The following is a 121,896-nucleotide window of genomic DNA, read 5'->3' as shown; positions in this document are numbered from 1 at the left end:
AGCCTCCTCACGACACACCGCTACTTCCACAGACTGGGGACCCCCCCGGGGCGGGGACCAGGCCTGACCCATGTCTCCTCCAGTACCAGCCGGGGGGCACAGGGCAGGCCTCTGTGAGGACCAGGCTCTCCACAGCCCACCTGCAGATACGGACACAGTGGGGGCCGGGAGAGCAGGAGGGCTGGGGGGCTCCCTGCCCAAGCCGGGGCAGTGTGGCCCGGCAGCGCCATCCACCGGGGTCAACGCGGATGGCAGGGCCCCCAGCACTGTCTCTTTTTGGCCACACTGCACAGCTTGCGGGATCTTAGTTCCCCAACCGCAGATTGAACCCGGGCCCTTGGCGGTGAAAGCGCCGAGTCCCAAACCCTGGACCACCAGGGAAGTGTCCCCCCAGCACTGTTTTTTTTCAAAGATTTTTTTGATGTGGACCATTTTTTTAAAGTCTTTATTGAATCTGCTACAATATGCTTCTGTTTTATGTTTTGGTGTTTTGGCCGCGAGGCACGTGGTATCTTAGCTCCCTGAGCTAAGGGATCGAACCTGCACCCCCTGCAGTGGAAGGTGAAGCCTTAACCACTGGACCCGCCGCGGAAGTTCCCCCGGCCCATCCCGCCACCCCAGCACTGTCCTGACGGGCAGCAGCGGCCCTGGCCGGCACGCACAGGTCAGACAGTAGCAAGGACCAGCCAGGGAACAGCCCAAAGCCCAGGTATGTAACCTGCAGAGCCCAATGCGAAATGAAAATGCAGGGCCTCAGTCTTCAAAATTATTTAGAATTTCGGGACGGCAACAGCAGAGCATGAAATCAAGCATCAAGTCGTGCATGAGTCAGGCATCCACGAAGCTGACCCACCCACAGGCCTCTGCCCAGAGGTCTCACCCCTCCCTGTGGGAGCCTGATGGCAAGACGCCCATGCCCAGGAGGACAAGTGCACGACCCCGACAGCTGTCCAGGGAGGGCCAGAGGTCAGCGTTCACTCCGTGGGGACACTCAGCTCCAACACACACGGTATGAAAGAATGGCAATGATGTTTAAAAAAATTAGGTTTATAAATATTTTCTCCATTGTACAAAGTTTTCCCCACCCTGCCCACCCCCATCACTGTTCACATTTCTCATGTTTTTAAAATCCCAACTATATTTATTTTTTAAATCATAAAATATAATTTTTTCTTTGTTCATATTTAAAACTATTTACAGGGGCAGAGAGAGGCCAGGGTGGCCCGGCCGAGGTCAGGACGAGTCCGTGCAGGGGGACGGAGGGGGTGGGAAGAGGTGGAAATAGCTCCTCTCCGTGGCGGGCGATGGTGGGCAGCTGTCCTCCGCCGACAGGTACTGGCTGTGGGGTGTGGGCGGAGGCGGGTAGGGGTCTGAGTCCGAGTTCAAATCCAGGTAGTACTTGCTGGCCTTCCAGCGGCTGGCGCTGTAGTCACTGTCACACACGTCCGTGCTGCAGGGCGTCGTAGGGGGCGCCATGCCACGGATGATATAGGGTCTGGAGGGGATACAGCAAGGGAAAGGGGACCTGGGTTCAGAGTGGCCCACATGCACGTCCACCTTTGGGCACTTGGGCCCCCCGGCTATGTGGCCTCGCTGAGCCTCAACATCGCCACCTTTAAAGTGGGTGCACTGGCACCTACCCTGCAGGCTGCCAAGCCCAGGCCCTGACAAGGACTGCAGCCCCAGGCCAAGGTCGCCTTTACGGGGAACGAGGCCTCCAGAGCCTACCTGGCTGACCTTGGGCAACTTAACCTCTCTGAGCTTCAGTTTCTCATTGACACAATGGGGAAGATGAAACAGTATCCATTTCAAAAGGAGCTTGTGAGGATTAAAATGAGATTCTGCCTGGAACGTGCTAGAAACAGCATCTGACATCAGAAAGTGGTCAACGACCCTTCCCCCTTCTACCACTACTGTAAATACTGGAGACCAGTTGGCCTCCCATCTTGATCCTGGAGATGCCTCCCGACCGTCCCCCGTGACATCGCCCTTTGGCCCGCGTCCAAGGTGGGGATCACGGTGTGTGTAAGAGCCACAGTGGGGCTCACAGTGGGCGGGAAAGTGGAGCCACCACCAAAGGGCCAGCGAGGGGCCCCTACACTGAGGAAGGTGCAGCAGCAGGATATGCCTCGTGAGCCCTGGGAGCAAGAAGGGACGCCCACAGACAGTGGGGAGGGCAGAGGAATTGGAGGGGGACCAAAACCAGGGCAGAAGCAGCAAAGCATGCAGCAGACTGGAGGCTGAGGAGCCTGGCCTGGCTGGTGTGGAGGTGACAGCTCTGGGGACACACGGTGACACTGAGGCACTGGGGAGCCCCCGCAGGTTCTTGAACAGGGCAGTGACCCAGTAAACGGCTGGGCCTCCGCGGAATCTGCGCAGCTGCCCGGCTCCCAGGCCAGGCCCCGGAGTTCCCCAAACGGCCACCAGGTGGCAGGCGGTGCCGCGCCAGGAGGGTCCGCCGCTCCAGGAGGACCAAGGGCCTCCGCCACCCCCAAGCCCTGCTCTCTACACAGGGGGCGAGCCTGGCGGGGCCGACCCTCCACCTGCCCCATCAGGTAGCTCGCCCGGGGGTGGGGGCGGGGGCCCCAGTGCACCTGGTGGGCGGGGCCTGTTGGCTGAGAGCACCGGGTGAAGGTCAGCAGGTTCACCAAGCCCACCCCGGCTCCGACCCGCCCCTGGCCACAGGCCAGCAAACCCGGATCCCGTTTCTCCTCAACGCTCTCCAGCTGGCCGCTCCCCACCAAGGAGGGGGTCGTGCGACCCCTAAAGGGACAGCTGGGAGTGCGGGGTCGGGGCTGAGCAGGCCCGGGGGTTTCCTGGGCCCAAGCAGGCCCTCGCAGTGGGTAAGGGGGAAGGATCGCCCCATCAAGGGCCAGCCTCGCCTGCTCTCCCGCGGCTGTGGATTTGATGCTTCCCCGGACCGAGGTACCAAGGGGTGGCGCCCCACCGGGGTCCCAGCGCTGGATTCAGGCACAGAGCGCAGAGCCCTCCGGGGGCGGGGCCGGCTGCGGTGGAGAGCCCTGGGGGCGTCATTCAAGGCCACGTGTGGCCCGGCTTACAAAACACCCCCAGGGCTGCCACCCGTGGGCTCCGGATGATTTCTGAACTCAGCACGCCCACCGGCGCCCCGACTCCTCCGCGCTTTCTCCCGCAGGAAATGCGGACCAGGCCCGGTACCGCGGGGCGCGGGGGCTCCGTACCTGTACGGCCTGGCGGTGGCGGGAATGCTGGAAGGGTAGAACACGTCCACGTTGTACAAGGAGGGGTCCGTGGCGGGGGACGGCGGCGGGTTCAGGATCTGAGGGGAGCCAAGCAAGGTCACATGGGCCCTGGAGCCGGCGGTCCCCACCGCCCACCGGCCACCCCCAACCGGCTGCCCTCCTCCCAGGGCCCCTCGTGGTCTGGGGAGGGGAAGGGGCAGCTGTGGCCCGAGGGTGGGCACGAGGAGGGGGAGAGCAGGGGGAGAGCCCGGCCCGCTGATCAGTGGTGACCACAGGCCCGGGAGCTCGGCTGCGCGCTCAGGACCCCAACTCAGCCCCCTCTGCACCGTGCCACCAGCAGGGAAGGGTCCCTGCAGGCCGGGGCGTGTCCCCACGCCACTGAGGCCACTGAGTGCCTCCCGAGGTTCCTCGGGGACTTTTCTGTCAACTCCCCTCTTTGGTCTTTTACTCCCCCATCTCCTCCCACGTGGTGCAAAGTCTAATCTCTATAATTCATTCCTTACTCCTAACACTCAGGGGACCCGCATCCCAGCCGGACCCCTGACAAGGCACAGGCACCACCACACGGAAGGAGGGGCCACAGCCCTGCTGCCCGCCCTCCCCGCCCTCTCAGCAAATCAGGAAAGGGCGCCCCATTCTCAAGGGACTATACGGCCCCCAAACTGTGATAATAAGTACACAACTCTTCCCCGTGAATGCACCCTCCAGAGCCAGGCGGCACATGACTGGCCCCACAAGAGGGACAGAGACCTGGGGCCCAGACACCCGCGGGGTCTGCACCTTCCCCAGCAACCATCGCTGTCTGCGCCCCCCGCCCCTCCTCTGAGCTGTCCCTGCCAGGGGCACAGCCAGACCTGGGAGTCTGAGTGCCCTGAGGGACTGAATTCCCCCAGGTCCCTGGGGCGATGGAAAGGGCAAGGCCTTCCCTCGACAACCTCCCTTCGGCAGATGTGGGTGGAGTCCTGTTTTATCACCTCCCAGCTGCTCCCTGGTGAGGGACTTCGCCTCTTGAGGCCTCAGTATCCTCATTCCTAAAATGCGGCTAAGAAGATCCGCTTCCCGAGGCTGTCCTGACACTAGGTGAGTAACCTGCAAGACGTGCCCAGGCCCCTCCCCTGCCCTTCAGGAACTGGCATGGACCCCTCTCCTTGTTCTGCGGGGGAGGGCCCTCTTCAGCCCAAATAGCCAGCCTGCGGCTTCCTCAGGGTGTGACCCCAAAGCTGGGACGGCACGCCTGGGGGAAGAGGGTGCTGTTCAGAGAGGGGGCAGAAACCAGGCAGGGAAGCCCAGCAGAAGGGGCCTCCCCAGCTGCTCCCACAACCCAGGCCTGTGGGCTCCTATTTCCACACCTGCCCATGAACTTGACTGGACCTGGCTTCTCTTCACTTCTGCCTCCAAGGAGAGCTCTGGGATCCTGCCCAAATCCCCTCCCCTGCTGCTGTCGGTGCTACTTCCCGCAGGGCGTTGGGGAGGTGAAGGTCAAGGAAGAAGTCTCCCCAGTACTACAGTGGGCATATTTCTAGCAAGTTCTGCTAGTGCAGAACTAGGGGGGGCTAGGGGCTCTTCCTCGCTCAGATCATCTGCTTTTCCTGCGTTCTAAAGAGTTCTCTTTACCTCTCACTGGCCAATTCCCTGCACTTCTAATCCCTGATAATTCTGTATATTGAACTTTCTCTCTTCAAATCACCATGTGACTTCTGTCTCCTGATTGGACCTCGACTAATAAAGGCCACCTTTTTTTTTTTCCTTTTGGCCGCACTGCTTGGCATGCGGGATCTTAGTTCCCCATCCAGGGATTGAACCTGTGCCCCCTGCAGAGGGAGCTCGGATTCTTAACCACTGCACCACCAGGGAATTCCCTAAAGGCCGCCTGGTAGCCATCAGCACAGAAATAAAGTCGGATGCCTCCAGCCTCACTCAGTGCACGTGATTACATTCCAGGAGAATCAAAATTAAATACAAACATGAGGGACTTCCCTGGTGGCGCAGTGGTTAAGAATCTGCCTGCCAATGCAGGGGACACGGGTTCGAGCCCTGGTCCGGGAAGATCCCACATGCCACAGAGCAACTAAGCCCGTGAGCCACAACTACTGAGCCTGCGCTCTAGAACCCGCGAGCCACAACTACTGAGCCTGCGCTCTAGAACCCGCGAGCCACAACTACTGAGCGCGCGTGCCACAGCGACTGAGCCCGCACACCTAGAGCCCGTGCTCCGCAATGAGAAGCCTGCACACCGTGACGAAGAGCAGCCCCCACTCACTGCAACTAGAGAAAGCCGGTGTGCAGCAATGAAGACCCAGCACAGCCAAAAGTTAGAAAAAAAAAAAAATACAAGCACGAAAACTTTGAGAACATGAAGAAAGAGAGCACGGAAAGAAACTTTTTTACGAGAAGGGAAAGCCTTTCTGGGCATGACCAAAAACCCCCCAAACTCCCATAAAAGATGAATAATTTCATTGTATAAATGGCAAAACACAACATAAACCAAATCAGAAGACAGAAAGCTAGGAAAAACATTTTCAACCCTTATCCCAGGCTAATTTTCTTAATATATCTCTATATAAAGAGCCCTTACAAATTAATTTGAAAAATACTAACAACCCAATAGAAAAAGGACATAAACGCACCCATCTGAGAAAATAAAACTACAAGGGTTATTAAACATACAAAAAGATCTTTGACATCATACGTAATAAGAGAAACATAAATTTCAATTACACCACCATACCATTTTTACCCTAAACGGGACCTAAGGAGAGTGTGTTGAAAGGGACGGTCGTGCTGGTGTGGCCCTCTGCTGGCGGGAAGATGGACTGTCCCCTCGTGAGGGACCCTTGGCAAGAAACGTCAAGATGACCAATGCTCAGCCTTAGTTGCAGGGCATCTTCCTGCCGGCCCCTACCCAGGAGGGGAAATGAGGAAACCGCAGGAGTTCCGGGCATCGCCGTTAGGGTAACGAGATCCTGGGAATGACTGGACACCCACTGGTGTGGCCCAGCTGCACCCCAAATAAGGGCACTGTCCAGTCACCAAGAGGGGGACAGCGCTGCCGGAGAAGCAAAACAAACTTCAGGGTGCAGGAGAGGCAGGGTAGGGGAGTGGTCAGCTTGGACGGAATGGCCCCAGGGAGGAGGGAGGCGGGTAGTCACCACTCAGTTCCTTGGCCTCGTCTGCTAAACAGGAGGCCGAGAGCGCCCGCTTCTGGAGTCGGGGTGATAACAGCACACGAACAGTGTATTCCTCAGAAGTGCTGGGTAAAGGCCAGCTTTCACTGATCCTTGGTAGCAAAAAGCAAGGCTCAGAGAGGAGCTTCAGATGCTATCATGCAGGTTTTAAAAAGTACATATGAAACTACTCTGTATGAGACTAAAATGGTGGATACATGTCATTACACATTTGTCCAAGCCCACAGAATTATACGCCACCAAGAGCGAACTCAAGATGTAAACCATGGACTCTGGGTGATGGTGACGTGTAGATTCATGGACAGTAACGAGTGTCCCACTCTGGTGGGGGATGTTGATAAAGGGGGAGGAAGGGGGGTTTGGGAAGCCTCCCTACCCTCCTCCCAATTTTGCTGTGAACCTAGAATTGCTAGATAGATAGATAAAAGTTGTCTTAAAATAAAAGTGCATATATAAAACTGGTAAACTGTGAATAAAGTCAAAGGGTATCATATCAATGCCCTGATTATGCTACTGTACTACTGCTATAGACTGAATGTTTGTGTCCCCACAAATTCATATGTTGAAACCTAATCCCCAACACAATGGTATTAGGAGGTGGGGCTTTGGGGATGTGATTAAGTCACGAGGGTGGGGCCCTCATAAATGGAATCAGTGCCCTTAAAAAAGCGACCCCAGAGAGCTCCCTCACCCCTTCCACCATATACAGATAAGACGGCCACTACAGGGAGTTCCCTGGTGGCCTAGTGGTTAGGATTCCAGGCTTTCACTGCCGTGGCCCGGGTTCAATCCCTGGTCAGGGGACTGAGATCCTGCAAGCCTCGCAGTGAGAGAGAGAAGAAGAAAGAAAGAAAGGAAGGAAGGAAGGAAAGAAAGAAAGAAAGAAAAGGAAGTGGGGGAAGACAACTTCTATGAACCAGGGACTGGGCCCAAACCTGCCAGAACCTTGAGCTTGAGTTTCCCAGCCTCCAGAACTGTGAGAAATAAATGTGTGTAGTTTAAGCTGCCCAGTCTATGGTATTTTTGTTAGAGCAGCATGAATGGGCTAAGACAACCATAGTTACGTAAGATGTTACCACTGGGGAAAACTGGTGAAAGGGAGATGGGACCTCTCTGTATTATTTCTTACAACTGCATATACATCTACAATTATCTCCAAAAAAAAAAAATTACTCTCTTTGTTGAGAAAATAAAGTTCATACTCTTGTATACTCACTTATGTACAGATTTCCTCTGGGAGGACACACAATAAAACTCACCACAGGATGTGCCTCCGGGGGAGGGGTGAGCTCCTGAGCAGATGAGGGCTGGGCCCTTCTTTTCACTGTGCCCTTTGAATTCTGTACCATGAACATATATTACTGATTCAAACTAATGTAGTTAATTTTTAAATAGCTGGCTCCATGCAGGGTTTCTTTTTGGGATGATGAAATGTTCTAAATTTAACAATGGTGATGACTGCACAACTCTGTGAATATACTAAAAACCTCCGAACTGTACACTGCAAGTGGGTGGGTGGATTGGATGGTATGTGAATTATATCTCAATAAAGCCGTTGAAAAAAATTGCTGGTGGTCAGTGTCATCTCTTGCTGTCAAATAAGATCTCCCCAGGGCTTCCCTGGTGGCGCAGTGGTTGAGAATCTGCCTGCCAATGCAGGGGACACGGGTTCGAGCCCTGGTCTGGGAAGATCCCACATGCCACGGAGCAGCTGGGCCCGTGAGCCACAACTACTGAGCCTGCGCGTCTGGAGCCTGTGCTCCACAACAGGAGAGGCTGCAATAGTGAGAGGCCCGCGCATTGCGATGAAGAGTGGCCCCCGCTTGCCACAACTGGAGAAAGCCCTCACACACAAACAAAGACCCAACACAGCCATAAATAAATAAATAAATAATTAAAAAAAAAAAAAGATCTCCCCAGCTCCCAGCAGGGGCTGCGGATGGAGAAGCCAGTTTCCCGAGCATCCTGGTGTCTGCATGGGGGGGCCCAGGGGGCTGTCCTGGGGTAAGCTCAGTCTTACACGGGTTCCTGGTGCTTTCAGCTGGTTACATGGGACATCTGAAAGCCAGGTGACAGTAGCAGCAGGAAGGACAAAAGGTATGGCGGGGAGGAGTCTGAAACTCCAGGCTCCTGGCTCCTTGTTCCCTCTGCCCCTAAACACAGTCGGGCCCTGGAGCTCCCAGGAGATTTGGTTCTGATCCTGCCAACCCGAGATAATGACCCCCGCTGCCCCCCACTCCTTGGTCCTGCCAGGTCAAGTGTGATAAGGAGGGGCAACACCCCGGATATGGGGGACACCCAGAAGGGCAGGAAGGCCCAGCCCCGATGGGTGGGGCTCGCTGGCGACCCCCCAGGGAAAGCTCAAAGGGCTGTCTTCACATCAGAAGAGCATACCATCACAGGAAGTCGGGTTTTGAAGAATTAAAAAGCACAGACCATATAAAGTCAGAACCTGCTATGTATCCCCAGATTCACATCCGTGCATCAAGCTTGCCCCAGTTACCCTAGGGCCACGCTTTGGAAATGGGGGTCTTTTCCAGCCTCGAGGAGAGGGTCCCCCTGGGGATCCTGGTGTGGGGCTGGGACACTGGGGGCTTTGGCGCTTCACCCTCTGTATAATCATTTCGTCCTAGGGTGTGGCTCGGCCTAGGGCCAGCCCCTCACCCGTCTCAGGCTGCCGGAAGCTCCAGGCAGCATTTCAGCCACAATAGTCACCCCAGGAGTGCCTGTCCTTAGAAAACCATCCAGCTATTTTCTGGGAACCAGCAAGGCTGTGGGCGGGAAAATAGAGTGTTTCTGGCGGGGACGCTGAGGGGAAGCTCGCTTCCATCCAGACAGGCCCTGCCGACGGGGCGGGCCCGAGGAACCAGACGGCCACCCAGACCAGGGAAACGCCCCCAGGAGGTGGGATTACGGCTGAGACTCCCACTTTTTAGAATTTTATGCGGCTTCCAGATTATCCACAATGAACAGGGAGTACTCTTTTCTAAACAGAAAACGATGTTGAAGAGAAAAACTACAGGTCAGGACGGGGAGAAGAGTGAACGCACCCACCGTTCTAAGTGGTGGAACAGCAAGTACTTCTCGAAATCCTGAAGTCACAGGACGTGCCTGCCCCTGGTGGGCAGGGGGGACCCTGAGCTGGCCAGGCCTCCTCCTGCCCCTACTCACCGGCGGGTACAGCGTGGCCTTGGTGCTGGACGAGCTGCTGGACGAGGCCCCGGTGACGTGGTTCCGGTCGTAGAGGGGCACCCCGGCTCGGCCCCCCATCAGGCTCACGGAGCTCATCATGGACTTGCTGCACGAAATGCCTGCGGGGAGGGGGTGGGGGAACCAGGCCAGTTAGGGGCAGGGGCGCCCCACGGCCACGGCGCACTCTCCCCAGCCCCCGCTGCCCAGGAGACCCAGGTTCAGGTGAGGACGCCCTATGAGAGATGTGTCCCCGCCCAGCTGTCCCCGGGGGACGACTCACGGCACACCCCACGAGAACATCTCAGGTCAAGTCCAAAGGGCATTCCTGATGCACTCGCCCCATACCCCGCCCTGCCTGCCTCCGCACCGCCGCCCAGGGTCCTCACCTGTGAAGGGACCGTGCTGGGAGCCGCCGGGGGCGATGAAATTGAGGGGCACGTGGGGGGTCCCACTGACGTACTCATGCGGGAAGGGCCCGTTGGCCCCGGCGTAGCGCTGACACACCACGCGCTGGCACACAAAGTAGACCCCGCCCATGATGAAGAGCGAGAGGATGATGCCGATTACCGGCCCGATGGCGCTGCTGTGGGCCGGGCCGTCGTCCGAGGGCAGCTTGGTGATTTCTGCCAGGGCGCGGGCAGGAAGCGACGGCGGACGTTAACCCAAAGGGAGCGGGCCTCCTGCGGGGCAGGCGCTGTGCGCCCTGGCGGGCGGCTCCCGCCCCGGCCCGGCACCCGCCGATGGAGCCGCAGCACCCGCCGCGCCCTCCTCCCCCTCCTCGGCCCGACTCAGCTCTGCCACGGCCCCCGGCCCCTCAGCAGCGGCCCTCCGAAGCAGCCTCCTATTCACGCCCCTGACCCGGAGCTTCTCGGCTGGAAGCAGGCGCTGGGTCCTCCCACGTCCACGTCCCTAGTACAGCTGAGCCCAAGCACCAGGCCGCAGGAGGGGGCGGGGCGGGGAGACAGGACCACGCGGAGGGGCGGGGCTGACCCAGGCACCCAGGGCCCAGGGCCTCCCTCTGCGGGGCCTCCATCTGAGCCCCTCACGCCTGCCTGCCCCAGAGGCCAGGAATCCTGAAGGCCCTAGGCAGGGAAAGCGTGAGAGGTGGAATGTGCAGGGCCTGGACTCAGGGGCCCAGTCAAACCCAAAAAGCCAGGAGCCAGCTCAGGGCTGCAAAGGTGCACCCAGGGCTCCCGGGCAGGGGCACTCCTGGGGCTTGCACCACTATCAAAGCCACCTGCGGCATGGAGGGCATGTCTGGGCTCTAGGCTCAACTCTGACAAAAGGACATTCACTTTCCCATCAGGGTGGCACGTGTCTGAGGGCAATCAACAACGTCCCCTCCGGCCGGCCAAAACCCCAAGGAAAGGGAGGAAAGCTGCTGGTTCCGGCGACGAGGCCTGACTATGGATAAATATCACCCCCAACGACTGGGGCCACGATCACATGGGAGCCTGAAGACAGACACTGTCACACTGGACACCTGCCCAGCAGAGGCACGGGGCTCAGACCCCCCGGGGCTCCCACTGCTACCCTTTGGCCCCCAGACCACGCTCTTGAGATGGTAGCTGAGGGGCCTGACCCGGGTTGATGTGAAGGCACAAAAGCGCTCAGTGAGTCCCTTGGGGACCCCTCCTTCTTCCCCATTCACAAGACGTCTCTATCCTGCAGTCAGAGCTCTCAGCCCCAGTCCCTCTGCAGTGAACAAAGTGGCCATATCCCCAGACACACGGACACATTCCCACTTCCTGTCTGGGAATCCAGCTCCCTTCCTGTCTGAATCAGACAGGCTTTCAAGAGCCAAGGCCTCCAGGAAGCCTTCTCTGACTGCCCTCGTTTCACATTCTCTAGCCCCTGCATCCCTGGCCGTACAAGCTACATCACTCAAGGGGCATGCAGCACGTGTGTGTGTGTGTGCGCACGTGTGTGTGTGCGTGCGTGTACGTGTGTGCGTGGGCACACATCGCTCCTGCTCAGCCAGACAGCAGGCTGCCAGGGAATGGACCCACCCACTACTCTGTCAGGGTGATCTTGTTGACAGATGCTGCTGAGTGAGGGCTCTGGGCAGAAGCATGCCGCCTTACACTCAGGCCTGGCCTGGCACATCTATGCCTTCTCTGTGCCTCTGTCCCAGCTGAAATGCCCCTTGGCTCACAGTTTCCCCCTCCCCCTCCTCACAGCCGCCTCCACCTCCAGGAAGGCTTCCCTGACTCCCTACTGAGGCCAAATACTCCTGACCTCCCAGCCTCCACCATTTCCTCCCTCTAGACCCCACGGTCCTGGGACAGAACCCCAGCATAAGGCGACCCTCCAACCCCGCCCTCTGGGGGAAGCCAGCTCACCGCACATGAGCTCATCGGAGCCGTCGACGCAGTCAGGAAAGGAATCACACTGCTGCTTGATGAGGACGCACTGGCCGCTGGCGCACCGGAACTGGTTGGGCAGGCAGACGGCTGCAAGGAGGGGCCTTGCGTTCAGAGAGGCTGGAGGGCATGATGCAGCCAGGAGCACTAAGCAGATGACCACCACCGGTGCTCCCTGCCTCGCCACCCCAGACCCAACAACAGAGGTCTGGGCTCCAAATACAGAGCAGGCAAACGGACCCTTTCTAGGACCGGGTCGGGGCGTGGTCGCAGCAAAGCCAGTCTTCACCCACCCCTCGAGGACCCCAGTTCCGAGGCCCATGCAATGCTGGGGGCGGGCTGGCAGGGAAGAGACCTCAACGACCCAGGGAGGTATTCATTCATCAGGTTCCTACCATGGGTCAGGCCCTCAAAGCACCAGGACTACCACGGCCCCTGTGCCCAGGCCCTCCCGGGTTACCAGGAAGGTGACAACCAACTAGAGGACCACAAGGAGCCGGGCTCCTAGAGTGGGAGGGGCAGGGGACAGGGGATGCACCAGCAGAGCTCTGAGGGTCAGGAAGGGGGAGCAGAGCTCAACCGGGAAGGCAGAGGCGGGCCACGCAAGGAGGACGAGGAAGGCTGGGTACTGACTGCTGCCTCCCTGCTGACCTGGAAAGGGCTATGACCCCACGAGGAAGGCATCACCACCCCCAGTACTTGCCGTCTAAGCTCCCCACCCGCCCTGCCCCAGGCGCCCACTCTGGAAACCAGAGACAAGGAACCCTGTCCTTGCAATAAGTGGGCAGATCTGCTGGTAACCTAGCAGGAGAGGAGGCTTCTGAAACAGAGGGCGGAGCCCAGAGCCTGCACTAGGGCCTGCTGTCCTCCTGATGCTTCCTTTCTCCAGGAGAAAGAGTCACAGCGGGAGGTGGGAGGGGACGGTCCCTAATCAGGGCTCCTGCCACCTGCTGAGATCTTGGCCACAAGACTGTGCTGGGGCCAAGGGTGTAAGGCAGGGCTCAGCAAACTCTTCTGTAAAGAGCCAGATAGGTCTCTTTTGTAACTGCTCAACTCTGCTGTTTCCGTGCAAGACCAGTCAGAGACAATATGTAAATGAATGCGCCTGACTGTGTCCCAGTAAAACCGCATTTACCAAAATAGGTGGTGATCTGGATTTGGCCCTCAGGCCGCAGGTGCTCACCCCTGGTCTACAGTCTCCATCGAATTCAAAGGGGCTGTGAGCTGGAAAGACTTAACAACTGCGGCTTTAGAGAAACATGTGGGGAAATGACCCCCAGGCCTTCACCTTCCACAAAATGGCAGCTCATCATGAGTGGGGACAGTGGGCAGTGAACAGATAACATCTGAGTTATCCAAGAAGAGGACCGGTGGCTGGGGGGTGGCGGCCAGAAGGACCCATTAGCAGCTCAGGGGCAGTCACGGGGCCGTGGTGCTGACGGTGTGTGGCAGCAACCAACCGAGCAGGTCGTTTTATGTAAGAAAAACTCAGAGGGAGCGCAGAGATTTGTTTCACTGTCACGGCCTAAAAGGAAGACCCTGCCCGTCAGCGTGGACCCAGGTTGACTAAGCAAACCTCTCTGTAACTCCTGGTTCGATGGGATACTAGAAGCCACCCAGATGCAAGCGTTATCCCCCAGACTGCTCGGTGGGGGACAGCACCGCCTTTTGGGATGGGGCTTAAGCAGGGTGTAAACCATGCAAATCCAGCTGACTACTGGACTTAACTTGGGTCTCTGTAAAATTCTTGACTGAAGGAGGGAAGGCAAGATAGACCCTCAGTCTGCCTTCAAGCCAAACTGCTTGGCGAGGCAGAGGGCAAGAGCCCTCAGTGGGCCTGCGACTAACACTCTCCCCTCCCAAGCGGAGGGGCCGCGGCAGCTTCGCTCCAGGCCAAGGCTTTACGTGTGGGCAGATGGAGCCCGAGCTCCAGGAGGGCGGAGGGCGGAGAGCTCCAGGAGCGCCTCGGGGAGGGGCGGGGCCTCACCGTCGCAGCCCGCCTCGTCCGAGCGGTCCTGGCAGTCGGCCTCGCCGTCACAGCGCAGCCGCAGGTCCACGCACTGGCCCCGCGCACACGGGAACTGGGCGGCCGAGCACACCGGGCAGCCCTCCTCGTCGCTCTGGTCGTCACACTCCGGGAAGCCGTCGCAGCGCCAGGCCCCAGGAATGCAGTCGATCTCCCCAGTGGCGCACGCGAACTGGTCGGGGGAGCACGTAGGAGGCTCTGGGGAGGAGAGAGAGACCATCACCGGCCGCCCCGCTGGGCGAAAAGTGGGCGAAACACCTCTGGGTTTCAAAGCGGGGAACACGCTCAATTCACAGGTGCTGCACCCACACGGTCTCCACTGCCCTGCGTCCTGTCTGCGTCCCACCTCCAGCCCCCAGTGTGTGATGAAGCTGTCGATCCAGGCCCGTGTGCACGGCCTGGCTACGGGGGAGTGTCCACCGCACCCCCGCCGGGAACAGGAGGGTCACAAAGTGGGTGGTCAGCACCCGCACCTGTCACACATTTGGGGCAGCGGAGCCAGAACTCTGTGGGTGGCCAGCGAGCCCACAGGCATGGTGGGGGGGGGGCACCGGTGGAAGACCCAGGCACCTTGTTGAAGAGTGGGCTGAGGAAAGGCAGGTGGTGAGGATACCACAGCGGGGAGCAGAGTGGATGAGGGCGGGGTTCGAAGGCTCCCTGGTGGAGGGAGTCGTGGAAGGGTGGTGAGCCGGAAGGGTGAAGGACAGGAGACCTGGGGCCACCTCCTACCAGGTGGCCATGGCAAGTCACTCCCCCCTCGGGGTCAACTTCCCCAGTGCAGGCCAAGAATGGGCCAGACGTGCAGTAGCACTCAGTGAGTGGCACTGTCCTGGAGGCCAGGACGCAGATGGGCACGGATGCCAGGGCACTGGCAGAGAGACGCAGGAGGAGCCCCTTGGCCCCGGGCTGCCCCCATTTCCCAGGGGGCCCGTCATCATCTCTCCCCTCCTCTGTCTGGAAAATCACAGAAAACTGAGCCCCATTAATTGGCCCAAACTTCGTTTTAACGTTTAGCAACAGTCCTCAATACCCTTGAAATCTGATTAAGGAAAAAGGTATCGGGAGTTCTCTGGCGGTCCAGTGGTTAGGACTTGGCACTTTCACTGCCGTGGCCTGGGTTCAACCCCTGGTCAGGGAACTAAGGTACACAAGCCACGCAGCACGGTCAAAAAAACAAAAAAAGATATCAATTTCACAAAAGTATTGATTTCAAGATGTACTAAGCCTTTCAACATTTGGAACCCATATGCCTCCCCCATAACTGCGGGGTCCACACTGGGCCGAATAGGGATGTGAGATGGGGGAGGAGATGTGAGCAAAAATGAACACAAGGCCGCTGTTCCCACTGGGCTCGGCCACAGAGGACAGCCGGGGACAAAGGAGCCAACGACGGATGTGTGCACACTGAGCCACCAACAAAGAACACAGGGGTGCTGGCCACGGAAAGGTGCACGTGGACAGTGGCCAAGGCCCCGCTCCTGGACTCCAGCCCCCCACAGCCCAGCAGGAAGGAGAGGGTCCACGTGGGGCAGGCTCTGATTCCCCGCAGGGTCCCCAGTCCTGGCAGCAGCAGCCGGACAGCGAGGACGGGACAGGATGGGGGTTGCACAGACCTGGGGTTGAACCCAGCCTCCCCCAGCAGCTGTGCAACCCGAGGAGCCCCCAACCTCCCAGAGCCTCCATCTCCTCGTCCCTAAAACAGAAGCAGCCACCCTCCGTCACAGGCTCCTCGCGGGAGTAACAAATACAGCGGAGAAAGCACGCGCATGTGTGAGCGAGTATGTGCACGTGCGCCTGGTTCGGTAATGTGCGTGTGCACAACATTGGCAGTGGCGCTGCTCTGCCAGTGCACGAGGCACAAGGGTCCATGGCACCTCCTGGGAACCTCAGTCAGCCCTTATCCTCCTGTGAGCCCCCAGAGAAGAGGCCAAGGAAGAACGGAGATGGGGACACAGTAAATACAGGCCTCTTAGACCGTGAGGAAAGGCCTGGCATCCTCAAGTCTGAGGGCCAAAGCCCGGGGGTGGGTGACCGAGGGATGCGTCCTCCCCTGGGGAGGCCCAGGGCTGGGGTTCCAGGGAGAGCTGAGCGCCCTGTGCAGCTCTCTCCCCGGCCCCGTCTCCTCCAGGGCAGCCTGGACGTCTGTGGGACCTGCACAGCCACTCAGGCCACAAAGCCATGTGGGCCCTGGGGCCAGAACTCAGAAAAAAGCCACCAGGAAGCTCAGGAGGGTCAAGGTGGCCCCCACCAGGGGACAGTCATGAAATATCCCCTCTGTTCTTGGCCAAGCTCTCCAGGGTTCACAGTGTGAGGTGGGGCAGGAGAAAGCTCCAGAAGGACAGGCCCATGGTCCTGCTTCCTGAGATGTGCTGCGCATATGCCGTGTATGAGACACAGCGTGGAGGTCAAGGGGGTGAGCATGAGAAGAAAAGGGACAGGGTAAAGACCGGCCCCCAGGAGCTCAGAGGAGGAGGGGAGAAGAGAGGAACGCAGAAACAGCACAGCCAAGGTCACCTGGGGGACCTGCAGGAAGAGGAGAGGAAGTCCTGGGGATTGGGTTTCATCATGGTGACAATGACAATTATTCCTTTTTATTACTACTGCCATTCTCACAACTAATAGCAGCTGGCATTCCTGTGTGCCATGTGTCAGGGACCATGCAAAGTACTCTGTTACTTAATAACAACCCCATCAAGTAAGTGCTCTCAATTTCTCTATTTCACAGAGAAGGAAGTGGAGGCTCAGAGAGGTAAGTGACCAGCCCAGGGTCACTCAGCTGAGAAGTGGCAAAGCTGGGATTTGAACCCAGGTCTGTCTGACACTAAAGCTTACATTCTTGACCACTCCCTGTGCAACCTTAGGGAAGAAGAGGATCAAGGGTAGAAGGCGGAGAAAAGACAGAACTACTAAAAAATTAGACAAACCCACTATTGGAGACTTCAACACCTCCATCAGTAACTGACAGCACAAGCAGTCAGGAAGGATACAGACAACCTGAACAGCACTATCCATCAACTGGATCTAACCAACATTTATAGGACACTCCACCAGCAACATCAGGTGACACATCTTCTCAAGCTCACATGGAATATTCACCAAGGTAGACCACATGCTGGGGCATAAAACATACCTGAACAAAGTTAAAAGGATAGAAATCATACAAAGCATATGCCGTGTGTGAGACACAACGTGGAGGTCATGGGGGTGAGTGTGAGAAGAAAAGGGACAGGGTAAAGACCGGCCCCCAGGAGCTCAGAGGAGGAGGGGGAGTATGAGCACATACTCGCTCACACACGCGTGTGCACATGCTTTCTCCGCTGTCTTCATTACTCCCGTGAGGAGCCTGTGATGGAGGATGGCTGCTTCTGTTTTAGGGACGAGGATATGGAAATTAATTCCACATTAATTTAATGGAATTAAACTAGAATTCAATAACAGAAAGATAGCTGGAAAATTCCCAACCATTTGGAAATTACACAACACACTTCTAAATAACACAAGGGCCAAAGAATTATTGAGAACAATTTTAAAATATTTTAACTAACTGAAAATGAAAATGCAATTTATCAAAATTTGTGGGATGCAGCAAAACCAGTGCTTAGAGGGAAATTCATAGCCCTGAAATGCATATATTAGAAAAGAGGACAAAGAGACAGTCTGCTTGGGATACTGGATGCCACAGGGACTATGTATTAAAAGACTGCCAGGCAGCAACCTGGCAGGCAGAGAATCAGGTCCCTGTTCAATGTCCCAACAGAAAGTGCTGAGGTCACACCTACCACCACAAGTCAACAGGTTCTGCAGGAGCACGAGGTGGACTGGGCATGAGCACCGTGGCGTCCCGTCACCCTTGGCAATGCAGATGTGGGAACAGCCGCCATTGTCCCGGGCACAAGGGTGGGCTGCTGTGGAGAGAAAAGAGGGAGGGGGTCGGGCTCTGCCTCCTACCTCAGGACTGTGGCCTAGAGGATGGAGGGGATGAATGCCAGGCAAGAACTCACAAGAACCGGCACTCCAATAGGAGTGTGGTAGATCCTCACACTTAATTCTTAGGGCAGCCTATGGAGCTTGTTTCTATTGACACTGCGTTTTGCAGATGAGGAAACGGAGGCCAAAAGCACTTATAGAACTTTCCCTACGTCATACCCCAGCCTGTCTGCACCAGCTCCCATTGTGCCCACTACCATCATGCTACACTGCCCACCTGTGTGTCTGTCTCTCATGGTGTAGTGGGCTGAGTGGTGGCCCCCCAAAAGATATGTCCACGTCCTAATGCCTGGAATCTCTGAATGTGACCTTATTTGGGAAAAGGGTCTTTGCAAATGACGTAATCACGTTAAGGATCTTGAGATGGGGTCTAATTCTGAATTGTCTGTGTGGTCCCTAAATGCACTGACAAATGTCCTTATAAGAGACGACATAAGAGGTGAAGGCAGGGGAGAAGGTCATGTGATGACAAAGGCAGAGACTGCAATGATGCAGCCACAAGGAACACCGGCAACCACAGGAAGTGGGAGGGGCAAAGAACCATCGCCTCCTCCTCCTCCTCCTCCCCAGCCCCCACCTCCAGCCTCCATAGGGAGCACAGCCTTGCAGACACCTTGATTTTGGATTTCTCCAGAACTGTGAGAGAATACATTTCTGTTGCCTTAAGTCACCCAGTTTGTGGTGACTTGTTATAGCAGCTACAGGAAACTAATACACATGGAAATTAAAATAATAAGGGTGTTGAACCCTGGGGAATTTGAAGATTTCAATTCAGTTAACTTCATGTGCCCAACACCTTGACAATGGTTAGGAGGCTGGGTGGGTGGCTGACGTCCCTCAGGTGAGAGGAGATGCCACAAAGCACTCTGCTCCTCACCCAGACCCCCAAAGACAAATCATAGTTTTTCCTCCTCAACCTTGAGGATTAGGTGTTTTTAAAATGACAGAGTCATGGTTTAGAGCAGGGTTAGCAAACTTTTTCCATAAAGAATCAGAAAGCAAATAATTTTGGTTTCATGGGCCAGGCCACCTATCTATCTATCTAGGTGACCATGACTCCTGGTCAGCCAGCCGCAAAGCAAAGGCGGCCAGGATGACACAGACCTATGGGCTGCAGAGTGCCACCCCTGGTTTAGAGTTTAGTTGTGGGATCTTGTGGGGAGGCAGGATGGGTGGCCCACGTCCCAAATCAACACGGCAGAGCTCACCCAAGGACTTCCCGCCCTCACCCAAAACAAGGAGCCTCTCCATGTCACCCTAGACCCCACACATTAGCACTCATGGACACGTCCCTGTCTCCAACCTCAAATCTGCTCACTGAACGTCTCCTGGCCCTTCCAGCCCCTCGGTTCCAAGGAGCTACCGGTCAATGAGCCTGGCTTTCTGCCGACACCAGCAGGCAGTGGGTCTCGACATTTGTGGGCTCAGCACTCACCATTCTGACCATCTGCCAGCAACAACCAGGAATCAGGACTTGGCTGAGGATGGTGTAAGGGGCCAGGTGAACACAGGCATTCTAACCCATAGGCATGGGGTGCCTCAGTTATCTGGAAGCTAGTTCCTAGTGACTTCACTTATCCAGGATCCAGCTGATTACCCACAAGGACAGAACCCACCACCCAGCAGTCAACACAGAAGTGACTGATTCAGAGGTCATGGTCCTCATCCTGAGCAGGAAGCCCAACAGAAAAAAAATCCCAGTGGCTAAAATGTGGGCTCTGGCCTCAAATCCAAGCCCCATCAGGTTTATTGGCTAGGTGACAGGGGGAAGTAATACCCTTTCTGAGCCCTACTTTCCTCAGCTGTAAAATAGAATTACTGTGAAATAACACATATAATGTAATAATATACTGAGCACAGGACCTGGGGTGCAGAACAGTCAACACATGGTGTGGCCGAGGCAGGAGGCCAATAGTAATGGGCTGGGGTGAGGCTGGTGGGGCAGCCCCCGGGGCCCTGAAGGCGGCCAGACCGTGGGCACCACAGGACAAGGACAGAGATGGCTCTGCTCACCCAGCTGGCAGCCCAGGTGTATTTACTGAATGAAGAGAGAAAAGCGAGAGGACAGAGGGAGAGGTAGACACTTCACACACACACACATACACACCCCTCCATATCCACATATAGCCATATACGGAGGTGGGCAGAGGAACCAGAGGTCCCAGTTACCGACATCATCCCTCTCCCAGGCCCCTGGGCACAGCCAGACTGGGGTAGGCAGAATCCTAAAATGCCCCCGAAATATCCTGCCCTACTCCCCAGCTGGGGAAGATGTGATGAGCTATTACGCCCGTGGCTTTGTTACCTTACTCGGCAGAAGGGATTTACAGATATAATTAAGGTTACTAATCAGTTGATTTAGAGTCAATCTAAAGGGAGACTAGTCTAAAACTGGGCCAAATCTAATCGCAAGCCCTTGGAGAGCGGAGTGGGTTCCAGCTGGTAGAAAAGGAAGTCAGAGAGGTTCGATCTGCCGCTGATGGGGCGAGGGCCTGAGGGTGGCCTCCGGAAGCCGAGAGTAGACTTGGCCGACAGTCAGAAAGAAAAGAGGATCTCAGTCCTACAACTCTCACATTGGCCTGTCCTCCTGCCTTTTTCCAAGGGGGCCAGTTCAGGGGCCGCTCTGCTCTGTGAAGAGGTCCACCCTCCCCTCGGCGGCGTCTGCACACACCGCTGCCTGTTGCCCGCTGCCCACCCGCCACGTACAGAACTCCTCCAGGCTGATGTCCTCCACGGCGTGGATGCCGGTCAGGTGGGCGACACGGCCCTGGACTCGTGTCCGCGCATCCCCTGTGGTCTTGTCCACGCGCTCAATCATCTGCTGCTGGCGGTCGATCCAGTAGAGGTGCCTGCCCAGCACAGTCAGGCCCACAGGCTGCACGATGTTGGCGTCCTCCAGGGTCAGGCGGTTGGCCCCTGCAAGAGGGAGGCGCTCCCCCTGAGTGGCGGCTGACCCCTAGAGCTCGGCCCACGCTTGCCTCGGGAGACGGGTGGGCTGCCGGGAGCCTGGGGGACGCCGGGCTCTGGCCAGGGCTGGGGGCTGGGGCACGTTCCCTGGAATCAGGTAGATGTGAGACCACCTCTCGGACAGCCCTGCATCTACCTGGGCTGCCCTTCGACCAGGGCCGTGGCCCCAGTCGCTGGCCCCCTGCAAGCACGGTGCCTCCCCTGCCCCCAGCCCACCCCAACTTCTGGAAGAAAAGCCCCTTTAAGCACCGATTCTCACTCCTCTCTGGCCCAGGGGCCTCCCGGACTAAGGCGGCCACGGCAGAGTAGCTGAGCGCATGGGCGCTGGAGGCAGAGCGGTCGGACTCCTGTTCCACCCGACGCTGGGGGCCCTGCACGGCTGGCTCACCCTCTCTGAGCCTCATCGGCCCCTGCCACCTGGGGATCATTTGGGACCCACATCCTGGAACGCGGCGGGGGGACTATACGTGGTGAAGCCCCAGCCCAGTGCCTGCTCGCAGTAGGTCCCCGACAAACGCGGCGGCTGCTATGCTGTGACTGATGACCAGGACGGCGGGCGTCCTGGCGGGTCGGACGTGGTGGTTGCCGAGGGACCGATCCCCGGGGAGGCTCCAGGGCGCGTACCTGACAGGTCGCAGCTTTCAATGCGCTTCAGGTCGGCGTCCACCCAGAAGAGCTTGCCCAGCATGTTGTCCACCACGAGGGCCACGGGGCGGATGAGGCCCGTGGTGAAGAGGACCTCACGCTCAGTGCCATCCAGGGCCGCGCGCTCTATCTTGGCTGCTCGGTCCTGCATGTTAGTGAAGTACAGGTACCTGCGAGAGAACAGCAGGTGAAGGACGGGTGCTGCGTCCGCTACGTCCTCAGCAAAGCACCAGAGAGACCGGCCCCAGACCCTGTGGGCACCCAGCGGGGCTTTGGAAAGTGACCAGTCATATGACCCCAGCCTCTAGGGGCTGGACCCGGAGCTGAAAGGTCATGCCCTGGAGGGGCTGGAAAATGTCCCCCAAGACCTCATGTCTACCTGGAACCTCGGAATATGACCTTATTTGGAAACAAGGTCTTTGCAGATGTAACTAAGGATCAAGATGAGGCCGCCCCGGTTAGGGTGGGCCCTCAACCAGTGAGAGTGGCCTCAAGAGAGAGAAGAGGCCACACAGACACAGAGAGAAGCCCACGTGAAGACAGAGGCAGAGTGGAGGTGCGCGGCCACAAGCCCAGGAGCACGCGGGGCCCCTGAAGCTGAGAAGCAGGAAGCAACCTCCCCTAGAGACTCCAGTGGGAGCACGGCCCTGCCGCCCTTGACTTTGGCCCCTGGAACCGCGAGGGAATAAACCTCCGTGTTTTAAGCCCCCGGTCTGTGGTCACTTGCGGCAGCCCCCGGGACTAGTACACGCCCCCTCCTTTGATTCCTAAAGAGCCGCCTTCAGTAACTGAGCCCCCGGGTGCTGCAGGGCTGGCACTCCCCGCTGTCCTCACAAGGAAACTGAATCCCTGGGAGGTCACGTCACCTGCCTGAGGTCACACAGGCAGTAGGTGACAGAGTCGGGATTTGAACCCAGGTCTGCCTGGCCGTCCCCGGGCACAAGCTCCAGCACACGGTGCCTCGATGGGTCTGATTCCCGCCCTGAACGGCAGCCCCATCTCAGTACCTGAGATGGTCACCATGCTCCTGCCTTGCACCCCCAAACCCTCCCCGATTGGCTTTATTTCCCAATCTCACGTCATGTGGTTTTGGCCCCCTCACTCCCCCGCCCTGGTCCTTCCCTTTGGGACCCTCCACATCTGTCAACGTGTCTCAGGTGCTCTCCCACCTACCAGAGAACCTGAGGGCCCATCAGGGAGCTTCAGGGAAGGAAGAAGCTCCCAGTCAGGTAGTGACCTCCCCTAGGCAAGTGAATAACCCGCCACCACGTGGGACGCTTTGGAAGGGATGGTTGAATAGGGTTCAAGTTTGGCGGGATGGTACCAGACCTATGAATCACATCCTGCCTGCGTCTCTCAGCAAAGCCCTCACCCCTGCACAGGCTTTCAGTGCAGGCCATCCCTGGGAGTCTCTGCCTCCCTGCCATGCCTGGGAATGAGCTGGTGTCTCCCTGCAGCACTCCGGCTGTGGATGGGGGTGTCGGGGGTGGAAGACCCCTCCAGGCCCGAGAGGCCGGCATTCACGGGAGGGGCCCCTGGCACGCCCCGGCGGGTGCAGCACCCCACCCGCGCGGCCCCGCACCCTCGCTCGGCGTTGACGACGATGGCCCTCGGCTTGTCGCGGTCCCCGCGGAGCACCACGCCCATGGCATCCCCGTTCAGCCGGTGGACGTTGATGGTGTCTGTGGCCTCGCACGTCCAAAACAGCGTCCGGCTGTAGATGTCAACGCTGAGGTCGTGCGGCTGCCTGTCCGGGTTCTGGCTTTGGCTCGGAGAGGTCAAAACGAAGGGCTGGAGGGCGGTAAGAAACGAGCACCGGCTAAAGTCACGGCGGCAAGGGCGGAGCCTGTGCCCGAGTGCAGAGCAAACGTCAAAACCCCAACCGTGTCTGGAAACCTCTCCTTTCAAACCAGCTCTTGCCCACACATCCGCCTGAGAGTGAAGCTGATCCCTCCAGCAGCCTCCAGGAGAGCTCTCGCCCATGGGCTCCGATGCCAGGCCCCGCCACCAGTGACGGCACCGGATCCGGCTGCCTGGAAGCCACCCCACCCGGGCTGGCCGGCCTGCGCCCGCACGTGCAGAGGGACCACCCAGCAGCTGAGCGGTCAGCCCAGGATTACAGGCCCCCGGCTCAAGACATCTTCTCACTTCTTGTTTCCTTAGACTCAGACTTTTGGATTAAGGCCCTCAAATCTTTTTTTTTCTTTTTTCCTTCCCTTGGATTCTTTTTTTTTTTTTTTAACATCTTTATTGGAGTATAATTGCTTTACAATGGTGTGTTAGTTTCTGCTGTATAACAAAGTGAGTCAGCTATACATATACATGTATCCCCATATCCCCTCCCTCTTGTGTCTCCCTCCCACCCTCCCTATCCCACCCCTCTAGGTGGTCACAAAGCACTGAGCTGATCTCCCTGTGCTATGTGGCTGCTTCCCACTAGCTATCTGTTTTACATTTGGTAGTGTATATATGTCCATGCCACTCTCTCACTTCGTCCCAGCTTACCCTTCCCCCTCCCCGTGTCCTCAAGTCCATTCTCTACGTCTGCGTCTTTATTCCTGTCCTGCCCCTAGGTTCTTCATGACCATTTTATTTTTATTTTTTTAGATTCCATATATATGTGTTAGCATACAGTATTTGTTTTTCTCTTTCTGACTTACTTCACTCTGTATGACAGTCTCTAGGTCCATCCACCTCACTACAAATAACTCAATTTCGTTTCTTTTTATGGCTGAGTAATATTCCATTGTATATATGTGCTGCATCTTCTTTATCCATTCATCTGTCGATGAACACTAAGGTTGCTTCCATGTCCTGGCTATTGTAAACACAGCTGCAATGAACATTGTGGTACATGACGCTTTCTGAATTATGGTTTTCTCAGAGCATATGCCCAGTAGTGGGATTGCTGGGTCGTATGGTAGTTCTGTTTTTAGTTTTTTAAGGAACCTCCATACCGTCCTCCAGAGTGAAGGCCCTCAAATCTTATTGTTTTTTAAATTTAGGGTGCCAGGACAATAGGTGTCCAGCACAGAGGTCCACCTCTCACAGCCTCTTCCCTGAGGGAGACAGGCCAGGGGTTCAAGGCCAGGTGAGGGTGCAGGGCTGCCCCGCAGCGCATACCGGGAGCCCAGGGGCAGCACGTGCCCCTCGCGGGGTCTGTTCTGCCCCTCACACTCCCTGCGGGTCTCCACCCCGAGCCTCTCCCGGAAGCGCTGCCGGACTCCATGCCGTCTACTGCCTCTCAGGGATGAGCCCGGGCTTTCGGAGCCACCGACAGAGAATCCCTTTAAAGGGGACCTTGTTTCATGAACTGATGCAGGAGAAGGAGAGCTCCCAGAGCTTCCCTCGCCTCCCTCACAGGCTAGAGGCCAACTCCCTGGTGGATCTGGTCCCCTTGGGTTCTCAGGTGACCTGACGTGGTGCAAAGGGGCTTCCCAAGCTCCTGGGCTGCTGCCACCAACGGTTTGGATGAAAAGTTCCTCCTCTGAGAAGGGAATCATCTTTAGATGATGTTCTGATCACAGCTCATTGCAGACCCTCTTAATACACCTCTTTTCAGCAGTCAATAAAACAGGAGGTCTCCTGGTGGTCAAGAGGGGGCTTGCAGCCAAAAATAAGCCCCCTTCCCCAGGCCCAGCCTCTTGGAGTCAGCTGGAGAGGAACCCCCCGCCCCCAAACACACACACAGCAGCCTCTGGTCCCGCCCTGCTGGGCAGCTGGAAGCACGTCACTCGCATCTCTGCAGGTAACAACATCCACGCCCCCAGGAGTTGCGGGCCCTAGGAGCCAGGCGTCAACTCCAGCCGGCACATTCCTTTCCCAAGAGCCACAGAGCTCTCTGGCCAAAGACCACAGCCCAGTGCAGCCGACGGCCTGGGAGTAAAGCAGGATTCCAGCTAGCCCTGGCCAGAGTCAGGCTCCCTGTGGAGGGTGGGTGTGCGGGAGGCGGGCACACGCTCATCGGAACAACCAGCTGAGAGAAAAGTGCATGCTGTAACAGCACACCACCCACGTCCCTCCCCAGGCACACAGGCACGAGGAGATAAACTTTACACGGCTGGCCGGTTTTATAAAACCCAAACTCCAATTTTACCATAAGGAACAGCACTAATGCCTGTGCAAAAAACTTAGCAGAATCCAATTCAACGTCACAATCCACACCCCGCCCCCTCACCAGTACAAAGTGGTACTTAACCAAGTGGGAAAGTCTGCAGCAACGGCTCACGGGAGGATGCAACCCCAGGGTCCACTGATGGATGGACGGAGAAGCAAAATGTCCTCTATATAGACAGTGGAGTGTTATTCAGTCGTAAAGAGGAAGAAAATTCTGATACCTCCTATGATGTGGATGAACCTTGAGGACATTGTGCTAAGTGAAATAGGCCAGTCACAAAAGGACAAATACTGGGTGATTCTACTTATAGAAAGTACTTAGTGCTGCCAAATTCATAGAGACAGAAGGCAGGATGGTGGGCACCAGGGACTGGGGGTATGGGGGGAATGGAGAGTTAGTGTTTAATGGGGACAGAGTTTCCTCTGGAGATGGATGGTGGTGATGGCTGTACAACAATATCAATGTACTTAATGCCATGGAGCTGTACACTTAAAAATGGTTAAAATGGTCCATTTTTTGTAACGTATATTTACCACAATAAAAGAATTAAAAATTAGGGCTTCCCTGGTGGTGCAGTGGCTGAGAATCTGCCTGCCAATGCAAGGGACACGGGTTCGAGCCCTGGTCTGGGAAGATCCCACATGCTGCGGAGCAACTGGGCCCGTGAGCCACAACTACTGAGCCTGCGCGTCTGGAGCCTGTGCTCCGCAACAAGAGAGGCCGCGACAGTGAGAGGCCCACGCACCGCGATGAAGAGTGGCCCCCGCTCGCCGCAACTAGAGAAAGCCTACGCACAGAAACAAAGACCCAACACAGCCATAAATAAATAAATAAATAAATAAATAAAATTAAAAAAAAAAGAATAAAAAATTAAATAGAAAAACGACAGCCGAGTAGATGATAGCTAAGAATACCATCCTTGGAGGTGGGGTGGTACCCCTAATAATCAAAGCCACCAGAGGGTGGAGTTTAGCAAGAGACACAGGAAGGGAAATGAATATTTTCCAGATTAAGTGTTCCTAAAAGGGCTTTTTCTTCAAAGTCTTCCCCCACTTCTGCCGGACACCATAAAAGAATGCAAAAGAACGCCTCTCCATGGGACTTTAAGGCAATTTGCGCCCAGCAACTTTCTCAGCAGGAAGCCATGGTCCATCAATTAACACTTCCTGTTCTCCAAAGGACTCAAAGGGACTGTCACCTGCGCCCAGGGTGGGATGAAAGAAATCCATTCCCACCATTTCCACCAGGCTCTGCCCCCACAGAGATGCTGATCACAGCTGCTCGGGCACAGCTGGGCCTTTTACCATCAACCAAGGACACACATGTCAAAGGATGACTTGTTAACTTTACATCGTGGGTGGATGAAGTATTTTGTCGCAAGTGAGGCCCAGTCTTACAGGCAGCAATGGCACCCAGTTCAGGGTGGGGAAGAGAAACACCTCCATTACAGACACGAAAATCTTCTGAAAATCTCCACTCACAAACATCTGCATCGCTGTTCTAACAGTATCAAGATTTCACCACGATGACGTAAGCTGTTACACTGACCACTCGATTGAGAAAGAGACCATTGGGTTCTGTAGCTTTTGTGAACGGAGTCTTTAGAAACTGGCATGACCAGCCAGGCACGTCCTACTGGAATTCTGGCCACAGTTCCCTGTCACATGGCTGGATACGCCGGGTGTGCCCCGAGGCTGCAGTGACAATGTCCTTCCTGGCATGGGTCACAAACACCTAACACAGAAAAGTAGTCAGTTCTGCTAGACTCACGTTTGGAAAACATGTATTCGTCCCCATGCAGTGATGTATCAGGGACAATTTGAGCAGAGAGCAGGTTTCGCATTCGCTTTGCACAACTGCACCCAGGAGAAACACTAGGCAAGTGCAGAGGACACAGCAGCACCGCACCGAGCAGGGGCCCACAAACACACGTGCCTCCAGCGACCCCCAGCCCCCGTGCACTGGGAGCCACGCCATCCACGCTGGGGTTACAACGGTATGTCCCCTCTCAGACAACCCTCCTTCCAGCGTTCCACAAAAACCCACAAGCTGCAACCTTCCGACCCCCATGTCCTCCGCCAACTTCAGGTCTTTTCAACGTCAAGAGCCATATCTGCTGGAGCATTTATGTACCGAACCACTTCACATTCGAAGGACAGTGCCCCTGTATTGCCAGGTTCCTCTCTTTTTTTCCGTTTGTCACTGATGGCCTTTTGAGTGCTGCACACCTAACCCCCTTTCCCTCACCAGCCCTGTGGTCTGTACTGGGCGATTTTGTACAGTGCAGTGATTTTCAGAAACATGTACATTGCATTATAACAGAACTGACTATACAACTCCCCTAAAATAAAAGATAAATCTAGAATAACCAATATCAACTATCCCTGCACAGAACCACTATGGAAAGGAAAAGAAATCCCATGGGGTTTGACGCCCACCACTGCTACTTAAACAACTGCAAGATCCAGTTTCTACACAGAATCACAATCTAAGGGTTTCCCACTGCTCAGCCTTATACCTGGCAATGACATAATCGGAGTCCAATCATTGTTTACCCCAAACTGTGCCCTCTTGGCACCCCCTCTGCTAAGAAAAGGGGGCGGTAGCCTGGACGCCGCCAGTGCGAGCTCCTCGTGGAAGGGCCCCCCGCGCCCCCCCACAAGCACACTTACCTGGGTCCCATCATCCTTGGCGCGTTTGATGTTCTGGCGCCCATCCACCCAGTAGATGAACTTGTCCAGTGGGTCATAGTCGATGGCCTTGACGTTCCTCAGCCCGTGCAGGGGCAGGATGAGGTCTGGGCTGTGCTGGTCATCAGGGATCATCCGGCTGATGGCACACTTCTGGCTGAAGAGCAGGAAGGCGGTGGGTGCTGGAGAGAGGCAAACGGGGGCGGGCGCACGTCAGTGTCTGGGAGCTGAACAGGGAGTGGGCAGGGAGGATGGCGTTCCATTTTATGGTAAAAAGTAGATTTGCGTGTGCACCTACGAGACGCACGTGGAAAAAGGCTGGAAAGACGCAAAACTGTTTCTTGGGGGTGGACTACGGGGAATTTTATTCTCCATGTTACACGTCTCTGTTGTTTCCATATTTTATAAGCGTGTGTGTTATTTTAAAACTAGATATCCAGTTCTTTTCAGATTATCAAGACTTAAGTCACAAGGAGGGAAAGGTAGTGAACACCAAACTCCCACCCATAAGTGTGTGTGATGCTCTGGTGACAGTGGGATTCGCCAGGGGCTTCTACGTGCGCCAGGGAATGGCTGAAAACCGTGTGACGTGAACAGTGACACCGGGAGGGGACGCTCCTCAGGGCTGTCAGGACCCAGGATGTGTAGTGGCCACCATCTGCAGCCACATCAAGAGTTACAGCTGGGCCACAAGAATCCAAGTCACAGCCCTGGGTCTGCCGGCCTTGGGAGCCAGCACCCAAGTCACATCTCCTCTGGGCAGTGCGTGACCTGCACCTCCACTTGACCCTTCAAGGTTATGGCCCCCAGTGGCAAGGACAACAGGACCAAAGAGAGCCCAAGAGTGGGGAATCCCAGGCTGTGGCCCCAGGCCCATCACATATGAGGCCTGGGGCCTCGACCAAGCCCCTTAACCCTTCGAAGCTGTAGGTCCCTCATCCACATAATTGGGCCAAGGAAGCTCAGTCCTCTTAATGCCCAGGGCTGCGAGAGGCTCACACAATGCCCGGATGACAAAGAGCTTTACAAACTGTCTAGCGCTGCACAGAGGCCGAGTTATAACTAGCTCTCTGCTGATGTCACAGGAGAAAAGCCTGCCAACAGGACACAGCTGTTCTCCCTGCGGGCCCATGGGAAAGTCACTCTCAGGCTCTCTGAACCTCGCTTTTCTTAAAATTGAAAGTGAAAAGGCCTACCTTGTTCAGAAGGTCGGTGTGAGGATTACACAGTGGACATGAGGCCACACGCAAGGGGTCAGGGCAGGGACTCTGGAGCCAGCCTGCCTGGATTCAAACCTGGTTCAAGTCTTACCAGCTGTGTGGCCTTGGGTGGGTAGCTACACATCTCTGTGCCCAGGGTCCTTGTCTGTGAAATGGGGACAGTGATACTCCCTACCCCATAGGCTGGAGGATTAAGTACCATAAAAAGCACTTGGAACAATGCCTGGCCCTATAAGTGGGTGCTCTCCCCCCAGGGACTGTTTTTCACATCCCAAGAGCCTGTCATGGGGCGTGCCAGCTGAGGGCTTGGACCATCTACTCGTGTCTTGATGAAGCAACAGGTCTTCCACCCAGCCTGAGCCTCCAGGTAACATTAGGCAACATGTGCAGTGCACAACCTGCCCAACTGCCCATGTGCACCAAGGTTTCCCCAGATAAAAAGCTTCTTTCCACCTTAACCGCCAGAGTCAGACTGATGATCTAATGTGGGAGTGAGGGACAGGGGGAGAGCGAGGCACTTACGGCTGCAGTTGCGGCTACTGGGGTCCAGGGTGTAATGTGAGGCACAGCTGCAGCGGTGGCCGCTGGGGACAGCCAGGCACAGCTGCCCACACTGCCCGTTGTTGTGCATGCAGTCATTGAGGCCGTCCTGGCGGGAGGAGTGGAACACCAGGATGTCCATCACGAAATCCAGGTGGCCCTGGATGAGGGTGCGGTTCCGGCCACTGGTCTTGTCGGCTCGCTCGATGCTGTGCAGGTTCCAGTCTGTCCAGTAGATGTAATCGCTGTACTGCGTCAGGCCGAAGGGGTGCGGGAGGTCATCGGCAATCACAACCCGTTCCTGACCTGCGTGGAGGCACACGGGTACCGAGTCACCAACGGGCACCGCACGGGTGTCCTGTGGGTGAACGCGTTCAACCTGCAGCCTGGCCACCTGCGTCGGGCTCATAAAGCATGTGACCGCTTTGGGAAACGAGCAGGGTCCACTGAGGCTGGATGTGCACCTGCCCTGAGGGCAGGCGATTCCCCTCTTGCAGCACAAGAGAAATGCATGCAGCATCCACCCAAACAACACAGATGAGAATGTGCACAGCAGCAACTATGTGTAACAGCCGCAAACAGGAAACAACCCAAATGTCCGTCAATAGTAGGATGGATTAGGGATTTCCCTGTGGTCCAGTGATTAAGACTCCAAGCACCCAATGCAGGGGGCCCAGGTTTGATCTCTGGTCAGGGAACTAGATCCCGCATGCCGCAACTAAGAGCCCGCATGCCACAACTAAAAGATCCCGCGTGCCGCAACTAAGACCCAGCACAGCCAAACTAAAAAAAAAAAAAAAAAAGTAGGATGGATTTAAAAATGGTAGGATCTTTGGGACCTCCCTGGTGGCTCAGTGGTTAAGCATCCACCTGCCAATGCAGGGGATGCAGGTTCGATCCCTGGTCCGGAAAGATCCCACATGCCGTGGAGCAACTAAGCCCGTGCGCCACAACCACTCAGCCTGCGCTCTACAGCCTGCGAGCCACAACTACTGAGCCTGCGTGCCACAACTACTGAAGCCTGCACACCTAGAGCCCATGGTCTGCAACAAGAGAAGCCACCGCAAGGAGAAGCCCGCGCACCCCCGCTCGCTGCAACTAGAGAAAGCCTGTGCGCAGCAACGGAGAGCCAACACAGCCAAAAATAAATAAATAAATAAAATGTAACTTTATAAAATAAAAAAAATTTTTTTTAAAAAGGTAGGATCTTCATACAATGGAAATGACGCAGCAATAAAAAAGAATAACAACAACGTGGGCGACTCTCACAGTTATTAGACTGAGTGAAAGAATCCAGACGCTGGAGAGCACACGCTGTACTGTCACAGTGATAGAAAGTTCTAGAACAGCACAACTAGTACACATAGATAGAAGTCAGGGCAGCACCGACCCCTGAGGAGGCTGGCGAGATTGACTAAAAGCCTTTTGAGGGCTGGAAACTTCCCTACTTTGATCTGCATGGGAGCTACACAGGCTATGTTGATGCTTCTGTGTATGTACAAGTATCTGTATGTAAAAATTCTCCAACTTGACCACTTTTTTGTACTTGACTGTATATATACGTCAGTAAAAATTTTAAATATTGATAAAATAAAACCTTCTGCCTAGCAGTCTACCACAGTGGTTGAAACCAGGTTCTGGAGTCAGCCTGGGCCCCCCTCACTTCTCCTCTGACCAGCATGTGACCTTGGGAAAGCTATGTAAGCTTCTTGACTCTCAGTCTCCCCATCTGCAAAATGGGTATTTTTTCGGGGGGGCCACGCCGTGTGGCTTGTGGGATCTTAGTTCCCCAACCAGGGATCGAACCCAGGGCCACGGCAGTGAAAGCACCAAGTCCTAACCACTGGACCACCAGGGAAGTCCCAAAATGGTTATTCTTAAAGAGTGCCCTCATGGGTATCCATGATAATTAAATGTAATAAATTATGATAAAAAAAAATGAGGTTTGTGATATAACTGTGATAAATATTCAATGAGATCATGCACGTAGAATGGTCAAAATGCCGGCACAAATTAAGTGCTTGATAAAAACTACGTGCAGAATAACATTCCCCCCTCTCCCCCGAAAAGAGGTCATCCTAATCTCCAGAATTTCTGAATATAGTACCTTACACGGCAAAAGGGGCTTTGCAGGTGCGACTAAATTAAGGATTTTGAAATGGGGAGACGATTCTGGATTATCCCAGTGCACCCAGTGCAAACACAAGCGTCCTTGTAAGAGGGAGCAGGACAGTGAGAGAGAGAGGCTGGTGGAGGCTATACAGCTGGCTTTGAAGATGGAGGAAGGGCCACAAGTCAAGGATGCAGGAGCCCCCAGAAGATGGAAAAGGCAGTGGATTCTCCTCTAGAGCCTCCAGATGGAAGGTAGCCCCGCCCACACCCTGCTTTCATTTGGGAACGCTGGTGCCATTCTAACGCCAGCAGCAGAGGGCTTGTGAAATGAACCAGGGTCTGCTCACGTGACCCGCCGAGCAGTTACACGCAGAGCACACACCTGTGTGCACCTGCTGGGACTACTGCGGCCACACGCAGGCTCAGGGCCGCGTGAGGTGGGGAGAGCGGGTGCAGGGCCCGGTGACACTCGACAAGTTCTGTCCCTCCACCTGGGCATGGGTTTCTAAGTCTTCACTTGTCAAAGTGTGTGTGTTGTACGAGCGCCTCATGTATGCTCTATTTCACAGTAAAAACGGTACCAGTGAAAACACGTTGGCGACATGGGGACATGCTTCTCCTATACAGGAGTGGGAAAAAGCCAGATGAAGATCATACATGGCACGATTTGAAACAACGTTTTCAAAATGATTTTTAAAAAGGAAAAACGTGAAAAAAATCTTCAGAGATGAACAGCTAAAAATATTTGCTTAAAAAAATCAATCAAAAAAATTTTGAGGGCTTCCCTGGTGGCACAGTGGTTGAGAATCTGCCTGCCAATGCAGGGGACACGGGTTCGAGCCCTCGTCTGGGAAGATCCCACATGCCGCGGAGCAACTGGGCCCGTGAGCCACAACTACTGAGCCTGCGCGTCTGGAGCCTGTGCTCCACAACAAGAGAGGCCGTGATAATCAGAGGCCCGCGCACCGCGATGAAGAGTGGCCCCCGCTTGCCGCAACTAGAGAAAGCCCTCGCACAGAAATGAAGATCCAACACAGCCATAAAAAATAAATAAATAAATAAATAAAATTTTTTAAAAAATCAGTCAAAAAAATTTTGAGACTGGAAAGAAATATGCCAACAGGTGAATATACATTATTACTGACTGGTGAAATTATGGATAATTAAAATTTTTCTTCCTGTTTTTCTGCATTTTTAGAAATTTTTTAAGTTGATTATTTTATCATTAGAAGAAAGATAGTTCTGAAATAAAGGTGCTCCCTGGCTGCCTCTGTCACGCACACGCTGCCCGACCCCACTCCGCCCCAGGCCCCGGACCGGGACTCGGAGTGGACTTTTCCAGCAACAACGATCATTAACTAAACACTCAGAGGGCGGTGACTGTGCTCCAGGCTTGGTGAGAAGGGCCTTCACTCTCATCCTTTCAGTTAATTCTCACAGCAGCAGCTGTAGGAGGAAGGGACCATCGGCATTAGAGAACCGAGGCACAGAAAGGTTAAGTCACCTGGCTCAAGTCACACAGCAAGAGCAAGGCCAGGACTGCAACCAGGATGGCGAGGCCCCAGGTTCACGCCCCACGCCCACTCGCGCCACGCCAGGCGACATTCCCACCCTCCCCTTGCCCGGGGCCTCCCCTGTTATCAACCAAGTGATCCCTACACATCTACGCCATTCAGCGGGAATATGGCCGAAAACGGCCTGGCTGGACGCACACGACCACCCTCAACCTGCAGAGTCGAGGGGGTTTCCAGGGCTTTCGCTGCTTTTCCTCCGAGTGTGTCTTTACTCTGGGGTAATCAGGGAGCTTAATTATTTCAGGCAACCACAGCTGTGCTGTGACTGGTTTCCCACCTGGCACCAGCCTCTTGTAATTCCCTGTGGGGCTGGGGGTGGCGGTCTCAAAGACACATTCAAGCCTTGCTCTTGGCCTCATACACCAGGACAGTCAGCAGGGTGGGTGCAGCCCGGCGCAAGCAGAAACCAGGCCACTGGGCTTCTAGCCCTGGCTCTGCTCACACAGTACCTGGAGACGAGCCATTCAGCCCACCTATGCCTCAGTTTCCTCATCTGTAAAATGGGCACAACCACACCCACCACAGGTGGCGGCAGCAGCAGCGATTAGGAAGGAAGCCAAATTCTCTCAGTTGAACGGGGCAGCCCCATCACGTGGTATCACCCAGGAGAGCTAATATAACCACCCCCCCCCCCCCGCAAGAAGTCCAGAGTCATGTGATTTCTAGGCTCAAATCCTGCCTTCACTGCTGGGTGGCTGGGAACGAGGGTCTTTTTGGTTTTGTTTTTAACCTAATCCCAGGTGTTGAGTGGTCCCAGAACAATGCCTAGCACCCAGTAGGTATTCAGGGTCAGATGGAGCTGTAGCACGTGGCCCTGGGGTCTGAGTGGCACTCTGTGACCTTACACAAGTCCCACGACCTCCCCGGGCCTCAGTTTCACCATCAATGAAAACCTACGCTACGTGGTGTAGGGTCAAATTAGAATCCTGGCACGGGGTTGGCCGGGACCCGGCTCTCAGCTGGTGTGTAGGAAAACAGCTGTCACTGGGGTATCTATTGACACATCTACAGCAACAGCACCAGGGGCGGAAAGGGACAACCCTCAGGAGGGGGCAAGGCTGGGTCAGCACCCGGGGCGTGGCCGCACCTCCTGGGGGGCTTGGGCCTCGTGGGCCCAAGGGCACAGCGCTGTGGGGGCTGAGCGCGGCCAACACCCAGGGCAGGGATGCCCCCTCGTGGCGGGACCCACTGGCCCTCACCCAGACCGGGGCAGGGACGCCCCCTCGCGGCGGGACCCGCCGGCCCTCACCCAGCCCGGGGCAGGGACGCCCCCTCGCGGCAGGGCCCACCGGCCCTCACCCAGCATGTTGGACGACTCAATCATGTTGGTGTCCAGGTCCGTCCAGTAGAGACGCTGGTCGGCGTAGTCAATGGTGAGGTCGTTGGCCCGGCCCACCTTATCCACCAGCGTCATGCAGTTGGTCCCGTCCATGAAGGCCCGCACGATCCTGGGCTTGCCGCCCCACTCGGTCCAGTAGATGTAGCTGGAAGACATGGGAGCAGGGTGGGGCAGGCTCAGGCACGGCCACCCTCACGGCAGGGCAGGGAGCACACCTGCCGCCATCTCCTCGGCTGTGCCGATGGCACCCCTGCAGGAAGCAGGGAAGGGGCGAGACCCTCGGAGCCCCCTCCACCCCACCGTCCCTCTGGGAGCAGTCACGGAGCTACGTCCTGCCTCCTGGGGTCCCACAGCAGCCCCCTGCAAGCTAAGCCCTGATATTCTCATTCGGGTGCACAGACTGGGTGACCGTGCAACAGGACATCCAGCCTGGGACACCTGTGTCAGGGACAAACGCTAACTAAGCTGGACAGGATGCCAGGGTGACCGGGACGGGCAGGAAGAACGTGGGCAAATCGGGGCGTACAGTCTCCTCTCCTCAAAGAAGGTAGAAAACAAGACCCTGAGGCAAACAGGCATCGTAGGGTCAGGATTCGAACTCAGCTCTGCCGTCTCCACCAACGGGTCCTCCTTCGTCGCTCTTCAGCAGTGGCTCCGGGGAAGGAATCCCCATTCCAGAATTGTGTACGTTTCACTGGTCCTTTCGCTAAAACCTGGACCTTTCTTTTTGTTCTGCCGAAATCTTCCCTTCCCTGGAAGAGCGCGCAGCAGGCAGGGTTTGGACTGCTCCCTACACGCCACTAATGCTTTATGGTTCGAGCCCTGAGTGCAGAGGAAGACTCCACCCTGGCCCCTCCGGCCCCAGGGCAGGGCCCCCAGGCTGCCTGACACATAAAAGCATGTGCCTTGCAAGGTGGGTTTTAAACCGCCGCTAAGTGGCCAGCAAGAAGCAGGAGGGGAGAAGCCCAGGACAGGAGCCCAGAAAGGACTGCACAGGACTTCCTGGCCCAGCCCTGCTCTAACCAGTTACGTGACCTTCAGTAAATCACTGAGCTTCTCTGAGCCTCAGTTTCTGCATCTGTAAAATCACCCACCCCTTGCAGGGCCCCTGGATGCCCAGATGAGATGACCCCCCTGGGAGCGCCCAATGTGGTGCCTGATACAGAGGCTTCCCTTCCTGCCTTGTGCTCTGGGCCTCAGTGTCTCCACTATGAAATGAACCAGATGACCTCCAAGGGTCCCGCCAGCCCCGGCCACCTCAAAGCTAGTAGCGGTCATTACTGCTCTAACTGCAGAGTGCCAGGTGGGCAGCCGTCTGCCTCGGCCTCGGGTCATCAACGCACTGGCTCATGTACAGAGGTGACGGGGACATGCCTGCTGGACAAAAACGGTCCTCACCCTTTGGTGGGGTCCAGGGCCAGCGACCTCGGGTTGTCCAGATCCCTCCACACAAGGACCTGCCGGAACTGCCCATCCAGCCGGGCCACTTCGATCCTGTTGGTCCCGGTGTCCGCCCAATAGAGGTTCTTGCCCATCCAGTCGACGGCCATGCCTTCCGGGTAGTCGAGGCCAAACTCGATCACGTGCTCCACGGAGCTCCCGTTCATGAAGGCTCGGCTGATGGTCTGGGAGCAGGTGAGGAGGAAAGGGGCACCGGTTAGAAACCAGAGTTTTTGCAGATGTCTCCTGAAGCAACTACTGATCACATTTGGGACCAAATCACCAACATTCGAGTTTTTATTCTTTTTATTTCTTTTATATTTATTTTAATTTTTTCCCAACATTTGAGTTTTTGAAGGAACATTTGAAAAGCAGCAAAATACAACCTTTTTAGAAGAAACAATTTGGTTATATATATAAAATATATACTTCATTTAAAAATATGTAAAAATATTTTATTTAATAGTGTACAATTATAAAAAATATATAATTATATATAAGCTATATTATATATATATATGTATCATGACCCTTCAAAATAGTTGTAACCTTAAAAAAAAAAAAAAATCACTGTATCCTTTCACCCAGTAATCTTCCTCCTGAAACTTTATCCAAAGGAATGAAAACACAAAAGAGGCTTTACCCACAGAGATGCTTGTTACTGTGGTATCATTTAGAGTCGGAAAAAACTGGAAGAACATTTAAAATAAGGGAACGGTTAAGTATGATAAGGAATATATGTGCACTGGAATATTTTACACATTTAAAGAATTATGTTAAAGAGTTTGTAATAGGCTGATAAAATACCTGTTGTAATGTGATGTGAAGAAAACCAGGATACAGAATTCTACGAAGCATATGATTGTGATTATGAGAAATACTAACATAGGGAAAAACTCAAAGGAAATACACTAAAATGACATCAATGGCTGACTTGGGATGATGGGGATGTGGGCGTTTTTATTTTCTTCTTTATACTTTTCTGTATAATATACTTTTCTCTCTTTCTACAATGAACCCTGTGACTTTTAAAATCAGAAAAATCTTTAAGAGCCATGTAATACCAACAGTAGAATAAAAGACAGGTGATTAAACTGTTTGAGTTGTCCAGTGCTTTAGAACAGGGGTCAGCAGACCTTTTCTGTAAGTATTTCAGGTGTCACAGGACATTTGGATCTGTCACAACCTAGTGGCACAAAAGCAGGTGCAGACGATCCATGAGCAAATGGGCACCAGTGTGACCCAATAAAACTTTATTGACAAAACACGGAGGCCAGCCCACGGACCAGTATGCCAAACCCTGCTTTAGAAGATGAAAGAGGCTTTCCTGTATTCATCCAGGATGTTTAAGTTAGCACCCGGAACAAAGAAAGAGCTTGCTAAGTAAGCGGGCACTCATGAGGGAGTGGATGGGGTGAATCGAAAAATACACGGACACCCAATCACTCTAGAAATGGCCACCTGTGTGTCCACTGGACCTGCTCATTGTAATCATTCGTGCTTATTTATTAACGCAGGTTCACTAATGTTCTATTGGTGTGAATCGAGTTACAATAAATATTATAGTTCTTTTATTTTTTTTAATTTATTTATTTTTTTGGCAGCACTGTGTAGCTTGCGGGATCTTAGTTCCCCGACCAAGGATCGAACCTGTGCCCCCTGCAGTGGAAGTGCGCCGTCCTAACCACTGGACTGCCAGGGAATTCCCTATAGTTCTTTAAAAAAAAACCCAAAACTTTTTCTACAAGGGAACACTACTCAGCCATGAAAAAGAATGAAATGTTGCCATTTGCAATAATATCGATGGACTGGGAGGGTATTATGCTAATTCAGACAGAGAAAAACAAATACTGTACGACATCACTTATATGTGCAACCTAAAAAATACAACAAACTAGCAAATATAACAAAAAAGAAGCAGATTCACAGATACAGCGGTTACCAGTGGGGAGAGGGAAGGGGGAGGGGCAACATCATGGTAGGAGAGTAAGAGGTACAAACTATTAGGTATAAAATAAGCTACAAGGATATATTGTACAACACAGGGAATGTGGCCAGTATTTTATAATAACTCTAAATGGAGTATAACCTTTAAAAATTGTGACTCACTCTATTGTGCACCTGTAACTTACATTGTACAGCAACTAAACTTCAATTTTAACAAACCGTTAAAAAAACAAGGGACTTCCCTGGTGGCGCAGTGGATGGGACTCCGGGGGCCCGGGTTCGATCCCTGGTTGGGGAACTAGATCCCACATGCATGCTGCAACTAGGAGTTCCCATGCCACAACTAAGGAGCCCGTGTGCCGCAACTAAGGAGCCCATGTGCCACAACCGGGGAGCCCGTGAGCTGCAGCTGAGGTGCCCGCCTGCTGCAACTAAGACCCCACACAACCAAATAAATAAATAAATTTTTTTTTTTTTTTTAAAAAAGGAAGAAAACCTTTTTTCAGCCTCTGAGGCAATACCATCACCGGGTAGGTATTCACGGGAAAGGTGCACGGGGAGGACGCCCAGCCGCCGTACCTTCAGGCTGACGTCAGTCCAGTAGATGTGATGGTTGGACACGTCGAAGTCCAGCGCAGAGGCCTCCTTGACGCCCGTGAGCGGGATGGCCACGTCGTTGTTATTGGTATCCAGGGAGATCCTGTGGATGGCGGCCCGGCTGGTGAACACGAGGAAGGCCTCGGGGACGATGCAGGTCTTCATGTCACTCAGCAGCTCCAGGCCGATGGGGCAGCCGCACTTGGCGGCGCGGGGTGTGAAGAAGCACAGGTGGCTGCAGCCCCCGTTCCTGTCCGCACACGGGTTGGTCCCTGGACGGAAAGACACAGGCTCTAGACGCCAGAGGCCCAGCAGAGAGGGGGTGGGCAGTGGCTCCACGGTTGTACGAGGCTTCGTTTCTGCCAGACGTCACACAGGGACAGCAGGTGGGCGGATGGAAACCCAGGGCCTCCCCAGGCATGGGGAGGGCACGTAACAACGGCTGGCTCTGGGCCCAGGGCATTCCCGCACTTGGACTCCTCCATCCTCATGGCGACCTGGGGACAACCGCACCCCCTGCTCCCCCCACCCCGCCGGGCCTGGACTCCCTGCCTGCTGACCTGACCGCAGCCCGAGACGCCACCCAGACAGTTCCTCCTCCCGGTCCCCGGCACTCTCGGTGCCCTCGAACTCAGATGCACCCAGGACGGCCCAAGGCGCCTCTTTCTTATTGTAGCAGACGGTACTTAGCATTCACGTATCTTTGGCCAGGCCGTTAGTCTCACTCATCTGCCGCAGTGCTGTTAAAATTGGCTTTAATTTAGTGTCAAGTATTTCAGCTAGAAAAAGAATCCTCTCTCCCATCTTTCCCAGTAAATCCCTACATGAGAGAGAGAGAAAGAGGGAGGGAGGGGTCCAATTTCTCAACTTTAAATCACACCCAATGGATATATCATTTTTCTTATCTCTAGGGTTTTATTTTTTGTTTTTCAGACACTCACTCACCGGTGGGCCTCACGTTCCACAGTGGATGACAAACGTGTTTTCAAAGGCGGCTGGTAAACTGAGTGTGCTGATTCCATCGCCTTGTCTCAGGAGTGCGGGTTGTGACCAAAGGCCTCTCCCGGAGACCAAGATGCACTAGATCCCCCCAGGATCTCCGCCCACGGCCTCACCTCCAGGCCTGTGCTCAGCTGTCGCTTCTGCCGGGCAAACCCTGACCCCCACCTGCTCCCTAAATTCCAAGCTCAAATGCCCTCCCTCATATTTTAAAGCCAGGCATCCCTCTAACACCTCAACTGTAGTCACCAGCCTGGCAGCAGAGCTAACTAAGGGGTGTCTCACCCACTAGACTTAAGGGCGAGCACTGGGGCCTCTCTGGTCCTTCCTCCCTCCCTCCCTCCAGCAAAGGCTTGCTGAGTGTCTCTGATGTGTAGGTGCAGTACTAGGTGCTGGGCCCCAGCTGGGGACAGGGTCCCTGCTGCCACAGAGCCCACAGTCCCGTCCCCCCATCTGTCCTCCCACCACAGCTGGACACCACTGTCCCCAGTGTAGCCTGTCGACCTGCACTGGGAATCATGTTCATAAAGAGACAAATCCTTGTGTTAAGGGAGCTTTCTGCAGATCCTGGCTTTCAGATAAAGGGTGTGTGCTTGAGGGTCCGGGCTGTCACACTGGACAACGATTCCAGCCCAGCCCAGCCAGGAGGTCGAGGCAGACCCGGGCATGAGTCCTGAGCTTGGCCACCCAATAGCTACACGGCTTTGCCACCCTCTCCCCAGCGCAAATAGGGCCACATCGTAATTCGCGTAGAGGGCTGCTCTGGGCACTGAGGCACTTAGCCACAGCCTGGCACGCAGCAGGCGCTCTGCAAGTGTTAGCCATCGTGAGAACAACTATTGCCACCAGTGCCCAGTCACCATGCCTGGTCGATACCCCACCCCCATGCCACTGGTCCTGGACCAATATTCTCACCATCTCCTGTGCTGTCCAGCCCCAGAGTGGTGCCCCAGCCCGGCACTTACACCCCCAGCTTTGGCCTCCAACTGGGCTGCCTGTGGACCAAAAGGGCAGCCACGAGCCTGTGGCATGGCTGACCCATGGCTGGAGGCTGACCCGACTCACCGACGGCCTTGGCCACGTTCACGGCCTTGAGCCCCATCAGGTCGGGCAGCTGGTCGATGATGACGTCCCGGCTCGCCTTGACCTTGTGCACGCGCTCGATGCTGCGCCGCTGCCAGTCGGTCCAGTAGATGAAGTCCCCCAGCAGCGTGAACCCGAAAATGTGTGGGAGCTTGTCCTCCAGGAGCGTCCGCCTCTTTGTCCCGTCGATGTTGATCACCTGCAGGATGGCAGACGTAGGGCTGAACCAGCCTCGGGCCTGAACTGCCTGGAACAGGACGGGCCCCAGCAGCGTCTGCACCTGGCAAGGCCACCTAACAAAGCCACGACTCACTGGGGCAGCTGGATGAGTGATGTTTCCAGTGATGGGGCCATTCAGCGGCTCTTCCCCACTGCCTCCCCTACCTGGGGGTGGATGCTGGGCTGAGAGGGGCAGGCAAGACAAACAGGTGTCCTCTCTCTCGCCATTGCTGATCGACTAGCAGTGGCTGCCCGGAATACCAAGGTGTGGGTCTCCGACCCAGGATGGGCTCATTGATTAGTAATGTCTGCCAAGATGTAGAACGGGGAGGCACCAGTTCACACCCTTGACACGGAGCTCAATTTCAAAAGGCTGGACAGCTAACATACTGCAGGCCCTGGGCAAAGCCTCCCACTTGTCTGTGGACTAACTTCTTGCTCGGTCAACACCAGGTGAACTTGAGGACGCTTCTGGTTCTAAGTCTGAGCCTACAGCTCTAAGATGCTTTCCAACACCAGACACACTAGTGGCTGTTTGCTCCGAGATGTAAAAGCTAAATCTTTTTCTTGAAGAGTCAGCACTGATTAAAAGCATCAACCACAAAAGCCACAGAGGAGAAAAATACTGTCAAACATAAAAACGCTTTAACCAACTGAAACACACAAACAGGATAAGATGTGGTTGTGATGACAGGTGACCCTGTAGGAGCTGATGCGAAAAAGAAGATAAAAACGTAACATCCAAACTCTCGGGCTCTCAAGCCAGGATGAAAGAGACATGATGAATCAAAGGCAAGTCTCAACAGGCCTCCTGCAGCCAGATTATATTCCCAGATCATCAGAAAGGCTACAAACCTTCAGTTTTGCAGGTGGCAAACACAAGACAGATCGGGTGTGTGTTAAGCAGAAAAGACTTTGGTCCTCTGTTGTTGGACAGCACAGGACAAAACTGCTGGCTCAGCCAGGAGTGGCAGGCAGCTCTGGGCCCTGCAGCCAGGCGTCCCACCCCAGCTCTGCCCCACAGCCAAGTCCCTGCATCCCACATGGACCTCAACCTCTCCACCTGTAACTGAGGGTAGCAGCTAAAGGCACCCTGGAGGGACTTCCCTGGTGGTCCAGCAGTTAAGACTCCACGTTCCCAATGCAGGGGGCCTGGGTGTTTGATCCCTGGTCAGGGAACTAGATCCCACATGCCTCAACTAAGAGCCCGCAAGCCACAACTAAAGATCCCGCATGCCGCCACGAAGATTCCGCGTGTTGCAACTAAGACCCAGTGCAGCCAAATAAATAAATAAATATTAAAAAATAAATAAAGTCACCCTGGGAACTTAACCAAAGAACAGTGAGTGGCTGGGCCCCAACCTGGGGCAATTACACCAAAACTGGAAGGCCAGGTATGAGTCCTGAAAGCAGCTCCCCACAGGTGGCTCCAATGAGCAGCCCAGATGAGAACACCGGATGGGACCACGTCCTGTACCGTGAGCTGGAGTGTAGACCTTGGGCTGTAGGATCTCCGTGCGGAGCTCTGGGCACCACGCCTGGCCCACTGGTTAGCCATAGAGGGCAGGTGATGGATTAATGCTCCAAACTGGTCCAGGGTGCTGGTTCCGGCTTCGGCCCCACAAGAGGAAGGCACATAAAGGCAATGAACACACGCTTTGCATAGAACTCAGACCTGGGGAGGGGTCTCGCCTGGGATTACCGCCGAGGAGGTGCACAGCAAGAGAAAGAGCGTCTCTAAGAACACACAGCCCATAAGAGGCAGGGCTCAAACCCCTGCTCCTTCCTTGACACAGAATAACCAGGGCTGGGCGCCGGGGGCGGGGGCGGGCAGAATGGCAGATGTAGGACATGATCGCTACGAAGAAAACACCCACATCTGGAAGATAAAGACCCCACCTTTTATATACCAAAATGTCAACAGCATCTCTTGAAGAGATTTTTCTCATCCTTCTCTATGTTCATATTTTCTTTATTTCCTTTAACAACTCAATTCCAGACATAAATAAGTGCATGTTCTATTGACTGAGGGGAGGAAGTACATGTTCCCCAGCTTAGGAAGGACGAAAGTGAGCCCGCAGAGGACACGGGGCCAGACGGGGGAGCGGGGAGACAGCCGCTGCCGGCAGCAATCCCTCCCCCCACCTCTGTCTCCTCCCCCACCGCCCCAGCCTCTGGTTGCCCAGAACAAAGTGAGGAGGCCGTGAGCTGCTCCACCGGGGCCGGGCTGGCGGCACCCACCGCAAGGACAGAACCTTGGCTCTGGGCTGGCAGGGCCTCCCTCTGCCTCGGAAGCCCCTCCCTCACCCCATCCCACTTTGAACGATTACAGACCCCATGAAACACCTCTCAGGCCCTCCAGCTTGGAAGGACATCAAGACTCTTAACAGTTGAGAAAATAAATGATCCCAAAGCAGCCTTTTTACGGCAGCTTTCAACACACCTTGACCAAATCCAACACATCTGTAAAAGTAACTCTGCTGGACCAGGCCTTTCCCAAATCCTGGAGCAGACAAGTAGGAACTGTGGACTCCATGCTTTCACTGCCGAGGGCCTGGGTTCAATCCCTGGTCAGGGAACTAAGATCCCACATGCTGTGCAGTTCCGCAAAAAAAAAAAAAAAAAAAAAAAAGTGTAAAAACCACCGTGCGTTTGAAAGTGGCACAAAAATAGTCATTCTGGCCTCCGGTCCAAAGGTTTCAACCCCTGCTCAAGAAGTTCTCCTGCCCTTGATTTTCAGGAGAGGAAACTAGATGCCTCCAGGAAGTTATGTCAAAACGGTCAAGCCAGATGCCGAAGGCGCCCGAGTGCCAGCCAGCCTTGCTCTCCGACCTTTCGGCCTCCGCCCTCCTGTGCTCGGCTGACTCCACACACCAAGCCCAGGTCTGGAGTGGGGGAGAGGCAGGGCAAGCAGAGCACACAACCATCCCCTGGCCAGCTCATTACACGACCCGCAGATCAACAGCTGCGTGATACACAGAAGGGTGGGCAGACCCCAGAGAAGCCCACCCTCAGCTGTACTCCAGGAGGCAGAACCCACAGCTACGGGGTCTGCACGGCCACCCACAGAACAGTAGACCCCAAAAAGTCACCTGAGGTGCAATTTCCTTACACTGAATCCTCTGTTTCCAATGACTTGGCCATGCAAAGAGGCGCGAGCCCAAGACCAACCCTTTGAAAGCACACGTTTAAGGAAAAAAAGAGTTCTGCTCTCTGATGGAACAATTATACTCAGACACAAAGCCCCAAATTAAAACTGCTCTGGTTATTTTGTTTCACGTAACAAAAAAGATCTTACACACCCGCACAGCTTGTGGCCCCGTTGCCCGGAAGCCCTGCACCCTTCTTCCCCAGGGCTCATGGACCCGGACACACAGCCAATCTGTCACTCCTGCAATGAGTGTTTATTCTGTTCGTGCTGGAAGTCACCTCCATCGACTCAGGAAATGTCAGGAACAGGGGGACGGATGTATTTTTAACTTCTCAGGCTGTGATTCATCCTTGGCCCGCCTGCTCCACTGGGTGTGTCCCTCCCCACCGGGTACTCCCCACGAATGCCTACCCTGACGGCACACGGCCACCAGCAGATGTCAGCTGCAGGGGACACAAGCTCCCCATGGTCCTGGCCGAGTAAGACATCGGGGGGCTGCAGAGGGCCCAGGTGACCCCCGGGGCCTCCAGCGAGTACAAGGCAAGCCACACACAGGAGACACTTCCTGCCCCAGAGACGGGCCAAACAGCCCGGACTATGGGTCGACCTGCGAAACTTCTGCTTCTTCCATCCTCGGGTCGGGGAAACAGCTGGGCAGGAAGCTTGAGAAAGACAGCTCAAGTCCACAGAGGGCAAGGCCCGACCTTGCTCTTACTCAGTAATGGCTAAAACCGCCATCCAGGGACCTGCCTGATCACCGTGTGAGCGCAAGGGTGTTTAAACGCTCTGCCTATTTCAGGATTAATAACGGGCACCATTCCTCCCTCTACTCTAGAAACAGAAGGAAATAGACAGGATATACACAAGTCAGTGAGAGGAGAGGGCAGGGCTTCAGGACCAAGGTGGCTAGAGAAGCAGCCAGGGTGCTGTCGGGGAGCCTGAACGACCCGCACCCCCTGCCCCCCGGGCCCTCATCCTCTCTGCTCGGCATCCCTCGAGAACGCTGACCACCTCCGACGGGCTGTGGTTGTCCCGGTCACTGCTGTCTACATCTCCCCTTCTAGAACACTGACCCCACCAGGGCATGGGTCTGTCCTGTGCTGCTTTTGCAGCACGAGGTGACATTCAGTGAATGCTGCAAGATGAACAGATGCTCGCCCAGGGGCGGGGAGGGGGTTGGGGGAAAGAGGCAGCGCGAGCTATGACAGGACAGGAGGTCCGCTCAGGGAAGATCTGACAGGCAGCTGTGGGAAAGGAGGATGCAGGGACGGGCCGGTGAGGGGAAGCGGGGGACAGAGAGAGTGGGGGAAGGACTAAGAGGGAGAGGTCGCTTCTGATGCAGACCCGGTGTGTCCTGACTCCCTGCCAGGGGATCAGCACAGAGACCCCAATTCAGGCTCAGAGAGCTCCCACCTGCTTTGGGAGACATGGCCGCTCACGAACAAGTGAAAAGATGATGATGATGATGATTCCATAGCTAAGTGAGAGCACAAGCCCTGGACAGATCTGGAAGGCCTTACAGCTTCTGGCTGGGAGAGGCAGCCTCCAGGCGGGAACCAGGATGTTGCTGTTTTGGAAAGGAAGACCCTACACCGTGTGGCCAAGTGCGTGGAGGAGGTGAGCTGCCCCCATACGTGAGACCACGGCATGTGGCGGGAGGCGACTCAGGCTTCCGAGGGAGAGGGCCGGGGGCAGCTGGGCACGTGGGCTCGGGAAAGAGCTCTGGATGGAAGAATCTGCTTGGGAGAGGACCCACGCTGGGCTGTCACGGGCCCGGCACCTGCCAAGAAGCATGGTCAGAGGGAGAGGAGGGAAGTGCAGGGCCCGAGGGGCCATCAGTTAGAGACAGAAGAGGGAGACAGTGAGTCCGAGTTACTTTTACCAATAAAGTTGAATCTTATGGCACAAGGCCGAAGAGCTGTGGCAGGTCGGAGGAGGAGAGGACCGGCTCTTGGGTTGGGAGCCTAACTGGGCAGGGAGGGGGAGGGGGAAACATGCAAAGGGTGAGAGGCCGGGTCCTGAGGATGCGGCTGGAGCCACGGGAAAGGCTGAGCACCTGTGGGCAAGAACCTCCAACCCCAAGGGCTCTAGACTCAGGAAGTGGGTTAAGGAGGCGTCCCAGGGAACCCCCAGCCCAAGAGGGTGGGAAAGCAGGGAGCAGAGGCAGCTGTGGGGATGCGGAAAGAGGCGGGGGCTGCACCCATGTCCACCCCACACGGCTCCAACCTGCGCATGTCGGGACTGCCCTGGGGTCCATCCCTGGTCTCTGAGGATGGGGAGGGGAACCTCAGGGCTGCCTCCCAGAGTGAGCCAGCCCCGAGCCCACCCCCACCCCCCAGACGGGGAGCCACCCCGCGCTAATCCCCCGAGGGGCTGCCGACCCGAGGCTGGCCTGAACCCGCTGTCCAGGATGCCGTCACAGGCAAGGCGGCAGGAGGCCCAGCTGGAGGGCGGCGCGGCCCTGCCCGCAGTCTCGACTCCGTTGCACAAATCCATCTATGGGCCAGGACCACCGTCCAGAGGAATCCCCACTTTGTGGACTCGGCATCCAGACTTTTGTTCTCCTCCCAGCTCGTCGGGGGATCAGCCACAGCTGCCCTGTGAAGTCCTTTTCGGGACGGGCGGGCGGAGCGGGAACCTGACTGATGCCTCTTCAAAGGGAAGCCGGTCGACACCGCGTGGAGCTCCTTTCTGCCGGCGCCTGCGCTCGGAGCCAGGCCACGCGCACGACCACGCGGAACGGAATCCCTTCTCCCACCCAAGGCAACCCGGCAAGACATGCCCAAGAAACACGCCCAGGCTCCTTAGTGTCTGTGTCGGGAATAACGTCTTAGAGACGTGACCACTGCTGGAAGCGTGTCCCGTCGCTGTGCTGACCTGGAAGAGCCCTCCCCTGACCGTCCCCCCCGCCTGGAGTCCGACTGCGTCCTCAGGAAAGGAGACACGGCCCCTCGCTCTCGGCTGTTCCCCCCGAAGCCCTCGGAATCCGCCATGACCCCAGCAGGGGCTTCTGCACCTGGGCTGGTGGCGTGATCCCAAGGTTCACGTAACATGTACCAGAGGAGCATCTGTTGGGCGTATTTACCAAGGTGACCCAGCACCTGGAGCAGAGCTGACGCCCACTGGGTGTTCAGCAGCAAACCCTGAGGCCCGAGAGTTGGGGGAGGGTGTCCACAGCAGGAACACATGGGCAAGTCCCCAGGCTTGCTCGGGCCACCTCCAAGAAGCTCACCCTGGGGCATTTCACCCCTGAAAAAAATGCCAGAAGGGTCTGCCCTGGGCTCCGGGCTCGACTCCAAGAAGCTGCCATGACCTGAACGCGCCTACGATTCATCGAGGCGCTTCCCACCCCTGGAGTTCACACGGAGAACCACCTCTATGTCCGTCCATGTCAGTGGCTTCCCTGGGGCAGGGGCGGAGGGAGAGTCCAGCACTAACCCCGAAGCTGGGGTCAGCTCTGGACGTGTGGGCAGGCGGCCCAGGTCAGCGTTCCCAAAGTGTGTGCCACCAGAGCCACAGCAGGGAAAGAAAGGGGACCGTAGATCGTGTAGTTTGAGAACACTTACGCAGTTTAGTCCCCCGTGGGAGGTCTGCTTATTGAAGTGTATTAAAGGCTCCAAAGAGAGAAGTGAGGCAGGTTAAGTCACCGCACATTTCCCAAGTTTGTTGAATTAAAGAATCCCAAACACTTCCAATTCTTGTCTCTCTTTTGGGGTCTCCTGGTGATTAGCTCCAAATCAACAGGTGATATGCTTGTGGCACATGTTCCCGGTTTGTCCGTATCAGCCACCGCGTACTCTGCCGGCCATAACTTTGTCACTTATGCCACGCCCCTCCCCCATCCTCCTGCTACCATGATGTCAGCATTTTAGGGCCTCTGCTGGTTACCCTTGAAGCTCTAACCTGCTCCTCCTTTCCCCACCTGTCCGCTCCTAACTTCGGTCCATCCTACTGTCCATAACCACAGCAGATAACGTTTATATTGCGTACAGTAGCCTAATGCTTCGGGGTCTGTCTGTGGATTGACTCTGAAAGCAGAAAATCAAAAAGCACCTACTTGCCGCATGACCCTGAGCAGGTTACTGCCCCCTGGGCCTCAGTGCCTCATCCACACACGGGAACGATGCCACATACCTCAAAATACTATTGTGGGACAGGCACATGGAAGGATGCTCAACATCACTCGTCATCAGGGAAATGCAAGTCAAAACCACCAGACACCACAGCACACCCGTGGGGATGGCCATAATAACAGGAAAATTTTACAAGTGTCAGTGAGGATATGTTGACATCAGAACACTCGCACACTGCTAGTGAGAATGTAAAATGGTGCAGACTGTGGAAGACAGCCTGACAGTTCCTCGCTAAGTTAAAGATAAACCTAGTATATGCCCGAGCAATTCCACTCCTAGGTATGTGCCCCAAAGAATTAGAAACAGATGTTCAAATAAAAACTTGTACACAAATGCTCGTAACAGTATTATTCACAATCCCCAAAAGGTGGAAACAACCCACATGTCCACCAACAGATGAATAGATGAACAAAATGTGGTCTCTCCATACAATGGAATATTATTTGGCCATAAGAAGGAATGAAGTACTGACACATGCTACCACATGGATGAACCCTGCAAACATTCTGCTGTGTGAAGCCACACACAAAAGACCACTGATCATATGATTCTACTCACATGAAATGTCCAGAACAGGCAAAGCCATAGAGACAGACAGGAGATTAGTGGTTGCCAGGGCAGAGGGGTGAGGAGGGGAGACTGGGGGCCAACTGCTTAACAGGTATGGGGTTTTGGGTGATGAAAACGTTCCGGAACTAGAGAGTGGTGATGGTTGGACACCACTGTGAATGAACTAGATGCCACTGAGTTGTACACTTTAAAATCGTGAAATGGTCAATTTTATGTTTATTTTACCAAAAAAACACACCCCAACCAACCCACTGCTGTGGGAGCAAACGGAGCGATGCCTGTAGCAGGTCCGGCAGTGTCAGCTGGACACACGCATCCCCAACCCACTCCCGGGGTGGGCGTGGCTACGGAGACGGTGGGCGTGGCCACGCCGCAGGAAACAAGGGTCTCCCCTTCAGGCTCAGAGACTAGAGAGACAAGTGTCTTCAAACAAGATCCTTTCAAAAGTGACAGTTTATAGGGAACTCCAACAGGAAATGGTGCCAACTGCAGCTCTTGGGTTTGCGTGGGAGAGGGAGGGATCTGCCCAGCCCTGAGTCCCCTTAGCGTTCCCGCTCAGAAGCGCGGCTTGAAACCCTGCGACACAGATGCACGGTCATAATCTCACTCCCGCCTTCCCCCTGCAAGCTGCTTGGTGGGGGTCTCCCCATGGAGCCGTGAGAAGAGCGAAGGTGACCCCCAGGTGGTGATATCAACGAGCAGTGATGTGACCAGAGCTGACGAGGATCATCCAGAAGCTACCGGAAGCGAGGGAGGCGTCCATGCCGAGGAGAGGCACCAACGTCAGGGACCAATTTAACTACCGTATTGTCAAGAGCACCGCAAACAACGCACCCCTGAGCAAAAAGCAAGATGTTAAAGAACGCGTACAGAACACCACTTTAATCATGTAAAACCACACAGAACAAGACTACGTGCTGTTCAGGGTGACATCCACATAGTAAATGTCTTTTAATGCTTGGGAACGAATCGTCAAATTTAGGAGAGTGGTCCCCTCTGGCATCAGCTACACTGATTATGTTTTACATCTTAGGCTGGGTGGTGGGTATGTGTTATTTCTTTCTTTTATTACGACTTTGTATTTTGAAACAGGAAGTTGCACACGGAGTTCAGAGGGTTCCTGTGTACCCTGTCCCGGTTTCCCCCTTGATAACATTTTTTTTTTTTTTTGGCCATACCGCACAGCATGCAGAATCTTAGTTCCCTGACCAGGGACTGAACCTGCGCCCCCTGCAGTGGAAGGGCGGAGTCTTAACCACTGGACCGCCAGGGAAGTCCCCGGTGATAACATCTTACATAACCACATATACCCTATGGTGCTGTTAACTCAGCTACATACCTTCCGTATGTCAGAAACACATCGTAGTAAGTTATTTCTTCAAGGATTCTATTTGGCCAAATAGCATAGCACAGACATCCGTCTGCTGCCCACCTGAGACGTGCGACGGGCTGCAGGGGCGGCCAGGCCGGCCTCTGCGTAAAGCTCAGGGCTCGACGGCTGCCGCGCGGCGTCCCCACCTGCGCTGAACAGCTCCGTGCACCGACGAGGATGACTCACCTCGATTTTGTCCGTCTTGGCGTCTCCCCAGTACAGCTTCCCCTCCTGCAGGTCCAGAGCCAAGCCATTGGGCCAGCCCAGGGAGGTGTTGACCAGGACGTGCCGCTCCTGTCCGTCCAGGTTGGCGCACTCGATTTTGGGGTTCTCCCCCCAGTCTGTCCAGTACATGAGGCTGGAGAAGAAGTACATGTCCGTGACATTGCCCATCTGTCCCATCCAGGCTGCACCCCTAGGACTGAGAACAGCACCCACCCACCACGCCCGAGCCCGTGTGCAGGACCAGGGGCTCCACGGGGACGGTGGGGGCTTAACTACACGGGGCCCTAGGACTCAAAACAGCAGACGCCCTGCCAAGGGACCCAGGGGAGGGAGGGGCTGAGTGCCCAGGGGGAGGAAGAGGCAGAGTGGAACATCCTTCAAGTAGCTGAAGGGCTCCCACGTGCAAAGCAAGGCAGGCAACACGCTCTCTGCAGCCCCGAGAAGCAAAGCGAGATCCCGTGGGGTGCTGGGGGCCTTCTGGGGTGGGGGGTTCAGCCCAGAGAAAGCGGCCAGAGCTGGGCCCTGAGCACAGCGCCCTTGTGGGCTGGCGGCCTCTCCTCTCCCGCCCCTGAACCCTGTGATCTTATACTTGACCCGACCCCGTTTCCTGAGGTCCTCACACTCGGGGCTGGGGGGGACCCCACCCCTCATTTCACAGGTGATGCCCACAGAGGGGGGTGACTTGACAGAGTCCATCGGTGGCAGAGTGGGCGCAGGTCCCCATCTCCCGAACCCAGAGCCGCATCCCGACACTGGAGCTGGCCACGAGCTCCTGCCTCCCTGGCCCTCAGACCCCGGGGACCCGCTTCTCACCCCCACCCCACCTCCCAGGGGGACGGCCCTGCCCCTGACAGCCACACAGAGCAGCGTCTGTCTGTCCACTCCCCCCCAGGCTCCATGGTGCTGCTCGAGCCCTGGGCCCGTCCAGCCACAGCCCCGTGACCTGCCCCCGAGGGCTGTGCCGCTGGGCTTCTATAGACAAAGGCAGCTCCACAGCAAGAGCACGTCTGAAAGCCCCGGGGCGGGGACCAGAGTACAGGCTCCCTGGGCAGAGGGGCTGCAACCCCTGCACCCCCCACACAGCAGACACCTTTCGGGGTCGCCTCACACTGAGCCTCAGCCCTGGGGCAATGGGAGAAGCACCTGATGCCTCGTGGGCACTCCGGTTACCAGGGTTACAGTCAGTGCAGCTCAGTTACTCCCCCCAGGGACCTTCCCGGGACCAGCTGCCTTCCAGGGTTGCCCTCCCAGCCCCTCCAGGCCATCCCCAGGATGTGGGCCCACATCCCGCACTGAGGGCGGGGGGGCTTCCCCTGCAGCCCCAGCCCCCAAGAGGTCCCAGCACTCCTCCCCTCTTAGGGTCTACCAGTTTCGTGTTCTTGGTCATGAGGTCCCAGGAAGGCATTCAGCTGCTACCCTCTGAGCAGCTGAGGGTCTCAGAAAGGCTCCTACACTGATTGACCAGATTCACAGAATCCTAAATTGCAAAGTTGGAACCAGACTGCTAGGTCCAATCCCCACCTCCCAGATGTGTGACCTTGGGCAAGTCACTTAACCTCTCTGGGCTTCAGCTTCCTCCTCCGTACAACTGTACCTACCCCATGGGATGAGAGGAGAAAAATGTGCTTGCTACGTGGAACGTGCCTGGCAGAGATCTGGCACATGTGTAGTAACTGTTGCAGTGGCCACCACTCTTGTTACCATTATTAAACCAGTAATCACCCCAGTGGAGAGCTCCATTTTACAGGTGAGGAGATTGAAGCCCAGAGGAAAAAATGACTTACCCAAGGTCTCCAGGGTTTTCTATAAATGTAACCAAATTCTGTGTCAGAGCTTCTCAAAGTCTGGTCCCCAGATCAGCCCATCACCTGGGAGCTTGTTAAAAAGGCAAGTTCTCCTGAACCAGGACTCTGGGAGCAGGGCCCAGCCATCTGCTTCATCCTGATGTGGGAAGAAAGCTCCAGGACCACAGGCCCCCCTCAGCCTGGCTCCCAGCACCCACCCCCAGCCTTACCCCATCACGGGGTGCAGCACGATGGCGCGGGGCTCGTCCAGGTCCTCGGACACCAGGATCTTGCGGGAGGTGCCATTGAGGCGCGTCACCTCGATGCGGTCGGTGCCCGTGTCCGTCCAATAGAGGTTGCGGGCCACCCAGTCGACTGCAATGCCGTCGGGGTCGTTGATCTCGGTGTTGACCAGTGTCTGTGCCCCCGACCCGTCCAGGTACGCCCTGCGGATGGCACGCACCTCGTCGTCCGTCCAGTACACGTAGCCCTCCAGCGGGTCGTAGTCGATGGCAATGGCATGCCGGATGTCGTCCACCTGCAGCACGATGTCTGTGAAGTCCGGCATGTCCAGCGAGATCCTCCGCAGGTCCGTCCGCCGGGCCAGGAGCAGCACCTCCTCGGCCCCTGTGGACACACGAGCAGTGGGATCAGAGGCCGGCGGCAGGAGAGAAGACAGGGCCTGCAGTGGGCGTGGCAGGAGAGGGGCTCAGCCAGGTCCCCGGGGCTTCCTCGCAAGGACAGGTAATGTTAGGTAACGTTTGCCGAGATCTTCCTACACAGCCAGTAGTTCATCCTCAGGAGAGATCCGTGAGGCTGGCGCTATTTGTATCATCATCTTACAGATGAGGCTATGGAGGCACAGAGAGGTTAAGCAGCCAGCCAAAAGCCACACAGCCGTCCAGCTTCAACCACCGTGTAAGAGCTGCCTCACGCGCAGCCCCCTTCTCCCCTCTCCTGGCCACAAACCAGCCCCAACCACCAGTCCCGCTTGGGCCCTGGGCTCCAGGCCCCGCTCGCCCACCATACTCCTCAAAGCCCCAACTGGACTCAAATGCCACCTCTTCCCTGAAGCCCACCCTGCCTCCCCACGCCCATCTGGCAAGGCAGCTTCATGAACATACATGTCCCGTGAGCATACACGTCATCACAGGTCCATCGTTCCCAGGTGGCCGTCTCACCCATAGGGGTGAGCGCCCTGGGGGCAGGCGTCCCATCTCCCCCTTTGTCACCCCAGCAGTATTGCGTACTGTTGTGTATTGGTCTGTTGTGATATCCAATCCGCTTGTTTACGACTTAAGTGAAGTTGTTTTGATCTAAAGGTGAATCTGTTTACATGGAGGAAGCTGTGCCAGCGTGACATTATCGACATCTGTCCTTGTCGATACACTCAGCTGGAGACGGGCTCCACTGGGGCTTCTCGAGAAGGACAATGACGCAATGGACACTGAGGCTTTAAATACCGAGAGTCTGTGAGGACTGGGCAAGGCGACTCCTGGCTGAGCTCCTGCCGTGGACAGGCCACTCCTGGTCGGCAGTGCTGTGAGAGCGTGCAGCGGTCTCAGGAAGAGAGGGGACAGCTGTTCCTGCCCTGGTGAGGCGCCTCCTCGTAGGCAGTGGTATAGCCACGGAAGGGCCCCTGGAGTGACGACCTTCAGAGCAGCCCACTTGGCCCGCCGTCACCAGTGCTGTCACCTGCTAGCTACGTGCCCCGGCAGCAAGGGACCTGAGCCGGCAACCAACATCCAGCTTTTAGTTGGACGGACTGACTACGGAGAACCAACGCGTAGAAAGGTACACCTCAACTACATTTGGACTTGACATCCTTTGCTTTCCCTTTGCCTGGAACAACGATGTAACTGGTTTGGAGTACATTATTTCTTTATTGACTTAGTAAGAGACATTATCCCATAGGGTATTGGCTTGTGAACTATTATTATTAATATTATACATCATAATTCCCACAGCGAACCTGTGTTAGATAAATTATTGGCAAAGACAATCTCGGTCTCTTGAGCATAACGTGCCCTAAACAAAACACATCTGACTCTGTCCTGCATCCTCCCTGGATTCATCAGAACTTCCAGCAGAAGTAGCCTCAGGTGCTACTACCTGGAGCCTCACATGGACTCAGGGACCCCAGGGGTGCTGGCCAGCCCTGACTCGGACACCTCCGGAGGCTGCTGGGGTCAGGATGTGGCCCCTCCCCCACAGCTGGCTCACAGCCCACGCATTTATTCTGGGCCTTTCTAGACCTTTCTAGGTCTTGAGGCTCCTGCTTCCTTGAAGCAGGAAGATTAGGCTCAGAGACACCTCTGGCACTCTGGGGCCACTTGCCTGGTTTGATGCAAGGCCCAGAATGGGGAAGGACCCACCTGAAGTTACACAGCTGTGAGGGATGGGGACAGGGATGGAAGCAGCCCAGCATCTCCTTCATGCCGAGGCCCCCAGGCCTGGGCTCTGCAGCCGACTGCCTGGTCTCCTCATGCCTGGTCCAGCCACAGCCCTCGACAACTGACCGGCTTTTTGTCACAGGGGTGGAGCCCTCGGGACCCAGCGTTTTTCAGGGGTTCTGGGGCCCCCTGCCCTGCATTTCAATTAAGGGCAGGAACCCCATCCGGACTCTGCTGCTCTGAGGCCCAGAGCTCATAACCCGATCCTCCCGCTAGAGGGCGCGCACGGACGGCACGGCTTCACGAGCCCAGTGCTGGGGAAACTGGGACAGACGGGGGAAAAAGGGAGGTGCCCAAGGTGCCCAAGGTGCCCGGCTACGTCGGAAACCTCCCAGGTCCAAACTCAGATTTCGTTAGAGGTGTCCATGCAAGTTCTGGTTTGGTATGTGCTGGAGGGAGGGAGGGGGAATTCTGCATTTCAACCGATTGTCTTCTGCTGGGCTCCATTCCCAAAATGTTCTAGTGACATCAGACCTGTTTTTCAAGGGCCAGGTCACAGGCCTCCTCCTCCTCCAGGAAGCTGTTCCTCCCTCCCCTCCAAGTGGATGGACTGATCACACATACATGCCGCCTGCCCCTCTGCTTGCGCACCGCCCTTACTGGTTCACGGGGATTCTGGCACGTGCCCCTCTGCGCTCCGCAGCCCCCAGCACAGGGCCATGCCCAGAACAGGTGCTAACGTCCTAGGACAAGCAGGGAGAATTCAGGGCAGAAACCTCCTGGCCCTGCCCCTGCTGTGTGACGCTGGGCAGGTCTCTAACCCTCTCTGGGCCTTAGTTGCCTCATTTATAGTGAAGAATCAGCCCAACCTGATGGCGTCTGCGTCCCCATTTAGCTCTGACATCAAAGGGACCATAAATCAAACTCTACGGAGGGCTCTGCCTTAATCTGCCACCATGGGGGCTGGGGGAGGGAGCTCCCCAGAAAATGCTGGGTCCCGATGGAACCAGACACTTGGTCGCCAAACATATTTCCAGCCTGTTTCACCCGTCCCCGTTCCCATGATCCTCCAGACACAATCACCTGAAATAGCACAATCCTCACACCAATCTCTGAGGTGTGATCATGCCCCATTTTCCTGAGGAGGAACCCGATGCAGAGAGAGGTTAAGCTCCCCGCCCAAGGACACACAGCAGCAAGGTACCACGAACACTTCAATCCCCGGAGCTGGCACACGCAGGAAGCCCAAGATCGACGCACTGGCCCAGCAGGCTCGGTCACCCCACTGGTCTCTTTGTGGGCAGCAGGCCAGGCCCCGGACCAGGTGCTGGGGTTCTGGGTGGACACAAAAGATGCGGGAATTGCCCCCACGGTGCTCCTGGGGTCACAGGGCAGAGACCTTCAGTGAGCAAGACCATTAACGAATCAGTGCTGGGAAGGAAAGCTGGGGTCACGGGCACCTGTGAAGGGGGCCGGCTGAGACTGGTGGCGGGGGACTGGCCTCCAGCTGCAAGAGCCTCTGGGATCCACGAGGCTGTGACCACGCAGCAGATTCCAGCAGCCTGTCCCCGTGGGCACAGAGCCACCAGGGGCGAAGTGTGCCTGGCGCCAGCCCTCTGGTAAACCAGGTCAGTACAAAGCCTCAAGCACACCCCGCCATCAGGGAACCCCATTATCAGCATTCATCAGAATTAAGTCTCTGTGGCTGAGGCAGTAATTAAACACTGGGATAAATCTGTAGGTGTTAATTGACTCCAAGGCTGGGGCGGGGGGGGGGGGGGGGGGGTGTCTCCGATACCCTTGGGCTGCAGAGCCTTTGAGGTTTTTATTTGAGCTTTGCTGACAAAAATGCAGAGAACAGGACCCCCAGGAAAGAGCCACGGCCTGGTCCGTCTGCCTGAAGGTCTGAGGAGGCGGAGCCCAGCACAGAGGCGTGGGGCACGCCATCCAGGGCCAGGCCAGCGGGGGCAGCTGTGAAGAGAGGACCACTGGCCTGGGCCCCTTCGTTGGCAGATGCTCATCAGGGCAACCTCCAGGGTTGTTTGTAGGGAGGTGTGAGCGGCAGCCTGGCGTCGGGCCCCCTGGGGTGGGCGCAGGGCGCTGTGCCGGGCCCGGAAGAAGAGAGGCCAACCCCCTCCCTGGGACCAGACACAGAGCCTGGGCAGGAGTTTGTTTAAACACCAGGGAAGTAAACTGTTTAGAAACTAACAGTTTGGCCAAATGGTTTCCTCTGGGGTTGTTTAAACAAATAGCCTGCCCCACAGAGCTGCCAGAGAAAGTGAAACCTTCCCTCCTGGCTGGGCAGAGGTCCCCGGAGCCTCCTCTGGGGAGGTTCCTGACCTCTGCCCCGCCCCCCGCACGCAGGCAGGAAAGAGGGGGGCGTCCATGCCTCGGAGCCAAGCGCAGGGCACGGGGCACAGGCCAGGCCAGGGCACTGCCTTCCTGGCAGCATGTTCGCCTCAAAACAGAAAAGCAGACTGGACAGAGGGCCCAATGCCACGGACAGGTCCAGCTCAAAGGCCTCCCTCCCTGCCAACATCCATTCAGACCAAGCCACCGTCCGTTCTGGTGCACCGTCCCTGTTCCAGGCCCGGGATCACACAAACGAGGGGACACAGAGAAGGGCTGCTGTAACATCCCCACAAAGCGGGTGGCTCGGATCAGCAGAGACTGATTCCCTCGCAGTCCTGGAGGCCAGAAGTCAAAAATCAAGGTGCTGGCAGGGCCACGCTCTCGTGGAAGGCGCCTGGGAGAATCCTTCCTTGCCTCTTCCAGCTTCTGATGGTTGCCAGCAATCCTTGATGTTCCTTGGTTTGTGGCTGGATGCCTCCAATCGCTGCCTCCATCTTTACGTGACCTCCTCCCCTGTGTGTCTGTGTCTAAATCTCCCTCTTATAAGATGACCAGTCACTGGGTTTAGGGCCCATCCTAATCCAACATGACCTCATCTTAACTTGGTTACAACTGCAAAGACCCTACTTCCAAGTTAGGTCACATCCACGGGCTCCGGGGTGGGGATTTCACTGTGAGTATTCGGCGGGGGGACACACACACGATTCAGCTCCCAACAAGTGGGGAACAGAGGGTAAGGGGACGGTCTCCATGGAAGGATGGGTTCAAGGGCAGGAACTCCAGACAGAAGGGTTGGCGTGGGCAGCAGCGTGGAGGCCGGAGGGCACAGGGGCCGCTCTGCAGCCCCGTGGGCAGGAGTGGGGCTGACCATCGACCGCCCCCTCCCCGTGGGGTCTGGTCTGATTTCGGAGGCTGGGTGCCCCCCGAGGGTTTGAGTGGTCCCGCAGGCCACGACTCTTCCCTGAATACCTTCTGCTCACGGGACGCCGGGGCAGCTCTGAGCCCAGCCCTGTCTGCAAGGAAGCCTCGTGCAAATGGCAGCTCGTGCTTGTAGCAGGAGCCCAGCCACGAGACACACAGAGAGCCACCGGAACAGAGGCCAGCAGGAAACCCAGGTGAACACGCGCAGTGTTATCTCTGGACCGCTCCGGCCGGCCTTCCAGTCTCCAGCAGGGGTCTGTGTGCTTTCTGTCAAGGGCCAGGTGGCAGACGCTCCAGGCTCTGCAAGGCCACGGCCACCTCTCTCAATCCCTCGGCTCCACCGCTGCAGCTTGAAAGCTGCCACAGAGGACGGGTCAGCAAAGGTGTGCGAAGAAAATGTCCTCCGTGGACACTGAAATCTGAAGGTCCTCTCATTTCCCCAGGTCACAAAACACTCTTCTTGTGATGTTCTTTCAACCATGTAAAAACGTAAAAACGAAACTTAGCCCGCGGCTGCCCCAAAACAGGCAGCAAGCAATCTGGCCCATGGGTGGCGGTTTGTTAACCCTTGCATAGGAAATATGTGTGACTTTTACAATATTAGAAATAAATTCTAATAATAAGGGAAACCGCGTCAGGAGGGAGAGCAGGTATAGAGGGGCTGCCAGGGCTCTCCACTCTACTGTCCTGTAAACCTAAAACTACTCTAAAACACAAAGTCTGTTAAGTATTTTAAAGAAAGGTAAAAGGCATATAAATCAACAAGAAAACTACCCAGACCCCGACAATAAACAGGCAAAGACCATAAACACAAATTAACAGAAGAAAAAAAACACAACCAATAAACATGAAGAATGGGTAACTTCTCGGTAACTTGCAAGTAGAAGCAGGAGGCCAGTGGCTACCAGCTCGGTCGGAAGACGGGTTAACGCTCCGTGGGGGGTGGGGGGGTAGCATGTCCCCCCACCTCCCAGGGCACTGTCCCGGGCACACGTTTCCTGGATGGCAATGTGGCTCAGGGACCCTCTGACCTGGCAACTTCCCCTCTGAGAAGCCAGCCCAAAGCAGCAGCTAGAAACGCACATGGATTCCCGGTCACAGAGGGTCACTGAGGCTTGGTGAAAACAGCGAAACCCACACCCGAAGGAAAGAACCTGTAAACGATCTAAAGATCCCACAAAAGGAAAGCATTACATAAATGAAGGGGCTGGGGTCCAGGTCAGTCGTTACACACGCCCCAAACAGCACACTCCGGAGAAGGGCAGAGGCAGGAAAAGCTTGTGACATGATAAGCAGGATAAGCAGGAAAGTCAGTCGTGATGCTGCACGTACAATATGAACAAATCACGCAAAAAGAGTTGTGAACGTGTGCGTGGAGAAAGGACAGGAAACACCTCAAAACCTTAACAGCGGCTATCTTTGGGTGGCAAAATTATGGGTGTTTCTTATTTTCTCCAGTATTTTTTGGGATGTTTTCCTTCCTACAGTGAACACAAATGTTACTTTGTAACAAGAAAAAAGCCAAGGCTTTAAAAGAGGGGTGCCCGCATTCGTCCTTAGAGGATCGCACGGTCTAGGTGGGGAGGTGGGTCTGGACTCCGGGGACCCACCGGGTCTTTCTCACTAGGCTACCTCGGTGGGGAAGCGCCCTAGCCCTCCACTAAGTTGCCACAGGCCGGGGTTGGGGGGCGGGGTGCGATATATTCAGCCTCCAGGTTCTGAGCTGTTTGGGGGGTGGGTAGAACAACAGGAGAAGGAAAGGATGGGGCAGAAGCACCCACAGCCCCCCCAAACAGCCCAGGAGGACACAGCTGGCGGTCACCCAGTGTGGGAACCTACCTGAAAGGGCCTCACGATTAAGCCCCTCCAAGCCCCAACGTGGGGAAAGGGATTTTTCACAAAAGGGCAAAATAACAGTGCATCCCAGGCAATAGACTGACCAAATTAACGCAGATGAAAGAGGCAGGGCCCTTGACCTCCCCGCCCTCCAACCCAGCGGGCAGGGTGGACATCACCTCCATCCCCCGTTGAACCAACTGCAGGTCCAAGGTCACGGCCCCCCGCGGGAAGGACTAGCCCCCCCACACGGAGGCTCACGCCCCAAGGTTCCCCCAAGGCCGCACCAACCCCAGAAGGCTCCTCCTGCCGACATCTTTTCCTGCTGGAGACGGAAGCGGAGAACGGCCCCTCCGCCTCCCTCACACGTCCTCAGCCCTGGTCCCGGCTCTAGGGTCTCCTTGGCCCATGGGAGGCACAGTCGACCTTGACCATGGCCCGGGCCCGGAGCCACACGGGCAGAGCCAGGCCCAGCATAGGCCGCCCTCCACGCTGCAGTTTCTAAGGCCATAAACAGCTTCACAGACGGCAGGCGGCTGGCTTATTTTTGTATCTTAGCAATTGATTTTCCCCACTGTCCCCCTGGGGTAAGTGGTTGAACAAACACTGAGACCACGAGCTGGCACCCAGGCCCAGGAAACCGCGCCGAGCGGCCGCAGGGTCACAAGGCGCAGAGGAAGCGGCCAGGCCGGGCACTGGCTCCGCTGGAAACCCGAGGCCCAAGCAGCTGTCCCCCCCGCACGGCCCACCCCCAGCCTCCAGGCCAGCACTCGGGGAGGCTGCAGGCCCTGGGAACCACCAGCCCGGCAGGCACCCCAGCCTGGAGCTGCGCCTGTGTGCACGGCGTCACCCCTGCCCTGCGTCCAGGGGCAGCCGGACAGCAGCCAGGTCAGCGCCAGCCCTGTGACCCCCAGAGGCCAGCCCCACTGCCTCACTGAGCGACCCTGAGCAAGTAAGCTGGCCTGTCTCCTCACAGGTAGGACTCGGGTGTGGATAAGGCCCCCAGCGAGGCTGGGAGGTCCCATGACAAAGCGGGTGAGCCCCGGAGCTCGAGGACACGGCCCCAGAGCATGTCCCCTCCCAGTGGCACTGAACACACAGCCAGGTACCCATGGGGGGCGAGGAGAGAGAGAGACACGTTTGAACAAAGTGTGGTCGGCTGGGCAAATTAGAGGTGGGCAGCCCGGTCCCCTGAAAGGCAGGAGTGCGGGCTGAGGGCTGTCAGACAGCTGGTGACTTGCATGAGGAAGTCTGCGTCCCACCTTTTCAGGCAGGTGGCTCAGTTCTTTAAAAAGCCCACACAGGGGGCCTTGCTGGTCCACACGGAGGGCGGACCAGAGGTGTCCCACAGACGACCTTGGTGCACCACATGTGGACGCCCCCGGGGCCCAGGCGGTGCAGGGCAGGGGCTGGGGCAGACCCTGAGCCAGGCTGCCCTGGTTCAGGTCCCATCTCTGTCCCTTCTTCCATGGCCTTGAGCGAGCTCTGACTGTCCTTGGGTATGAAGCAGGCCAGCCACAGACCCTCCCTCACACAGCGCCACCCTCCCCCCGCAGCCCCCAGGAGGCACCAATGAGCACAGAAACGTTATTACTGGGCTTGCCCACCCTGCCCTGCAGTGGAGGCCAAAATCACAGAGTGGGCTCAGCCATATGAAAATGCCGCCTCTCTAGCTCGAAGGTGGTCAAGCATCAGTGGTTTACACGGTTGAACCCAACTCAAGTGCCCTGCACTTGACAGTTTATAAGGCACTTTCAGAGACACGGTCTTGTCCGATAACCCCCAGGTCGATGAGGCACGAAAATCCTGCACTTCATCGGGGTCACAGCCACATGCTGCAGGATCCGGGACAGACTCGGATGTCTCGACTCCCACTCAAGCCTGTCCCTGGGGGTGGCCGGGAAGGGACATGGGGAGGCCCCTATTGGCACAGTCGCCAGAGTCGTTCCCGGTCCCAGCACGACCAAAGAACCTCAGCTCTTGCACAGCAAAAGCTCTTGAAGGCAGCTAACCGACTTCCCAGCACTCTTCCTGGGCCTGGCGATGCCCATGGGAAGCCAGCATCCCTCCCTCCTTGTGGAGGTGGGAACAGAGCCTGACACACCTCCCAGGGGGGCTGGCAGTGTCTGAACGGAGGCCTGAAGGAGCCAAAGGGAAGGTGCTGCAAGCCGTGGGCACAGCACAGGCAAAGGCAGGTGCTCAGAAGGTGGTCTGGAGACAAGCCAGAGGGTGAAAAAGAGCCTCCTGTTCTCCCTCTAATGACAAGCCAGCAGCCCCAGGGGTCAAGCCAGCACACCCGGGGCCTCTGGTCACCGCCCCCAGGGCACATGGAACTGGAGAGTCATCCCAGGCACAAGGGCGCAGTCAGTGGTACCCAGACAGGGAATCTGCAGCTGTCACCAAAGCCAGAGAAGGCACGAGGGGCACATGGCCAGGAAGGGCAGCCTGGGAGCTGGGGGGTCTACCAGGGCCTGGACCCTGAGAGCCCAGAACTTGTCTCCAAAGCTGAGGGGAGCCGTCTGAGCTCCGGGGTCAGTCTAGGGCCAGGTTGGAGCTGGGCTCAGCTGCAGAAGCAAGGGGCACATCGGACAGGCTAGGAGGGACGGGGCTAGTCGGGGAGGGGGGTGACCGCAGTCTAACTCTGCAGCCAGTGGACACGGGCATCCGCACAGCTGACCACACCCGGGAGGCGCCGTCTGCCTTGGGCCCCAGCCCCACGATGACACTTTTCTCTTTCTAAGAATATGACATGCTCCCCTCTCCTCTTTTATTAGGTTTAAAAGTTAGTCTTCAGACTCAGACACAAAAGAACACATGCTGTGTGGCTCCATTTCTATGACGTTCCGGAACAGGCAAAACTAATCCGCGGTGATAGAAGTCAGGACAGCGGCTGCCTCTGTGGGGGGGGGGGGTGGGGGGTGGTTATGGGGCGGGGGGAGCTGCCAAGGGCACCAGGGAATTTTCTGGGTGGTGGAAACGTTCTGTATCTGTCGTGGGGTGGTGGTTATGCTGATGTATACAACTGTCAAAGCTCATCAAAATGTACACTTAGAATCTGTGCACTTTATTGTCTGCAAGTTATACCTCAATTTCTTAAAAAAAAAAAAAGTTAGTGCTTGGGCTTGTTACACAATTTCCTGGGACTGTGCAATCTGATTTTCTTGCTATTAAAAATTCACGGTCCATGGCTGAGAACAGCAGCTGCCTTCTGTTTGCAGAGTCGACGCCAATCACAGCCCGGGCGGCGGCGGCCCCAGCCACAAGGGCCTCTTTTCTTTTCCCTTCGACCTACTTCCCTGATAAGTGACAAGACAGCCAGACTGGGAACAAACGCACCCCTTATTCCTCGGCCCTGAGCCTCGGCTAATCCTCCCGGACAGACGGATGGATGTGAGGGGCCCAGTTGTCAGTCTGCCCGTCAGACCCGACAGTGGACGCCTCTGTTCGTCCCGCTGCCTCTGCCGGCCACAGCCCCGCCGTCTTTTTGTTTCCCGTCCCCGAGAACATCTGTTAAAACTCCTTCTTGGCAAGGTGCGGCAGGCGGACTGTAAATCACCAAGCCCCCAACTCCCGCCCTGCCCCGACGGCAGCCTCATCTGGAAAGGCCGGGGCGGCGGGAGAGAATGACGCCCCAGCACAGCCTGGCCACCCCCAGGCGGTGAAGCCACATGCCCTGGACACGGGCCCACGGGTCACTCGCCCAGGTTGCTCAGGCCCGGAGGAGGGGGGTGCACGGCCCAGAAGCCTCCGGGCACGAGGAACACACAGGGACAAAAGTCAAAACAACAGGGCAGGTCCCACAGAGGTCCAGCCCCTGCGGGCAGCAGGAGGATCCCTCGGACGGTGGTGGCAACTCCCAAAGAAGGCCCCGCGCTGCTGCTGTTTTTAGCCCATTCCACATAATTGGAAAAACATGGGGAAAAACCAAAGCCAGCTGGGCACCTCCGTCTGTGCAGCTGCGAGGGAGGGTGCGGGGAGGCCGGTGCTTCAGGGTGGAGGGCACGCGGGCTCACGGCCTGGCCCAGGACGGGCTCTTGGCCCGCTCGCCTGGGGGACAAGAGTCACTCGGCCCCCCCAGGTCTCACCCAGCCCCCAGCAGAGCCAGAGCCGAGCAGGGGCCACTTGCTGTGACATCCTTCCCAGTCTCAGAACCTACAGGACCCTCCCTGGGGACCTGAGACATGGCACCCCAGAGCCAGTGGGTGTCACCCAACCCACAGGGCCGCGGGACATGAGACGCCCCTCAGGCCAAAGGCAGGGAGTCCCAAGTCTCCCATCCTAAGTGTCCCACCCCCACCCCCGCCCCGAGCAGGGGGAGGTCCTCTGATCTCCCCACGTCACAGGCAAGGAAACTGCAGCTCGGAGGGCTGACGGACTCCGCGCTCTGCCGGCGCCCAGCAGCGAGCGATTCCGCCCCCACTGCATCCTCTGCTTCTCGGGGAACCCTACACGTCCCTGGGATGTCGCAGGCCCCCATACGCTGGGGTCCGAGCATCACCCCATCTCAGTTCCTTCCTTGGGGAAGGCCATGACCCCTGCACAGGGCTGGCTCTCATTTGCTCAAAATCAGGAAAAGATGGGATTCACACATGTCACAAAAACTTCTTCATATTCAGCTCCACGAAGCATAAAAGGTCAGACTCCTGGGATGAGAGCCCCAGGAATCTACAAGTCACGCCCTGGCTTCAAATCTTGAGATGTTTCCGGCTGTGCGGGTGTCTCCCGACCCACTGCCCAGCAGCTGCCTGGGGCTCATGTCCAGTGCAGAGGCAGCTCTCCACCTCCCACGCCCTATCCCTTGTCGTGGAGACTCTGATTTGCTGGGGCCGGGGAACCTGGATGTGACATAAGGGGCCGAGCAATTCCAACACAGCCAGGCCCCTGCCCCCCAGCCCAGAATCCCTCCAGCCCAACGCCGGCCTTCATCCCACAGAAAGGAGAGCCACATGCCTGGCGTCCCCATCGGCTGTGTGAGGAAGGCTCCCCAAACCCCACGCCTCCTCCCAGCTCCTCTCGGCACCAGCTGGCCTCCACGTCCACTTCTGGTTCCAAATGTCCAGGGAAGAACTGCTCTCCTGCCATCTTGCCTGCCTGGCTCCTAGTTCAAGTTCAAATTCAAGCACAGCTCATATTGGTTGGGCATCCAGGCCTTCCTCTCAACAACCCCATGAATCGGGTACTACGATCATCCCTTTTTACATCTGAGGAGACAGAAGCACAGACGGGCTGAGTCAATTTCCCAAGATCACACAGCCGGGACGTGAGTTAAGGTATCATAAAAGGAAGACTGGACATAGAAAGCCATCACATGATTGAAAATCACTCTAAATTCTGGGTTTGCCTGAGACGGAATTTCCTCGCCACCCCAAAAGTCTTTGGCAGGCTCTCAACTGCAGACCAAAGCCATGTTATACCTGGTGAATGTTGCCTCCGACACATGCCATTCTGGATGGAAGTCACACCTGCGCAGGCTTTGTCCATTTCTGTCTTTCCCGAAGGCCTCTCCTCTAGCCCAGGGCCAGTTCCTGAGCCCTCACCGTGTGGCCTCGGCTCTTCACCCCCCCAGCACACTGGACCTCACCAATTCCAAAGCCAAGAAGAGATCCCCAAGTGATCCCAGGGCCTCCTCGGCCAGCCCCGGAATTCCATCCTCCCACCGGACACACCGGGCCTCAGAAGACCCTGGCGCCCCTCCATGGGCACTGCTCCCTTCCGGCCGGCGAGGTGCCTGCACCAGGTCCTCAGAGCTCGGCTGGTGACATTCAATAGGACTTAGTGTCTCGTTTTCTTCCTATTACCCTCGTGTTACCAGCCACTGTCTCCAGGCAGCGTTCACATCTGATACCCTGCACGTCGTCAGCACTCAAAACCCACATTCCACATGTAATTTATGTCCACCAGGATGCAAAACTACATCGCCAACGGATGCTGGCAGCTCGGAAGGCCGCCTGAGAAAAGGAAAGCAGCTACCGTGCTCAGGTGATAGGATTGGGCCTTTTAATCAAACATTGTCCTTTAACATGATATTTTGTGGCAAGGAATAGAAACTGGAGGGTGAGAGATCCGTGTCCTAAAGCCCCCAGTTTGCCATGGAGCCGTCATTTTTTGTGACATCTGAGGCCCGAGGCCCCATTAGGTCCTCGCTCACAGAACCGTCTCTGACTCGCTCTGTCGCCCAAACAGACAGAAAGGCCCTCGGGGACAGAACCCCTTTCTCACTCATGCCTGGCTGAAGAATATGGAGAGATGTTTGAGAACCACCTCGAATTTCCAGAAAGCCATCTTGGGGGCAAACCCTTGAAATGCTCTGAGAAGCTTCTGGGTTTCTTCTCGACTTCAATGAAAACATTTAGAAAATTGTTTACCCTTTCCCACCCCAGCTGCCCCGGACCCCTTCAACTTCAAACAGGTCCAGGGCAGAAGGTACAGAAGCCGCCATTGACCCCCGGAACTAACCAGTGCATTAGTGGGAAGCAAGTGGGGTGGGAACCAGTCTTATAAAAACCAGGACCCCAGCAGTCACGTTCTCATGCAAAGCAAGACTCCTGTCCCGCGGCTTTTGTCCCTCTGTGAGCTCTTCCCTCCTTCTGACCTGACACCCTAGACAGGGCATCTGGAGCAAAAGCAGGAGGAGGCAGGCTCAGTGTAAAGACAGGCCCCGCCTGCCTCTGTGCAGACCCCCATCCAAGCAGGGGCCCCTCGGAATGACAACAAAAACGTTTTTCTTCCGCGCGCTTGGCATTCTCCAACTGGGTTATTTGTAAAAGTGTCCTTCACAGCTCGCGGGGCGCGAAAACAGTTCTGGTAAGACCAGGGAAGGTGGCCCCAGCAGCTGAATCCCGGGGAATCTGCAGGCTGGCCGTCCTCCTGAAGGAGGCTGGGAACCAGCTTCCGACAGGAAGGACAGGCTTTGCTGCTAATCCCCCAGTTTCCCCGCCCCTCCGCCGCCCCGTAGGTGTCAGTATCAGCACCCAACTGCAGAGCTTCCGGCCCCTCCTCTAGGAAGCCCTCCACCCCAGGCCTCCTCACCTCGCAGTTAATGCCTGCAGAGGGAACAAAATCCTCTCAAAGGGCTCAACCCCGGGCAGTGGTGCCCAGAGCTCAGAGGCTCCAGCTACTGGGATGCTGGGACCCCGAAAGGAGCCTACAGCCTCGGCTTCTTCTGGTTGGGAAAGAAATGGGGCCTCCCCCAGGGAGCGGCAGGACCCCTGGACAAGAGAGGCAAACCTAGCCCCTTGGGCCTGATGAGCTGCCAGTGGTGTGAATGGTGGGCATGGCTGCCGTGTACTGTGTACCCACTACTCACAGGGCACCTTGTAGGCACCTTCAACTCCTGCTAATGCACTGGGTCCTCCACAGCTTCCCTGGCAGGGGGTGGTCCGTGACACCCACCCTCATCTCACAGACAAGGAAGGGAGGCACCAGGCACCGTCCACGCCAGATGACCAAGCGCTCTCTGTACCCCAGGGTAGCCTGGGCAAGTCGCTTCTGGAACTCCAGGCTTCTCCAGCTGTGCGACTTCACTGGACCATGACTCTGGGTTTCTAAGAGGGTTCATACCTCATTTTTGCCCACACCCCACTCCTGGGCCCCTTAACAGAAGCGGCTGCACAAGGTCCCCCGTCGGGGCAGGCACTACTGCAGGATCCACCTTTGTGGGGGGCTGTGTCCGTCCCTGCTCCTTCCCCAGATGTCCACGTGCAACCTGGCTCCAGACACCCGGAGTGGGCAGAGGTGGCAACAATGCCTGCGTCCCCCTCCCTCTCCCGGAGAAGACATCACCAACCGATCCAACACAGGGCTCGGGCAGACAGCACCCATCGGTGGCAGCAACAGACACCAGATCCAGATCCTTCTAGCTCCAGGGCCAGGCCCCAAGCCAGCACTCTCACGGCAGCAGGACTCGGAAATTGCAAAAAAATAGAACAGAAATGTCCAACAAGGGAAAGATGGTTCAAAAGTATGCCCGCTTGATAAAACATTCTTCAGGCACTAAAACGCAGGTTTTTGAAGCATACATACCTCTTGTCATTGCAAATGCTCCTGCAGTAATGTCAAGTGAAATGTATAGACACACGTGGACAAAACAGCAGAGTTAGATACATGGAAATACTTAGACTGTCTCCAGATTTCCCTTAGTTTCTCCAATACACAAAGCAGAACTGGCTCCATAATATGCAAGAACCACTGCAAAATGAAAATGCAGAGCCCCTTGTTCAAAAATTATTAAGCATTTCAAGTCAACAACAGAGCACGAAACCAAGCACGGGGCCCTTCTGAACTCGAGGCCCCGTGTGACTGCACAGATCAAACACCTGTGAGGTCAGTCCTGATACCAACTGGTTCCTGCCTCAGAGCAGCCCACAGGTTCTTCCTTCTCACTGTTCCTTCTCCCTCCTAATCCTCTAAGCCTCAGCTTAAATGGTGCCTCCTGGGAAGGACCTTCTCTGGCCGTCCATCTCAGGTAGCCAGCCCTCCCCCACCCTCGCTGGGCTGTGCTGGGCCCTGGATGTCCCCAGGGACAGGCTGTATCCTGGATGCATATCATTTCTGGGAGAGCACATCCTGAACCCCACACCTGGCAGTAAAGGCCCCCAGGCAGTGCCACGGAGAAGGGCGACACTTCTTTAAAAATAGCACGAGTCTTTGAAGCAGCAAGTGCCCAAAAACCAAAGGGGAGAATAAAGAGGTGGAAAAATACCTATAGCAAAGAAAATCACTTGTGTGGGGGGCAGGAGATCAACTGAACTTGGTGCATCCAAAGAAAACTCCCATTAAGGATGTGTTCACAACCTAAGTTTCCACGGCATGCCGGGGTACAGGGGTAGGGGGTAGGGTTATTACAGCACAAAGATTCCATGTGAATGGGATGCAAGGATAAAAATGAATTACAGGGACTTCCCTGGTGGTCCAGTGGTTAAGAATCCGCCTTCCAGTGCAGGGGACGTAGGTTCGATCCCTGGTCAGGGAACTAAGATCCCACATGCCGCAGGGCAACTAAGTCCACGCGTTGCAACTACAGAGCCCATGTGCTCTGGAGCCCGCAGGCCTCAACTAAAGAGAAGCCCGCGTGCCACAACAGAAGATCCCACATGCCACAACAAAGATCCCACATGCCGCAACTAACACCCAACAAAGCCAAAAATAAGTATTTTTTTAAAAAATGAATTATAAATTCCATATCAACGCTTATGAAAAAGCAGAAAAGCAAAGACATGAGCTCCCAGGAGGGCCCGAGGTACTCCAGCGGTGGGAGCACTTGGAAGGGGCGGGAGGAGAGGAGGGTGTGTCTGCCGGGAACCTCCTGTCTCACACTCTCTGACACCATCGCTCTTGTTACAATAAACACAGTTTTGGTTTAATAGCTAAAGACAGCCAGCTTTTAGGGTGCGATCGCGCGTGCCGGCAGTGCGCTTGTTACCTGGGGTCTCTGCCCATCTGGCACGACCTCGTCTTACAGACGGGAACCTGAGTTCCGAGGATCGTTCACCCATCGGGCAGCAGAGCCCAGATCTGACCTGAATCCCGGCTGCTGGGCTGCCAACGTTCAGAGCCCGGGCCGCATGAGCCCCTCCCCAGGGAAGGCAGATCATGGGGCACCCAGGCTGGTGGCCGCCCCTCCCGCCAGCCGCTCCCCGGCTCACCTGCCTTGCACGTCTGGCCGTCGTCCTGAAGCTGCACACCAGTGGGGCAGGCGCACGCGTAGAAGGGCTCCCTCGGGGACAGCAGGCATAGGTGCGAGCAGCCGCCGTTGTTCTCCTCGCACCGTGTGTGGTCTGGGCAAACAGGGCAGGTGGGAGAAGGTTCCGGAACGGGCCCTAGACACCCACGCCCGCCACTCCCGGTGTGGGCGTCTTCCCCGCCCTGCCCCCTCTTCCCGACCTCCTACCACAAGAAACCCCATCTTCTTCTTCAGGGCCCCTCGAAGGCCACCTCCTCTGCGGAGGCTGACCCCAGCCCTCCCCGGCAGGACCCCAGGACCTGCCTGCGCGGTAAGGTGAGGCCCTGGGTCGGGGGGGTCCTGCAGCAGAGGCCTGTCTTATCTCTGGGACATGCCTGGACCCCACGGGCTCTGCACAGAAGCTTGGTGGCCACACCTGGCCACTGGGCCGAGCCTCTGGTAGCTGATGACAATGCTTTTCATTCTCCCAAGCCCTTGCACAACCAACGTGCAGATGAACTGACAAATACTCCTGGCGTCTCACTCTGCCCAGGACAGGGTAGAGGGTGGTACCCATGAAACGTAAAGCATGAAACCCACCTGCGTGTAAGGACCACGATGTTCTCCCCAGAAAACCACTCCAGACAGCCCCACCCCTGGGAGCCCACTCTTAAGTACGAAGTTGGAACCTTCAGCAGCACCGTGGCCAGAATCCGCCCCTCTCCGTGGTCCCCATGGGAACCAGTGGTGGTCCCCGTAAGAACAGGTGGTGGTCCTCGTGGGAGCAGGTGAGCCCAAGGCCCTGGCCCTGCTTGCTGGCTGCCTGTCACAGGAGCTTTTCACCATCAGGGACCTCTGCTACGACCCCATGGGGACCCCAGGCTGAGAACTTTGACTTGGAGCAGATTTTTCATGAATAAACACGTAACTTCCACGGGGCCTTGAAAACAGGGCAACCTTCCTTGGGAATCCCTTTGCCACCCCCGAGGACCGCTGGGGCAGGGCCCTGCCTGAAGCAACCCCGACACCAGCTCTGCAGAGGGGCCTCTCCCAGCCTGGCCCCGACTTACAGTAAGGCTGCCGCTCTGGGCTGAGCACTTGGATATCCATGGGCGAGTAGAGAGCGCTAAGGATCTCCTTCCTCTTGTCTCCAGTCCTCTTGTTACAGGCGTGGATGGAGCGGGTCTGCCAGTCTGTCCAGTACAGAGTGTCTCCAGAGAGCGTCAGGGCAAAAGGGTGCGTCAGACTGCCCTCCACGACCTTCTGCCTGCGGGGTGGGGGAGGCGGGTGAAGGAACCATCAGGGGGTCCCCATCGTGCTCCCCATTTTGAAAGCCTTCCATTGTCACTGCTGACCCATCGACATCACACAGGACAACAGGAGCAGTGATGGAGCAGCGTGAGACCAGGCCAGGGCATCCCAGGAACCCTCTGCCAGGGTGCGCAGGGCACCTTCCAGACCCAGCCAGCCTCCCGCCACCCCTGACAGTGACGTGGGGGGCCCTGCACACCTAGCTGCTCCCTGTCTCACCCGTTTCCAGAAGGGGGGCTGTTGCCAAAGTGCCCCACAGAGAAGAAAGAAGGAAGAAGAGTGGCAGGGAGGAAGCCACACCTGGTGACAACAAGATGATGAGAAGCACACCTGTCCTGCCCTGATGCTTTAACAACATAACACAAATAGGACCAAAGGTACTGATATTTGCTCATTCCTATGATGTCAATAATTTATATTATCAAAGCAAATTAAACTTGTATCAGCGTTAAAAAAAAACGCTATTCTCATCTGTGTATTTATAACACCCAGCAAAGGAGAACTTGTTTTTAATGAGATTATGGACGACGGTAATAGAATCGTAATTCACACAGCTGGTAGTGTGCGATTATCTGGTTTAATGACCCGCGCCCCACTATAGGCTTCCTGAGGTGGACGCTGTGGATGGGTGGTCACCACCATGTCCTCAGTCCCTGGTACAGCACTGAGGAGGGAGTCACACTCAAACGGTATCACTGAACAACCAAAAATCATACGCTCGTGCTCTTTCCCAACCTGACCTGACATTGCCTCTTTCCTGTTTTCTTGATGTCACTTTTTAAAAAGATTAATTGACTAAAAAGGATCATAAGAGAATACTACAAACAATTATATACCAACAAATTAGACAACCTAGACGAAATGGATAAAATCCTAGAACCATACAATCTTCCAAGACTGAATCGTGAAGAACCAGAAAATCTGAATAGACCGAGAATTAGTAATTAAATTGAATCAGTAATCAAAAAACTTCCCCAAAACAGAAGTCCAGGTCCAGATGGCTTCATAGGTGAATTCTAACAAACATTTAAAGAAGAGTTAATACCTATCCTTCTCAAATTATTCCAAAAAATAGAAGAGGAAGAACAGAACAGCTATTACCAAAAAGACAAGAAACGATAAATGTTGGCAGTGATGTGGAGAAAAGGGAACCCTCGTGCACTGTTTGTGGGAATGTAAATTGGTGCGGGCACTATGAAGAACAGTATGGAGGTTCCTTAAAAAACTAAAAATAGAACTACCATATGATACAGAAATCCCACATCTGGGTATTTTCCTAAAGAAAATGAAAACACAAATTTGAAAAGATATATGTACCCCTGTGTTCACTGCAGCATTATTTACAATGGCCAAGGTATGGAAGTAACCTACGTGTCTGTCGAGAGATGAACTGAATGGATAAAGAAAAGACGGTGTGTGTGCGTGCACGTGTGTGTGTGTGTGTACATATATATATATATATATATATATATATATGTACACACACACACAATGGAATACTACTCAGCCATAACAAAGAATGAAACCTTGTCATTTGTGGCAACATGAATGGACCTGGAGAGTATTATGCTAAGTGAAAAAGGTCAGACAGAGAGAAACAAATACCGTATGATTTCACTTATATATGAAATCTAAAAAACAAAAGAGAAACAGATTCATAGATACAGAGAACCAACAGGTGTTTGACAGAGGGGGCGGGTAGGGGAACAGATGAAACAGATGAAGGAGATCAGAGGTACAAACTTCCAGCTACAAGATAAATAAGTCATGGGGGACTTCCCTGGTGGCTCAGTGGTTAAGAATACACCGGCCAATGCAGGGGACATGGGTTCGAGCCCTGATCCGGGAAGATCCCACATGCCGTGGAGCAACTAAGCCCGTGCGCCACAACTACTGAGCCTGCGCTCTAGAGCCCACGAGCCACAACTGCTGAGCCCGCCTGTCACAACTACTGAAGCCCACGCGCCTAGAGCCCGTGCTCTGCAACAAGAGAAGTCACCGCAATGAGAAGCCCGCGCACCGCAACGAAGAGCAGCCCCCGCTTGCCGCAACTAGAGAAAGCCCGTGCGCAGCAACGAAGACCCAACGCAGCCAAAAATAAATTAATTAAATAAATAAATTTAAAAAAAAAACAAAAAACCAAACATACAAAAAATGTCTTGAGGTGAAATTCACATATCACCAAATTAACCATTTCAAAGTGAATAATTCAGGGCTGCGTAGCACATTCACAATGTGCAACCATCACCACCAGCTATTTCCCAAACATTTCCATCCCCACAGGAAAACCCTGAACATACCAAGCAGGTACTCCTCATCTCCCCTCCCCCCGCAGCCCCTGGAAACAGCAGTCTGCCCTCTGTCCCTAAGGATTCGCCTATTCTGGACTTTTCACATCAATGAAGTCACACGATATGTGGCCTTTGGAGTCCAGCTTCTTTCACTTAGCAGCATGTTTTCAAGGCCCATCCATGGTGTGGCATCACCCGTGCTTCATTCCTTGTTATGGCTGAGCACCATACAGCTCAGATATGTACAGATATGCCACATCTTGCTTATCCATCCGTCATTCATCCGTTGGTGGACATTTCAGTTGTTTCTACCTTTTAGCTACTGTGGATGCTCCTGCGACGGATATTCGCATACAAGTATTTATTTCGATACCAATTTTCAATTCTTTGGGGGCATAAACCTAGGAGCGGAATTGCTGGATCCTACGTTAATTCAATGTTCACACCCTGAGGAGCCATGAAACTGCTTTGGATGTAGGGCTCTTTATAGCCTTTTCGATCCCACTTAGAATGAGCATTCTACATTTTGCTATAAAATAGATGCAGATGCCGCCCCAGACCCTGCTTGGGTGGGATGTCAGACATGGTGTGTACACTGTTACGGATCTCAGCTCTGAAAAGGCCTGCAGGCCTCAGGCCCCCAGGGTTTCAGGTGTGAGACCACTGGCCTGAGTTGAGAAGGATCAGCCAACGCCCAGCTGGGACTGGCCAGGGCCCCGTGGGGAAGGTGGGGGCCCAGGGCCGGGCGGAACTTACCGGAAGGAGCCGTCCAGGTTGGCGCGGTGGATAAAGCTGAGCTTGGCGTCCGCCCAATACAGCTTCTGCTCCTCCAGGTCGATGGTCAGCCCGTTGGGCCAGTAAATGTCCGAGTCCACGATAACCTTCCGGGTGCTGCCATCCATCCCTGCCCGTTCGATCCGGGGTATCTCTCCCCAGTCTGTCCAGTACATGTACCTAACAAGGAGGACAGAAGCACGATGAGAAAAGCTCGCTTTTGTTTTGTTTTTGTTTTCTGTCTATATGAATGCAAGCATATGAAACAGGGACAGTGAATTTGCCCTGAAATCTCACCTAATGTTTAGGGCCAAGGGTATTATTACTTCCGATTTGCTTTCTAAGCAGTCAGTAATATATATATATATTTTTTTTTTTTAATTTTATTTATTTATTTATTTATTTTTATTTTTTATTTATTTATGGCTGTGTTGGGTCTTCGTTTCTGTGTGAGGGCTTTCTCTAGTTGCGGCAAGTGGGGGCCACTCTTCATCGCGGTGCGCGGGCCTCTCGCTATTGTGGCCTCTCTTGCTGAGCACAGGCTCCAGACGCGCAGGCTCAGCAATCGTGGCTCACGGGCCTAGTCGCTCTGCGGCATGTGGGATCTTCCCAGACCAGGGCTCGAACCCGTGTCCCCTGCATTGGCAGGCAGATTCTCAACCACTGCGCCACCAGGGAAGCCCCTCAGTAATATATTAATTTTTTTTTTTTTTTGGCCACATTGTTTGCAGGATCTTATTAGTTCCCCAACCAAGGACTGAACCCAGGCCCTTGGCAGTGAAACGCAGAATCCTAACCACTGGACCGCCAGGGAATTCCCTGTAATATATTAATTTTTAATCAAAGTTGGATAATCCAATATACTTGTTTCCACTTGTTCTCATTTAGCAACATATTCTAGGTATCCTCTTCTTACTAATCGAAATCTTCCTTGTTCTTTTAATGGCTATATAGTATGGTAAGTTATTTAAGTGATTCCACATTGAACGTTTGCTTTGCTTCTGATTTTTGCTACTATGAAAACACTGTAAATGAACTTCTAAAAGGCAATTAAAATATGTAAAATGGAATATTATTCAGTGCTAAGAAGAAATGAGCTATTAAGCCATGAAAAGACACGGAGGAACATTAAATGCATGTTACTAAGTGAAAGAAGCCAATGTGAAAAGGCTACACATTCTATGGTTCCCGCATACAACACTGTTGAAGGTAAAACCATGGAGACAGAAAAAGATCAGGGGCTGCCAGGGACTGGGGAGGAATGCACTGATGGAGCACAGAGGATCTGTAGGGCAGCAAAACGATTCTGTAGGATAATACAACCATGGATACGTGACATGAAATCTTTGTCAAAAGACATTAAATGTACATGGGTATACGGGAACTCTCTGTACCTTGCCCTCAACTTTTCTGTGAGCCTAAAACTGCTTTAAAGAAATGAAGTCTGGGCTTCCCTGGTGGCGCAGTGGTTGAGAATCTGCCTGCCGATGCAGGGGACACGGGTTCGAGTCCTGGTCTGGGAGGATCCCACATGCCGCGGAGCAACTAGGCCCGTGAGCCACAACTGCTGAGCCTGCACGTCTGGAGCCTGTGCTCAGCAACGAGAGAGGCCACGATAGTGAGAGGCCCTCGCACCGCGATGAAGAGTGGCCCCCGCTTGTCGCAACTGGAGGAAGCCCTCGCACAGAGACGAAGACCCAACACAGCCAAAATATATATATATATAAATTAATAAATAATAATTAAAAAAAAAAAAACGAAGTCTGTTAAAAACAACAGTGCGTAGGTGAGGTATACGCTGAAACATACCAGTTATTCCTGGGCGGGTTGTGGGTGATTCGGCTCTGCTTAACCATGTTCTGAGGGTTTCCAGCCAGAAACCACCGCCTCCTTAGAAGCGTCCTTATTTGATGTCCCTTCCCATGAGCAGAGATAATATGCAGGCATCTGGGCTGATGGGTTCAAACCCCACCAGCGCCCAGATGTCCAGGCGGGGCGCCCTCTCAGCATGGCTCTTCAGTGGAAAGCAGAGGGAACCACACCAGCCTGGAGGACAGGAGTCCCTTGGGTTTCTGGCCCAGTTGGCTGTGGACAAGCCACGGGGCACAAGGGGTGGCAGACCTGTTTCACTTTACTTTGTCCACCAGTGTCTCTCCGCAGAGAAGGGGGACAGTGCCTGGATTTCCCTTTGAGGAACCCCCCCTCCATGCGAGGTCCATGAAACTCTCCAGGTGGTGTGTCTGCTCCCACACCCCCTCCTGGGGTGGGCACAGATCAGTCCTGAGCCATCAGCAAACCCCATTACCCTCAGCCTTAGTGGCTGCTTTAGAGACAGGCAGATGGGAGTCGGCCTGGAAGGGGAGGGCAGGGGGCTCCTGGGAGCCACCTGTGCCATCGTGGGAGGGCCTGCCGGGAAAGAGAGCACAAGCCCAGACGGGGAGAGGCGGGGCCGTGGGACATAGTGGGAGTGAGAAAAGGTCACTTCTCAGATGCCCTAGTTCCTTGGGCCCATAGGCTTGTTTCCCTTCGAGCTGCTTCTATTACCGATCAAGTCCCCTCCCCGCACTCCCTCCCCACTCCCGCTCTCAGCCTCCACATCTTCAGAGGTAAAACCTCAGCCCTTTCAGCAAAGCCTGAGCTGCCGTCCACCAGGGACCAGCAAAGTAATCAGGGACGTGGGGAGAACAGGCCCAGCCTTGCCCTTTGGTGGGGGTCTCTGTCCAGCAGGAGAGAGCAAATGACACACACACAAGCTGCCACTCCCCCGAGATGGGAGCTCCGAGGGCCACCCCCATTCATGGGGCCATGCGGCCTTCCCAGAGGGGTGTCATTTCGGAGCTGGCACTGTTGCCACCTGCTAGATGGGTTATGACAGATGATGAGAATGAGCTCCTGGGGGCTTCACGTGTGGCGAGGGGCCAACCACACCCCGCCATTGTCACCAAGCTCCCCTGCTCTCCAGCCCCCATGGGGACAGAGAACTCGGAACACCTCTCCAACAAGCTTTCCACTCTGCTCTCCACTGAAGAAGTGACGCAGGGGCTATTCCCATTGGACAGGTGAGAAAACCGAGGCTCCGGAAGGCTGCGCTGCCCCAGGTCACAAGCTCTGGGAGCACAACACGGTTCTCCAGTTGAGGTCAGAGCCTGGCCGCTGTCTGACCCACCCCCCAGCATGGGGTGGTGGTGAACTTCTCCGGGCACCCGAGGCTCGCAGGTGCCGTCGGCCAGCTCAGCAAAGGCTCCCGCCAGCCTGGTGCAGGCACCTTTCTCTCCCTGTGCTTTTCCCACCCCCAGCAGCCTGGAAAGAGCCCAGCCCTCCCGCCGGCTGCCCAGAAGGTATCAGGAGAATCAATCTCAGAGCCATCCACTCACATGCTCCCTGAATGCTCCTCGGTGGCCAACGGGAAAGGCCGGAAAATGTGCAGGCTCAGGACCTCCGCGAGGAGCATAATTCAAATTCTTTCCCCCGGGTTTCATAACAGAGGCCCGGCTGGTTTCCTTAAATGGGGAATTTGCAAGCCACCCCGTTCCCAGAGCCCAGCTGGCGTGGATGTGCTTATGCAGAGCCTTCAACGCTGCCACAGGCCCAGCCAAGCTCCACGGAGGAAAATCAAGTCCTGAAGCAAAGCCCTGCAGCCTGGTCTCGGCCCAGAGGGCAGAGGCTGGCTGCGGTTGTGGTCGTGTGTTATTTTAGGGAAGGGCCATTTTGCATTTTAAAGAGGGGGTTGGGTTTCAGCCCGGCTTTAACTCGAGACCCAGGAGCCACTGCAGCCCCTCGTGGGCTGGGTCAGGCCTGGGCCACCCCCCAGCGCTGGGCCGATGTCTTCCCGGCCCCGGGTCCTCAGGGCCAGAGAGGCCTCCCTGGAGCCCGCTCTGCCGCCCACGTGGGCACCTGGTGCTGGGTGGGGAGGTGCCTCCCCAGCCTCGCCGGGACACCTGCCCTTTGCCACCCGTGCTGCTGAACCTGACCAAGTCCAGGCCCTGGGGTCCGCGGGCCCTCCTGGCTACGGGGCTCTTGGTCACGTGCACCCTGAGATGGACGTTCAGACTGAGAACCTTCCTTCCTGATGACGCATCCGGGGCAGTATCCCCTCATCTGAGGAGGGACCCTAGCTGTGAGGCAGAAAGGCTGCATCACAAGAGGACACACGGAGACCACGGAGGTTCCAACAGGGCCGGGAGGAGGCAGTGCTGCCCCCTGCAGACGCGAGTCTGTGGCCAGGACGGAGAATGAAGCCCACTATCCCCGCTCTCAGGACAGCGGTCCTGCCCCCAGGACTCAGCTCAAACTCACGGCAAGGACCACCGCCAGGCCAGTATTTGGCAGAGTGGGGTGCTGCCCACGGTCCCTATGCACCGGCCTGGAGTTCTCGCCTCCTGGGCAACGGTGTCTAAGGGGACGGCGCGGACACTGCTAACCTCGACCACACCACAGACGAAGCTGGGACCAGAGTCCAGCGTTCTCACCGTCATTCGATCTGGTGAGTGGGACACTTAGCACCACCACTTCGCTCCACCACGCATCAGACACATCACTGGGGCAGCGGGAGATGTGGGGGAGAGGCTGGGGCCTCAGATATCCTGCCCAGGGCATCAACACCAAAGTCAACTCCGCCTCAGGGGCCGGGGTGTGATCCCAGCAGGATCCGGGGGAAGAACTCAGAGGCAAGATCAGAAAACATTTCAAACATTTAATATAAAAAGACAGAGACAGAGACGGACCAACTCCTAGGGATGCTACAGGCAAAGCCAGCCTGGGTGTGAGCATGAAGACGACTGCTCCCAACCAAGCACCAAGCACCTCCCCACTGAGCACCTCCCAACCAAGTACCAACCACCTCCCAATTGAGCACTTCCCAACCAAGTACCAAGCACCTCCTCACTGAGCACTTCCCAACCAAGCATCAAACACCTCCCAACTGAGCACTCACCAACTAAGTACTAAGCATCTCCCAACTGAGCACTTCCCAACCAAATACCAAGCACCTCCCAACTGAGCACTTCCCAACCGAGCATCAAGCACCAAGCACTCCCAACTGAGCACCTCCCAACCAAGCACCAAGCACCTCCCAACTGAGCACTTCCCAACCAAGTACCAAGCACCTCCCAACTGAGCACTTCCCAACCAAGTACCAAGCACCTCCTCACTGAGCACTTCCCAACCAAGCATCAAACACCTCCCAACTGAGCACTTCCCAACCAAGTACCAAGCACCTCCCAACTGAGCACTTCCCAACCAAGTACCAAGCACCTCCTCACTGAGCACTTCCCAACCAAGCATCAAACACCTCCCAACTGAGCACTTCCCAACCAAGTACCAACCACCTCCCAACTGAGCACTTCCCAACAAAGTACCAAGCACCTCCTCACTGAGCACTTCCCAACCAAGCATCAAACACCTCCCAACTGAGCACTTCCCAACCAAGCATCAAACACCTCCCAACTGAGCACTTCCCAACCAAGCATCAAGCATCTCCCAACTGAGCACTTCCCAACCAAGCATCAAGCACCTCCCAACCGAGCATTAAGCACCAAGCACTCCCAACTGAGCACCTCCCAACCAAGCATCAAACACCTCCCCACTGAGCACCTCCCAACCAAGCACCAAGCACCTCCCAACTGAGCACCTCCCAACCAAGTACCAACCACCTCCCAACTGAGCACTTCCCAACCAAGTACCAAGCACCTCCTCACTGAGCACTTCCCAACCAAGCATCAAACACCTCCCAACTGAGCACTTCCCAACTAAGTACTAAGCATCTCCCAACTGAGCACTTCCCAACCAAATACCAAGCACCTCCCAACTGAGCACTTCCCAACCGAGCATCAAGCACCAAGCACCTCCCAACTGAGCACTTCCCAACTAAGTACTAAGCATCTCCCAACTGAGCACTTCCCAACCAAATACCAAGCACCTCCCAACTGAGCACTTCCCAACCGAGCATCAAGCACCAAGCACCTCCCAACTGAGCACTTCCCAACTAAGTACCAAGCACCTCCCAACTGAGCACTTCCCACCCGAGCATCAAGCACCTCCCACTGAGCACCAAGCGCCAAGCACTCCCAACTGAGCACCTCCCAACCAAGCACCAAGCACCTCCCAACTGAGCACCTCCCAACTAAGTACCAAGCACCTCCCAACTGAGCACTTCCCAACCGAGCATGAAGCGCCAAGCACCTCCCAACTGAGCACTTCCCAACCAAGTATCAAGCACCTCCCAATGGAGCTCACACACACACAAACACTCAGCTTTTAAACCAGCAGCTCCAGAAGGCGCCAGCTATTCCGACATCAAAAGCCAGTCTAGTGCACTTTCTCAGTCAACACGCCGAGAAGCCCCCCGTAAGGAGGTTTACTTGGCCACCAAAGCGCCCCCTCACCCAGGGTGCTCCCCGAGCTACCCACGCACCAGCACTGGCAGGACAGGCCTCCGCCTCCCAAACCTCATTCCACCCACCCCAGGGCGGGCTGAGAGGCCCCTCCATGCTGGGCTGCAGGCAGAGCGGCCAGCGTCACCACCCCTCCAGGGCAAGGAAGGGCACTGCCAGGGGCAACAGCAAGTCAGGGGCATCAGGACCAGAACCCAGAGTCCTATGGTGTTTCTGTTCCAGATGCGCGACAGCCGTTTCTGACACATGAACAGCAGAGAAGTGGGCAGACACAGCAGTGGGTCGAGCACGGCCAGGAGGCAGGCGCCTGGCTTGATGCAGCCTGGCTAAGAGTGTGTCCTTCCCAGCTGGCAGGAAGAGGGAATAGAGGGCCGAGGGATGAGTGAACGAACAGCTACCGCTCATGAAAGTCTGCAATGAGCCTGGCCTGGCCGTGCAGCTCGGTCATCTCCCCACAGTCTCTCCATCCCAGCCTTCAACTCTGCACATGTTCTTAGCTTTACCGCCACTCACAAAACCCCACCTGGAACTCATGGCTGGGCCCTGAGCCTTCATAGGTCACGTGAGCTCAGCCAGACTGGGAGGCAGGGGGAAGCAGAGGGCTTCCAGAAGACACCAGAGAAACCATCCGCAGCAAATTTCACTTCTGGACAAGGCGTTTCACTTTTCCACCCGTTTTCAGCTGACGCAGTCATAAAGGAAGCGAAAGGTGTGAGTTCTACCTGTCAGAAGGCTCGCACCTCCTCGGACACCGTCACACACACATCTGGACGTTTAATGATTCGAATCCACGGCCAAGCACATCAGTTGCCTCAGAGGCAGCGAGTTTTTAAAAAAAAACCACACTACAGGGTTTCAAGGGGAAATCGTTCTCAACAACAACAAATTCTGAAAGCGAACTCATTTTAAGACTGCCGCATTTTCTCTAAAAAAGGTACGTGGGCTCAAGTAAGTTCCAGAGGGAAATCACGACCGCACCCACCCGCACCAGGGAGAGGAGAGGTACTGGGTTTACCCGTGAGCGGGGTCCAAGGCGATGGCCCGCGGCTGGTCCAGGTCCTGCCAGAAGAGGACCTTCCGGGACGTCCCATTGAGATTGGCCACCTCGATACGATTGGTCTCCGAGTCCGTCCAGTACAGCTTCTTGCCGACCCAGTCGCAGGCCAGGCCGTCGGGCGACACCAGGCCGGAGATGACCACGTTCTGCACGGCAGCCCCGGTCTGGTTCAGGTAGGTCTGCTTGATGGCCTCCTCGCTCACATCTGTCCAGTACACGGCTCCCTTGGAGAACTGGAAATCCACCGCGGCCGCATCCTCCAGGCCGCTGACCACAATGGTGGACTCCAACTTGACTCCGCCGGCGTCCACCAGCCGTACGTCCCGGCGGTTGGCAAACAGGAGGAGCGGCGAGGCTGTGGGGGCAGAAGCAAACCGTGAGGACCGCAGGCTGAGCCGCGGGCCGCACAGCCCAGGACGGGGGGCTAGGTGCCCGGACCCTGCCCGGCCCGCGCCCGAGGCTCCCGGCTCCTTCCTTCCATCCCCAGCCACTGCCGGGAAGGCACCTGGGCGGGTCCAGCCACCCATTCAGACGCTCTTTCAACGCAGCAGACAGCACTGCAGTTACTGAAATCATGAAACCGTGTGTCCCACCCAGGCCCCTCCTCTGCAGGGCAGGAGGACACGCGGAGGGTTCGAGGTCAGGACGGTCTCCGGGGCTCCACCACTCCCACCATCACCATCATGATGTCACGTCTACAGTTCTTTGTGGCAGAAGGGACACGGCAAAAATCGAACACCGGGATGTAACAACTACATCCGAGCTGGGCATCCTGAACGCCTTGCAAGGAGGAGATGGCCACCAAAGAACACCTGTCCCTAATCTCACCCCTCCCTGCCCCAAGCAGGTACACACAGATAATAAAGAGTGCGCATCCGCACAGGCTGATGGCTCTCTGCAGGTCACACACAGCACACAGGGCTGGGCAGGCTCCTCTCTGAGCCCCCTGGGCTCTCGGCACGCAGGCCTGGGCCGTGGGTGACAGTTCACCCATTTTACAGAAGGGTAAGATAAGGCTTCGAGAGGAACAAAGTTCAACAGCACACCAGAGGTGCCACACTCTGGAACATGCATCGTGTGCTGGTTGCACAGGTGTATTTAGTTTGTAAAAAGGCATCACTTTTCTGCGTATATGCACTTCAGTAAAAAGGTTTTTTTTAATTAAAAATGGAAGTTTCCCTGTTTTCCCAGATGCTACAATATGCTGAGGGTCCCAGTGGACCCTGCACTCCAGGACGGCTTGTCTGCCCGTCTAAGAATGCCCTGCCCTGCCCAGGGCCAGCACACAGCAGCTGCTCCATAAAAACATTTCATCCTCCCCACCCAGCCCCTAGCACCCTAACTTCAAGACAGTGAGTCACCTCTGCCCTGTGAGAGGTGAGAAGGGAAAGGGTGGGGTGCCCAGAAGGGTCTGGGTCCCCACTGCCAGCCAGAGGTTCCAGAGAGCAGAGTGGCAGTGACACACACCACGGGAGGCACTGCCGGCAGTCGGGTGCCATCCGAGGGTCAGAGGCCGGCCGGTCGGAGGACAGTGGGCAAGGGGATGATACCCAGGATCAGGGAGGGTCCAGACCTTCAGAGGAGGAAGAATCGTACAGACCAGAGGCAGAGGGCCTTCGCAGGAAGAGTCGTGTGGGATCTGGAGGCCCGTGGACCGAGGCAGCAAAGCTGCTGCAAACAGACAGCCCACAGCACACGCAGGGCGACGGGTGCCCCCAGAGCACCTGCCCATTCATCGTCACCAGGGCCCCGCCGGCCACTGGAGCGCAGACGACCAGTAATCCCACCCCGCCTGCGAGGTTCACCGTGCCCGGCCTCCTGAGATTCCTCCCCTCTCATCGGGGGAAGGCAGGACCGGCCCGGGTGGTTCCCAACCTCGGGGGTCACAGAGCCCTCTGATAAGCTGACCCTCTCCCCAGAAACAGACACACACGGGTGCGCACACCAAGGCCCCGTGACGTTCCTCCACCAGGGTGGACCCAGCTCCCGCCTGAGAACCCCTTGCGAAGGCCAGCAGGGAGGACGCTGACTTCTCTCTCTTCTCTAAACTAGCACCTCTGGCCGACAGTGCAAGGGACCATCTCAGGAGAAGGCAAGCTCCCCGCTGCCACAGGTATTCCAGTGGGAGTTGGTGGCCACAGGTGAGGGACGAAACTCACCCGGCATCAGCGTCAAGAGGTGGACGGCCCCGCAGACAGGAGTCTCCAATCAGAGGCGTTCCAGCCCCCAGGGGAAGCGCTTTGGAGGGAGGTACCCACTGGGGGGCGAGTCGCCAGTCCCGGCTGTTGGCCAGACACCCAGTAAGTTAACTCTTCCCTGCAGCCAAAGTCCCAGAGGAGACCAGGGAGCCTGGGCTGGGGGAGAATCCGGAGGCAGGGAGCCCTGGAAGCTGCCCCCGGCACAAAAATTCCTAATTCTGCTCCGTTCTTTCTCCCCGAACTGGAAAGACTACATTTTCCCCACAGTTTACACTCTGGGCAGTTCAGGTGCACCCTTCAAAGGCCACAGGTGATGCGGGGTGGATTTCAATTTCCTGCGCTTTTCCCAAACTGAGACTCCTAGGAGGGCCAGGGCGGGCAGGCTCTCTCCAGGAGAAGCCACTCCTGCTTCGAAGACATTTAGAAACCACCACACACTCATCTCCTAAGTTTGAAGAGGCACCCACTTCACTCTCCCGTCACCCTGGGGACTCATGGCGATGGGGGCCTCTTGTGGGGGGCTGCCCCCACCAGCAGGCACCTACCCGCCCACTGCCCCTCCTAGGGCTTGGGGAGCCCCGGCTGATGCGGCCCCAAGCCTACCAGGGGCCACGGGTACCCTGGCTCATCTGGGAGATGTGGCCTCCTGGGGCCCCTCCTGCCCCACGGGAGGAGAGAGGCTGGGGAGGCGGGCAGGATTAGAGTAGCCAGGTGAGGGGCTGGCGTCGGGACAGGCTGTCCTGAGGAGTGATGCACTGGGGTGAGTCCACGACAGAGCCGGCCAGTGGGCAGGCAGCGGGGTGTCGTGTAGTACATGCCAGCCTGGCTGGGACACGCAACCGAACCAAGAACCCACCCTCGTGTCCTGTATTACGTGGGGGGAAAAGACAACAAGCGACCCACATGATGGGTAAGGCGATGTCAGTTATGCCTCGCAACATCAATGCTGTGGTTTGCAAAACAGAGCAGGGTAAAGGATTTGGGAGTGGGGTCTGCCGTTTCACATAAGATGGTCAGGGTGGCCTCCCTCAGAAAGCGACACCTGGGCAAAGACTTGAAGGGGGCGAGAGAGGGCCGCAGGGAGGGCATCCTGGCAGAGGGGATGACCAGTGCAAAGGTCCTGGGGCGAAGCATGCAGGAGGTGGCAGACACTGGTCCTGTGTGCTCCTTCCTGAGGTGACATGCCCACGGGCCCAAGACCCTGTACGTCAGGGGGCTCAGGTGCGTATCTCCCAGGTGAGGAGACTGTAGCTCCTGGAAGAGTGCTTTGACCTGCCCCAGGTCACTCCAGGGATGATCTCTTGACCACTGGCCCAAGCTTTTGGGGCAGTGAGGAGAAGAAACAAGCAGTGTGAGGAGGGAGAGGAGTGCAGGGCAGAGAGGCTGAGAGCTGGGCCGGCAGCCCGGCCACCACTGCACCCCAGGACTCACGCGGGGTCACCTGGCTGCCACAGATGCAGGAACAGCCCTTCTAGGAAATACCACGGTATCTGGTATTAAAGACCATAAAACATTTAAACCCTCTCCCTAGGGATCGGCCTCACAGGACCTTATCCCAAGGAACACCTGAAGGAAGGAAAAGGTCCTAGACACAATATTTGCTGCAGCCTTCCTTATAATAAGAAAAATAAACAAATAAAAAATCTCCAACATCAGGGTGCCTAGGCTGTTTTCTCAGTAGAAAGTTGTGCCCATTAAAGTAGTAAGAAAATGACTGCAGTGACACCAGAAAATGTGTAAGAAATGTTAAGTCAACACACACACACAACGTAACTATAAACCCCGATTTGTGCTAGAATTGCAGGTATGAGAAGGTGCTAGGTGGGGACAAAGATTGAAAAAAGGACTGCATAATGAAAGATGACTTTGTTGAGTCTCTGGATAAATATCTTTAAGTGTTTTAACCCCAGGTTCCATTTATGTTCCTATGACATTCTCTGTGCAAGTTTCTTTTTTTTCCGGACCACGTATCGCAAGGGTACACAGGCCGGGTCGGCCCCCCGAGCGAGCAGCCTGGAGCCAGCTCAGGGGCACGGCTCAGATCTGGGCCTCCCTGAGCTCAGTGTCCTGTGAGACGGGGGTCCTCACTGCAACCCCACCTCAGAGACTGTGAGGCTTCAACAGAACAATTCACACAAAGCCTCAGCCCGGTAGCAGCACATTTTAGGCACTCAGTAAACACCAGCCGGGGCAGCGCTGGTACGTGTAGCTCATTAAATGTTTCTTTCATCCAGTCCCGGGCCGGGCCTGCTACAAAGGAAAGCACATCAGCTCAGACTCTCGTTCAAACCCCAGCCTGGCCTCCAGCTGCGAGATTTGGGGCCAGACTTTTTATCTCTGCTCTGAGCCTGTTTCCTCATCCATCCAGCAGGAAATGGTAATTACTTAAAAGGCACCGCTGGCTGCTGTGGGGCTGCAGTGCAGAGCACCCAGCAGGTCCTCAAAAAGTTACCTGTCGAGGGGCCTCCCTGGTGGCGCAGTGGTGAAGAATCCGCCTGCCAATGCAGGGGACACGGGTTCAATCCCTGGTCCGGGAAGATCCCACACGCCGCGGAGCAACTAAGCCCGTGCGCCACAACTACTGAGCCTGCGCTCTAGAGCCCGCGAGCCACAACTACTGAGCCCGCGAGCCACAACTACTGAGCCCGCGAGCCATAACTACCGAGCCCGTGTGCCTGGAGCCCGCGCTCCGCAACGGGAGAAGCCACCGCAATGAGAAGCCCGCGCACTGCAACGAAAAGTAGCCCCCGCTCGCCGCAACTAGAAAAAAGCCCGCGTGCAGCAACAAAGACCCAATGCAGCCAAAAATAATTAATTAATTTTAAAAAGTTACCCATCGAGCTACCACGTGACCCAGCAATTCCACTCCCAGGTGTGCACCCAGGAGAACTAAGAGGACACAAATAAATACGTGTACCTGCATGGCCACAGCAGCACGGTTCACAATCGCCCAAAGGCAGAGGTAGCCCAAATGTCCATCCACGGACAAATGGATAACCAAAATGTGCTCTATCCATACAATGAAATATCATTCAGCCATAAAAAGCAGTGAAGGACTGACACAGGCTACAACGTGGATGAGCCTTGAAAACATGATGCTCCAGAAGAAGACAGACACGAAAGGCCACACAGCATAGGATTCCAGTCACACGAAATGTCCCAAGTAGGCAAATCCACAGAGACAGACACACAGATTGGTAGTGGCCAGGGGCTGGTGGTGGTGGGGGGGGTGGGGTGGGGAATGAGGCAAAACCGCTTAATGGGGACAGGGTTTCCTATGGGGGCAATGGAATGTTCTGGAACTAGATCGTGGCGGCTACCCAACATTGTGAATGCACTAAAGGCCAATGGATTATTCACTTTAAAATGGTTAATCTTACATTGCGTAAATTTCACCTCAATAGATAATTTCCAAAGGCACCATTGCACCCCAAGCCCACTGAATTCCCCCCGTGACCTTCTTCCTTCATCCTGGCTTCCCAATCGGCTAACTCAGGCATGGATGACCCTTTCTGTGACCCTGGATTCACGCAGCCCCTTCTTGGCCTGGCCCTCAGAACACCCACAGAGTTCTGCGGGTTCTCCGTGTTTCCCTGCCAGGGGACGGGGAGTAGACCACTCCCACCTATTTCTAGGGTAGGTCTGCCGTTCCCAGCATCCTCGGCCCGTCAGTGTCAGAAAAAGGCCACTCTTTCCCCTCCTGGCCCGGGTACCAGGACCCGTGATTAACGTGCAGTCCCTACCACAGTGGAATCAGGAGTCTGAAGACCCAATGCCAACAATCCCATTTTAACCCATGTAAGCATAGCCAGTATTTATATATAGAATTCATAGCAGATGTCTGGGCTTCCATTCCAATAGCCTGTATTTTACACTGTTCACATGGTTACACTAAACACAACCCAACTCACTGTAACCCAATCCTCTGCTACTACACCAAAATAAGCAACGTTTTTAGTACATGCCTTATTGATATTCACCAAGCGTTACATTGCTCACTGGAGCAGGCTGGAGGCTGGAGGCAAACTATGGATTTACGGGTCAGGAATGGTCCTTCGTCCCACACCAGCACCACGGGGAAGGCCAAGAAATGGAAGACAACGTGGGGTACACTCAGGGAGCCTACAGCGCAGTTGGGCAGGACACACATTATACGCACATGCGCACATGCAGTTAACCACCTAAGCAGGAAGAGAAGGCAGGTGAGTGACACGGACAGGAGGTGCCTGGAGGAGAACAAGCTGTCTGGTGAAGCTGGGCGGCCTCCCTGGAGGAGGCAGACATGAACAAGACTTAGCGAATGCCTAGCATGCGGAGGTCCGACCCCGAGATGCAGCTATGTGCTCAAGGCAATGAGTTCTACCCACAATTACTTTCCTGACGCCTAACGGCTCTGGGTGGCTTCTAGCTTGGGCTTCTCAAACTGGGCACTCGCCACCCCTCCTTCCCACTTGGTCATACCTGCATCCCCAGGGGCAGGAGCTCCTCCTCCAGCTGTGCCTGCGTCTGCTTCCACGTGCCCTCTGTTCTCTACTTGCCCAGCCCCGCACCACACCACGTGCTGGGCAGGAGGCTTTGCAACCAGCCCCGACTGCCGGAAGAGACAGTCCCTCCTAATTCGTGTCCTTCAGAAAGTCCTGGCTGCCCCGGGTCCACTACATCCCCTTACACATTTTACAACCAGCTCCCCAAGTTCCATAAAATCCGCGTTGGGATTTTTCATGGCATTGCTTTTAAAGTGTTTACAATATGAAAAAAGCAAAAATGTCAGAGCTTAGCTGGCAGGACAGAGAGACAATGATGTTCATGACACTGTTGTCTGTGGTGGTGAAAGCCTGGGTTTCCTAGTTTATTCAGTTATCGTGGGAGGTGGATGGGGGTGATGGTTGTACAACATGAATGTACTTCATGCTCCCGAACTGGACACTTTAAAATGGCTAAGAGGGTAAATTTTAAGTTACCTGTATTTTAACACTATTCAGAATAATAACATGAATAAAAACTGATGGTCTAGTAATACTGTAGAATATTATAAGCTACTAAAAAGAATGACTCAGAACTACAGCTACAGCCTTCATTCAGGATTTGTTATTTTACATGTTGGCTGGTCATTAAAGCTTGTCTACCATCTGCTATTTATTCATTAACTGAAGCCAGTGTAGACTCTATACCTATTTCGTGAAATGGGTTAAGATCTAATCTTCCCATTTACTCTGATGTTCAAATGTTTCCTACGTTTGGACAGTGAGAGTCCCTTTACGTTGGCTCTTGGGTCCCCTTGACACGTCCCCACCATCGCTTGAGGGTTTCTTTACTTTCTTTCTGGGACAGTGACACGCTCCAGGCTCACGTGTATCTCTCCCCGCCCCCGCCGGAGAATCGGCCCTTCCTCGAGCAGCTCTGGGTCCTCTGAGTGGAGAGTGATCTTTAGAAGCCAAGACCTGGGTACTGGGTGTGCTCGCTGCTTCTGGGCCTTCTCGGCAGACGGAGCTGGGAAACACACACACAGTCCCTCCTCCTTATTCACAGATGCCAGCCTGAAGCGTCGCCCACTGGCTCAGATTTATTTATAACCCCATCGATGCCCAGGAGCTTTCCGATCATTCCTGGACACGCACATGCACAGAGGGGCGGAAAAACAGAGTCGCCTGATGCACCAGCTCCCAGCCAAGGTGGCACAGGCGAGCTCTGCCCTCCTGTCTCAGCTCACACTGTAAACGAGCGCCCTCTCCAGTCGTTAGTGCCACATTGTTGGCATCTCTGTGCTTTCTGTGGGTGATTTCACTGTTGAAAACGGCCCCAGACACAGGGCTGAGGGGCTATTGGTGTGCGGGGTAGCTGCAGTGTGGTGTACGCACAGAGGAAACGGGCGTTAGATGAGCTTACAGCATCACTGGTCATGGGCCAGTGTGAATGAACCAGCAATACCTATTACATCAGGTGTCTTTAAACAGAAACACAGGTCTAACAAGGTTGCATGTCGATTGGCAGATGAAAATGTGACCAGAAGCTCTGGGGGGGAACCCAAGCCTGTATCTCCCCCAGGACCAGTGGTTCAGAATTCTCTCATTCAGTGTTTGCAGTGGCTTTATATGCCAGAATTACTGTGAATAACGAAAACCCACTGTATATGTATATACGTACATTCCTACACACACACCCATAATATTTCTCTATTTCTCTGTGTGTGTGTACACGTGGTAAAAATCCATGACTTCATGGCTGTCCTTGCAATGTTTTAAACCTTTCAAACCTGCTCAATATCACCAACTCCCAACCACTCCCATAGGCTCTGCTGGCCTCCCTGCCACCAACCTCCCCCAGCCCATGTCATCAGTGGCACCTCTACGTGGCACCCCACCATGACCTCACATCCTCAAATGCCAGGCACCAACATTTCTGCACCGGGAAGGGAAGGGAAGGGAAGGGAAGGGAAGAGCACTGCTGGGAATCGTGCTGAATCTATAGATCACTGAGGGGAAAACTGACATTTCTACGATATTGTCTTCCTATCCATGAACATTTATCTAGGTCTTCTTTAGTGTCCCCGTAAAATTTTGTTATTTTTTTTTTTGCATACAATCTGGCACATTATTTCTTCAATATACCCCCAGGTGCTTCAAATAAAATTCAAAGCATTAAAAAAAAAAATGAAACTAGCATGACTGTAACAGAGAGAGATTGCCAAATTCCCATGAATTTGATAAAACATGAAACTTCAAAGACACTTGGGTTGGGATGGGGACAAAGCCTCCCCCACTCCCCAGGCAGGAAAGCTCTATTTTCCCTCTAAGAGGAAACGGGCGAAAAGTACTGATCTGGCTAAAACGATGGGACCAAGGAGAAACCTGTGCGGTCCCCCAAAGTGCAAGCGAACGAGCCTCCCCAGCTCCGAGAACAGAAAAGCTCCGTCCCTCCCCTCCAAGTGCAATAAAAGAACCACACGCGGCTTGGCCCAGAATGAGGCTCGGAGATCTTAAAATGGCTGGAAATAGTCACTGCTGTACCATTAGTAGCATCTCAGCAAAATCACACCTCAGTGTCTCATGGAACTTTCCTAATTAAGGGAGAAGTAATACTAAAAATCCAAGCTCACTTTTCTGTGGGAAGTTCCTCGAAGCTGAGGGCCCCCCGCCCCACATTTCCATCCCTGCCCTCAGCTCCCGGGAGGCCCTCGCCACCTGTGCTGCTCTCACAGCGGGGGCAGCGGCCACGGGAGCCCTCGTGCAGCTACAGCGACCACAATTCCGGCCACAGAACCCCGTGTTTGATCTCGGGCTTCGACCCAACTGAGATAGGCTCTTTTTGGTGACACCATCCTGCAGTTGTCCAAATGTTCTAAAGGAGAGACTTGACATTTACAACAATAATAAAATCTTGGGTTTCCTTTAACTGAACAGATGTTCTGCCTTTTATGGAAAGCTCAGCAAACTCAAACTTGTAGGCCTGAAAGGGCTGAGCCCGAGTGATGAATCTTTGATAACATCTCCGAATGCCCGGGAATGATTCTACTCCCCAGTTTCCACCTCGGCTGAGTTATCACAGCCCCCACCCAACCACCCACCCAAAGACTCCTCACCACCCATCCATCCATCCATCCATCCACCCACCCACCCATCTCAGAACCCACTGAGCCAGGGAATATCCCCAAATTCCTCTCTCCGTCCCCCTACCAAGGCCTCAGGCCCCTCACCCTCTCCACCCCCATGCCTTTCACCGCTCCCACTCCCACCAAACCCTCCCTGGTGGCTACGCCAGGCCCCGGTGAAAGCCTGGGTCCTCCGTGAGCCCTCCCAGCCCACCCCGCTTCCCCGAGGGTGTTGTGTGTACCCTCACCAGGCGGGCCACACCCCACTCCCAAGGGCAGGGATGGGGGTGTCACCCACACGGTCCCATGCAGAACAGGGCTGGCTGCCAAAGGGGCAGTGGTCCACCCTTCCCATTCCAGGTGCTTTTTTGTTTTAATTTATTCATTCATTCACTCACTCATTCAGCTGCACCGGGTCGTAGTCGTGGCACGTGGGATCTTTCGCGTGCGGGATCTTCGTTGCAGCACGTGGGCTCTTTAGTTGCGGCATGCGGGCTCTTAGTTGCAGCATGCGTGTGGGATCTAGTTCCCTGACCAGGGATGGAACCCGGGCCCCCTGCCCTGGGAGCGCGGAGTCTTAACCACTGCGCCACCCGGGAAGTCTCCAGGCGCTGTCTTGATGATGATCGATTGATTGACTGAGTTGCTGCCATTCGCATACAAATAACGAAGAAACGGCAGATTTCGTTTCAAATCTGTAGCAGATGTCGCCACGGTCGGCAGACAACTGTAAGCCTTTCTGAAGGACAGCCTGCCTTTTCCCAAACCAAGGCTGCTCGAGTTATAAAGAGCTTTTATCACGACCACAGGGGTGGGGGCGTTCGGAACAGACACAACTAGAATGCGGCTCCCGGGGCCGGGCACACGGGTGATGGCTGGGAAGGAGCTCGAGGAAACTTCCGGAACACTGGAAGTCCTACGCTCGACCCGGGCTGACAGGTGAGCTGTGGATATTCACCAACCTGCTTTCCTAAGGTCTGTGCACATGGCTGGGTGCGGGACAAAGGCCACCCCCCACCCCCGTCCCAGCCCAGCCATGTGGTCACACCCTGCTTCCCGCACTCACCCCACACTTGCCCGGCTCCCAGTGCCTCCCCACCTGCCTCCCCCGCTCCGTCCACACGTTCCCCGCCACCGCCCCGACCCTCAGCCAGGCCCAGGCTCCCAGTGCCTCCCCACCTGCCTCCCCCCTCCGTCCACACGTTCCCCGCCACCGCCCCGACCCTCAGCCAGGCCCAGGCTCCCAGTGCCTCCCCACCTGCCTCCCCCCTCCGTCCACACGTTCCCCGCCACCGCCCCGACCCTCAGCCAGGCCCAGGCTCCCAGTGCCTCCCCACCTGCCTCCCCCCTCCGTCCACACGTTCCCCGCCACCGCCCCGACCCTCAGCCAGGCCCAGGCTCCCAGTGCCTCCCCACCTGCCTCCCCCCTCCGTCCACACGTTCCCCGCCACCGCCCCGACCCTCAGCCAGGCCCAGGCTCCCAGTGCCTCCCCACCTGCCTCCCCCCTCCGTCCACATGTTCCCCGCCACCGCCCCGACCCTCAGCCAGGCCCAGGCCCCCAACTCAGCTTGGAGAGCAGCCTCTCCCTTCCAGCTCGGTCACCCCCGTTTCTGATGCTCCCCAGCCCCCATCCCAGTCTCTCTAATACATACATACGTACACACACACACACACACACACGCACACGCACGCACGCACGCATGCGCGCGGACTATAGGAAGGTGGTAATTAACCCTGAGGCCCCCGGCAAGCTTCCCGAGCAGGGTCCACATTTCAGAGGTCAGGGAAGCAGGGACCACATTTCAAAGGTCAGGGAAGCAGGCGAACAGGAAACGGTCGGGGGCAGGTTTGGGGGGGCGGAGCAGGAAAGAAGAAATCAGCTGCAAAAGATAAAAAGAAATTAGGGTAGTTTGTTTCAGCCACCTTAGAGCACAAAGAAACTTAGGACGTGGGCCTCCCGGTCTTCATGAAACAGGGAGATGGGCTGGGGGGTTGTCCCCTGCATGGGGGGCTATGGCCCTGACACGGGGCCACTCAGGCCCTAGGGCAGGCAGGAGGGCACACTGGCCATGCTGAGGACAGGACTGAACCTCCGTTCTGGGAAAAGCCTGGGCTTGGAAGGTACTGGAAGACCTGGGGGACAAACAAAGGGCCGGAACCTGACCCAGGCCCAGTGCCTGCAGAGGGACCCCTGGGTGTCAGTCAGGGCAGCCAACCGCCCCCAAGGGCTACTCTGAGGGTCCCGACCCTGACCCAGCTGACCTGGCCCGTTTCAGGAATGACCGTGTGGCCCTAATTCCCACCCAGCAAAGGGTCACCCCCAGCCCAGGGTCACCCCCAGGGATGACATCAGATTGTCATCGAGCCCCCCACCTCACAAGTGGTAACCACCAGTGCCCAGCCCCCAGCCCAACACCCACAGGGGACCACAGACCCAAGGGGGCCGGGCAGAGGAAGAAATGCCTGCTGTGTGCTCCCAACCCTCTACCTTTGCCCAACTACCCTCATGACCCCCTGCTGAGGGAGGAGCTAGCTTATCTACCTTTTTTAGTAGATAAGGTATCCAAAGCACAGTGGTCACCAAGGTCACCAAGGTCACATAGCAAGGCCATGCAGCACGCAACTGGCAGGGGCGGGGGTGGAGCCCCGATCCTGTGCTGGGCTTTTCCCTCCACCACCTCCCCCGCCCCAAAACCCTATGGACTCTAGACTAAATCTGTGTGAGGGAACAAAGCCCCAAAGCAACCAACAAGTACCTCCAGGAACATAAATGTCGACAAATCTCACCAAATCCCTTGATGAGAACGGCCGGGAGCTTACTCTGACCTTAAGACTCAAACAGGACGCTGGGTCATCCCACACGGTCAGCGGAGAGAGAGAGGGCCACCATCCAGAGGTGACAGCTTGAAGAAGCCACCCCAAAGCGAGGGTGGCAGTAAAGAGCAGTGCCGGCGACGTCGTGTGTCACCCTGGGCACAACCCGGCTCGTAGGACAGTCACCGCCCTCTCTCCCCAAACTGTCAAGGCTGCCTAGGCAGAGGGGGACCCAGGGGCACGTGATTACCAGTCTAAAGGCTCTGAGAAGTCCCGCAGTGAGAAACCTAGTTCACTTCCTAAGCCCCAGGATTCCCCAGATGCATCTGATCACAAATAGTTTCTAGTCTTGGCCCAGGGGATAGGTTTCGCAAAACCTGGGGTCCTAGGATGTTGGTGATCTCAGCTCCACACCCTCACTTTCCACCACCCCAGCCGCCTCCCCCGCCTTTCACGGACAAGGAGGCTGATGGCCACCGAGATCCAGGGCTCCCTGGGGAGGGGGGCCTCACTCACCCCACACATGCAGCTGCCACGAGGAGCCCCTCCGGCTGTGGCCAGTGGCTGCCAGCCTTGATGGAGAGGCTTCCTCCATCTGGTTACGAGGAAATCGTTTACAACAGACCACCCGGGATACACATGACCCAACAGTCTCCAAGGCATCGGTCCACACTCCACGACCAACGCAGCACAGAACCGGTGACCCAACTGACCGGGACCCCCAGGCCGAGGGCTCGCATCCGGCCCGCAGGCCACCCAGAGCTGGTTCACAACTACTATCTAGAGTCCAGTCCAAACACCAGTGAGGGGAGGACACGTCCCACGCCAGGGCCAGTCAGCAGAGACAGATGGCCTTTCCCCAGACCGGGTCCATTACTGTAGCCCATCGGTGGTGGAAGCCGGGGTCTACGGAACACTGCACAGCGGAGATTTTCCTGCAAGGGCAAGTGCTTCTCCATGAAAGCCATTTCCCCCATAATTACGTTTTAATTGGGCAAATATATATATTCCACCGCAGTGGCTGTGCAGGTGCTGATAGGGCTGGGGGACCGGAAGCAGAGGCCCAGGGGCCTGAGAGGGAAGGAAACAGGTGGTGAGGGCTCACCTCAGGCACCTCTGTCCCTCCCTCCCTCCCCTGCACCCACAAACACCCCGACACACACACCCACACTTGCACTCACTCTGCAAGCCCTAATTCAGCGACGGTGGGATGTTACCCACTCGGTGATACCTAGGACACGTTTTTAGGGAATATGACATTTGATTTATGTCTGCCCATGTGCGTTCTCACTAATTAGAAGGTTCAGGGCAGAGCAGGAAAAATATGTATTTCAGAGTCCCAGTTTGACTTGCCAGAAACCAGCCCATTCCTAACATTCTTATTTTCGACAAAATATAGCATTCTGATTACATACCATTTCGGTTCCATGGCTCCCGGCCTGCCAGGCTCCCGGAAGCGGCCCAAGGCCACGGCAAAGATGGAGAGACAGGTCTTGGGATGGGGACTGACTCGGGCCCTGGAGCATGACACGCCCGTCCCTTCGGGCAGAAGGCAAGTCAGTGGCTTTCAGCCGAAGGCCCAAGGCCCCAACCTAAACAGGCCCCAGGTGGCACCCCAGGTCTGTACAGGAGGCGGGCCACCCCGGAGAGGGGTTCTCGTGGCACTGCCCCCTCCAGGCCTGTTTCCTTGTCTGGACCGAGGGCCCAGCATCACGCTTACTTAAATGCACTGTGGCTCGTCAGCCAATTCAAACAGCAAGTAAGAGGTAGGCACTGGAGTCTCAGTCTGCCAACTGCAGTCCCTGTACGACCCTGAGAGTTCCTCAGGCTCTCCTAGCCTCAGCTTGCTCATCTGTGCGATGGGGTCTGATGGCACCCCGCCCCCAGAGAGGCCGGAAGGATTCAATGAGTCAATCGATGAACATCTCAGAGCCTGCCTGGTACACTGTAAGTTTTCAATAAATGTGAGCTATTTTTATCTATCGAGTCTAGAGATTTCTATCTCGGGTGTTCTAAGGCAGGATGTATTGACCAAAAACTAAAGATTTTCGTTAAATGCAGGCCTCAAATAAAGTGATCCATACAGATCGTTCTTAATGGAGACCAGTATCAGAACCGCCCTAAGTGCAAGCTTTCAGGGTCACTTAGCTGTCCTTGGGAATCAACCAAGGAGGCACTTCTAAGGGTACTGTGTGTGCGCCCGTGTGTGTGTGTGTGTGTGTGTGTGTGTGTGTGTGTGTGTGCGCGCGCGCGTGCCTCTGTGTGGTTCACAGGTCCCCCAAGGAGCACACACGCCCTGTGTCTCAAGTAACGAAGCGAGAGGCCAAGCAGCGGAGGAGGGCCTGAAGCCCCCTGGGCTCTGGTGATGCCCACCTGGTTCTACCTGGCTCTCCAGCCAACTCTGCACCTGCACTGTGTCCTGGAGACCTGCCCTTGGCACAGGACTGGTATTTGATACAAGAAAGACAAAAAGAAGAGGAAAGGGGCCAGATCAACTCCTGGTAAGAGAGACAGTACCAAGTCCCAGGGTCCACAAACGCAATGCAGACACAAGAATTTAGCGCAAGGCCACACAGTTAACTCAAGGACTGGGGACAAAGGTGCAGGCTGCAGTGCCTCTAAGTCCCAACACTCAAATCCCCCCCACAGGCAAGCAGACAGCCAGGCCCCCGGCAGTCAGCCAGGGCCTCTCACCAGGCTGGCACGGACTGGTCATTTCCACTGAGGTGGGGGAAGGTGGGATCGTCCCACCTCCCCCCATGCCCACTGGCAAGGAAGGTGGCGTGTTCCCTGTGTGGTTACAGAGACCTCATTGTTCTGCCCCGCAGAGAGGAAACTGGAGAGGTGAGCTCAGAATGCATTTTGGAATCAGCAGAAAAGAACATCTGGGAAAGGAAACACGCTTCAGAAACAAACATACCTTTGTACCAGCTTTTCTTTAAGTGTAGCAAAAAAATAATGATAATAAAGACATGCCAAGTTGACCATCATTCTACAAAATCTCCTTTTTTTGGGGCAAAATTGGGAGGCTCTGTTTTCCAATGATCTTCTGTTCCAGGAAAAAAGCAGCCATCTGGGTGCCAAGACCCAGAGACTGCCCCAGGAGCCAACAGGACCTCGGGCTCAGGATACCTAGTCCCACAGAAAGAAGGGGACAGACGAAAACCATCAGATAAAAGAAAACTCAAACCTCTTGCCCCTAGTCCCTGCTGAAGCCTCTCAGGACGCTGACATTCTCTGAGGAGCTGGCAGTTCTCAATTCCAAACATTTATGTGAGTTTGCGGGCTGCCTATAAAGTTCAGCGCCGAGGATCAGCACTGATTATTTTTGGAACCAAGCTGAGCATCAGGTCTGGAGGTTCGTAAGAACGTGGAGAAGCCCACGATTAGGGTTTTGCGGGGCCCCAGCTGAGCGCATCCAGCATGCTGGGGACCCTGCAGACAGGTAGGTAAAGACGGAGCAGGTTTCACCGAAGAGAAAACCTGGAGAAGCCCCCTCCTCCCCTCCCCCAGCCCCTCTCTCAGCCACTGTGCCTGGATGCCACTCACTTCCCCACACCCGACCGCCCTTTCTGAGTCACAGCACGTGATTCAGTCACACCTGATGTGACCTGGTCCCCATAGCAGGTGGGGCTGCCGTCACCCCGTTTTATGGACCAGGAGAGTGAGGCACAAGGTGACCAAAGTCACACTCAGCCAACCAACGATGAGCGATCAAAGCGCTCAGGTTCTTTCCACACTTGAAATCCATTCATCTTACCTAATGGGGCAATCGAATGACCCCAGGACTGTCCGCAAAAGGGCTGGACACCGGGGCAGCATCGAGACAGGGGGAGACCACCCCCTGAGGCACTGCCGTGACCGTTCCGGGAGGATGGTGGCCCCTCAGCCTCTGTCTGGGTCCCCTCGTGCGTTCCAGGACAAGCCCTCTGTCCTCGGGCAGCAGAGACGCGTGCTACAGCCTGATGCTCCTTGCTGCTCCTTCTGAAGCAGAGAGAGCAGGGCCCAGAAAGCAGGACACTGCTCCGGCGGGGGAGCCCGAACAGGCTGGGGGGTCAAAGCGCCTCCTGCCATCTCTGGGGCTCCCACCCCGGGTTCCCACCTGCCAGGGTGGGCAGGGAAGATCATCGTTCCTGTGCACCCATCCGTAGCCACATAACAACACAAGAGCCCAAGTCCAAGCTCCCCCCCCACCCCGCCCGGGGACCCTCCTCACCAGGACCACATGGGCTCTGGGGGGGCCTCAGGGGTTCTAAGCGTGGAGCTACGTGTCTCCTGCATGATGAAGCCTTGAGTCTGGGGGTGGAGGAAGGGGGCGCGTCCCATCACTGGGTCACTCCACAAACTCATGCTTCCCCTCAGCCTCATCAGTGACCACGGAGATGAGGCTGACCTCCCTGCCTCAAGAGCTGGTCGAAGGAGTGGAGCAATAGCCCTCCAGAAGGTAAACCTTTCGGGGAGAGAGGCCGCCGTGCTTTCTCGCAAGGGAGCGAGACCGATCCAGAGGAACACGGGGTCCAGACGGCACCTCCGGGGAGCAGGCACGGGAAGGAAGGCCCTTCACAGCCCTCACCGGTACAGTCGCCGCTGGCCTGGGCCAGCCATGAGGATGGAGCCCCTGCCTGCCTGTGCTCAGCCTGGTGCTGTGCCGGGCACACCTGCCAGAGGCTTAAATTACTCCTGGGCTAGAGGCAACAACAGGGTCAGGAGAGCCGGGAGCCTCCCGGGTCAAGGAGGAGGCCGGTCCCACCTGAGCAGGTGGAGAGGGCAGGTACGGAGGGAGGGCAGGGAGCTCAGGGCTGCACAGGAGTGGGGGCTCCACCCTGCAGGCAAAGGGCGCTGACCGTCCACGTCCCAGAGAGGGAAGCCACAAGGAGCAGGGACTTCAGTTTGAGGGTGAAGAGCCAGCACCTGGGCTGCCTCGTCCGCCTTCAGCGGGGAAGGTGACGGGGTAGGAAGGGGGGGCGGGCAGGCCAGCGATGCTGGGGGGCTGGGAGGAGGGATGCGGGTCAGCCGATGAGAGAGGAGACCCTGGGGGTCGGCCAGGATGGCTCAGGGAAGAAGGCAGCAGGGTCTCCAACAACATCCTCTGAGGAGGGAGAGGCAGGGATTGAGCTCCTGGCCACACCCTCCCGGCCATGCCTCCAATAGAGCACAGGTTCCAGGAGAGACGCTGCCCTCAGATACCTGTACCTGCGCCCCCAGCCCCAGGGTTCCCGGCACCCACCTCACAGGGCTTCCAGCTACAAAATGCATGCCGGATTGACCTCGGCAAGGAAGCAAGTCCAGCACTGGAGCCATCAGGCCACTCGGGGCAATTAACGCAACTCAACACTCACCTTCTCAAAAGAGATGGACTGAGTGGTCCGAGCGGAGACGGCTCCCACCAAGCCACCTTCCAGCTGGAGTTGAACCTGATTCCAGAATCCCCTGAGGGCCCTCGCCCCAGAGAATAACAATTATGATTGCTGTAGTAACCCTAATAGCTAATAACTACTGAGGGCGCACAGGAGCTGGCCCCGTGCTAAGCACTTTACAGCCTCACCTCTTTGCATCCTCAGGTGTGTCTAAGCGGCGGCACTACGATTACCCCCACACACACCGCAACAGGTGGGGAAACTGAGGCCAGAGGGGCAGCTCACTTGTCCGAGGCTGCAGAGCTGGGAGTGGAGCCAGAAATGTGAGCCGAGCCAGAACAGGTGGGAGGGGCCTGCTGTGCCCTGGGATTCCAGGCCGGGGAGGCTGGGCGGGCAGCCCCCAGGGCCCCCAGGCTCGCGGCTGGGATTCCTCCAGCAGCTCTCTCAGCTGTTCACAGCAAACCGAGGAGGGGGGACGACAGGGAAGGAGGCCGGGAGCTCAGTGTGTCCTCTGTCCAGGGGTGCCTGAGACAGCGGGTCTGCTCAGAGGCCAGCACTGGACACGGCTGCTGAGGGGACAACGCATCACGCCACACGTGCCACGGTGGGGTGACCTTCCCGAGTGTCCACTAGGGACCAAGCTGCCCTTAGGTACTACGGGCAGGCAGGAGCAGCACGAGGACCACCTGTCCTCTTCACACCTACAAAGAGTGGGCAGGGGACACTTGAACCAAATGTGTCCCTCGGTGTCCCTCACCACTCACAGATCAGAACGCATTCCTAACTGGGCACCCCCATCTGCGTCACCACCCTGCTTTGCTGACACCAGCTAGGGAAGTCCGGAAAAACCCTAACCTAGGCCAGTCCGGAAAAACCCTAACCCTCTCCAGTTCCCCACTGAAAACACAACATCCCCTGAGACCCCAGCCATCCAGAGACCTTTAACCTTACTGCAGTAAGATCAGACTGGTGATTAAACCCCCAGAGTTTCTGGAAAACTCTCCCCTCACAGGTCCAAAGTCCCTAACACGACCCTCTAGGCATCCAGGGCTGGGGGGCGGTGTGTGGGGTAGGTTCCCACCTTCAGCCACCTTCCATCCTGGCAGGGCGGGGCAATGGGTACCTAGACAAGAAGCTCCAGAAAGGCCGGTGATGTTAAGACACAGGAGCCCAGGGGGAGAAAGGCTGGCCTGGCAGGTGCTCTGAGGGCATCTTCTTGGATCCTCACGGGTGGAGCAGAGCAAGGGGGCTGCCTGAAGCCCAGCGCCCACCTTGCAGCCCGACCTGCCTGGATCCTGGAGCAGATCCCGCTTCATCCTCCAAATCAGTTACTCCCAGCCCGGGTCCACAGCCCAAGGGGCCACGCGGTGTGCTGGCCCCAAGAGGCACTTTCACGGCTGAAAAGCCAAATGGAAACTCCCCGGTGAGAGGTTGATGGAAACCCTGCAAGCCCCAGCAGCCCGTCTTGGCGATCGTGAGTGTCTGGGATCAATAAGCAGAAAAGGTTACTACTTAACAAATGTACTTTCCTTGGAAGGATAAACTCTTTCAAAGTAAAGGGGAAATTTTTAAAAAGCTAGACCTGGTAGCCAAAAGCATGGGAACCGCTCTTTGGCTCTGAGCAATCCTCTGTACATCTTGAACCGTTCACTGCTCAAGTGCCTTCTGAAAGGAGGTGCGGGGCCGGCTGCCTCGAGGGCAGATCACCGCCTGCACCATGGTGACCAGGACCACGCTCTCCGGGCAGGGGCGCACGCACGGGTCCCCTGGACCGCCCCCCAGCCCCGGCCCGGCAGAGCTAGACAGCCAGCATCTGTGAGCTGACACTCCACTTGCAGAGAACTCTGCCAGCACAGACCACCCCCCCGGCGGCACCCGGAGCAAGCGGTCAGCAGTTCGTGGGTTCTGGGCAGCCTAAGAGCTGCGGCAGGGACCAGGCAAGGACCCAGGCTGCGGTGGCCACGGCCGGCGTAATGAGCCTCTTGAAAGACAGGGCAGCAGCGGGAGGCCCCCGGCGGCCGGGCTCGGGAGCCGCTCTCCCACGATACAGCACGGGCCCCGGGAGTCAACCAGGGCTGAGCAAGCTCATGCAGAGACCCGGGCAGTGACAACGCGACTGGAACAAGCTTCAGATGCTCAAGGGCGTGACCCTGAAGGGGCAATGTTCTCGTAAAAAAAATATTTTTTTGGATGCGCTGCGCGGCTTGCAGGATCTTAGTTCCCCGACCAGGGATCGAAACCGTGCCCCCATGCAGTGGAAGCACAGAGTCTTAACCACTGGACCGCCAGGGAAGTCCCAGGGCAATGCCCTCTTAATGCTTAAACTCCTGAAAGCTCATTAACAATATCCTCACTCAGCTACCTACTCTGTAGTTGTAACTCAAAAGCACAGAAACCTTCTTTTTTAGCATAAAAATTCTTGTACCACTATTTCTACTTTTTTTGCATGACTGAAAACGTTCTACAGTTTTTTGAAAGATGATAAAAATGACGGGTGAAGGATGCAGTCGCCAGGCCCCACTGTGACATCTCAGTCCGGGCTGTGGAAGGTGGGGAGGTATTACGTGGACCCAGGACATCGCGGTCCAGTGCGTTTAGGATGCACTGGGTTTCCCGAAGTAAAATAAAGGCCAGCTTTATTTGTTGCAGGCCATCTTAGAATCCAGACCCCGGAAATATGGGCTCTAGAGGGGGGAGGGGGGTCCCACACTTGGCCCCAGAAGCCTCTTGTCATGTAGCAGGACAGCTGTTTCACAATCTGGGAAACAAAGCCAGGCTGGAGTTTGGGATGCACACGGGAGCTCGCAACGCTGTAGATTTAGGGGCCAGGGGAAGTAAGGATGGGAAAGATCCGCTCCCTGGACAGACAAGGCCTCGGGAATCCTCTGGGCAGCTACGCTGAGTGTCCACTGCACACCAGACACCAGGCCAGAGGCAGAAGGACGATGATGAAGATGATCTGTCCCCCAGGCCCTCTCAGGATGGGTGGACCATGAAAGGTTCTGGACTCCGAGGAGATGGATCTGCCTGGAAAAGTGCTCACCCCGGAGAACAGAGGCACATCCTCAGTGGCAGCATGGAATACTGGGCCAAAAAGTTCCAACTCTGGACACCACGAAACCAGTGTAGTTTTTCTTAGAAAGGGAAGGATATGATGAAACTAGTTTTCGAAAAATTAATCTGGCCGGAGTGAAAGCTAAACGGGCAAGGAGAAGGTTCTAGAAAGCAGAGACCAACTAGAAGCTGATGTAATCCTCCACCTGGAATCTAGTCCTCCATGGGGTACTGTGGAGGCCCCGGGGGGAAGCCTCAGAGCCCAGGGGTCTGGGTGCGGGAGGGAACGGAGACAGGCCTGAATCTGGACAGCAGAGGAAGGGCAGTCATCAAAGTGCTCCCCGCTTCCAGCCTGAGTAAAGAGGAATCCAGCGGGGCCAAGGCGGGCTCCTGTCGCACCCCGGTTCCCCGCATTCAGTCTCCTTTGGGGAACCAAGCTCACTCTGGGGAAAGTTCAGAGAAATGGCCTCCCCCACAAAGGCCAGCCGGAGAACACACCTTGACCTGCAACCAGCTTGCGGGGAGGACATCCCCTCAGCTCCCATCGTGGACAACGCCTGCTCCTTCCAGGGCGGAGTCCCAGGTGGCAGCTGTCCGCACGCGGCAACTCTGGAAAGCACCCAGGCCCCCGGGGCTCAAGTGTCCAGGCCGGGGCCACGCACTCAGGTGGCCTTCAATGCCCATTGAGCAATTTCCTGAGAGTTTTGGGGACCTACCTAGGCAGGTACCACCTCCCCATCTGGGTTAATAGAGGGTACAGCCCAGGGAAGAAATTACGGTTGCTCACATTTTGTTCTGGAATGAACGAGGGGAGGGGAGCAGTCATTCACGCGGTAATCATATTCGCCTCCGGGCGAGCGCTGGGATTAGTTGCACTAGAGCCTGTTTCCTGAGCAGACGCTGCCGTGAGCCAGGCAGCAGGAGAATCCCAGGCAATCCAGCGTACACACCGCCTCTGAAGCACGCCACGTGCTAAGAGGAACCAAAAACGTGAAGACCAGCTCCGTTGCGGCCACAGGTGGATTTCCTTCCACAGCCAGAGACCAGCCTGCTTGGTCAGAGGCCACTTGTAAAGTCCAGCCCTCCGACACCTGTTGAATGTCACCATTTACTGTCCCCGGATCAAAGGATAGAACCTCATAGGCTGACGCTGAAGTTTATCCCAAAAGAATAAATGCACAAGAAGAGTCAACACAATTTTTTGAAAAGAGCAATGAAGGGGTAATTGCACAGTCGATCTCAAAATATACTATGATGCTATGGAAATTAAAACAGCAGCAGGCTGGCACAGAAAGACAGCCACAGGTCAAGAGAGCAGGACAAAAGTTTCCAGAATAAGGAGCCAAGCACCTGCGGACACTGCAAGTGAAAGAGTGCCATTTTAAATGAATGAGGATAGGATAGGCCACGCCATCAACTCCCTAACCACTTACTGGGGGGACAGTTCAGATCCCTACCTCATACCATATTCCCCCTCCCCACCAAAAACCAGAATAATGTCTGAATATAAAACAACAAAACAATAACAGTCTTGGAAGAAAATAAAGGAAGATGTATTTATAGTGTCGGGGTAGAGAAACAAGGCATAGAACCCAGAACCCATAAGAGAAAAGACTGAGTTTTGTTACATGAAACTTTCTAATGTCTTTGCCATAATAAACCACCAAAAACAAGGATGAAGGACTAGCTACAGATCAGAAGAAAAATCTGGAACAAATATAATAAAGAATTAACGTCCACACCAAATAAAAAGTTCCTACAAATCAATAAGAAAAAGGTAAGCAACTCAACAGGAAAATGGGCCAAGGATAAGAGTAGGCAATTTGCACATAAGCCAGTAATGAAGGGAAGTGCACCCAAAATGTGTTATAATTTTTAACCAAATTGATTTTTAAAATAGAATCTGGTGATTCCCAGCACCGAAAGGAGAAGGAAAAGCATGTACCCTCAGAGATGCCTGGTAGGGTATAAATTGGTGTAGCCTTTTTGGAGGAATTTGTCAGCATCTTTAAAATTGTATAAATGGGACTTCCCTGGTGGCGCAGTGATTAAGAATCTGCCTGCCAACGCAGGGGACACGGGTTTGAGCCCTGGTCCGGGAAGATCCCACATGCTGCGGAGCAACTAAGCCCGTGCACCACAACTACTGAGCCTGCGCTCTAGAGCCCGCGTGCCACAACTACTGAAGCCCATGCGCCTAGAGCCCGTGCTCCGCAACAAGAGAAGCCACCGCAATGAGAAGCCCACGCGCCACAACGAAGAGTAGGCCCCACTCGCCGCAACTAGAGAAAGCCCACGCGCAGCAGTGAAGACCCAACGCAGCCAAAAAACAAACAAACAAATAAATAAAAGAACACATGATCTTAACTCATTTAAAAAAATATTGTATAAATGGACATACTCTTTGACAAGGAAGGCATCCTACAAAAATGCTTGTGTACGCACATGCACAGGTGCATATGCAATGTTATTCACTGTGTCATGCCCTGTAATAGCAATAAAGCCTGGAAAAACTTAAGTGCTCCGCAACCGGGTAAAAGCCATGAAATACAGTGTGCCCGTACTACAAAATACTACTTAGTTTTTAAAAAGGAACGAAAATCTAAAAATAAAGATACAGAAAATGTTTGTGATACATTAGCAAGTGAAAAAGAGAGGCTACAGAATGATAGGATCTATGTAAAAAATATGAGTACACGTTCAAAACAAAAATAACACACTAAACTATGTGTTGAAGGTGTGGTCATCTCTGACCAGGACACTGGTCTTCCCAGAAAGAGGTACCATGCAGTTAAGTGTTTAAGCTGGTTATATGTATTCATGTAGGTCTTGCATTTTAAAATATACATATTTGTAAAAGAAAGTGGCCAACAAGCACGTGTGAAGATGCTCAACATCATAAGCCACCAGGAAACCGCCCGTCAAAACCACCGTGTGGTACCACTTCACACCTACTAGGATGGTGAGGGCCAAAAAGAGGGAACGTAACCAGGGCTGGCCAGGATGGGGAGAAACTGGAACCCTCGGGTGTCACTGATGGGGATGTAAAATGGTGCCGCTGCTCTGGAAGACAGTTTCACGTTCCTCAAAAATTAAATACAGGATGGCCACGTGATCCAGCAATTTCACTTTTCTGGGTATATCCCCCGAAAGTGAAAGCAGGGACTCACAGAGATTCTTGCACACCCGTGTTCACAGTGGCATTATTCACAACAGCCAAAGGTGGAAACGACCCAAGTGTCCATCAACAGGCGAATGGATAAACAAAGTATTAAAATAAGCCACACACAAAAGGATAAACATCATGTGATTCCACAAATATGAGATACCTAGAAAAGGCAAATTCACAGACACAGAAGAGTAGAATAGAGGTTACCAGGGGCTGGGGGTAGAGTGAGAAATGGGGAGTGACTGCTTAATGGATACAGTTTCTGTTTGGGGTGATAAAAACTTTTTTTGGAAACACGTGGTGGTGACGGTCGCACAACATTGTGACTGTAATTAATGCCGCCCTTAAATTGTATACTTAAGGGTGGGAAAAAAGCAGGCCGGGATGGCAGAGCTGGGGGCTGCCACAGCCTCAGGAGGCCACACTCCAGACCTGAGCGTGCAGGGTCCCGGAGGGGTAAGGGTGGAGCCGCTGGGCCTTCGGGGAAGCCACACGGCCCAGGCCCAGCAGAGGAAGGGCAGTGGGGCCCGGGGGTGGCAGATGAGGCACCTCCTGGCTTCAGTTTAACCACTAGAAAAACTACATGCAGGCAAACTGAAAGCACCGAAAAAATCTACATTGAATCAAATACCAACCAAGAAAGCAAATAAGAAAATACCCAGAAAGCACAGTTATCTCCCAGCCCTGCAAAAGGGCTCACAGGCGACGTCACCAGGACAACTTTCCAGGGTCCTGGGCAAGAGAGATCCTGAGTCAGGGGGACAGAGGACAGCGGACATGTGACCCTGGGCACAGATACGATCAGACCCTGAGGTTCCAGCCCCAGGCAGCTGCCACCACTGCTGGAGCCTGAGGTCAACACGCCCACGACACCTCTCCCCTCCTTCCAGCCCCCCACTGGAAGACGGTTTCTGGGACTCTGACCCTCGGACTCTTTTAAAAGGAAACGGCCGCCTCGGGCACGACTGCCCCTGCCACCACGTCCTTCCCACAATGGCCCGCCTCAGCTTCCTCCTCACTGAACCCCAGCCAGCACCCTGCAAGGCACACGCCATCGTCCCCATTTTGTGGATGAGGAAACTGAGGCCAAGAGCTAGCAGACCACCACTTCCCGAGCTGAAGAGAAAGCAGAGAGCAGCCCGCAGCGGCGGGGCGGGTGGGCCCAGGGGGCCGGCTCTTTGTGCCTCTGCCGCCCGCAGCTGTCAGCAGCGCTTGGACCCACACTGTCACCAGGACGCCCGCAGAGCAGAGAGGTCACTGCTTCCTGCACAAATGTGTCCCAGGCCCACAGGGGAAGGGGCTGCACGCGGCCCCCTGCTCCCGTCAGAGCCTCCCCATTCTGAGAGCGTGGTAAGTGACCATCCCAGAGGCCTGCTAAACCGCAGATGTCCAGTTCCTCCCAGGGCTTCTGTAATAATGAACGTGGCACTAAGTCCACCTCCCAGCACCCCTCCCCTGCCAGAGGCCAGCCCTGGGCCCTTAGCTTGTCCCCTGGCCCGGCTCTCCCGGCTCTGAAGCTAATTTGCTCACGTCCCCGGCCCAGCTTTAAACAGCCTCCGCTGTCCAAACCCCTCAAGGACAACCGGCTCCCAGCCCGTGCCCACTGGGAGGAGTATTCAAGCAAGGTCAACCCATCAGCAGGTGGACGGATGAGCAAACGTGCTCTCTCCACATGACGGAAGGCTGTTCAGCCGTGAAAGGAGCAGAGCGCTGACACGTGCTACAGCATGGACGCACCTCGAAAGCATCCCACTAAATAAGAAGCCAGATGCAAAAGGCAGCACAGCCTATGATTCCCTGTATACGAAGTGTCCAGAACACGCGATTCCATAGAGACCCCAATTCGTGGGGTCGGCGGATGGGAAGTTGTTGAAGTTATGGTTTAATGGGTACAGGGTTTTATTCTGGGGTGATGGAAATATTTTGTATCTTGATAGAAGGGGTACATGCACAGCGCTGTGAATGTACTAAGTGCCACTGAATGGTATACTTTAAAATGGTTTATTTTATGTTACGTGATTTTCACCTCAATGTAAAAAAAAAAAAAAAAAGATCAATTCAACACCTTTCCCCTGCGTTTCCTATCCTCCTCCTCCAACTAAAGTCTCTGGAAGCTTCCATCGCTTTCTGGACCATATCCAGACTCTGCAGCGCGATCCAGCCTCTTTCAGCAGAGACCCGCCGGTTCTTGAGGACAGGGCTCTGGGACTGAGCCCACCTCTCCCAGAGCCGCACAGTCAGCTTCTGTTTGCCTTCCTGTCAACCGGACACCCCGACAGCAAAGGCCCGGGCCTCCTCTGCCATTCTGTCCCATTCTCTCCCCAGGGCTTCACCAGGCACCAAGAGTAGCAGCAACAATAATAAGACATGATACAGGCACGCGTCAACTCACTGAACTATTGGGAGGAAGTATTGTTATACCCATTTTACAGAAGAGAAAACTAAGGTACACAAAGGTGGAGTCAGCTGCCCAAGCTCCCCCCACAAGCAAGGCTCTGCCCACACTGTTAACCACCACAAGAACCCTCACCCAGTGTTGCAGCGATAAACAAGTCAGACAGCGGGCTAGAGGTCCAAGGTCCCACACAGAAGAAAAATCCGGACTGTGTGATAATAGCTTCTAGATCTTCCAGGCAGAAAGATCAAGGACCCCATTACACAACAGGCACTGCAGCTCTGCCACCACCGGTCCCTCACCCGGGCCAGGAATGGTGCTAAGGGTTTCCCAGGCAGCATTTAACGTTCCGGACCATGCTGGCTGGGGGTTGAGGGGACCAGGTGAGGACACAGAATACAAAGAAGCTAAGTAAGTTGTCCGAAGTCAAACAGGTACTGAGCCTCTAGACCCAAGTGGTCTGACCCCAAAGCCCCCGCCCTCAGCCCTGGCAAGCCCAAGCTGCAGGGTAGGAAGCCACGCTGAGTCCTCACCTACCTGCACACACCCCCATCCCGTGTGCAAATTCTGCTAAATGCCTGAGCGGTGACACAGTGCAGCTGAAATTAAACGGGTGCCAAACACGACGGGATCTCCACAGCAAATGCTGGATCATGTGGGTGCACTGGGTAAATTCTTGGAACTGAACGGGAGGGTTCAAGGCACGTGGGCCCTGCTTTGGGAAGCAGAGGGTCCTTTAGGGGAACTCTCAGCGGACTCTCCGCAGCAATTAGTTAACTCAATACCCACCTGCCGGGCCCTCCCCGTGGGCCAGGCAGTGAGCATCTGCAGTAACCACCCAGGGGGCAGTCCTGGAGCAAGTTCTGTGGGGCTAAAAGGGAGAGGCCTGGGCCGTGGGGCTGGGGCAGGCCATTCCCAGCACGGGGACCACTAGAACAAAGGCATTTCCGTGGGCTCACCGCTTCAAATTGCAACAGGAAGCAATCAGGGAAAATAATTGGCTACCAACTTACTGGCTCCACTCCGGACTGTGGCATAAATCTAACACAGAAATCAGGGACATGACATGTCAAGAACAGTCAAAAGAGCTCTGAAGAAAGATCCCTCCTTTTCGTCCCATTTTGGGACCAGATTACCACATTAGCCGGTGCTCTAAAAACCTCGCGTTGACATGCTTTCTAATGTTAAAATAATCGAGTCTATTTTTGCCTCCTACACAACTGAACTCCACAGATGTGATTCCTTCTCCTTGGGGGCTCGAACCGCAGGACAGGCACTCGAGTCCAGCAACATCACCCCAAAGGTCCAGGAAATCCAAAACTGCAACACAGTGAAAAGCAACGCAGCCGGCTGAGAAACCCCACCTTTAAAACAAACATCTTCCCCAAAAAAACCCTTTTGCCTCCGTGATCCAGGCATTTCCGGAAAGAGAAGGAGAAGCGTTGGCCTGAACTACCCAGATACTGTCATTGTTTTGTCGTCACCTTGTTTTGCTAGTATCAGACAGGGCCAAGAATGTAAACACGCTCCTGAGACAGGCAAATTTGGGGTGAAACCGCCAAGAGTCTCCGGGCTTGGGCTGGGAGGCAAGAGGACTTGAGGAAACTACCCCCTCTCCGCCCCCCAAACCCCAATGGAGGGGGGCCGCAGCGCTGGGAATGTGACCACAGAGCCAGGCCAGGACACCTCCTTGCAGTGTCCACACTGGAAATATTCAGGGAGACAGCTGTTTGTCTTAAAGAGGCCCAGACAAAGGGACCCGAGCCGCCCCCCACCCACCCGCGACTGCCACCGGCAGAACAGCAGCCTGGAGAGCACCGGACTCGCAGTGCCGTGTCCACTTGGCCAGCCACACTCCAGAAAAACAGAACACTCACGTCGGAAGAGAATGATTTAAGTAGCGAGAGGCTTGCTTCAAAAACCACATGGCAATCTCCAAATTAAAAGAACATGTGTAGCTTTTCACAAGGCACTTCGTTTCCTTAGTCCTCCTGACCTCAACTCCACCCCTTGGGACACACCAAAAGTTGGAGAGAAAGGTCTCCAGTCCCCGATCTCCCAAAGGGTGGGTGTCTAGCTGAGGCCCCACGCCGCGCGCTGCGACCACGTCACCCCGAGGCGGCCCCACGCAGCCGGCCCCCGGGGTGGACACCGGCCGGGTGTCACTGTTTGGGGCCCCAGCGGCCAGACGGGTCGTCCGGGCACCTGGCAGGTGTCAGTCCGTTTGGAAACCGACAGCAACGCAGATGAAAGGGGTAGCGCCACAGGCCAGGCCGCCCGGCGCCCGGTTCAGAACTTTCTCTGCAATTTAAATCAGTTCCCGGAGCTCGCAGGCCGGCCGCGCGGCCATCGGAAACAGGGTCGGGAAGGAGTTCCCGACACTGGGCGGCAAGGCCTGCCTCCGGGCCGAAAGTCCCCGCTCCGTGTCTGCCCGCGGGCCGGGGTCCCCCCGGTCCCCGCACGGCCTCGGCCGGCGGGCTTCGGGCGGGCGCACTTCGGAGCGCGCCCCGGGGGCCGGGCAGGTGAGGACCCGCCCGCGCCGCACCTGGCGGGGTCGACGACGCCCGCGCGCCCTCCTCGCCGGCCCGGGACGCGGGACGGGACCCGGCTTCCCCGGGAGGGGCTCGGGCGGGCGAGACAAAGGGCCCGCGCGCAGCCCCCGGGCGGCGGGCGCGGCGGGGGGGCGGCGAGAACCCGCGGCGCGCGCCCCAACTCGCCCCCAACTTCCAAAGTCGCTTCCGAGGCGGCGCCGCGCACTTGGCCGCGGGGCGGCCGAGCCGCCCGGGCGCCCGGGCCATTGTCCCTCCGGCCCGCGCCCACCTACCCGCGGCGGGGGCCAGGCTGCAGCAGAGCGCGAGCAGCAGCAGCAGCGGCGGCGGCGGAGGCCGGGGCGGCGCCGCCTCCATGTTGTCCGGAGCCGGACGGGCCCGCGCCGCGCTCACTCGGGCTCCATGGCGCGGCGGCCGCGGCTCCTCGCGCGGCTCCGGGCGCCTGCCGCCTCCCCCCTCGGGCGCCGCGGACCAGGACGACGGGGGAGGAGGCAGGAGGCGCGGGAGCGGAAGCCGCGCCGCGTCTCCGCCCCCCGCCGCCGCCGCCGCTGCCGCCCTCCCGCGCCCCACGCGCCGGCCGCGCCCTCCAGCGGGCGCCCCCCGGAGCCGGCCAGCGGCGAGGCGGCCGCCGCGCGAGGTCCCCGCGGCTCTGCCCGGGGCCCCGGCCCCCTGGGGCCGGCCGCCGGGGCTCCGCGGGGGCGCGGGGTCGGGCGCCGGGTTTGCACCCCGCGGGGCTCGGGGGCCGATCAAGTCCCGGAAGCAGGTGTGTTACCTGTAGAGCTGCCGGGACGGGGCTTGACCGTTGGGGAAACTGAGGCACGGGGGCGGGGCGTGCGAAGGGGGTTGCCCGAGAGCACACGGTGAGGCAGTTTCTGGGCTGGAAGCCAGGGGCCCCGAGCCAGGTGCGCGCGCTTTCCCGCGACCGCAGCCACCCCGGCAGCGTCCCGCCGGGGGCGGCCCCGCGACACCTGTTCTCACTGGGGAGGGCACAGGAGGGCGACCGCGAGTCGGTGCAGGGCAGGGACAGAGGCGGGTGATGGAGAGTCAGGTGGGGGCTGCACGGGCTGGGAAGTGGGGCGGGGCGGGGTGGGGGGTTGAGGTTTTATTTTTAAACTAAATGTGTACCCTAGACGTTAATTATGGTACTCGAAGACCGAGCGGTAGACACGCTGTTCTTCCAAATATGCTTGTAGGCGGTCTCTAGGGTGGCAGACCTCACCTTTGATCGTTCAACAAGCAGGCACTGAGCCCGGCCACCCCCGACCCATTCCCCCCCCGCCCCCCGCCGTGCCCACCTGAGCATCAAGCTCAGCCACTGAACCCTCAGGGCACGGGAAGGCCTGGGAAGGGGCAGCACAAGCTCTGGAACCCATAGGCCCAAGTTCAAACTCTGGTTCTGCGGCTTCCTAGAACTAGGTGTGCCCTTGGGTAGGTCCAAATATAACCTCTCTGGGCAGACTTTCCTCCCTTACAAAACAGTGAGAACAATGCTTACCTTGCAGGTGCTGAGACAACTATAGGCAACTCACATGAACAAGCCGGTACTACATGGATGCAGGCATTCTTCACGTGTTTGTGACAACTTTACAAAGCAAGTGGTCAGGCAGAATGTCTCTGTCCCATAGGGTTTATATTGTAGGGAAGGAGACAAACAAAAACAAGAAGATAGATAAGTTTAAAACCAAAACAAACAAACCAAAACACCATTAACAGACCGAGGAAGGCCCCAAAAAATGAAGCGTGTTGGGCTGCAATGTCTGGGGAAATTCTGACTTAGGGGGGTAGGGACATGTGAGCTACCACCAAGGAGTGGCACGGCCAGATAGAGCAGTAGGAGAAGCCAGCTGGGGCTGGTGCGTATCAGACCTGGAAAAGGAGTCAAGAATTTATCCCAAGTCAATGGGAAGCCATTTAGAGGTTTATGCAGCAAAATCCTTTCTGATTCCTTTCTCACACCCTATGCCCAACCACAGCTGCACATCCCATTGGCTCTACTTTCAAAATAGTGGCAGACTCTTAACACTTCTTATACCTCCAATATCACCACCCCGGTTTGGGTCACATCTCACCCCAGTGGGTCTCCCACTTCCAGCTTTGACCCCCTTCAACCTAAACTCACAGCAGCCAGAGTGAGTCTGTCAAAACAAGTCAGCTCACATCCCTACTCTGCTCATGAACCTGCTATGGCTCCCATACCAGTTAGAATATAAGCCAAAAGGCGTTATGGCACCTACAGGGCCTGATCTGGCTACATCTCTCCCTTTGTCTCCCCAACCTCCTTATGCACTCTTCTTCCTCTCCCTCACCCGGCTCTGGCCACAGTGGCCTTCTTGCTGGTCCTTATGCACACAGCACACACTCCTGCCCCAGGGCCTTTGCACTTGCTGGTCTCTGTGCTGGAACTCTTTTACCACAGTTACCCACATGGTTTACTCCATTACGTCTTCAGCTCCTCAGCCAGACCTTCCCTGACCCGCTTTGGAGATTGCAAACCACACCCCCTCCACTGCCCATCCTTGCCAGCACTTCCGGCTCCATTTCTCTGCTTCACTTTTCTCCTTTGCACTGACCAACATCTGACATACTAGTGTTTACCTATCTTTCTTCCTTCCACAAGAACAAACTTTCACTTGTTTTGTTGCACGTGTGTCCCCCAAGCCTATACCAGGGCCTGGCACATAGTAGGTGCTCAATAAGTGCTTGTTGAATGACCGAATGAACTGGAAAGTCCCGATTTATATTTATGAAAGGAGCACTCTGGCTTCTGAGTGGGGACAGGACTGTCAGGAGGGAAGAGAGGATGCTGGGGACTGGTCAGCAGGTGGGTACCATGGTAGCACCCAGGAGAGATGGCAGCTTGGATGGGCAGCGGTGCGGGGATCGTGAATGGCAAGAAGGCACTGGATTCAGGATGCTTTAGGAAGGGCTAATGGGACTCGCTAAGGGCACTGGCTGTGGGGATGAGGGGAAGGGGGCCCAGGGTGGCCCACCATAGGGGCTCTGCTAGGGGACATTTATTACAACAGCTGGTACAAAGTTCAAGTCAAGGTTCTAAATCTGAGAAAGGATATGGAGAAGATGAAGACCCTGTGCTCAGTTATGCAAATAATTAAAAGGAAAGTGAACCAAGAATATAAACTGACAGACATTGAGATTCTTTTTTTTTCAATTTTTGAACATTTTTATTGTACATAGTCACTAGTTCTATTACAACCCAGTTAATTTCAGAAAGAAGTAACTACCCTTGGATTTACATTTTTTTTAATCTTTTAAAAATATTTTACTTTTTTGCAATTTTTCAAGGTTATTTTCCATGTACAGTTATTACATGGGATTCTTTATTCTCAAAGAGGGAGATAGAAAGCTTGAGTCTCAGAATGGGAGAATTCAGTAAATACGGAAGAGGTCATTTAAGTCAGGGAATGGCAGCTCTGGCAGCATCTCCTGGGGTGCCCCGGGGTTTCCTGTGGGAGGTCAGCTGTGCAGGGGCCACCAGAGATGCCCTGAGAGGGAAAGGACTGTGCCCCGGGTCTCAAGGCATCAGAGCGATAGCCCAAGTTGCCTGACTCTGATCAGAGCTTTGAGAAAAGCTGTTTGCAAAGAACAATGAGATTGAATCACTATTTGATTCTGCAGAATTCTAACCTCACAAGGGCAGTAATTTTTAGACTCTTCACTAATGTAAGAAGCAACCGGAGAACGTGCTAAGCTTCCACTTCCCCAGAAGGCTGCCTGTCACAGATCATCATGCTACCAAACTTTTCTTAGGCCTTGCATTTGGAAGTGTTCACTCTCACTCAGTTCATTGCTCAGATGTGAGTTCCATCACAATGAAGCAAGGGGGGGGCTCAGCACCTGTCGGATCTAATCGTTTCTGGGGATAGGGGCTCAATTGGGGTCCATTTAGGTCCCATCAGAGGTTGACGTCTCAGCCCCATGACACTTGGGGAAAAGTTCCTCTTTGGTTTCCCTCCCAAGCTGGAACATGCTGACTCTGGTGAGTTATTCTGGGCACGCGAGCCCTCCCGCCTGGCAGTCCTGGCCGCTGTGGTCAGAGGTGCGCCCTGAGCTCCAGCATTTCCGGGCTCTCTGAGCCTCAGGCATCCTCCCGAGGGCAGCTCAGTGGAGGCGCGCAGTGGGAATGTCCACTGACTGGCCATCCTTCAGATCCCCACAGGCCTCTTCCTGCAGTGGCACCAGAGCCCAGCATCTGGCACCAGGAGCAGGCAAGGAAGGGCTGCCATTGGTGTGCGGTGGTGGGCAGTGCAAAGGCTTAGTGGGTAGCATCCATGGTTTCTACGGAGACAGCTGGGGTGTGAAGGACACAGGTGAACTTCATATCTGTGAGCCTCAGTTTCCTCATTCATAAAATGGGAATGATACGGAATTCCCTGGTGGTCCAGTGGTTAGGACTCCGGGCTTTCACTGCCCAGGGCCTGGGTTCAACCCCTTGTCAGGGAACTAAGATCCCGCAAAGCCACGTGGCAAGGCCAAAAAAAAAAAAAAAGGAAGGAATGATGATATTGGCCCAACTTCTTATCTCTCTGCTGATGTGAACCTCAAATAGGAGAAGACTTGCAGAAGTATTCTTTATACTTTAAAGCCCTGCATTAGTGTGAATTGTGATTCACATGGGCCCACAACAGGGCATGGGGATGGTTGCACTAGGCACCCCTCCGTGTAAGCGCCCCCCTGCTTGCTCTTCTCCCCCCCAGTAGTTGTCATCCGTCCCTTGGTTTCTGTAGCCCGGAGCTTCAGCCCTCCCAAGGATCTGGCTTGCCTGTAACTCACCTCCTGGGGAGAATGCCCTGACCAGTCACAGGAGCGTCTGGTCCACTTAGCGGTTTTATTTTCACTGCAGATGGAATAGTCGACATTCAAGTTTCATTTTCCTTTTTAAACACTTTAAAGTCACCTGTAGTAGGTTGAATAGTGGCCCCCAAAGAGATATTTCCACATCCTAGTCCTGGGAACCTATGAATGTTAACTGATTTGCGAAAAGGGTCTTCGCAGGTATAAGTAAGGATCTTAAGAGGAGGAGGTCAGGGAATTCCCTGGCGGCCCAGTGGTCAGGATTCTGCACTTCCACGACAGGGAGCATGGGTTTGATCCCTGGTTGGGCAACTAAGATCCCACGTGCAGTGTGGCGTGGCCAAAAAAAAAAAAAGGAGGAGGAGGTCATCCTGGATTATCCAGGTGGACCCTAAATCCAATGACATTGTCTTATAACAGAAGAAGAGGAGAGGGCCATGCAAAGATGGAAGTAGAGAACAGAGGGATGCAGCCACAAGCCAAGGAATGCCTGGAGCCCCCAGAAGCTGGAAGAGGTGAGGAAGGGTCCTCCCCCAGAGCCTTTGGAGGGAGCTTGGCCCTGCTGACACCTTGATTTCAGACTTCTGGCCTCCAGATGGTGAGAGAGGACATTTCTGCTGTTTTAAGCCATCCAGTTGGTGGTGGTTTGTCATGGCAGCCACAGGAATCTAACATAGTCCTTAATCTTCACAAACCCATTTTTTAGGGAAGGAAACTGAGGTCAGAGAGGTAAGGGCTTGTCCAGGGTATCATCTCCAACTTATTTTATATGATAACGGCAAAGGCAAGTGGTCACAACAGAGGCTGTGTGGCCTGTGGAGCCTGAAGTATCTACCCACCAGCCCTTTATAGAAGCGTTTGCCCACTCCTGCTCTAGCGGGGTGATAGCTGTTCTAGAGAAAGTAAAGCAGGGCAAGAGGGGCAAGGGCTGAGGAAGACTTCACGAGGAAGGTGACATTTGTGCAGAGATCCGGAAGAAGGGAAGTCCCGTGCAAAGGCCCTGAGGCACAGTGAGGGGCCAGAGGGGCTGAAGCAGGGACAGCCAAGGTCAGAGAGCAGCTGGCCAGCTCTGCGGGGTCTTGGGAGCTGCCCCCTCTGAGTGAGCTGGGGGCCCATCAGAGGGCCAGGAGCAAAGGGATCGTGGGACTTGATTTCCATGTTATAGACTCTCTGCTCCTGTGTGGGAAAGAGACTGAAGGGGCAGGAGAGGGACCAAGGAGGCCGGCTGAGGGGCTGCCATTCACTGAGACGAAAGCGTTGGTGAATGGAAGGGTGTGGAGTCCCACCTTGAACCTGTCTAGCTGAGATTCTAGTAGACTTCCCAGTGGAGGAGTAGCATGGGCAGGGACCGGGGTTTAGGGAAGAGGGCTGGGCTGGGCTTAGAAACGTGGGAATCTTCAGCATTTAAGGCCATGGTCCCGGAGGAACGGTTATGAAGAAAGAGATTCAAGGGCTGAGCGTTTGGGGCCCCCCAAGCTCAGAGGTGAGGAAGACCAGAAGAGAGCGGCTCCCAGGAGCCAGGGAAGACAGTGAGTGGAGGGGAAGGGCCACGTGTGGTGCTGCCAGACGAGTGGGATGGGCATGGACACGTGTCCACTGGACCTAGTGGGCGGCCCGTCATCCTTGACCTTGAGGAGCTATTTGGAATTACATGGTGACTTGCAAACACCTGGCTCTTATTGAGGGCCAGGTGTACCACATTCACTTAGTTGAGCACGCAGGACTCCACGGGGCAAGGCAGGAAGACCTTTCCCTGCACCTGGATGGACACCTGGGCCAGACAGGTGGTGTCAGCTCAGGAGCTGCCGTTCCAGCTCTGGTTTAATGATGAAAACGAGAGTTTATTCAAAGTGACAGCTTCTCCCCTCCTCCAGCTCAACTGGGCTGCAGGCAGGGGAGCCACCGTGGGGGAGGGCCAGCTCGGCCTCCCTCTCGTCCTCCAGGCTGGGGCTGGGGATGGAGGGAGGGCCAGAGGGGACCGGGACCCTGTAGGTTTGGGGGATTCCGAATGTTGATCTTTCTCTTTGAGACTCTTTGTGGGACCTTAGATATTTCTCAGGTGGTGCCTGACCCCCAGGACATAAGACCTTTGACCAGTCGTCCTGGAAACATGGCTACCTGTCCAGTTCCACGGCTGGCAAGGCAGCTACGGCACTGACCTTGGCCTTTAATGTGTCAGGCATGGAGCAAGCAGCAGACCCATGCGTTGTCCCCCACCCGGACCACAGCTCCAGGGGACATATGTTCACCTGGTTCCTCGAAGCCCCTCTTGCCAGTCTCGGGATGAAGGGGACTCTTTTCTACTCTCAAGGTGGGCAGTAGACTAATTAGGGTGATCAACCATCTGGGTTTGCCCAGAACTGAGGGGTTCGCAGAACACAGAACTTTCAGACCTAACGCTGGGAAGGTCGAGGCAAACAGGAGCGACTCAGTCGCCCTCGGGCTGGAGGAATCAGGCTCTCCTCCGCAGGACCCTCACCCCAAGCACGTGGAGGGCCAAAGTACAAGGCAGGCCCGGCACTGTGCCTGCCACTTAAAATGATAAATCATTCTCAATACATCAATGCCATGATAAAAAAAAAAAAAAGGTGGAGGGATTTTTCTGGATAAAAAGAGACAAAAGGGAGATCCTCATGGAACATACCCTGCTTGAAAAAATAACTCTGATGATATTAAGAATCATGAGTGGGTTTTTTTTAGATGTGACAAAATTCTTCTGTTCGCATACGAGAGCGTTCTGAGGAGAGCTCTTCCAAACTATTTATTGGAGACACATCATACTGTCCGTGACACACTCTTGATATTTATGTTTTTGGCAAATGTGGCAAAACCTTAACCAATCTTGAACCTAGGTAATAAAATGATGGGTGGTCACCGTAAAAAAAAAAAAAAGTGATAAAAGCAGCCCACAGACCGTGGAATAAAGAGTGTTCTTTCCCTCTGGCTGGACGAATACACAGTCATAACACCAGGAAGGTAGTGCCACGCAGAACTTTTTGGACCCCTCTGGGTTAGAACAAGGTGACGGAGACGCAGCCCCAGGCGAGGTCCGCAGTGGGAGGACGTGTGGGGGGGGGGCGCCCACACAGCCTGGACTTGGACCCTGTGCCGTTTGGGCAGCGACTTCCAGGCCCAGGTGCCTGGGCCGAGGTGCGGGGTGGTGAGCGCCAGGGAGCGTGTCCCCTGTGGAGGATGGACAGGCTGGAGGGGTGGGGTGGGGCCCCCTAAAGCTGGGAGCCCCAGGCAAGATGCTACTTACTGCTCTGGTTCAGACCTTCAATATCAGACGAAATGGGGGCAGAAAGTCCCATCCTAACGCCACCCCTCGAGAGAGATACCAACAGCTCCACACTGGCGCGCCACCCGCCCCAGGTCAGGCAGCCGGGAAGTGGCCAGGCTGGAACTGAGACCCAGCCACCGGCTCTGCCCCGGGCCCTCCTCCCGCCAGGCTAACACCCCCTTTGCACCGACCACCTCCCCTTCCCCAGGTCCTGGCCCCCCCTGCAGGGACCCTCTCCGGCCTGGCCACAGGCCAGCTCACGCCCCCTCTTCTGGCTCCAGCGGCTCAGCTTGTAAACCTGAGCAAGAGTCTCCCTTCTGAAAAAAGTACGACAAAATCTCGCCATTCCCTGTCGTTCTTTCCTCTCTGTCCCCGCAGCCGCCAAGCCCCTCCGGCCCACCATCTACCCTTGCTGCCTGGCCTCAGCACCTGCTCGGGCAGTCCTGCCCCTGCGATGACCTTCCCATCGCCAGCTGCAAAGGCCATCCCTGCTGCATCTTGAGTCTAGATTCTGTGCCTCCTCCACCACTGCCACCCCCAGCCTCCCTCCCTTGCTGCCCTGAGTCACCTCCCGCCTCGGCCTCAGCAGCTCTTTCGCTCTCGCAGCCTCTGTGCCTCCTACACACACACACACACACACACACACACACACACACACACTCCCCTGCTTCAGGCATGGCCCTCCAGGGGCCACTTTGCTCCATCTCCAGGGTAGCTTTGGGCCCCCTGGGCTCTCCCCACTGTAACCTGTCCCTCAGTGCAGCCCACATCATGGCCCTCAAACGCCCACCTGACAGTGGCCCTCCCTTCACAGGAATCCTCTATGGCTCCCCAGTGCCCTGTGGCTCCTCCTGCCGGGTTCCAGGATTGGAGCCCCCCTTTCCCGCTGGCCTCTGTTCCCTCCCCCAGGCCGTGCGCACAGTTCCTCTGGGCTGGCCACAGTCCTCCTGGCCCCTGGGTCTCTTAGGGTCACCTTTCCCTGGATGAGTTGGGGGTGGTCACATGGGGACGGAGGGGAGGAGGGGAGAGAGTAACTGTTACAGAGCCCCAGGGGTATGAGGTCCCTCCTAGCCAATGGCGGGCGGAGGAGGGGTGAACGAGGTGAGCTGAGCCTTCACAAAGGGTCGGCTTGAACAGGCAGCCGTGGAGGGGCCGGGTACTCTCCGTGGGAGGCAGGTGTGGCGTGGAACAGTGACCCGCAGCACTGGGGCCGCGAGCAGCTGGCTTGTGGGGGCCGAAGGGGGAGGGGATGGGAAGGCAGGCAGGCTGCAGGGCCGAGGACCCAGACGGCAGAGCTCCCAAATGGGAGCTCTGCACAAGTGGAACTTTGTGCAGGAACATTCCTGGAGCTCAGATGGGCGGGGGTGGGGAGGTGCGGATCTCACCATCCCCAGAAGCTGTGATTCCAGATTCTAGATTCCAGATTCTAGAGGGGAGTCATGGGAGCGCCCCCCGCCCCCGCATGCCACACGCGCACACACAGGAGGCTTTGCCTGGAGGCGGTGGAGGAGGGCGCCTGGGGGTGTCTTGGGTCCCCGCTAGTCACACGAAGGCCCCTCCTTCTCCCTGCTGGGGTCTTAGAAGCTGCGGCAGCCCCCAGGCTCCGGTGAGAAGCTGCGGCAACCCCAGGCTCTGGTGAGAGTGGGTGGGTCTCCTCCGGCTGCATAGACTCCCCAGAATAGCTGGGCCTGGCTTTGAGCCTGAAGATACCCGTGCGGGGGCGGTGGGCCGCAAGGACACAAGCCCTCACAAGGCGGCCAGGCAGACCCTGCCCCTCGGCACGCCCACCAGGTGCAGCAGGCGAGGCTGAGAGCCGATGCTTGGGGTGCACGACAGTGGGGGACGTGTCTCCTGCCAGCGCCCCTCCCAGGCCAGAACCACACATCCGACCAAAGATCACAGCGCGCAGCAGCGGGCAGGGCGCGCGGCGCCTTTGATGAGCAGCCCCACCTCCCAGTCAACAAACGGCTGCAGACTCTGCACCAAGACTGTTTCCTCCCTGCACTGACGGGGCACACCGCCCGCGGGCTTCCCGCTGCGCCCTCTGGGCTGGAGGCTGCCGGCGAGTCCTCCCCAGTCCGGTGTTCTAGGTCCTCCAGGAGCCCCTGCCTGCTCATGAAATCCTCCTAACTGTAGAGGGAAGATCTCACTTATGCCCATTCTACAGAGGGGAAAACTGAGGCCGGGGCAGGTTGGGTGACTTGACTGGGATCCCTCAGTGAGCAAGCGGTGGAGCTGCAGACTTGTTATTTCTCTTCCCCAACAGGCCTTGGGGGTCGGGGGAGTGGGGGGAGCGGAGAGAAGGCTCAGGCCCTCGAGAACCAGGGCGGCTCAGGCACGTCCCTGCTCCCGGCGCTCCTGATTCAGGCCTGCCTGCAGTGATCCCTGTGGCCACGAGGGGACAGCAGCATCCTGCCCTGCCAGGCTCTCCAGGCGCTCCGGGAATCAGAGAAGAAAGCGCTTGTCAAAAGGGAGGGGCGTGGAGAAGAGGACCTCGCCAGAGAAGAGATGGCACTGGCTGTCTCTACCTGATGCTGTCAAGACAAAAGGAGAGAATGCGGCCCCCGGATCGGGGGACAGGTTCGAATCCCCACCTCATGCCCTTGGGCAAGTTGTGGAACCCCTGGGCACCCCAGTTTCCTAGTCTGTGCCAGTGGGGATAAGAGTAGCTGCCTGGCTCGGCTGTGCTGGGGATTAAGAAAACCAGGCTGCAGATAGAAAATGTTGCTACCGGGGCACAGAGGGCTCCCAGGCTGAGCTTCTCGGCAGGTGCCTGGAGGAGGGGGCCTGGGCACCGAAGCTTGAGCTTCATAACATCTGGTAGGTCCTCCTTCCAGGTCTGCCGGTGACTTTCACACGCAGGCCTTACACATCCACACATCCATGCCAGCACCACCTGCAGGAATACTCTGTTATCAACCCCACAAGGAAACTGAGGCTCAGAGAGGCTGAGTACCTGGCCTGGGGCCACAGCCTGTGTCAGCCTCGGAGCT

At 55.8% G+C, this 121,896-nt stretch overlaps 1 protein-coding gene across 3 annotated transcripts; it reads right to left on the bottom strand.

The window, feature by feature from the left end:
• Positions 1–1,118: 1,118 nt before the first annotated feature.
• Positions 1,119–111,306, bottom strand: LRP5 (LDL receptor related protein 5). 3 transcript variants are annotated; one of them, XM_082476428.1, is made up of 23 exons: positions 111,087–111,305; positions 81,645–82,041; positions 74,220–74,417; positions 70,932–71,128; positions 69,845–69,976; positions 52,929–53,325; positions 50,876–51,047; positions 41,227–41,443; positions 39,145–39,434; positions 36,577–36,803; positions 35,139–35,323; positions 30,136–30,459; positions 28,376–28,575; positions 23,169–23,377; positions 21,566–21,756; positions 20,681–20,890; positions 17,767–17,892; positions 13,949–14,185; positions 11,941–12,081; positions 9,985–10,221; positions 9,578–9,717; positions 3,201–3,298; positions 1,119–1,495 (listed from the first exon to the last, which is right to left on the bottom strand). In XM_082476428.1, exons 1-23 carry the CDS (start codon positions 111,166–111,168, stop codon positions 1,234–1,236), a joined length of 4,869 nt encoding a protein of 1,622 aa, XP_082332554.1. In that variant the 5' UTR covers positions 111,169–111,305; the 3' UTR covers positions 1,119–1,233. The 3 variants fall into 3 exon arrangements, with proteins under 3 accessions (XP_082332554.1, XP_082332555.1, XP_082332556.1); XM_082476429.1 differs by having other exon boundaries at positions 11,941–12,051; XM_082476430.1 differs by lacking the exon at positions 3,201–3,298 and having other exon boundaries at positions 1,290–1,495; positions 111,087–111,306.
• Between the last annotated feature and the right edge of the window lie 10,590 nt (positions 111,307–121,896).

This window comes from Balaenoptera physalus (assembly GCF_965194825.1).
Source record: "Balaenoptera physalus genome assembly, chromosome: 10".
NCBI classification, from domain to species: domain Eukaryota; kingdom Metazoa; phylum Chordata; class Mammalia; order Artiodactyla; family Balaenopteridae; genus Balaenoptera; species Balaenoptera physalus.
Note: the sequence above shows the minus strand (reverse complement) of the source record. Positions and strands in the feature narration are given on the sequence as shown.

Coding starts and splice junctions, on each gene's coding strand:
- LRP5 (XM_082476428.1), bottom strand. CDS start 111,168: ATGGAGGCGGCGCCGCCCCGGCCTCCGCCGCCGCCGCTGCTGCTGCTG. Junction 23,378..28,375: donor CCAAGGATGATGGGACCCAG/GTAAGTGTGCTT, acceptor ACCGCCCTCCAG/CCCTTCGTTTTGACCTCTCC. Junction 12,082..13,948: donor GGACGAGGCGGGCTGCGACG/GTGAGGCCCCGC, acceptor CATGCCCTCCAG/CCTCTCTGAACGCAAGGCCC.